The 121896-nt window shown below is 40.4% G+C and overlaps 2 protein-coding genes and 1 long non-coding RNA gene across 7 annotated transcripts; 1 reads left to right on the plus strand and 2 right to left on the minus strand.

Moving 5' to 3' along the window:
- The first annotated feature begins 21814 nt into the window (after nucleotides 1–21814).
- kptn (kaptin (actin binding protein)) lies at nucleotides 21815–63298 on the plus strand. The gene is made up of 12 exons (XM_035433093.1): nucleotides 21815–22234; nucleotides 25536–25618; nucleotides 28691–28775; nucleotides 29118–29172; nucleotides 29266–29344; nucleotides 29467–29540; nucleotides 29666–29772; nucleotides 35299–35412; nucleotides 49180–49237; nucleotides 53049–53184; nucleotides 53921–54106; nucleotides 62549–63298. Exons 1-12 carry the CDS (start codon nucleotides 22024–22026, stop codon nucleotides 62723–62725), a joined length of 1365 nt encoding a protein of 454 aa, XP_035288984.1. The 5' UTR covers nucleotides 21815–22023; the 3' UTR covers nucleotides 62726–63298.
- Nucleotides 63299–81095: 17797 nt separating this feature from the next.
- On the minus strand, nucleotides 81096–106547 carry hnrnpl (heterogeneous nuclear ribonucleoprotein L). Of its 5 annotated transcripts, none has more exons than XM_035433089.1 (14): nucleotides 106364–106543; nucleotides 105091–105209; nucleotides 100157–100394; nucleotides 98059–98144; nucleotides 97144–97240; nucleotides 96953–97025; nucleotides 93004–93039; nucleotides 92442–92510; nucleotides 91888–92174; nucleotides 87531–87652; nucleotides 87173–87374; nucleotides 86907–86964; nucleotides 84818–84913; nucleotides 81096–81486 (listed from the first exon to the last, which is right to left on the minus strand). In XM_035433089.1, exons 1-14 carry the CDS (start codon nucleotides 106451–106453, stop codon nucleotides 81428–81430), a joined length of 1632 nt encoding a protein of 543 aa, XP_035288980.1. In that variant the 5' UTR covers nucleotides 106454–106543; the 3' UTR covers nucleotides 81096–81427. The 5 variants fall into 5 exon arrangements, with proteins under 5 accessions (XP_035288980.1, XP_035288978.1, XP_035288979.1 ...); XM_035433087.1 differs by having other exon boundaries at nucleotides 84818–84928; XM_035433088.1 differs by having other exon boundaries at nucleotides 84818–84925; nucleotides 106364–106542.
- A 6057-nt stretch (nucleotides 106548–112604) lies between these two features.
- On the minus strand, nucleotides 112605–118396 carry LOC118235612. The gene is made up of 3 exons (XR_004766885.1): nucleotides 118270–118396; nucleotides 113262–113394; nucleotides 112605–113162 (listed from the first exon to the last, which is right to left on the minus strand). It is a non-coding gene; the product is annotated as an uncharacterized LOC118235612 (long non-coding RNA).
- Between the last annotated feature and the right edge of the window lie 3500 nt (nucleotides 118397–121896).

Raw genomic sequence — 121896 nt, forward strand, 5'->3', positions numbered from 1 at the left:
AGATTCCTATATACGTGTCATGGTTTTGGCTGATACCACCATTTCTTTTCCTTCCTGCGCCTTTTCTTCAGTTATTACGGCCATTGGTTTTTTCATGCGCCTTTTCTTCAGTTATTATGGCCATTGAGTTCTCCATTTTGTTGATTGAATTATACACATGCAAATTTCTTTTTACAATTTGCACCTGTTGGCGTTCTATTTAAACCTCGAGCAAGCCGATAAGCTTTGCTTCAGTGTCACTTACGTTGCACGAGAGCTGGTAATCTATCAAGCGAGGTAAAGGTAAAGGTAAAGGTAAAGGTAAAGGATTGAGAGTTGCGATATTGGATTGTTGTGGCTATAAAATTAGCACAACAGTCTTTAGCTAATAGGTTGTTGGTAACAAGTTAGTGCCACAACCTAAACTCTGAATTCTTTCTTTAAGGTGTTACTTTTCAGCCTCGGTTCGAGGTCTGTTTTCTTTGAGTTGCTCCGTTTTCTGCTCAGGCAGTTTTGTTTTATTTTCAGAAAGTTCATACTCCTTAAGCTTTAGTTTTTTACCCAGTACGTGGGTTGTTTTAAGCTTTTCTTTGGGATACTCTCCCTTAGGAGTATTGTTTTCCTTTCCGTTATTTTTCCGCTGTCCTTTTGTCTCTTGAGACTTTGTGGTTATTCTACCTTTGGTGAATAGCTTAAAGAACCCCCCCGTTCAGTCGCGGTTGGTCTCCCAAAACCCCTACTCCCTCAAAATACGTGTCACTACCACTTTTTTAAACATGCAATTTTGGCAATATCACTTTACCAGCAAAACAACTAAACCTACATCAATACGAGCCAATGAGACTCGTAAAAATGTCCTCTAGGACCATGCGGATTATGTGGCTGCCTGTCGAGTCTGTAGGCATGGTAACAACTCGCACAGCAAAAGCGATATTTCCAAAACACCGTGAGTGATGGAACAGTATGATCATTTTCTTGTGATTGTTTTGTGATCTGTCCAACTAATGTTAGCTAGGTACCCTGCTTGTCACCATTAGTTTACTGAGAGATGTCTTCTTAAAGTGTAGCTAGCTAACATTAACATTATCCAAATTAGCTAACGTTAGCTAGCATCATCATATTGAGAATAATAAATTCCCTGTATGCTGTAACGTTAACGTTATCGGATATGCTCTGTTCAAATAGTTTATCGTTGTTTGATAGTGTTTCTGTATGTCGCAGTAACGTTAGTGATCAACAAAGTTAGCTACATTTGTATCACGATCTTGGACTAATTTCTAACGTTAGCTTATAAATGCACACACACTGCTATTTTTTGACAGACCCAAACCAATGCAGTCGCTGGTTCAAGGCACAGGGAATAGGCCAGCTTAATTGAGGTGAATAGTTGGACAATAAAATAAGAGAAATGTCTTTCAAGATATTGCATAGAATATATCCTAATCCAGTGATTCAAAGTGAATATTGATTAGGCCTATTCTTGTGATTTCTGTGGACTGGGAAAAATAAACAACTGGGGAAAAAAAGTAATTCATTTTATCATTGTAGGCCTACAGTAGAATATTTGTGCTGATATGTATATTAATCCAAATATTATAAGGAGAATGACTGGGCGTGTAGAACTCCATGACTAGGCTAATTGGAGAAAGCCAAGCTACTATGTTATTAATAACAATTGAAACCTAAACAGGGTATGTTACAAGTTGTCATTTTTAGGATAGGCCTATATATGTAAGCTATGTAAGATCTCCTTTAATGTGTATCAACTTAAGTATCAAGTTAGTAAGAGTGTAATACAGTGTTTGTATATTTATGTGCAAAATGCTAAATTTGGTGGCCATAAAGTCAAAGGCCAAGTTATCACTATACCTACAGTCTACACCATGTTATTTATACCTGCCAAGCGTTTTTACAAATACAGCCCAAATAATGATAATAATACCATCAAAAATGTGGTTCTAGTAGTAAAACTACTCATATTAGAGGTGCCAGATGTTAAGCCAAATATTGTAAAAATGCAGGAAATTGCATGTAGTAGCCAATTTTTGGGTGAGGAGGACCTCCACACCTCCCGCCTTGAATGTCAATATCACTTCTGAAATTTTATCTATGCCCTTGTGTGATATACATTGGCGTATGCAGCTAGTTGGCGGTGGGGATGTCTAACAAGTGAGTAAAGTTAGCAAGCGCTTATTTTTCCCACTCTTGTTATGTTTTTTATATGTTTTTCCCTCATGTTTCACAGTATCCTCTTATTGAAATTAACTTTTAGATAGGCAAACCAACAAAAAAAAAAAACAGTCATTTAAAACTTCTATGCATCATTACTTTTAAACTGATAAATGCGACAAATGCTGACATTCACTTAGCCAATGCAAGATTAGTGAAAATAAAAGAATATGGGTGCCATAATGAGGCGCTATGCCCTAGGATAGATGGTGTAGCAAAAATGTGGCACGGAATATGGAATGGAATTCTCTGAGTCTACTGTAAGTGTAGACCCTTGGAAAAGACATTGGCCCTCATTTATCAATCTAACGTAGAAACCAGCGCAGATCCGAGCGCAGAAATCATCTTACGTCAGGGTTCACATGTGATTCATGAAACGATCGTATCTCGCCAATCACAGCATAAGAATGATCGGTGGCGGCTTAAAACAATCGTCATTTAAATATCACGCCCCTATATATTCTCGGTTTAGAGGCCTTGCCCCTAGAGTTTACGACATGGAGAAGCGTAATACGGCCAAGAAGAGAAATTTCTCTGACCTAGAAATAGAATCTGAACCAATTAGTTCTATTTGGCAGCCTGAAAAGTAGCATAGAAGGAAGTCATAAAAATGCAGTGTGGAAGGAAATCACTGCTGCGGCAACAGCGTTGCCGTGGACAATCAAACTCCAGCTGAGGTTAGAATATTTAATTTATACATCCGTGATATATATATATAATAGTAATTAGCTTATATCGTAATACTTTACATTTAGGTGAAGAAAAAATGGCCAGTCCTCAAACTCGCCACCAAAAAGTGTGTTGTAGCCCGTAGGCGCAGCACCCAGCTGACTGGAGGAGCCCAGCTGGATTCCAGGCTTGCATTGACGCAGACTGAGGAGCGAGTGTCCGTGCTTATCGGGTCTGCTTTATCGGGCATAACCGGTGGCGGAGGAGACACAGACGCACCACCTGTGTCCAAGCCGGATAATGGTAAAAATTTAATAGCCTAGGCTACTAGTATTTAAATAATTACACGGTTGCAGGGTTAATTTATTTCTTCATTTTAATGATGTTATAAACATGCTTTTGTTTCGTTTTTGTCTTACGGACGCGTAGAGGTCTTCTAACAGAGCCAGATCTGCCATTGCCTATATTTGATGACTGTCAAAGCTCTTGTTTAAATAGGTGACTGAATAAGCATCTAATCTAATTCCTTGTAATTATGTCACCAGTAGCGTAGCCTAACAAGTAGGCTATCTCAAAATGAAAGAGAAATTGATCTCAGCCTACACCAAAAAACTGTTAACCCCGTTAATTGCAAACAATTTGAAAATAACTATTTATGTTAGGGATATGACACAGTCGATGTAGGCCTTTACAAAATAGAATATTTTGCCATAGGCTACATATTTTTAAGTGAATGTGTGGCTGCATATGCTTAGATGCCAGTCAGACTATGGTCTAATAACAATTCTCTGACTCAGCCAAATTTACTATGCTGCTTCGCAAGTCCACGCTGATATGAAAACTTGCATACACGAGTTGAGAATTGACGTGAGATTTGATCGTAGCCTCCGCTCACGTCCAAATTGATAAATGCCAAGCTTTGCGTAGAAATGACCGTACGCCCAGTTTTGTGTCGTGCGTTCGTTTTGTAAATGAGGGCCATTGTAACTCTAGCAAATATCTATGACCCCAATGCAGACTCTTCTTTTTTCCACTCGTTATTCTTTTTTCCACTCGTTATTCTCAGTACTATCTAATTTTCCTGATTCACATATCATCCTAGGCAGCGATTTTTAACATAGTATTGGATCCACACACAGATCGCTCATCAACCTCCACCAATAAACCCAATCACTCCTCGTCCTTACTTAAACAGTGCATGTCAGATTATGGACTGATGGATATCTGGCGACTGAATAACCCCAGTAATAATGAATACTCATATTATTCACCTTACCAATCATACTCCCGTATAGACTATTTTTTGGTTAACAACTCTATTACACACAAAATAACTGACCCAGCCATCCATAGCATTATCATCTCTGATCATGCCCCCATTAGTATTATTTTCCTATCAGAACACCAACCCCATCCCCCTCCCAGATGGCGCTTCAATAACTCATTACTTAAAGACACAGAATTTCACAATTACTTCAAACATGAATGGGCATCCTTTATCGAAACCAATAACACTCCTGGAATAACAGCATGTATATTATGGGAAACTGCAAAGACTCATGAGAGGAAAAATAATATCATACTGCACATACAAAAAGAAAGTAGAAATTGTAAAAGAACATAACCTACAAAAAGAGGTGAAGAGATTGGACCTTCTGGCCTTTCATGCGCCTACCAATTCAGTAATGAAGGACCTTGTGAAAACCAAACATGAACTAAACAACATACTGAACAAGAAAAACGAAAGTATTCTCCTCAAACTCCGACAGCAACATTTTGAATTTGGAAATAAAACAGGTAAACTTATCAAATCAGCTAAAGCAACAAACAGAGAAATCTATCATTACCTCAATCATAGACTCATCTGGAAATATAACTCAAAACCCCTCAAAATCTTTACACTCCAGGCCAGTACACCTCTCCTAAAGAAGCTGAAATATTTCTGAGGAATGTCTCCCTAACTAAACTAACTCAAACCCAATCAGAAAATCTAGAGGTACCCTCTCACCCTAGAAGAAATCACCAGAGCACTCCATCTCATACCCAACAATAAATCACCTGGACCAGATGGTTACCCAGCAAAATTTTATAAACAATTTTGGCCTCTATTTTCACCTCTGTTTTTTTAAAGTGATGTCTGAAATTCACCTAAATACCACTATACCCCATCATATGAACACTGCCTATATTACACTCATCCCAAAACCAAATAAGGACCCCACTCAATGCTCAAACTATCACCCCATATCATTAATTAACACAGACACAAAAATTAGTCAGACTGGAATCTGTAATTTCGTCATTAATACACATAGATCAACCCGGCTTCATTAAGGGGAAGCGTTCCTCAGAAAACACACAAAGATAATTTATCCTGATCAATTTCTATAAAAATAGCACCTCCCCAAACAATCCTCCATTCATCATAGCAACCCTTGATGCCGAAAAGGCGTTTGACAGGGTAGATTGGTCCTTTCTCTTCACCTCCCTTAATCGCTTTCGATTCCGGCCATATTTCACCAATTGGATTAAAACACTATACAATTCACCCACTGCACGTTATAACCAATGGACTTATATCAAAATCATTTCAATTATAAAGAGCTACCCGACAAGGATGCCCATTATCCCCACTACTGTTTGCACTTTTCATTGACCCCCCTGGCTGCTTCCATTAGGCAATGTGACCATATCTCAGGCATTCAAAGTCACACCACCATAAAATCAGTCTGTATGCCGATGACTTCCTGTTATACATTACAAACCCCTCATCTTCACTTCCATCAGTCCATAATTTGATCAGTAATTATAGTAGGGTGTCTGGCTACTCCATCAACTGGACAAAATCTGAGATTCTGCCTAAGTAAACTCAACTGGGATCCTGAGGCTAGGGACCCCCTCCTCAAACGAACAGCAAAATCTATTACATATCTTGGAATCCACATCTCTCCAAATTTAAATGAATTATTCAAACTCAACTCTACCCCCCTACTACAAGAAATAAAAGACAATCTGGAAAGATGGAATAAATTACCTCCTTGCAATGACCCCTGTCACCCCACCCTCAGGCTGGTTCTCCTCTCTTAATAGTGCAGTCACTGGATTCTACTGGAAAAACCAAAAACCACAAATTAAACTCTCGACCCCCCAAAAGCTTAAACAAAATGGAGGACTCGGGGCCCCAAATTTCTTCCACTATTTCCCCTCGCACCAATTACTGTACATCTGCTACTGGACAAATAGCACCAATCCACCTTGGCTAGAAATCGAAAATAGTTTAGTTCAAGAATTGGGCATCAAAAATCTCCCATTTCTAGATAAATCCATAAAAACTCATACCTATTACAAAAACAACAACGCTATCAACACCAGTCTAACCGCTTGGTGGAAGTCAAATGAAATTCTCCATCACAGCCTCACACCATCTATCCATACTCCATTATGGCATAACCCCAGGTTTTTAATCAATAACAAACCCTTTCTTTTCCCAACCTGGATTGGGAGAGGAGTAACCAGCCTGGGACAGTTACTTAATGGTGGCTTGCTCATGACCTTCGACCACATCCAAAAAAAATATAACATACTGTTTATTTATTTTTTCTTTTTTTCTTTTTACTCTAACAAACCTACAAGAGAACACAATGTGTCGTTTGCCCCATCAGCCTGGTTTGTCTGGCCTTGTCTGTCTGTCTGTCCCATCACGTCTTGTCTGTCTTATGTCTTGTTCCTCATCCTTTATATGTAAATATGTATATATAAAGAATGATGTATTTTATTTTTTGTTACTGTGATGCATTGTTGTACTGTACTTCTTATTGTGTAATTCTGTATTCATACAAAAATTTTCAAAAAATTAAAAATACTGTATGTGTAGACACAAAGGCATTCCATTCCATATTCCATGCTCCATTTTTGCTACACTGCCTGTCTTAAGGCATACCACACTGGAGTAAGAGCCTCATTATTGCACCCTATTGATCGCTATATAGGCCTTACCTATCTTAAACTACTCAAGTAAAGTCATGGAAATGGGGTAAAACATTATGGAAAAGTTTTGAAAATTCATTGGTAAAAATGTGTGGGAAGCCTGGAAAATAAAGTAGATATCCTAATTGACTTAACATAGGAAATGTATCGTAATATGAAATTTGTGGAGTGAAAATGTGTGAAAAATTGAGTTTGGATGTCTGACCAATTTGGTGCCCTAGGCAAGATTTCAGCTGGTGCCCCTTGCATCGCAGCCAATTCACATATACATATAAGACTAATCAATAATGAAAATGCAAAGGCTTACAACTATTAATTACAAAAGGGTATGGAAAAGGAAAAGCATTTTAATTGACTATTACAAGCAGGGCTAACGTTGGCTAACTAGACTTATGCAATGGCTTGGCTGAATACTCGATTCTGATTGGTCCAATGGTGGGCATTATTTCTCAGTAAATTTCGCAATAGATGGCAACGTTGAATCACGGTTCTAGTTACTGGCTTCATTTAGGAATGCCAACCATACTAAAAAATACGGAATCGTCCCTTATTTGGACAGTAGAATAGGCGTTCCGTATTTAACTCATGGCTACGGGACGCATTTTCATCCATATCTTTGAACGATTCCGTTTGTAGTAACCGCTGTTTGAATACAATTCAGTAGTTAGCTAGCTAGCTAGCCAGGATAACAAGCATGCTGTGAGACCATTCTGACCTAAAACCCAGAATTTTAATATTGGCTAGGTGACAAGTGATGGCGAACTGGCATTCAAACCTGGTTTGAGTGTCTTGGAAAAACGCAATGTCTACACTGGGAGATCGCAACATTTTAAAAAGCAAGACAGAGCTCGGGAGATTAATTTGAGTTAGTTTCATGTAGTTTTCTTAAATTATGTAATGACAAAAATGACCAAAATTGGTGCTAATTGTATGGTATAAAACAAGAAGGAACTATTTTTTCTTGATAGAATCGTTGGTTTCATAGAATTGACAACCAGAGGTTTTTGCTTAACAATGATGCAAATAGAACTACCAACCACAGTTTTGGTTTGTGCAGCACACTTACACTTTTTCTTTTATTTCTCAAAATTATGTTGTAGGTTATTCCCCAAACACCTGAATAGTCTTTCCAACTTTCCCTAATGCATTTAAGGTGGGAGTAACCAGAGGTGGGTAGTAACGCGTTACATTTACTTAAGTAACTTTTTGAATAAATTGTACTTATAAGAGTAGTTTTAATGCAACATACTTTTCACTTTTACTCGAGTATATTTGTGAAGAAAAAATGTTACTTTTACTCCGTTATATTCGGCTACATTCCGCTCGTTACTTTTATTTTTTACCCATTTTTTATTCAATGCACGTTCTGTTCGTTTCATTCTCTCAGAGAGATTTCAGCCAAAGAGGCTGACTGGTATTTGCTTTGGCTCTGTCATAGCCCCACATGACTCCGTTTCACCAATCAAACGTAGCCAGTCACAGCACACAGAAGGATGAGTGGGCGACAACAATAGCTGAAACAACGGCGGGTGATTCGTAGGAGGCAGAACACCCCTGGCCTCACGTTCAAACTACGTTTTACTTACAGACTACCAAAAACAGTAGTTACATTATGCGCTGCCTTCTTTGTCTGCCTAGAAATGTGGACATTTCAGCCTACAAGAACTCAACTTCGAACTTGAGAAAATATGTGGTGGTGTGAAACCTGGTGTGAAAAATGCACTGCCTGTATTTAAGATGCGTCTTAAGTTAAAAAAATAAATAAATAAATAAAATAAAATGGTGTCAGGTGTGAGACTTTTATTTGCAATGAATAAAATCACATTCATAAAGGTTACCTGTCTTTTAAAAGGTAGTATGGTTTTCATAGTATTTTCTACTGGGAATTGGATGCTACCTTAAATACCTGCCCAGCAGAAATACTGCAATCTCAGCATCACTTTTGAAGCCCTACAAGTCACTTAGCTGTCACTTAGCTTTTTTTATCAGTATATCACAGAAGACTGTGGAAAAAAAAAAAAAAAAGTCCGCTTCACATACTTTGTATTGTTTCCAGATGGCTGACATTTTGGGAAATACATAGCAGCAGTATTCCAATGCAGCTTGTGCATGGACTCTGCTCACATTTCTTACATCATAAAACCAGGATACAGATCAGCCAAAATAAAAATAAACCTGCTGGTCACTGATAGCATGTTGTGGAGCGAAAACCTGCCGGTTCCGATCCACAGCCAATTGATCGGTGCACCTCTATTTCGCACCATTGGTGGTTGGCCCCTAAATATAGCTGCAAGCAGCTATGAAGGTGGCAAGTACTACAGCGCCTCATACGACTAATTCTATTGATTGTTCAGTTTGGGTCCATTACTTGGGTCCAGTACTTTTCCAAAGTCCCCGAATTTGTGGCTAGTTTCTGGAATTCCCCGAATTCCCCAGCTGGTCGTTAATCCTACTATTAGTTTATCTTCGAAACTATTTAGCAAAACTCGTCAGTTACCTAAACCTTATCGCTTAGGGGACTCAAACTCTAAGGTTCGCACCCTAAACTTAGGGGACTCCAACCCTCTAAGGTCCATAACCTAAGTTTAGGGGACTCCAACCCCAAGGTCCGCAACCTACGTTTAGGGGACTCCAACCCCAAGGTCCGCAACCTAAGTCTAGGGGACTCCAACCCCAAGGTCCGCAACCTAAGAACGAATATTATGTTCTCACCCTTTTCTTTTGTTCAGATCGCGTATTGATCACCTCCACCAGACAGCCCTTGGTCTTGGGTGTTCGTTTCTGTTCCAGTCCTTTTACTTACAGGTCGCAGAGAGTCGAACTTCCAAGATTTCCAAAATCCCGGCTGTGCACAGTTTCCCTGTTCCAAGCATCTGAAAAAGGAAATAGAGTTAGCGATCCTGCCGACTACGCAAAATAACTGTGGTGGAAATACTCTAGATCTCCAAGTTCGGTGAGAAGAGTCAAATAAACGTTTGAACTGAATATTGTGTGAAAGTCTATTTGCCCAAATAGGAGAGTTCACACAGAGAAAAAAAAAGTTTCTGCATGAAGGCTCTCTGAACACTAGAGAGCCTTCTCATTTATAAGCTTTTAACACTTCATAGGCGTGTTTTGCATAAAGTGTAATCTTCTCCCCCTCCCTTACATCCTTCGGTTCAGCACAACACATCTTTTAAGGGAGGGGTGAGAGGTACATTTGTAATTTTCCATTTACTGTTTCTTATTGCTGAGGCTAAGCATAATTTTTCTATCACACTGTCTGTTTGCCGAATCCGGTGTCAAACTGATGCTGTAGCTGACAGCAGGCTGAGAGTCTAATCCCTCCACAAATGACCGATTGTCCAATCCTAGTTTAGCTGAACTCAGTTGGGCTTAGAGACCCAACTGAGGCCCACATTTTGACAGGACAAACGGGACAGTTTCAAACGATTTTTTACGAACACTAAATGAAAACTCCAGTGAAAACGAAACGTGTATCAGTTTAATGTTATGGGCATTTCTCAAAGGTACAACACTACTTCTCACGAAACTGCCCAATTCTGTTTGGATTTTTAACGTTCGAAAGCCGACTTGACTTTGCAACTGTAAATCAATGCGGGCGGGGCATCCTCTGATAGGATAGCTACTGTTCTGTCATGCTACACAGTGCACGCGGGCATTGGAAACGTGTTTGATGGATGCAAACAAAAGTGTGACCATGCTTTGACCCATCTCATTAAAAAAAAAATTCTTTAACCGCGGTTCAACAAAAACCGCGATCACATCAAAAAAATGCGGTTAGACAATTATGAAAATAGGCCTAGGCCCACCTTTGTGAAAACGTGTCAAATTTCACTGCTTTGTCCCACTACAAACATTTATCTTGGTTTTGTATATATCCTGTGTTATGATGGGGAAAAATAAATTTGGTTTTTTCCAGTATCAGAAGTGCATGTTATCACTACATAATAAAGAACATACAAAACTATTTTTGGATTTCTTTGTTGTTTTTCAGAATATGCCCTGTATGCTTACTGTTGAGACTCCTGTATGATCAGGATATTTGGTCATTTTGGTAAAAATGTGCTCTTTATTTCAAGCTTTGAACCATGTCTGTACTGTATATAGTTTTGGAGATAATGGCTGTTTATTTAAGCCCTGGGTTTTAACTGGGTTTCAAGGGGTTAACCATTTAATTTTGGTCTTCCTAGAGATGTAAGTCCAGGGATCAGAAATTAAAAGTCTTGCCACGTGCTTCGTCCACCCATGAACTCAACCAGCTGATGTAACTATAGGCTACCTCCTGGGTAATGTCGGAATCAGCATACTTGCCTTTTATTGATTATACAGGCCGTATACAACTGATATTCACTCAGTCATTGCCCATCTTCTGCCCTGGTGATAAGACTAATCTCTTCAGACTATACTTGGACTAATTAACTATCATCCCTCTGAGGGGCACTCCCAATCTGGGATCATTTTTATGACTTCAATCCCTCTACTTTGTTCCTATAGCACGTTTAATGTTACACATGTACCTCCAAACTCCCTTTTTCATTTCATAATGACACTTTTCAATCAACATGAGCAGGGCGTGATCACTCACGGCCATTGGTTGCTCACGCATTCAGGCAAAAGCAGCAGCACTGCAAATATCGGTCTGCATGTTAAAATTATGCACAGTAAGCCCTAGTGCTACAGCTATTGTAATGTACTAGTTGTTTCACGAACATCCATTCCCAACATAGGGTGCAAATCAATAAACAATGCATCCACACATTTATTGAATGAGTGCAAATCCTTTATTGGAATGAAAGCAAGTCGCAAAAACACAAAACTAAAATTATGAAATTGTGTGAAACAACTATTTTCTTTATATGCATCATTCAAATTATATTAGACTTCTAAAATATATAATTTATTTTAAAAATACATTTGTCCCAAAGATTTTGGTCACCGGTGTTTTCGGGACTCTTATATTACATTTTAACACATTAGTTCCTGCACAATTAAACTGCTTCCTGTGTGAAAGGTCATTGGAGGAGGACCATCTCAGGGTCTGACAAGGTGAGTCTACACATGCTCTCTGTATTTCATAAATGCATTGATGATTTTGTATATCAGGCTGCACATAACTTCTCTACGTCAATGGTGTTGTGTGCTTTAAAGGCTGAATTGATATTTTGTTAAACAAATGCCATAGAGTTCTAGTATCATTTAAATATTTGAACAAGGTCATCTTTCCCCGCAAGTGTCAGCAATTTTAGAAAAAAAACCTCTAGGCTTCTCATACAGACGATGGAAGTGTGGAGATGTGGAAAGTGAAGAATTATCCAGGGCAAGAAATGAAGCTTCTCAGATGAAGAAGAAAGCTGTGAAGATGTTTTTTCTACATGATGATGTCAGCAGGATCACCACTGTCAGAACACAATTACCCTAAGGAAGACACCCTTCTAAATCTGCACAAGAGGTTTTTGGCAGAAAACCATGAAGCAGTGTGCTATCCCTTCTTTTGCAGACAAAGACCCTTTTGGGTCATAGCTCCAACCGAAGCTGACAGGGACACGTGTCAGTGCAAAACCCATGAAAACCTACAGTACTTGGTGAAAAGTCTTCACAATCGAGGCCTGCTACAATAAACACGTCTGGACAAGATGGCAGATGCTAAAGTTTGTGACACAAAGAGTATAATGTGTGCATATTGTAAGGCCCACGGGAACAGGCATAGAGTGGAATTTCCTCTCTGACTGTCATAAAGCAATTCGCCAGGTGCAGAGTCTGATGCTGTCGGGACAGAGTGGCCCGTAAAACCTTGGCATCTGGTTTTGCGACAGTTAACAGTTGACACCTCTTTTCTATGGGAAAGCAATTCTGAAATTACTCCAACGTCCTGGAGGTTTCAGATTGCGGGTAGTAGAATAATATGACAGAAATGGGGCAAATTGCTCAGGACAGTTTAGGGACAGCCACAGTGCCCTCACCTGGTGTCACTGGGTAACTTGTCTCTCTACCTTCAAAAGGAGAGAAATTTACTCAAGCAAACTTTTTGCTAGGAAATAATTACAGATTTGGGTTGAACACATTGCTACACTACACTATGCAATCTTGATACACTGTGGAAAGACATTGAGCTTTGGCAGTTGGTTCATGTAAGAGATTGTGCAGTTATTTCATGTTTTTCAGAGTTTTCATGACAAACACAAAAACAGATATTCATATTTGGTATGGTTTTTATGGTCTCTGTGCGAGTGATGCTCTGGTTTAGGTTTGAAAACCAGCAAACCTATAGAAAATCTATTTTTAATAACTTTGGAGTAAACTGTATTTTTGTGACACTCCTCCTAGTAAATCCATCTGTCTGACCCTCAGGAAGGAACCAAATTCCAATCTTCCCCCTCCAAGTAAATTTATGATTTTATGAGCCTTTTGTGGCGACATCACTGCCTGCGCTGGGTTCTTATAGGAGAGGAACAGGGCCCTCTGGGAAGCTGCAATCAGACTTCCCACACAAGACTCTTTCTGTGTGTAGACTGCTGTCAGGTATGCTCATCTTTATCTTTGATACTTTGTACTTTTATTGTTTAAGTACTTTCTAAATTCTGTAACTATAATTGACTATTTTAAGTGTATAACCTACCTGACATTAAATTGTTAATGACTTGATTTGTGTGGTCTTGGTCAATGTTTCGTTCTTGTAACAGCCCTCTAAGTCGGTTTCCCCCAATTATGACTAGGGAACTGCCCGTTGGACTTGTTTGATCACCAAGTTTTCAGTTAAGGCGGGACCGTCAGCAGAACCAAGTTGATCCTGGGATGACCAATATTGGCCCTTTCAGAGTCCCTGAACCCTAATTAGGTTATACTCCCCATGAGGGAAATCTCACAACCGCTGCGTCGTCTGCAAACAGCTAGTTAAATTGTCGTTACGGGCGCATCCGCGGTGCGTACCGGGTGAAACTGCGTTGACCCTCAGTGTAGAACTTCAGATGAACTGAGTTACATTCTAAATCAAGCCTAAATTCTAATTTGGAACTTTTAATTTGGAGTCAGATAAAACGTGTAAGATCAGCGGGGATAGTAGAACATAGATACAGTATTCACAGGCTGCTTAAAAAATAACCTTTTTCCAACAGCAACAGAGGAAGACATTCCGCATAAACCTTCGCTCCGAACTATTTCCCTCCTTGGTGTAGTTCCGAGAGCCTACAATATTCTGAGTGTCCAGAATGCCGTGTGACCACTTACCAGATGATGAAGCCTCCATCAAATGGCAATATCTCTTTATCACAGTGGATACTGGAAAAAAGTGAGGATGCTGGCCATGAGGACCAAGAAAAGAGGAGACCCACAATTACAGTAAAAAGGGGGGTGGTCACAACAGAGGAGGCATGTTAACTAGACAATGCTAGCTAGGAACATCGCTGATTAAGATCCAAGATGTTTGGTAGCTAGCCACCCCAATCACAGTTCCTGGCCAGAAGGGCTTTCTCCTTTATTACTGTCTCTTCAAATGCTAACAGAAGCAAGAAAGCTAGTTTTAACTAGCTACTTAGCACATGTCAGTGCAGTTATTTTGATCCAGTGTTTACTTAACTACTCTTTATTTATTATTCAGCTGGCATTAGCCAGTTAAGAACAACTCCGATGATGAACTAATTGCTTACTACCTAACTAGCAAGCCAGCAGAGCAAATGCCACTGTAGCCACCCCACTCGCAGGTCCTGCCAGCAGGACTATCTCAGCACTAACTGAAGCTAGAAAGCTAGTTTTGTGTCATGTACAGAAAAAAGTCTGCATCATACAGTTAGTAGATGCATTACCTTGCTTCTCCTGTCCAAACATAGCGTTACAGCATTGAAACTAGCATAGTCAGCAAACTAACTACCAGCCCATAGATTTCACCATAGAGCCAACATAGGAACCTGCGCTACTCAGAACAAGACGTGGGCTGCGTCCGAATAGTCAAAAGAATTACGTCCTATGTCTTTTCCTAACCACTCTTCCTTGACCTCGATGGAAAATGTCATGAGGTTAAGGAAAGATGTGAAGGAGAATTCATAAGGACTTAGGAAAAGACAACCACTGTGCTAAGAGAATCCGACTGCACTTACACTAGGCTACGTAATTATGCGATGGCGGATGTTATTCACGTGGGTCTGCCGTGGTGAAACTACAATGTTCCGAAGGTGGACTACTAAAAGCGCATCTAAGATACTTCGCCCTGTGCGTTCTTACCGTGTTGTTTCATGCAGGCTATATAAATGTGGACAACCTGGTGAAAAATATATACATTACCAAGGTTGGACTTGAAATAAAAAAAGGAATATAGGCTACCAGTCACAAAAGTGAAAAGAAATAGTTATCACATTGAGAATGGTTGCTTGCGCTCACCCTCCTGTCCACTTGTATGTATCGACATGAATCCCAATTAGTATGATTGTATGAAAATAATTGTAAAATTTATGCAAGATAGGAATAACACGTTAGGCCTACAAACTACTACTGTACGTATCATTGAATTAAAAACATCTGGCTAAAAACATCTCATATCCCTTTTTCTTGAAAGACAGACTTCTGTGTTATGGTTAATATGCTGATTTTGATCTGATTATAAGCCTATGCATATAATAGATTAAGAACCCCCACACAACTCAGTAAACACCTTGAAATCTTGACTTGATTGTGCTTTGAAGTTGTTACGGCTGATACAGGCTATGGATGTGTAATGTGACAAAATAGTTGATTCCCCAAAGATATTACTATCAGATAATCAAGGGCCCAACACTACTGCACTCAATGAATGGCTAATAACCCATCTACCCAGCTGAGTAGTATATATCCTGATGAGCCTATATCTTCATTAGTGGCCTATAAAAGGGCAGCTGGGGAGTATCACAGTTATAGAGCAAAATGGGAGATATGGAGCTTGCTGCTGCTGTGTGGCTCACCTTACAGCGAAACCAAAGAGACATTCATAGGAGGAGGGTACGACTGCAGAGGCTCATGGCATTGTGTACACAAATGGTAAGAGGATGCTGATATGGGTTTTGAACACAGATCACAGAGCATGCTTAAATTGAACATACCATCAAAGCATAACTGAAATTGTTCCTGCATATCTAATGTGTTCCTATGTAGAATATAGCTGTTATGTTTTGCCTTACACAAGGATAATGCATGGCTGGGTGCAATAAATGGAGGTCCTCTTGGTGGTCTACTGGCCGGCACATGGGTTGTCTTACACCGTTGTCTTCCGGGTCTTCGATGTGCCAAAGTCGACAGTGTTTGACATTGTACATCGGATGTGTTGTACATCCTGTCTCTCCTGGACAAAGTGGTCCACTTCCCCACACTGGCGCAGTGTGCTGAAGTTGCCCATGGCTTCCAACACCTTGCCAACAGCCCAGCCTTCAGCCACTGTGTGGGAGCCATTGATGGATGCCACATCCGCATCAAGGCTCCCCATGGTCCACATGTACAAGATTACCTGAACAGGAAACTCTTCCACTCTGTCCAGCTTCAGGCAATCTGTGACAGCACTGGTAAATTTGTGTACATATTTTTTGGTTACCCTGGTTCAGTCCACGACACCAGGGTGCTCAGAAATAGTCCAGTGTTTGTCAGGGGCCGTTACCCACCAGCTGGTTACTTCATCGTGGGGGATGGGGGATACCATGTCTGACTGCATCTCATTATCCCATATCGGGAACCAGTGAGGGGAAGAGTGGAGGCGCGCTTCAACGCTCACCATGCCAGAGCCCGATCCATTATAGAGAGGGCCTTTGGCATGATGAAGGCACGGTGGCGAGGGATCTTCTTCAAAGCCCTGGAAGTGGATCACACCTTTGCTCCTAATGTCATCGCAGTGTGTGCAGTGCTCCATAACATCTGCATCACTGCTGGGGACATCCTGGAGGCGGCTGAGGAAGAGGATCCAGTGCCACCACCACCACCTGTGCAAGCGGATGAACATGGAGGTCGGCATTACAAGGACACACTGGCAGCACAAGTGTCAGCCCCAAACCAGTGTCCCTCACCTCTGCAAGATGATGACTATTTCATTTTGTAAAGTGAATAAATGGCTTTTCTGTTACATTTTGGTTTCAGTCAATAATTCAACTTTTCTTCTACATTTTTGTTTGCACCTTAATAAATCAAGAACTTGCCTTTTCTTTCACACAGTGTGTGTCATATTTATTACAGTGGATCATTCTGTGAGAGATGCAAAGACCATAGGCTGCCTAAAAACAGTAAAATCATTAACTCTCTGTAAAACCAGTGGAAAGGGGCTTCCAACTAGTCAAACTATTCTAAATAATAAATGTAGAGTGTCTGAATGTAAATGGAAGTATTTAGTAAATAGGACAAATAGGACAGAATTAGTGGCGTCACTAGGGTTACTGTCGGTCGACGGGGGGGGGGGAGGAGTGCTGTTGGGTCTTGTTGGGGGGGGGGGGGGGTGCTGTTGGATGTTGTCGATCGGGGGGGGAAGCATTTATACACAGAGCATTTTCCTACAGAATATTTAATAGCCAAAGAACCAAACACTTTCTTTCCCTATTTTTCATAAAATGTTTTAGTTTAGATTTTATTCCACACAATTTAGTTTGAAAGAATGTGTTTCATGTGGGCATTTCATTTCACTACATTTCCCTAAAACAATTGGGTTGTTTTAGCCCTAGATGCGGATTTCTTTACCGTGACTTCTTCTAATGGCTGCTTGAAATAGAAAGTGCTGATATACGTTGGCTAAGTAGATCATGTTTTCTCATAAAATGTAGTCGATAAAAAAGTAGCCTTGGCTAGCCTACTTTGAAACATGTTAAAAAAAGTCTTGTTAGTTCATTGAAAATAAACAGCACACTTGACAGTGATGTTCGATTATTATCCATTTATTATCCATTATTCCATACCGTTCCCACTCCTCTCCAGAGACTCCTCACTCCTTTCATTCGCTACAGCAAGAGGAACGAACGAACTAGTGTAGTTTGCGACCGATTCGGGCAAGTGTACTGTTGTGTCGTTCGCGAACGATTCGGGCAAGTGTACTGTTGTGTAGTTCGCGAACGATTCGGGCAAGTGTACTGTTGTGTCGTTCGCGAACGATTCGGGAAAGTGTACTGTTGTGTAGTTCGCGAACGATTCGGGCAAGTGTACTGTTGTGTTGTTTGCGAACGATTCGGGTGTAGTATGTTCAGTGAGTCTGCGTTCGTTCATCCAAAAGATTTGTTCTTTTGAACGAATCCGTCTCAAAAGATAACACTATTAGGCAGTGGTGAGAGCAGTGGTCGGGGACAGCTCTGACAGGTGGGCTAGGTTTTTGTTTGTGGCTTGAAGCAATGTGTTGCTCAATACTATTCCATTCATTCAGCAAATGAAGAGCTTTGTATTTGACTTCTTTCAATTAACACAACAGGACTCCATATAAGTTTCTTATTTATTTTTTAACTAGTTCAGCAAAAAGAGCAAGGAATCGCTCATTTTGGTTGTATAGAGCAGCATTCCTTGCTTCCTCCTTTTCGGCCTGATTTTTGAGGAAGGCCAACATGCCCCCACCCCTCTTTGGCCTTTTAGTGGGTGGCTCGGAGCAGGTGGAAGGCATGGACTCCTCCTCACTGTCTGTGCCAGGCAGGAGGGACATTTGTGAAGACTCTTCACATCCAGAGGATGAGGCTTCAGCAGCAGTCTGGCCATGGTTTGGCACCGAGCATGAGCCAATGAGTAGGAGGCCGACGGACGGCCTTTCCCCAAGTGCTTCATGCATGGCATCAAACCACGGCCAAGTAGCTGCTGTTGCCTCACCACTGTCCATGCCTGTGCTGGTCGGGGGGTTCTTCAACTCCAATTGGTAAATGGTAAATGGACTGCATTTATATAGCGCTTTTATCCAAAGCGCTTTACAATTGATGCCTCTCATTCGCCAGAGCAGTTAGGGGTTAGGTGTCTTTCTCAAGGACACTTCGACATGCCCAGGGCGGGGTTTGAACCGGCAACCCTCCGACTGCCAGACAATCGGTCTTACCTCCTGAGCTATGTCACCCCGTTTAAACACCGTGGATAACAGAATGTTACTGAAAGGGCAGTTGGGGCAGAATGCACAGTGACCAATAATGTAGTAGTCTAACTGTTACAAGCCATTCAACTTTGTAGCTACTCATAATTTCTTTTGCCTCAAATGTTGAAAAATGTGTAGATAACTAATTAATAGGCACATTACATTTCCATATAGAAGGTTGGGGTAGCTAATGTAAGCCTGTTTTAATTGTACAACATAATATCCACAAACACTAGCCCACCACAGTGCCCAGCCATATGATTTGCTTTACCTTGTATTTGTATTTTTTTTAAGTTGTCCCTCTTTTTGGAGGCCTGTGTGGCAGTCACCTGCCCCTCTAGCCCCATTTCCTTCACCACCTGCCTGTAGGTCCGAATTAGCTTAATTCGCCATACCCATTTATAATAACAACTTTTAAATCCACAAATATACTTACTCCCAGCCGGATTTGGCTGCATTTCTCTTCCCGCTGAAGAGATGATCCAGTTTTGGCAAGGGTTTCAGCATCTGTGACCGAAGTAAAATTACTTAATGATCTTCCTAAAGGCTGGCAATACAACAACGCTCAAAATGAAGAAATAACTGAGCATGCAAACTGAGCATGGTTACGCTACAACGTTAACTTCACTTTGATCATTTTACAACAGTAGCGTAACGTTTATAGTTCGCCTAAGGGTTTAACATATTGTTGAAAGTTCAAAACATATAGGGAGCATATTAGGAAGTTATGGCATAAGATGGAAAATGCTTAATAAGCAACGGTAACTTACATGATGATATACGTCCCTTGTCGGTCATGTTGATCGTTTCTTTTCATGAACGGCCGAATGGTGCGTCGCTTTAAATGTTGCTGACGCAAGGAATTGTGGGACGCCATTATCTCCTTTCTTTTCGTAAAGGATGGTCCAGTGTCGCCTATGCTAAAGGAGATAAGAAAGGAAGCATTGAAGCACCTTTCCTTAGCATTTAGAGAATTCAAACAGCTCTCACCATGGCTGCCACTTAGATACTTTCGGGTCATTTCACTCAGTTAGGAATCTTCCTTAGCAAAAAAGACTATTCGGACACAGCCCTGGGCCCTTCACTGGGTTGTCCACATTTATATAGCCTGCATGAAATAACACGGTAAGAATTCACGGGGCGAAGTATCTAAGATGTGCTTTTAGTAGTCCATCTTCGGAACATTGTAGTTTCACCACGGCAGACCCACGTCAATAACATCCGCCGTCGCATAATTACGTAGCCTAGTGTAAGTGCAGTCGGATTCACATCGGGAACTGGGAATTTCCCAGCTCCAACTAGGAAGAATGCACTGGAACGCCCTTCCAACTCGGAAATTCCAAGTCGGGAACTAAGCCCCGAGATTCTGATATACCATCATTTGATGTCACATCCAACATGGCTGCCTACACAGTAAATGTAAATAAAATAACTGTAACATGTTTTGAAGCTTTTGAGAACTGTTTTAAGTTGCTTTTCTGCAGGGAATGTATTTAGAATAATTAGGCATCTGGTGTTGGGTTAAACTCATAAAATTACTAGTTAGCAACTTGCTTTTTTAAAGCACATAACAGCTTCAAAATTCACCCATGGCGGAAGAAACTGTCGGGTTGGCTTACAAAAATACGTCATCTACGAAGTAACCACTGGAACGCTCCGAGCTCGTAAATCCGACCTCCCAAGTCGGAGCTACGAGTTTCCGAGTTCGTCTGGAACGCAGCATAAGTCCTTATGAATTCTCCTTCACATCTTTCCTTGACCTCATGACGTTTTCCACTGAGGTCAAGGAAAAGTGGTTAGGAAAAGACATAGGATGTAATTCTTTTGACTATTCGGACGCAGCCCAAGTAATCAATTACAAAAGATTACATTACATTACATTACAGGCATTTAGCAGACGCTCTTATCCAGAGCGACGTACAACAAGTGCAACAGTTCAAGGTGCAGAGGTGCAAAAGAAACACACTAGAGTGAAGTAAAGATCGTAGTGCCAGAAGTGACCACACAGATCAGGACTCCAACCCTGTAGGGTAACCTGTTCAGCAAACAAACAAACAATCCTGCCAAGTACAAACTAGCACTGAAATCACATTTGCCTAATCAGTGGGTAGGTCCAGCCCCGCTCGTGTTGAGAGGGCTCACCATTTTGAAAAGTGTCATTATAAAATGAAAAAAGCCATTCGGAAATACAACATGAAATAATGAAATAGCCATGAGGTGGGAATTATTTAATTATACTGACATAAATGAATCATTAAATAAATAAATACTTAATTTTATTTCCACATTTATTTATTTCATTATTTATTTAATTTTGGCACATTTAGTCCTCCATATCCTCCTGTGCCACTTGCATGTCATGCGTGCCTACATCCATCACTTATATTGTACTTTGTATCATTATCTTGATGTTGTAGCTTGTCATGCCTCTAGTTTCACTTAGCATAGGTTAGGTCAGAGAGTATTGTTCGTTGTGTGAACTGGACTTAATGTTTTCATGGGTAGGGTATGAATAACTGTTACAAAATTAGTATTGTACCTTATCGGACCTGTTTTGTAGTTGTTCCAATGACCTTCGGTATGCACTTATTGTACGTCACATTGGATAAAAGTGTCTGACTAATAAATATAAGGTAATGTTGTATACTAAATGATAGGCAAGTGCAGTGATTTCAGACACATCCCTGGCTGGAGAATTGTGTTCATTAGAAAATAGGATTGGAAAAAATTCCTGCGGATGACTTTTGCTTTCTGATCTTTATTTTTCAATCTCTGAGTCTTGCCCTGTTAAATAATGAAAACATGTTATATTTAAAATTCGTGTGCTTTTATTTTGAAATTACATCTCGTGGGTTACACAGGAAGTTAAATTCATTGATTAGCCACCGATTGACCTTCTTGCTTCAGGTAGCCGCAAAGAATGTCCGCCCTATGTTCCATTTTTTCTCGCATTCGTACAGTCTGATTGGATAAAAACCGTGAAGGACAAGTTAATTCGTTCATCACTCTCATCTCCCGGAAAAAATCCACCTTTCACGAAAAATTTGGAACAGGCGCGGCCCGAAGTAGACCGGTGATTGTGGAGGGCTTTCATTGCTCTTTTCCCTCTGTGTGTTTTGAACATGGAACGAGACGCTAAGGGGATGTGTCCCTTTGTGGAAGATAGTTTCAGCCGCTTCTCGTCACAGAGTAACATATACGGGTTGTGCCAGGCCGATGACCAGGACCTGCTTGCGGCAACACTTAAAGGCAAAGTTGTATGTTTCAAGTATCAAGATTTCCGACAAAAAATACGTCCAGTTGCCAAAGAAGTACAGTTCACCTATATCCCAGGTTTGATCAAACAACTTTTAAACTTAACAAAAAAACCCTAAACGTAATCCTAGTAAGAATTCTGCGTGGCCACTAACGTTGTGTGAATGTGATGTCCAGTTTGCCGCAATACAGTTGTAGGCATTAATAAAAATAAACTAAATTGACCACTGATTTTATTAACTTAGCATGTCGTTTGATTCTCAACTAAAACGGTAGATAGGCTACGCCGACGGGTTTGATTGCTGTGGCAAAAATACATTCAGGTCCAAGGTATGTGGTTCTGTGGTTCATTTGCGTTCGCGTTACGTAGTCATAAAATTTTTCCCGACAGTGAAAACTGCCTGACTTGTTTACGTTTTTGGACAGATGTGCCTCCTGAGTAAATATATCGTTGTCTCCGTCGCAGCACTTTCGACACAAGCAATATCGGAAAAATCCTGAAATTTCTTCTTAGCGTGAAGAGTGCCTGCCCCGCAACCGCAGAAATATGTTAACACGGCGGAACAGTTATATCGAGAAATGCCACCGAAGAAATAGCAAAGCGAAGTTTGCAAAGACACAGATGTTGTAACTTTACATTTTATTCATATTCATGATGGTATAGTTTATGTGAATATAATGTTAGTAAACTTGGTTCGTGTGTGTGTAGTTGGCAAGCCCACAGCCAGCTTTGAACTAGTAATAGTGGTGTGAGTACAATACAACAGAACAAAAAGTGTCCCAATTGTTTTAAAAATCCCTGTGCACTTGGGTGCTGGCACATGATATTGAAAATTCATGTTGTAATATGTCTGGGAAGTGTTTAAAGGCTTCAATATCTCATGCCCTTTTAACATTTAATGACCGGCCCGGATTCACCGTACAGATATCTGTAATTCATTTATGACTAATCAAAACGCTAATTTAAGATATCTTCAAAATGCATTTTGACTGGTCAAAACGTAAATTTAAGATATCTCTAATTCCATTTGCATTAGTAAGACTGAAGTCACTTTCACCATTCTCAGTTGTATGGAACCTCCAATTAAAGTTATCTATAATTCAGTTTTGATTATCTAAAACATGGTTTTAGTACGCTACTAAAATTCTTTGTGAAATAGCCTACTTTTAGACCAAATACTACAGCATCTGAGTCCCTAAAGGACTGACACGCACAATATTTTTAAGAGTTTCTCCTAAATTGGCAGGTTAGTAGCCACTTTTAGCCTTAAGATATTTCATGGCCCCAGGACCTTTGCCACTAGGCTATTTCTATATATTTGTGATATTATATACGTATGGTATATTTCTTTTGTGTTGTGGCGAAAAGATAATTACTGATGGAGCGATAACCATGGACCAAATGTACACAGCTCATTTACTGCATAGTTTAAAACTATATTGTGCAGTTTTAGAATAGAGTACAGACATTCTACTAGCCTAAATAATTACAAATGCCGAAGTAACCTCTGTCAAATTATCAATATGGAACAACAGGGGTATACCAAAACAATTGTATTGATAATAACTACCAAAGGTTTTAGGCAATTTTTCCCCAATTCTTACAGAAATGTTCTCTCATGAAATAACATGAGAAATGTATACAATATGTAGTCTTAATTCATTTAGCAAGTGTCACACTATTAACCTCTTAAACCAATGCTTTCAGCAGCTGTCACATACTTTTGTGTGTATGTGTTAGAGGCATTATTCTGATGACATGATCACCATTGCATTGCCATTATGTGCATTAAGTTGCTGGACCTAGTTTTAGTTACACAAATTTGGTAGCCTACACATTTAGCAGTTTTTTATCACTCCAGAATTGGCGTGCATCGCCAATGTGAAGTCATTAATGCCATCTTTGTAGTCAGCCCAGTTGGCAGCATACAGGCATAGAAACATTGTAATTGTGTTTATCAAACTCTGAACAAATGTGTGGTCTTCCATGTAATTTATTGTAAGGTTAGATTGATTTGTTGATGATTTTACACTTTGCCAAAAGTAATTACAGGTTATGAGTATGTAATAGACATAATATTGTTATGACCACTGAGCCAGCACTGGAGTCAAAGTTAACTACAATTTAAGTCTCAGTGATGTGCAGAACAATGGTAGCGACAAACAACTAGCGCGTAACCGTCCAGACCCACGGCGCAACTCACTTCCGCAGACACATTCTAGCTGGCACCATCTGCACATACGTCCCACAAAACGTCCCTCAAAGGTCGTGAGTGAGTGAGTGAATGAGTGACCACAATTTGCCATGCATAGCCCACGGCGGTAGTACCTGCGCGCTGTGGGAAAAATCATCCGTCACTCAGTATTAACTTTAAGTCGTAGGGGCCAACCATTAGCCTAAATGTGATAATCGCTGGTGGCAACCAGAGGCTGTAAAAAATATGGACAAAGCTACTGTGACGTCACCCATTGACTCTCTGTGGGTCTCTAAAACACGTTTTGAAGCTCAATGGCGGGCGTGGCCATGTTGTCGATTTGGAGCCAAAACCATAGAGTTAAGTGGTTCTGTGATTTTTACAATGTGATTGACAGTCCGGTGCGGAAAAGCCAAGCGGCCAAAACCAGACTTCATTTTGAAGCTCATTTCCTGGTCTTTTTGTTCCTGGTTGCTCACTAGCGCCACTACGGTTGGCTCCAGTATAGGTGTTTTCATATCCAGTTTCCATGTCTACGGTACAAATGCGGTCAAAATACAAAGTCAATAATTTTTTCTCATGAGAACAAATAGTCACAATATGTGTATTTTATTCGTCTTATGACTGTCCATGGGTCGATTTCATGATTTGTGTCATTTGGGCACTGTTATAATATTTGTTGTGGACCAATGAGGTACAGTTTGCGTCACTTCCTGATTACTGCGGAGGACTAAGCTACAGTAAGGGCTACAGTCTATGGTCACTGGGGTGGGAGGTGGCGCCTCTTGGCCTTGACATTGCGGCTCCGACCACGGTCCACCTGTGCGAAGTCAGAAAATGCAGGCATCCCATGTAAGGTGCACCAGTTACAAGGTCATTAGTAGCTATTGTGAGCTTTGGTAATGTTAGGGCTTTATTATTATAAAATGTTAGCATGTACTCAGTCCAGACAAGTAGCATCTTAGTTACAACATTTTCATTAATTATATTTCATTATTGGTGCTTGTCTTATTGAAAATACTAATTTCACATCAGATATAGTACTACTCTGCATGAAATGGGAGCCAATATGAAAAAAAAAAAGATTGAAAAGGATTTTGTCTGCAGTATTGTTTACTCTGTATGTGTCTACAGCTGCATAGCAGCATTTATAATGGCTGTATTTCTCCCACTGCATTGCACAGTTGATGCAGAGATCGTGTCTATTGACTCATTCAACAAGTCCCCGCCCAACAGAGGCCTGGTTGTTGGGATCACATTTATCAAGGTTTGCCTCTTGCTCCTCCTATTTCTGCTGTTTTGTCATATCTGCCACTTACTGCTCCTTTTGTTTTGTAAGTCCGTTTCAGTCACCTTCAGAGCTCTATTTTTGTCCCTTTATGGTTGTCATTTTTGATGCTCCCATTTGGTGTTATTAACATTAATATTGTGTCTTTGCATGGCTATGCTAATATTACATAGCATTATGCCAGAGTTAATCCTGGGGAAAGCTTTTCAGCTGGTGTTCTTACCAAACACTTGTCTGATTAAAAAAGGACAAAATGTTCTTCAGCTGATCAAAAACAAAATGTGTATTTCTAAATATTCAGTTGGGTTTTAGATAAAAATGGTCTCACAGTATTTTGCTTATCACGGATGGCTAGCTAACTATTTAATTATATTCAAAACATTTTATTTATATTCAACTGTAATTGGGTGGGGAGAACTACGCATCGGCCTCCATCGTTGTAGTATTATGTCCACCACAAGGTGTAGACAAATCCATTATAGCCTAGAACTGTCCATCACACAAGTTAACTCAGTCTCGGTTAGACACACATCTAATAGGTGCTGTTTTCAGTTCCAGTGGTAGGTTAGACGTAGCAGGTACTGTAAGTCATTTAAAAAAAAAAAAAAAACAATCGTACTTATAGACGCTTTCAACGGTAACAACATAAACAGACGTTACTGCGCATGTGCATTGTTCTGGCCCTAACTTAACTTCCGGCAGACGTCCGCAAACAATCAATAACAACAAGTCCCTCTAGACTATTTCTGATAACAAGCAAAATAAATAACAAGTAAATTACATTAGCTAGCTAGTTAAAACCATGTCTAGCCAGTATTATTTGGGTTTACATTCCTGTGTAAAAAGTGCACTATTTCTATGACATTGCTTAAAAATGATAGCTAACGTTAGCTAGCTAGGTAGTTTGCTTTCATAAGGCAATGTTATCGATAACGTTAGCTAGCTAGTCTGCTTTTATGAGGACGTTATAGTTGTGCTTTTATCTTAACTTGGCTAGCTAGAGTTTATATTATAATTGGATACAAGTCAACGTCCTTACCTTAGCTATCTGTCGATACTTGATATACTACTAAGCTAGCTAGCTTAAAATTCAGTCTCCCAAAAAGAGCGCGTATCATGGGGGTAGCTATGGTAACGGGGCACGGTCTGTCAATCATAACTAACTGACAGTTCTCATTACCACGCCCAGACGGTTCGGGTGAACTTTTATAGTGGGAAATTTAGGCTTAGAAAAATACGTTTTAAAGTACATTGAAATTACTGAATAATAAAAAAAAATTATGCACATTTGTTTTGTTGTTGCCTAAAGACAACTGGGAAGTGTCACGTTCAACCACCATTTTACTCCTTTAACAGTAATATCCCTGGCTTTTTGGAATATTCAGCTGTCTTTTTGTTTTTTCATACTTTGATCTTAGTTTTGTATGGGACTATTTTAGGAGAAAGCTGTGGTTTGGTATTTTCTTTCATTCATTTCTTGTGTGACTGACTGTCCATGTCAGTAGCATTTGTTTTTTTTTTTTGTTTTTTTTAAGGTAGTTGAACCTTGTTTTTAGATTAGACGTGAATATTTGTTGTGACTTAATACATTTCTTAATTTTAATCTGTTAGTAAATTGTACATTTGATAAAAGTTGATCCAATATGTTGCTCTGCATTTGGTGATTGAATTAATTAGTATCAAAGATATAGATTATTAACAAATTAAATGGACTAAATGTATTTTACATGTTGGATAAGTAAGGGGTTTTAACTGTTGATGTACTTGTGTTCCGTATTCAGAGTGCTGGACATCAAAAAAGGATGTTAACCAGTTAAAACTGCTGGATTCAGAAATTAAGCATATTTCACATAATCCTCACTTCCCCAACAAAGCACACTCCAAGGTGAAGGGAGGGAGAAATATGCTGAACTTGAGAATTTAAGAAATTACTCTTAAAAAATATTCTGATATGTCTTTTACTAGTTTCTCCATTTTGTGTTTTGTCATGCACAGCTTATCAGTGTTTCTGTAATATTCCTCAATACATTTTCTCTTAGCCTATATTTAGACAGTAATTTATAAATTCAGACACTGAAATTGATTCAGTTGTGCCCTTCATTTCAAGAAAATAGTTTTGAATATATGGTTTTGTAATTTTTATGAAATTCAGTCGTTGCTGGTGCAGAAATCAGTGCTTTTGCCTACTGCTGGATATGTCTGATGGTTGTCAGCATGGTGGTAGTAGGTAGTAAAAAGTGCTGCCTTAAAACATCACAGACACAGGCTGTTGGCTAATGACACACCCAGCACTGGCTCATGTGGCTTTAAAATATCTGACCTGCTCCCCAATGAGAGTTTCCTCCAAGCCACTTTTCACTATAGCAGGGGATGTTGTGTCTCCCCATCGCTCTAGACTGCTCCCAGCTCATGTGCATATTGTCTTCACAAAATACAACTTGGGAAGTTTGAGTAAAAGCATAATAGCCGAAGATGTATTCCTTGATGAAGTTGAAATTATGAAAAATTATAATCATGTTATGCAGTTACACAGCATGTTATACAGCTTCCAGGTTAAACTCCACTCACTTCCGAGTTACGCCACACCCACTTTCGGTTTTTATTCAAATACAAATACAGATAATTTTGTTGAACAAATATATAGTGGCATCTCCCTCTGTCCCTAGTTACTTCGCCACTCAGATTCTTCCACTGTTTGGTGTTTTGGAAGGGTTTTTTTTACAGTTCGTGACTTTGACACTGTTTGGTGTATCTGAGGGCTTTCTTACACTTTCCAGCTGTGTTTACACCCTTCTGATCTTTACGAATCCACTGGTGTGCAAGCATTAAAATAAGTCTATAGACTGTTAAAATTGCACCACACACTGAATAAAACTAAAGTACAATATAATCAGAAGGCTATGACCAAAACTAAATCAAAATCTGTTGTCAAAATGAACACTATCACAGTCCATCTTAGTTTGTATTTTTACCAGTTCTTGCCTGATTGGACATTGATATTAAAGATCAGTGCAATGGAAGTGAACCCACACTGTCTTTTGTCATTTTCAGGACTCTGGTGATAAGGCTAGCCCATTCCTCAACATCTACTGTGACTATGAACCGGGGTCAGAATTCAACCTGGAGTCCATTGCACGTGAGCTAGGAGCCACACACACACACAAAAATGGACATTACATTCATTTATAAGACACATTATCTAGAATTCTCCTGCTTAATTTGAGAAATAGTGACAGACCTGGCCAACAGTGTTACCAGACCAGCAAGTTACACCTGTAACACAGAAAGATCTAGCAAGGTGTATGGCTTGTTCGGTTATGCCAATGGCACGACCACCCTGCAGACAGTTTTGGTGAAATGGGGCTCCTTGAAAACTCTGATTGTTCCTCCCTCACAAAGACTGCGCCTGCATTGTACAGTAAACTTTAAAATAAGTCATTCTTTCTCCCTCCTGAAAGCTTTTTTTTGTTTCCTGCAGAAAGCTGTTTGAACCTGGAGCTACAGTTTACCCCCTTCCAACTCTATCACACTGAGTGAGTGCATGTAGAGGCCTGTTCTTGAGTAGGAGAAGGTGGTAAATACACCGGGTACCCTGAAATGTGAGTGTGTTTGTTTTCTCTGCACAGGATACAGTGTGCTGATGGCTGCTTTGAAACTGTATTTCTGCTGAGTGGGCATGACCAGCGCATACACCTATACAAAGAGGTGAGATCAGTTTCACAGAACCCCACGAAGTGGTGAGTGTGTTTATTGTGCATTTTTAATGGGTGTCTCTCTCACTCTCTGGCTCGCTCTCTCTCTCTGTCACTCTTACTCTTTTTCTGTAGAATGCCTCACTGCACCAATTTGAGGAACACCCAGTGGAGAGACTCTTCCCAGAGCTGCAGGAACTGCCCAGCAAGTCAGTGCATGTATGCATGTCTGTGTGCTAGTGTAAGCATGTGTGTGATTTGTATAATTTTGCATGTACGTCTGTGTATGTGTATGTGTGAAGGAATGTGTTTATCAGCCCCTGTCTCTCTACAGTGTGCTGTGGCTGGATGTGTTGGGTATACCTGGTGGTCGGCGGCTCTCTGCATTTGGCTGTCAGAACGGCTGTGTGGGGCTTGCCCTGGTGGAGCAGACTGGACTTGGTGAGACACATGTACACACACGGCTGGCTTACAGTTACTGCACATTTTACAAATGTGTCCTTATTACGGTTTTTTATAAATATTAGCACCCAAAGTGGGGTGTCACCTGGCATGCAAGGCTAAAGAGGGAGCCCACACACAGAGATTATGGGGAAAATATCAAATTTTTAAAAGTGTACAAAAATAATAAAAACAATGTCTGTATGTGCAGGGATGAGTGACCATTATCATGGGATATGTACTAAAATGTGACTGCTCAAATAAACCAATATACCAGGAGAAATCGCAAGCAAAAAAAAAACAAGCCACCTTTGAACAGGAGAAAAAATTAATCAGGGACATCACACAATTAAAGACGTCTCGTCCCAGCTCCACCCACCATCCTTCAGGAACCCAAGAGCATCTTACAAAACCAGGCAAGCAGAGCATGAAAGCTGTCATCGGGGTTGAACATGCCTAATTCCCACTCTAATTTGGAATGTTGAATTAGCTATTTGCAACGGCAGCCATATCCATGCACGATACCCACTGCCAGGTTTGGGGAGTCCACAATATTCCTCCAAAACACTTGGTGTCGTTGTAGCCCACAGCCAAGCTCATATAGCTTCATATGCGGCTGATCAACCAGCGGGGGTTGCTAGAGGGCAATGAAACACTGACCCCTAACCGACTGAATGCTCCAATGCCCTGGGAAACGGGATCTCCAATTGCGTGCCACCCTATGGAGCTACCGGCCACAGTTGGGCCATGGTGGGTTATCCGTGACTCACAGCGTACTGTCTGGACCAAATTAACTATCAAAAGTTAAAAAATACAAAACACTTCACAAATTTGCATGTTTCCAATAGGGATGTTACATTACTGCCAAGTTAATTCCGAATTGCTGAAAATGTAACATACTAGTTTTTCTACAGTATCAGTGGTACAGAGTCCAAATTGGTACCACAGTCCTGTGTGACTGACAACTAACAGAGAAAGACGTCTAGAAATCTTTAGGACGCCTACCAACACAAGAATAGTGAAAATGGCCAACAACAGTATGCCTGCAGCAATAGCTCTTCCAAACATTTTCTTATTGGCTAAAAAATGTTCTCTTCCTCTCCACCTTAGCTACTGTGTGGTGCTACACATTGGTGGTGGGTGAGGTGAGTTCCCACTCATCACTGTAAAAGCAGTAAGCCTTTTGGAAAGTACTATATATATATATGCAATGATTCATTAATTCATTCAAACATAACACAAGACAACCAAAAAATAAAATTCTGGAAATCAACATAAATATTGTGATTAAATAAACCATAAGTAAATGTATTATGGACCAAAATTGTCCTTACATGGAATTTTTGTGTAATCATATTTTCCCAAACATTCCTTCAATAATAAGAGTAGGACCCCAACGACAGTAAAAACCAACAGATTTCACTGAGCATTCCATTGTTCACATTTATCGGGTTCCGGAATACTGGTCCGAATACTTCTGACTTAATTTACAAAGCAATTGTATGCTCTGATTGCTTGGCCTCATTGACAGCAGCCAAGCCAATTCCTAAAATATATAGCAGGCCTATTCAACTAGCGGCCCGCGGGCCAGATACGGCCCTTTTGAATTTTTCTATGGCTCGCAAGAGGCTGCCTGCAAATCAGGCAGGCATGTGTGTGATATGATAAATAAAACTAAGGTACATATCTCTGAGCTACTTTGAGACATCTGAACCATAGACTGTATGATCTGAACCAATATGGTATTGGTTACATCTTTTTAAAGCACCTATGTGCTGTGATTGGCTGCAACAGGATTACACCCACTGCGCACCTGTCATTCGCTCAGTCAAGCCTCACGTTGCATTCTGGGCTGGCGGGCTACAGAGAAACTCACGTTAGCTAAGCTATAGGGCTGTCAAAAAATATTCGAAGTTCGAAAACTATTAGAAAATCTTTTTTTTATTATTTTTTAAGTTCGAACCTAAATATGAGCATTCGAATATTAGTTTGGATCCCGCGTTTTGTAATTAACATAAATATACAGGCTTTAATTTCATGCGGCGAATCATGTTCATGCACGCAAAGTTAATTTCCTGTGCTAACGTTACTGGTCAGCTAACAATTTAGGCTAAATAATGTTCCCATGGCAGGCTATGTTTCCTTTCTGTTCTGAAGATTTTGATAAAATTGGATGATGAAAAAAGTTAAACAAACTAAACAGAGTAAGTAATTTATGTTGTTTTAGGCTACAGGTATTAGCCGTTTGAATAGTTTTTGTGTTAAGAAATAAACAGGATTTCCTATAAACAATCATTTCCCTATTATTGTGATTAATAAATGCTGAGTTGTGGCAAATTACATCCACGAGAAAGTGCTTTATTCATTTGCGCATTAGGCTATAGAAACTGCAGGGGGATTATTTATAAAATGTAATTTACGTAAAGTGAAGACCTGACGTAGAGCCACAACCGTTTCCACGGTCAAATCGATTCATGTTGAAATTTTATAAATCACTACTTTGACGTGATTTTCTACGTACACGCCACACAGTTGATCTAAAATACGTTTTATAAATGAGGCCCCAGATGTAGTAACCTCGTATGAAAGTTCACTGATGTCCTCTATTCTACTGCCCGCTTGTGGAAAATAACGCGCAGGCCAGTTTAGATGGAGCGTCAGGTGCATATTGCGCCCGACAATAAACAGCTTATTTTTTGTGAATTATAGGCAAATGATATTCGAATATATTTGAACGCTAACTAATTACAAAAGCTAATATTCAAACTCAATTTCATGGCACTTTTGACAGCCTTATTAAGCTAACAACAAGCTTCAAAATGTCTCTCTCGAAGCCAAAGAGACCAGAGCAAATGGACTGACAAGTATTTATTTACTTTGCCAGCCGTAACCATAGCTTTGCTACTTTTTTATATGGCCTGGCGGCTGTCTGGAATTGATTATAATGATATCATTAAAGTGAAAGAAAAGGGATGCAAGTGACTAGTTTATTCCATGTAGTAATATATCTATTAACATTATACTGTTAGAGTTATTTGTAGCCATTAATTGACAAAGTATTCTGTGTGGCCCACGAACCCCCAGTGATTTTCCTATTTGGCCCACTTGCTGTTGAAGTTGAATAGCCCTGATATATAGCTTTAAAGATTTAATTCCTTCTTCTTTTAGGACTTTATTGATAAAATGATAGATATTTTAAGGTTCGCTTGAACAAGTAACGTTAAAAATCAATTTTTATGGTTAAGTGCCGTTGGCTTGTGCTAGCTACATCATGCTAGCCTTATAAGATGATTAACAAAGGCTAACTACTAGTTAGGCTAAACACATTAGTACTTATTGTACGTTTTATCACCACTGCAGTGAAGTAAAAAAGTAAACAAACTATGTTTTCTGCTCACGTGCACGCACTACCATTAATATCGTGAATGCAAGCACAATATTGTTTACATGAAGAATGGTTAACCCCTTTGCAGAGTCACATTTGGCCAGTCCTTGCCCAGTTAGGTGGTGTTTTGTTTAAGGTTTTATAACTCCATATGTAAGCATCACAGAGAGTTGGAAAAGGGCTTACATGAAGCAAGACACTTGTACCATTTACAATACTAACTTAGAGTAGTTTATATTTATAATTTAGAAATAAATTGCCATAAATGCAATTATCTAGGCAAAAATGCAAAGATGAAATTGTTCTCCTTCAGTTTGAAATGATATGCTAAGAGATTGCATATGTGCTTTTTGTTCATTATAAAGCATATAGATTAGGCGGCATGGTGGTGCAGTGAGTAGCACTGTCACCTCACAGTAAGAAGGCTGTGGGTTCGAATCTCGGCTTGGCGCCTTTCTGTATGGAGTTTGCATGTTCTCCCTGTGTCCATGTGGGTTTCCTCTGGGTACTTTGGTTTCCTCCCACACTCCAAAGACATGCAGGTAGGCTAATTGGAGACTCTAAATTGCCCATAGGTATGAGTGTGTGAGTGAATGGTGTGTAGATTGGTCGTCTGTCCAGGGTGTATTCCTGCCTCTCGCCCAATGCACTCTGGGATAGGCACCCTCCGCGACCCTGCTCAGGATAAAAGGGGGTATAGATAATGGATGGATGGACCTTGAAAAATAATGCAAAAACATTAACACACTGTGGTACATATCTAAATATGTACTGTAATCATTCACTCTTCTGTTTTTTATTGGCAAAGGCTAACAGTTGTCTCTTACAACCAATGCAAATGTAACTATAAAAAATGTGACTGAGTGATGAAGTTACACCATTGGTCGGCCGAGTTATGAAGTTACATCATTGGTCGCCGGATCATGTGTGTTAGGTCCAGCGATATACTAGGTTTTAACCTGGTCTTGTTCCTGTAAAATCAGTTGTAAGATTGTATATTTATTCTATTTCAGTCACTGATATTTATAGTAGAATGACATGGTATAATTACACAAGAATTCCTCTCCTTTATTTTCTTATTCAGTGAGCAGCATTTTCCACCACTGTATTGGCATACTAGCAGGCAATTGTTGGCTTTATTTTGTTGCTATGATGGAATACATTTGGAATTTTTTGTTGTAAATGAGTATTTTCACAAACTCCCAAATAGATACTGTTGTCCAGTGTGTCATACTTGGGGGGGTACATTTGTGGATGAGACTAAGGGGAATACTGTCCACTAGGGGGCTTATGCGAAGGTATTAAGTACTTTGAAGGAGATACTCTAAGGCCTCATACACACTAGTGGTTTTAATTTAGAAACATTTCGTAAATGTTTTAGACCTTGAATATACTAGTATTAAAACTCATTTCAAAAACCACTTCAGCTCTTTAAAACTGTTAAATGGAAAATGATTCTACTGGTAGGTTTCGGCAACTGATCTTATAGGTTGCCGAAAGCTACCTGTACAATCATTTTTATTGCATCATAAATAAATTGTGGTGTTTCATTGGTGGTACTTGCAAATTCCACAATTTAAACATCTTCACAGTATTTTTATTTTATTATGGCTGTCAATCGCAGTTCAAGTTAAACGGAGGAAAATCATTGCGAACACTTCAAATCGATCCAGGTTCGTTGTTTTTTCAACTTAATTTTGCTATCGTTACCAGGAAACGCAAAAGTTACTCAAATGTCTAGGAAATGTACTGTGTGGAGGGCATTCTAGGTTTTGATAATCACCAAATGCATTTGAGTCATAATGAACTTCAATGAAACACACAGGCAAAAAGTGGGGACAAAATCAGGCAAAAAGTCACATAAAAACCACCACACAAAAACCACCACAGTCCTTTAAACCTGCTAACACCCAAAACCATCCTTTCTCCCTGGTGGACAGCACTACAATTTTCCTAAAAATCTCTAGTCTCTGTTACTGTGTTTGTGGTCCAGGAAAAAAAAATTTTTCTGTGAAAACAATTGTACTGTGTTCCGGGTTTGATTTGCATTGAGAATGACCTTGGTTGGTTTGTGTCTTTCTGTCTGTTTATGTGTGTGGTTTGCGTGCACATGTATGTATGTGTGTGACTGGGTGGATCAGAGGTTCTGCAGAGCTGGCGACTGCAGCAGGATAGTCCAATCTCCACTGTGCTGCTCTTTCCACTCCGCTCTCGACCGGAACCAGAACCAAACCCCGACACGGATAGAAAAAGCAGTGAGTCTGACCCTGCACCCCCATATGCCTTTACCTTATCTCCATGTACTCCTATTCCTCTGTCCCCAATATCCCCATGCCCCAATTATAAAATCTTCCAATACCCCTATACCCTCGCACTCCTACACACCCATACCCCTGTTCCAGGACAAAGCAGTGTTTAACACTGGGATCCGCAGAATGAGCTAGCAGCATGTTGAAATGAGTCAGTCAGAATCATGACTGTGGAACCGGCTGTATAAACAGCCGCAGCTGTTCTCTGAGTATAGTGCATGTATATTAATTATTTGGCCACCTAATCATGGGTTTTAGTTGTAACTATTCGGGAGCTTTAAACATTCACACATGGAACCCTAAAATGTTTTTGTGTAACATAATAGGTCATATTATTAGTTGATGTAGATTTCGTATTACATTTGATGACAATGTAACGTTATTAAATTACATAGCGTAGCTATTTGCACAGCTAACGCTAGCTACCGGACCATGTCAAGAAAGGCAACATTAGTTTAGACAACGTTGCGCACAGTAGCCATCTCTCATGTCAGGTAAAGTTGCGTTAGCTGGCTAGCTAATGTAAGTAACACAATCTAATGTCAGTTAACAATTTAAAAAAACGCTCGCAAACCGACCTTGCAAAACGTCTCTCGAATGCAATGCTACCTTGTTGCAACGTTGCAATGGAGCTAACTAAAGGTCAGTTCAGATCAATGATTCGCAACGAGACTGGATGCAACTTGCAAAATTCCAAGATGTCTGATTGTAAATGTTCTAAAACTGCACTTGGCGATTTGACAAGGTGGGTCTTTTGAGACCCCAGGCAACGGCTTCAGACGCTGTGCAACTACCAGTTCACACCGCTGCAATTTTCTCTGCAACATTCTAAAACTGTTTCGTCTCGTTGCGAATCATTGATCTGAACTGGCTTTAACGTTACCGTTATTTACATTGCCATCAAGTTCATCAATATATTCTAATGATCAGAATAAAGCCGTCTTTACACAGAGCATTAACCCGGGGTATAGGTGGAGCAGAGCTGGTTCTGATTTCTGTGTAAAAATATCAAGCCGGAGAAAACTAAATAAAAGAATAGGGCAGTATGAATTAGCATTGTTATTATTTTATTACACTTCCTCATGTTCCTTCAGCCTTGATGCCCTTTTTTGATGAAATCTTCTTTTTTTTTTTGTTTTATTATTCTTGTTCTGATTGCTAATTTAACACCCAGGTCAGCTTTATTCTCGAACAGTTTAGCTAGCAGAACCAGAAACACCAGGGGTAACATTTTGCAAGGCAGTTGTTTCAGAAATATCATACAACAATCATTCACGAGAAAGACTGTTTATTGTGCACAAGATACATAATTGCACGAGCCACAGTGAATCCCACGGATTCTTCTCTGCAGAGTAAAGATGTTCATACTGGGCAAAAGGTGGATAAAGAACGTCTGTGGAAATTGATCATCACTAATTCTACCCCAGGTCTGCTACAGCATTTTAACCCAGCTCGGCCAGGGTTTCCGCCAGTGTATTGCAAGCCTGGCGGCCCGCCGGGCCTACATTGACCCCCCGCTGGGCCTAAGGATTGGGGATTTTTAAAAAAATGTAAAATTAAAATGTATTTTTAAGATGTTTTTTAAACTACAGTTACAGTTGGAAAGCTCATCAGCGACATCTGCTGGTTAAAACGTGAACGCACTATAGGAAAACAGCAGGTCTGTTCTTTACCCTCATTGTGCATAGAGTGACGTTCAACACTTGATGCTTCCAACTATCACAAGCTAACAGTACCTAGCAAGGCACAATTTCTTTAGTAGGCTAACTAACCTTGTTACAAACTATGTTATCACTTCATCTTGTCGGTAAGTACATTCTTTTTATATTATTATAACTTAAGCAGTGTGGAGGTAACGTTAAACTAGTAGCATGGATGTAATATTCGATACATTGTAACATTACATGACTTATTAATCGCCATCGAAATAACAACTTCACTTGTTCATTAATAACGTTAGCTTGATGACATTGATGTGCACGACAACGTGGTCATTTAGCTAACTTAGCTAGCTAGCCAAACAGTCAGTAACACAGATACATAGATATTTTGTTGTTGTTGAAATGTGCCCAGCAAAGAGAGCAAACTTTTTTTTTGTCAGTGACATTCTGACATCTACGACGGCAATCGCAAACACGACATTTATTTTGCCTTTTTGTAGGCTATAGCTATTTCCATGGATAAAATCGCATATTATTATTATTATTATTATTATTATTTATTGGTAAAAACATTTACTTCATATCCAGGGAGATAGCCAACTACTTGCACGTTACATGACGTGTAGCCATTTAGTAATACGATCGAATTACAGGCTAAAAAATAACCCGTTAATCCAGAGAAATTGTCTTGAGTTTGTCTTAGAATCTTTATCGCAACAGAATGTATCAAGGCTGGCAGCCTGGATCAAATTTGTTTTGCAATGCGCAGCTGTCCTAAAAACATGCTGGCTTCGATAAGTGGAATCGATAAGCTTGGAGCCATACGATTCCAATGAATAGGACAACTTGGAACCGGTTCGCGATTCCGATCCCTATTTAAATGCGCCCAGCATTCCAAGGCTTGTTGTAAGATTCAGTAGCCAATCAGAACTTTTTTCAAGTTTCATGTAGAGTGCAAAAACTTTGATATTATTTATTTTAATTTAATTTAATTTCTTTTGTTGTTATTGAAAACACAGCATTCCCGGTCTGTACATTGTTGTCATATTCTTTGTAAGACTCTGCTATGCTGTAAATAGTTGTTGATTTTTTAAAATGTGTGTTGAATAAATGACATAACATTCACATTACGTAGTGATATTTTCAAATCTCCGGTCAGCTTTTAGCACTGACTTAATGTAGGGCCCTATGGAATCTGTGTTATGGCTTTTTTAAATTCTCAATTCCGCGATTCCGTCCATGATTCTGTTATCACAGAAACTATAGGGCCCTACCTTAATGCTGCCATCAGTCTGTCGCTGGCCTGTGCCGGGCCCCCATCAAAAAAGACACTTGGCCACCAGGCCTAACAACTGTTCTGGGGGAAACCCTGTCGGCAGTGTAAAGACAGCTTAAGTCAGCCTAATGTTAGACAATGAATGAGTATGTACATAACGTTACTTTTATAACAACCATTTTTTATTCAGTAAATAGTAAGTGTTATAGTTAGCGTGGCCCAGGTGCCAACGAAACGGAAATCTTCGAGATTGTAACTTTAAGCTTTTATGTACTATATCAGATTTTCAGTTGGTCAAAACTTTACATAGACTTTGTTAGTATTTGGTGGCATTGCCTTTTAATTGCTTAACTTGAATCAAACGCTTGGGGTAGCCTTCCACAAGCTTTTCACAATACTTTGCTGGAATTTTTGCCCATTCTTCCTGACAGAACTGGTGTAACTCAGTCAGGTTTGTGGGCCTCCTTGCTTGGACACGCTTTTACAGTTCAGTCCACAAATTTTCTATGGGATTTGAGTCAGGGCTTTGTGATGGTCACTCAAATACTTTCACTTTGTTGTCTTTAAGCTATTTTATTACAACTTTGGAAGTATGTTTAGGATCATTGTCTTGCTGGAAGACCCAGTTGTGACCAAGTTTTAACATTCTAGCTGATGTCTTGAGGTGTTGCTTCAGTATTTCTAGATAATCCTCCTTCCTCATGATGCCATCCATTTTCTGGAGTGTACCAGTCCATTTTCCAGCAAAACACCCCCACAACATGATGCTGCTTCACAGTTGGAATTGTGTTCTTTGTATTAAAAGCCTTACCCTTTTTCCTCCATACGTAGCGCTGATTATTTTCTCCAAACAGTTAAATTTTTGTTTCATCTGACCAGAGAACACTCCTCCAAAAGGCTAGGTCTTCATCCTGGTGATCACCTGCAAACTTCACTCTGGCTTTTTTATGCCAGTCTTGGAGTAGGAACTTCTTCCTTGTGTGACAGCCTTTCAGATCATGGCGATGTAGGACTATCTTAATGGTGGGTGTAGATACTTTGGTACCTGATGCCTCCAACTCCTTCACCAGTTCCTTTGTTGTTGTCTTGGGGTTCAGTTGAACTTTTCGGACCAAAGTTTGTTCAGCCCTGGGAGTTAATTTGTGCCTCCTTCCTGAACGATGCAGTGTCTGTGAGCTCCCAAGATTTTTATATTTACATACAATGGTTTGTACAGATGCTGATGGCGCCTTCAGTTGTTTGGAAATTGCTCCTAAAAAGGAACCAGACATCAATTTGTAGGTCCACAATGTGTAGGTCCACAACTTTTTTCTTCGATTTTCCCATGGTATGAAGGGCAAAAAGGCAGTGACTCTAAAGGTAGGCCCTTAAATACAGCCACAGGTGGCAATTCATTCCCAGTTAACTCCTAATTGTGACAATTGGCCAATCAGAAGCCTCTAAAAAGTCATTACATCAATTTCTGGAATCTTCCAGACTGTTTAACCTCTTAGCGCAAAGCCCCTAGTGGTTGACACGCCAGTGTGCCGAGATTACTGAACTCAGACATTCAGTGCTACTGCAACCAAAGTATGAGTTAAAAACAGAAATGCTTTGTTTTAATTTCATTAGTAGACTATACGCGACAACTATGCCAAATAGGGAGTTTCACAGTGCTACTATTGTCGCTCTGGTCGTTCATTTAACAAGCATCCCCTCCCTGCAGTCTCAGCTGCAATTACACCCCCCACCCTTGACATAATGGACAATATCGTCTATCTGGGCATTCATAAAAATATTCTTTCACCACTCAAAAATCGTATTTCATCATAGCAACAAGGTAAACCCAACAATAGCCCTACGATATGCCAATACAGCAGTGAAAACGCTGCTCACTGAATAACAAAATAAACGAGACAAGGTTTTAAAAAATGATTACATGTCATTCTACAGTCCAGTCAATATCTGGGACTAAATATTGAACAAATATACAACCTTACCATTGATTTTATGCGTAGAGATGTTGCTTTTGAGGCTGAGTGGTCATATATTGTCTTGGACATTCCGTTTGTGAAATATACATGCATTTGTGACCATTATCTTCCAAAATAGCTGTGCATAATACCACACGTGTTGTTTATGGCGTTGTCGCCCTTTTTAGTACAGTCTGGCTTGATTGACAATTCATTTATTCAGTAGGTGAGAGTATAAGCTTTTTATCGTTGTATAACATGTCTAATTTTGCTTTTGGAATAGCGTTTTATAGGTCAGTGTAACCGGAAGTTTTCTTAGACGCTGCACTTAACGAAACGTTGTCAACGATTTTTCGTAATTTCTTGGAAAATACTATTATTATTTTGGACTTCTGGGCTTAGCTAAGCCATATGTTTGCTGATGGACCTAACTGACTTTGTTTTCTGGAGGAAGACAGAAGCGGATAGAACTGTATCATTGATTTTACTGTCTCTGTCTATATATTCGAAATATTCTCAAAATATTTTGTTATTAAATATAAGTTATTTTTGAAATTGAGTGTCTTTAAATAGGTTAGTGGTATTTTATTATGAGGATATTTCACACTGTAATGTAGGCGTTTGTTGTTGTATAGTAGTTTTTGTGATTCATGCAACAGTGATGAGGTGAGAGTTGGAGCATTGCCAAAATGTGGTTGACGGTTGAAAATTGTTTTCATGTCATCCCATCCCAATACAAGAAAACATACGAGAGAACAGAGTATAGAAATACATACAAGAGTTAATTATTATACATTTAGGTACTGTACAGCATTGTGTGACAATATTTTGCATTATTTTAAAATCTGATATCAATGTTTCATCTTAAACCTTCATAAGGGGCTAATTTATATGCTTTACAATGGACAAAAAGCATTATATTCCTTTTTGGAGAGATTGTGGATATGTTTCTGGACCCCTAGCTATTTTAGACCACTGTACTGACAGAAAGCTTGTAATTCCCACTTAAAAATGATGCAACAGTGAGTTGATTTGTAGTGAAATACATAAAAATGTTGTGATTTACAGCCATGCATAATTTAGACATTTTGGGTACATTTGGAGATGCTGGGTACACTGCTTATTTTTTGCTTCATAAATCTTTAGTAGTTGTACATATCCACCCTTAGATTTTATGAACTTGTGGTAAAGAAGTTTTTGATTCAGGACATGTATACTTTAACCTGCTGTATATATGCATTTTAGATTTGTGCATAGACAATTGCATTTGTGGCACTTATTTCTTCAAAATGTATGAAAATAAACTAATCTAAGTTAGTATTGTAAATGGTACAAATATATTGCTTCATTAAATCCATTTTTCAAGTCTCTGTGGTGTTCACATCTGGAGTTATAAAGCTTTAAATAGGGTACCCCCTAAATGGGCAAGGATCGGCCAGTTTTGGCATGTGCACTAAGGGGTTAAAGAGACTCAACTTGCTGTATGTAAACTTTTGACCCACTGGAATTCTAATATAGTGAATTAAAGCTAAATCTGTCTCTATTGAATTGTTTTAAAATGACCTCTAATGTGAACAAAGTAGATGCCCTGATTGACTTGCCAAAATAAATGTATGTTAACATGAAATGTGCGGAGTTGTGAAAAACTCTTTAGCCAAGGTGTATGTAAACTTTTGGCCTCAACTGTAAATAGGGCTACAAAATACACTACTTCAACCACACCCATTGCTAACAGGTGCATAATATCAAGCATACAGCCATGCAATCTCCATAGGTAAACATTGGTAGTAGAGTGAGGTGTGCTGAAGAGCTCAACGTGGCAGTGTTATAGGATGCCACCTTTCCGATAAGTCAGTTCATCAAATGTTTGCCCTGCTAGAGCTGCCTTGGTCACCTGCAAGTGCTGTTATTATGAAGTGGAAACGTCTAGGAGCAACAGCAGTTCAGCTGCAAAACAGGAGACCACACAAGCTCACAGAATGGGACTGCTGTGTGATGAAGCTTGTAGCATGTAAAAATCATCCGTCCTCAGTTGCAACACCCACTACAGAGTTCCAGACTGCCTCTGGCAGCAAGGTCAGCACAATGAAAGGTCAATTTGTCAAGAGCTTCATGATATCGATTTCCATGGCCAAGCAGCCGCATACAAGCCTCAGATCACCATGTGCAATGCCAGGCATTGGCTGGAATAGTGTAAAGCACACCATCTTTGTTACTACCCCAGTCGTAAGTTTGTTTTTACATTTGTTACCTGTGCATGTATTTCTTTGTTGCGGTTGTCATTGGTTCTAATTGGTCATTTCCGTATCCAGTTACTTGGCTTGAAAAAGCAGTCGTTTTCCGCCTATCAGCTAACTGTCCAAAGTTCAGCGTTCAAAGCCTGCCCCATGCCAACAACCACTTAGATTTAAACAGGCAGATAGGGACCGGAGTTACTGATTAGTTGGCAGTACCTTTCCCTACCCGTTTCCCTTATCATTTACCCTGTTACGGTCTGACCCTAGACCAGGTCGTAACACATCCTCTGGAATGATGAATCACGGTCCACTATCTGACGAACGAATCTGGTTTGGAAAATGCGTGGAGAACACTACCTGCCTGAATGCCAACTGTAACTTTTGGTGGAGGAGGAATAATATCCCGGGGCTGTTTTTCATGGTGTGGGCTGTTGGTGTGGAAGACTGGTCTGCACATAGCTCTGACCTCAACCCCATCGAACCTTTGGGATGAATTGGAATGCTGACTGCGAGACAGGCCTTATCACCCAACATCAGTGCCAGACCTCACTAATGCTCTTGGGGCTGAAAGGAAGCTAATCCCCACAGCCATGTTACAAAATCTAGTGGAAAGCCTTCCCAGAAGAGTGGAGGCTGCTGTAACAGCAAAGGCAGCTTCATATAAATATCTATGGTTTTAGAATGTGATGTTCAACAAGCACATATGGGTGTGCTGTTTGGGTGTCCGCATACTTTTGGTCATGTAGTGTAAGACAACAATTACCTTGTGTATTTGAAAAAAGAAAACAAAGTAAAGCAAATAGACAGTGCGATGTATTACCCAGGGTTTCCCCCAGAAAAGTTGTTAGGCCCGGTGGCAAGTATCTTTTGACAGGGCCCAGCGGCCCGGCGGCCAAGTGTCTTTTTTGATGGGGACCCGGCGCGGGCCAGCGACAGACTGATGGCAGCATTAAGGTAGGGCCCTATAGTTTCTGTGATAACAGAATCACGGACGGAATCGCGGAATTGAGAATTTACAAAAGCTATAACACAGATTCCATAGGGCCCTACATTAAGTCAGTGCTAAAAGCTGACTGGACATTTGAAAATATGACTACGTAATGTGAATGTTGTTATAAATAAGTCATTTATTCAACACACATTTAAAAAAATCAACAACTACAGCAGAGTCTTACAAAGAATCTGACAACAATGTACAGTCTTGGAATGCTGTGGTTTCAGCAACAACAAAATAAATTAAATTAAATTAAATTTAAATAAATAATATCAAAGTTTTTGCACTCTACAAAAAACTGTATTCAAGTCCTGATTGGCTGCTGAATCTTACAACAAGCCTTGGAATGCTGGGCACATTTAAACATTTAAAAAAACTGTCTAAGGTTTTTTGGCTTTCACAGTAAGCTACCTTTCCTCCTTGACATTATCCCTAAATGGCACAAAGTAAGTATCTGTCTTACTGACTGTTTGGCTAGCTTGCTAAGTTAGCTACATGACCACGTTGTCATAAATTTTTTCCCAATCGTGAAAACTGCCTGACTTCTTTACATTTTGGACAGATGTGGCTCCTGAGTAAATATTTTGTTGTTTCCATCACAGCACTTTAGACACAAGCAATATAGAAAAAATCCTGAAATTACGGTTGGGTATAAAGACATTTATACGCAACCGTATAAATGTGTTAACACAGTGGCAAAATTAGGCTATATCTAGAAATACCATCTTTGGGGAAAAACGCTACGGTTAAGGGTCAGGCACTCTTCACCATAAGAAGAAATTTAAAGATTTTTCCGATATTACTTGTGTCGAAAGTGCTGCGATGGAAACAATGGATTTTCTCTTTAGCCACATCTGTCCAAAATGTAAACAAGTCAGGCAGTTTTCACGGTCATCAATGTCATCAAGCTAACGTTATTAATAAACAAGTGAAGTTGTTATTTCGATGGCGATTAATAAGTCATGTAATGTTACAATATATCGAACTTTACATTTATGCTACTATTTTAATGTTACCTACACACTGCTTAAGTTAATATAAAAAGAATGTACTTACCGATGAGGTGAAGTGATAACGCAGTTTGTATCACTTCACCTCATTTTTTCAAATCACAGTTTGAGGTTAGTTAGCCTACTAAATAAGAAATGGTGGCTTGCTATGTAACGTTAGCTTGTGATAGTTGGAAGCTTCTGATGTTTAATGTCACTCTACTCACAATGAGGGTGAAGAACACTGATTTCAGACCTGCTTTTCTACAGTGCGTTCACGTTTTAACCAACAGATGTCGCTGGTGAGCTTTTCAACCGAGCCGCCCCACTGTAACTGTAGTTTAAAAAACATCTTAAAAATACATGAATTCTTTAAAAAAAAATTTTTGTTTAATTATCCGATGCTTAGGCCCGGCGGGGGGTCAACTTAGGCCCGGCGGCCCGCCGGGCTTGCAATACACTGGTGGAAACCCTGATTACCTTCATCAGTAATCAATGGCAGCTGGCGAGCTGAATTTAGACGGTGCGATGATTACTATCTATATCGTCAATGATTACTACGCAATATGCTTGCAGTCTAATTTGCAGTTTTGCTATGCAACTGTTAGCGTGACCTGAAATGAAGGCCTGCCCGCAACATTAATGCTCTGTACAAGTTTTTTTTTGTGTGTTTGTGTGTGTGTTCCCAGCACCAACTTTTTAAATGCTGTAATTAATCAGTGATACGGATACATACATTGCTGTGCAAAAGCATTTCCTGATTTTCTCTATTATTGCATATTTATCACACTGAATGGTTTCAGATCTTTAGACAAGATGTAATATTAGTCAAAGGAAAACTGAACAAACACAAAACGTTTTTTAAATAACCTTTTTAAATAAATGAAATAATTATCAAACACCCATATTACCCATGTGAAAAAGGAATTGCCCCCTTAGTTACTCAGTCAACCAGTTAACCTAATTTAATTGATAATTAGATTCAGCAGATTGAATACACCTGTTGAATCTAATCCTCACTCATATTGAACCTTACCATCAGACTGAATTAGTGACTACAGAGTTTCTACAAGCGCACAATGCCAAATTCAAAGGAAATTCCAGAAGAGTGAGAGTTGTTGAAATATATCTGTAAGGGGTTACAAAGTAATTTCTAAGGCCCTGGGACACTGTACCACAGTGAGAGCCATTATTTACAAATGGAGAACACTTGGAACAGTGGTGAATCTTCCCAGGAGTGGCCAGCCTGCCAGAATTTCTCTATGAGTGCAGTGAAAACTCATTCAGAAGTCACAAAAGATTCCAGAAGAACATCCAATGAAATGCAGACCTCTCTAGCCTTGGCTAACATCACTTTTCATGATTCCACAAGAAGAATGAGACTGGACAAAAATGGTATTCATGAGAGAGTAGCAAGGTGGAACCACTGCTGCTCACATTTGCAAAAAAAAGCACCTGGATGATCCTCAAGCCTTTTGGGATAGTTTTCTATAGACAGATGACACGAGTCCCATTATTAAAGCAACCATGAATCCTGCTCTCTATCTGGAAATTCTTAAGGCGAGTGTCCGGCCATCTGTCCATGAGATAAAGCTGAAGAATAATTTGGTTATGCAGCAAGATGATGATCCCAAATGCAAAAGAAAGTCTACATATGAACGGCTGAAAAGAAACAAAATTAAAATTTTGGAGTTTCCAAGTCAAAGTCCTGACTTGAACCCAATAGAGATTCTGTTGAAGGACCTGAAGCAAACAGTTCATGCTCAAAAACCAAACAATTTGTCTGAATTAAAGCAGTTGATATATTAATATCAAAATTACCCCAAGTTACAAGAAATCTGGTGCATAAGGATGACATGAAGTATAATATGTAATAAGGGTGATATGAGTAGGGTCGCAAAACCCACTGGGAATTAAACTTGCTTTACAATCAATATTCTTGTGGGATCTGCAAAGGCACTGGATTAGCAGAATCGCCCGACTAATCATTCCATTAATGGTTAATAAATGCAATTTGTTTCCCAAACACATCAAGAGGAGGGGAAGTAAACATGGACGGAATGTAAAACAGTGCACCAGTGTCCACCTGGTATATTCTACAGTTTGAAATGTTTCCATACATGCACACAATAGATAAATTAAAAGAAAAAAAACTGATCTTGTTTGGAGACTAACAATCTGACAGCAGAGCTCAAGAGATCTTTGACTGGAGGATATCTAATTTGACTGATGAATTTTTGAGTGTAAAATTTCCTCTAGAAAAACTGGGTAATCTCTGAGTACCTGCATTTCTCAATAAGCATGTAATCAATGGCGGGGCCATCCTCTCTGAAAAATAGCTTAGAAGTCTGGCTGCCGATGCATATGAAGAAAATATAAAGGAGCTAGTCAAGTCCGCTAACTGCATGTCTGGTCACAGATGAGCCAACAGACTGTTTTTTTTCTTCACATTTTATTATAATAGTAGTAGTAGTAGTAATAATATTTTTATAATTATAATACCAATAATATTTCTGTCCAACTCTCAATGTATATCCTATGAACAATTATTGTCCATCTTGCGAACACAGATATACTGGAAATCATAGAAGTCCATTGTTGTCCAAGACAGTATTAAAACTGTCAAAGAAACATAGCCCACTATTTGGTCAGCACGATTCACCCATTACAAAGAACCTGACCTCTGTACTTTTTTCTGAAACAACCTTATAAAGTGACAACAATAGCTTTTTTGGCACCAAAATACCTAAAATAGTCCTCATCAAAATGAACAGTTTGATAATAGGTTGCATTTTCTGAAAATGAAAATGTCTTTCTGCGTTGTAGGAATGACTTCAATGTACAACTGAATATGAATGACTTGCCTGGTTGAAGTGGGGTCAGAAAATGTCAAAAAGTACTGACAGTTGGACAAGAAAAATTTTCAGTTTTGATATTGATACTGAAAAAATGAAAATTACCGGCGTTATAATTTAACCAACATTTAGAATGGTATCACTTTGAAGTTGAGACACTCAACAAAAGACACCATCCTTAAGGAAAGTGAAGAAAGCACATTTAGAATTACCTCTGAACATAACTCCCACTTCAGATAATTTTCGCCCCATCTTGAATGAACAAACAAGTGAATAAATCAGCTAGCTGCATGCAGCTCGGCTAGTTGTGTGAAATGTTGCCAGGTGTCTGGATGATTTCCCCCATACAAAATGTATCACAATTTGTGCCCCATGCCTGCTTTTAAAATCTAAAACCAGTCATGGACTCCCATTAATTCTTTTGGTAATTTTTTTTGGTAAAACCCCTATTAAGAAATAATAATAATAATGCCTTTACTATTTAGGTAAAATCCGCTAGTCTGGCAACATGGCTGTGTGCTATCTGAAGCAAACAATATTTTTGGGAAATCTTATGAGAAAAGGCTGATTAACCATAGTTTCCCTGTGGGTCGTACCAAGTACATAATAATAATTATGATAATAATAATAATAATATAATAATAATAATGATAACCAATTTTCATAATGTGTGGGATAGGCTAATAAGTGGACGTTAGATGACGTAGGTTACTGTAACCACAGGATGGAATCTTTGCTCATATAATAGAATTTTTTAGATCTCATCACACAATGTGACAGCAATGAAAGACATGATATTATCGGGGCTACATCTAATGTAACAAATGCAAAAGACAGCTGGTGTCGCACAGTGTATACCCAGCCTTAGCCATGTGATGTGAGGGAAATAAATTTTCCAGCCAAAGCTTCCAGCCACACTTTCTCCAAAGCTGAGGTATTTACAGAATGCATCTTATGTCTGTATGGCGAGTAAAAACGAAAAACAATGATATTGTCATTGTTTTAGACATTGTTTCTTAAAAAGAACTTGTCCTCTGCCCTAACCAAGACTGCAAAGTTATCAACCTTATTTGGATGAATGTTAGCACTATGACGAGTAAAAATAAAAAATTAGATCTTGTTTTAGAGGCTTCTATATTCAGAACCTTAACTTAATTGACAATCAGCTACCTGGGCACAAAACGGATGGATAAATGGTTATTTGATAGTTACGAATGTCTCACACTGACGGATGAATTACCAGAGAGAAAGGTGCTTTGGAAGAAATTGTGACCCTACATGTGGAGCATAAGGGCAATATGAAGGTTATGAAGTCTCGGATTGAATCCAGAGTGTGTTAGTGCTGACTATGGCTAGTAGCTTTGAAGTGCAATGTGATATTAGCGATTTTGTTGCCCAGGGAACGGTAGAGCTCAGTCGGTTAGGGGTCCAGGTTTCTGTGCTGTCAAACAACCCCCACTGGTCGATCAGGCGCCGTGGACTGCATTCCAAAGCCACATATGGTAGGACTTCCAACTCCATTTTATGCAAACGTCAGTGGTCTGTGGTGTGAAAACAAGCAGGCTGATGACACCATGCATCTCGATTGGGCAGTAGAGACCACTGAACGCGCCTGCTGTTGCTGCAAGTTGGACATTCCAAATTCAGGTGGAATTGGGCATGTATGGCCCCATGAGTGCCAATATTTAAAATGAATACATTTGTGCACAAGTTATATCTCTCATATTATCTTCTCTGACTCATTTACAGACAGTGAGAGCTACAATCTGCTGGTGACCAGCACTCTGGAGGTAGCTGTGGTATACAGGTGAGTAGTGTGGAGGCGGTTGTGTGTGTTTAATTCTGATAGAGTGCATGCATACAGTGCCTTCGGAAAGTATTCAGACCCCTTCACTTTTTCCACATTTTGTGACATTACAGCCTTATTATAAAATTTATTAAATTCAATTCAAAATGTGAAATGTCACATTTACATAAGTATTCAGACCCTATACTCAGTACTTTGTTGCGGCACCTTTGGCAGCGATTACAGCTTGAGTCTTCTTGGGTATGACGCTACAAGCTTGACACATCTGTATTTGAGGTGTTTCTCCCATTCTCTGCAGATCCTCTCAAGCTCTGTCAGGTTGGATGGGGAGCATTGCTGCACAGCGATTTTCAGGTCTCTCCAGAGATGTTCGATCAAGTTCAAGTCCGGGCTCAGGCTGGGCCACTCTCAGACTTGTCCCGATGCCACTCCTGCGTTGTCTTGGCTGTGTGCTTAGGGTCGTTGTCCTGAAAAACATCTCCACAGCATGATGCTTCCACCACCATGCTTCACTGTAGGGATGGTATTGTCCAGGTGATGAGCGGTGCCTGGTTACCTCCAGACACAACGGTTGGGATTGTGGTCAAAGAAGTTTAATCTTGGTTTCATCAGACCAGAGAATCTTGTTTCTCAAGGTCTGAGAGTCCTTTTGGCGCCTTTTGGAAAACTCCAAGTGGGCTGTCATGTGCCTTCTACTGAGGAGTGGCTTCCGTCTGGCCACTCTACCATAATGGCCTGATTGGTGGAGTGCTGCAGAGATGGTTGTCCTTCTCCTATCTTTACAGAGGAACTCTGGAGCTCTGTCAGAGTGGCCATCAGGTTCTTAGTTACCTCCCTGACCAAGGCCCTTCTCCCCCGATTGCTCAGTTTGGCTGGGCGGCCAGCTCTAGGAAGAGTCCTGGTGGTTCGAATCTTATTCCATTTTAGAATGATGGAGGCCATATGTGATATTTCAGTTTTTTATTTTTAATAAATTTGTAAAAATTTCTAAAAACCTGTTTTAACTTTGTCATTATGGGTTATAATGTTTCGATTGATGAGAATAAAAATGAATTTTAGAATCAATTTTAGAATAAGGCTGTAATGTAACAAAATAGAAAAAGTGAAGGGGTCTGAATACATTCTGAGGCACTGTATATAAGGATTGCGTGTGTTTTATATGACTGGGTTATAGCTAACATTAGCTACTGAACATAACATTAGCTGAATTTATTACACACCTGTGTTGAATGCTCAATTCTGACTGGTCACTTCAGGCATTCTGCAGTCAAATATTTCTGTATAATGGCCGCTGCTATGGGTAATGGACCTGTGAAAGAGTGGCCCTTCACAAGCTTGTTAATTGTTTAACTGATTGCATTTATTGTTTAATTATTTAATTGTTTAATTGATTTGATTTGTTAATTGGAGGCAATTGAAACCCAGCTGCAACTGATTGGCTCAACCTATTTAAATGGCTGTCAGTAGGGACAGAGGGAGAGAAGGTGAGCCATGACATTTGTACTGCTGGTGTTTTTAAAATGAATAATTTGTCTTTTTAAGTCTTGTTTTACTTATTATAATTACTAATTATGTGCTAAAACGTTTTGGCTATGGGCTTAAAATTGCATTATTACATATTTATTAATTATAATAAGCATCAAAGACTATATGGAATCTGGATCGGTGACGTCAGGCTGATATCCGATAGGTGAATTACGTCAGTATCGGAACCGTTACTGATATTGGATCGGATCGGTCCCAACCCTAGTTGTAATACTGTTTAGCCAAAAATTGTGATTTGATGGTTCAGTTTTACACTCTTTATCTTCATAGTCAGTACCTGTCATACTTTTATGACTAGTAATTCCATGCAGAATCTACTGAATGCCGTGCCATGCATAATTGCAGTGGGACTATCGGATATGATTTTACATTCCATCTAGGCTATATTTGTATTTACGCTGACTAACAGCGTTGTGTCGGTTTCCTGCATCATGCATTGCTTATCAAGCTAGCTGCAACAATGTTAAAACAATGCTGATTTCTAAAATTATCAACAAAGTGGCAATAAGTTCATATAGCCTAGCTGGCAATATTATGTTTGAATAAAGGAATATAATGACTGTGGTTTCATTGCTCGAATTGAGACTACACCTACTTCACAACTCTCCCTGAATTTTGAATTTGATTTTGAATTCATTAGAGAGCTGCAGCAACTACAAGTCTTAAACTTGCTCCGGATCCGGAACCAGACCCAGGGAATGAGAATGTCCAGTTCATTCATGGATTCGGTCCCCACTACTTTCAGTTGCGGAACTGGACTGTTGTTGCTCCAGTCACACTAATGGGAGAAGCTCAGAGAGCAGAGTGTGTCCTGCTTAAGTGGATCAATGCTGTTGTTGGCTAATGGTTACTACAGACAACAGTCCAATAGTGAAAATAGTTAAATAGGAGGAGTATCTTCAGCTTCAGTGTAGTCCCCAGTTTAACTGGGCTGAATGAAAAGAACAAATTCTTACTTGGAGGTGAGTCGGTTCCTTTTGTTTACCAAAAATATTTGTTCAAAAGGAACAAATTGTTCACAAATGACACACTACTAGTAACGTTACTTCCAAGACAGCTAGATAGTGCTAAAGAAAGCTAGACCTCCAAATGATGCATACCAACACGGACAAAATATGAAGTTAATCATTTTTTCCCACAAGACAATGTACTCACAATATGTATTTTTTTCATTATTGTGTTATTTGGACAAGACTGTAATATTTTGTGGACGAATCAGGGACAGTTTGCGTCACTACCGAGTCACTATAACCCATGCTTAGTTGAAGACCGGACTGTGTCCCTACTGCACAATCTCTGGCTCTGATTTGTACAACATAGTGGCGCCCACAAACTGCACTTCCCAGGCTTCAAAATGCTTTTCACCAAGCCCATGGAGAGTGTATATCCCCTGGCAAAGAAGAAGGAGTTAAGCTTCGATGTGTGGGCCCAAGTAAACATCGTAGCAAGGTTATTTCCTGTGAGAAATTGCAGAGAAGCTTAAGATTTCCTGGTGCTGTGTGTGCACACTCAGAAGGTTCCAGCTGATGGGCAGTAATGTTAACAGAAGAGGCAGAGGACAATTATCTTGTGTAGTCTACCAAAAGAAGCCATCATAAAACTTCACCAGAACTACAGGAAGAACTCAATGCAACTAGAGAAAAACCAGTTCCCTTGACCACAGTGAAACGGCATCTATGAGCTGCTGGTCAAAAGGATGTATATCTGCAAAAAAGCCCTTGCTATGTGATGTTAATGAGGAAAGACTCCAGCAGACTAAGCGCCATCAACACTGAACTAAAAAGATTTGGAAAAGGCAGATGAACATCATTTTATACCAGCAGATCATAGTTGCCATTTCACTGTTGTCAGGGGAACTGGTTTCTCTCTAGCTGCATTGAGTCTTCTGTTGTTGTAGTGCAATTTTTCAATGGTTTCCTTTGCTGGACACTGTAAGATATTTTTCACTGCCACCTCATCTTCCTTGTCTTCTCCTGTTAACATTTCTTCTCCTGTTAATGGCTGGACCCTTCTAAGTGTGTACTGAGCAGTGCGCTTGGAAATCTTAAGCATCTTTGCAAATGTGTTTACTTGGCCCTACACATCTAAGCCTAACACCTGCTTTTTTGCCATATTTCTTGCAGCTTTGGTTGTGGCTGTGGCTTTAAAAAAACTTAAAGCAGGTCAGATTTCATTCAATTTAATAACCCCTCCACCTCCCACCCACTCCCATTAGCAAAATGATTGGATAGACTTCCAAAAATTTGTTTAATTGTAATTGTCACAGGGATGTACAAGTGTGTGGGATGAGCCAGCCAGTCTGCCTCCAGGAAAGTGATCAGTATGACTCTGTACTCTGTTCACTTGTCACTGACCTGAACTTCGACGGACACAGAGAGATTCTACTGGGCACCTATGGACAGGTAAGCAGGAGAGAGCATGGCAGACTGTACTCAGTGCTATATTAATACCTTTTGTTAGCACTAGTTTGTTGTAGTTATTTAGTAAAAGAAAGCAAAACATGTACCGAAATGAGTAAATGTCTAAATGGATCATTTTCATCTGTTTTGCAAGGAAGTTGCAAGTAAAATTCCCTGTTAAATGCACTGGCCGCTTGGCTAATACCACTCAGAAAGTGTGACTATTTTGCTACTTTTGGAATTTTGAAATTTGTTGTTCACTGACACCAATTCATACCACAGTCCAACACCTCTCTCGGGTAGGAAGCTGGAGTGGATAGCTAAACAAACATGAACATGCAAAATTGCATGCAAAACAACACAGCACTTCACCAACATACTTGCATGAGCAATAGTGAATAGTTAATGTGTGCCATTCACATGCAGGTATGCATATGCATACCATGCAGTGCTTAATACAAACACCTATGAGTGTCGTAGATAGAAAACACGATAAGTTTACAATGGAAACAATTTGACATTTCAGTCATAGGGAAAATAACAGTATGAATTAGTTTAATGGGTATGAAGTTCCATGTTGTAATGACCATTAAGCACGGTATTATGTTGTAATAAGTAATAAAACTTTGTATTACAACGTTATAATGAGTATGAAGCCTGGTTTTGTATTGTAGTGATTATGACGCTCTGTGTTGTAATGACTATGAAGCTCTCAATTATGTTGTATTGTGCTTTTTAGGAGCTGCTGTGCTATAAATTCAACCATTCAGACAGGCGGCAGGGCTTAGGGGCAAAGGAACACTTTGAGCTTCTGTGGAGGCGGAGCTTCAAGAGTCCTCTGCTGTCAGTCACCTACCTGGACCTCACTGGAGATGGGCTTAGGGAGCTGGCCATTCTCACTCTCAAGGGGCTGCATATACTGCAGGTACAGCATGCTCTGTAACTACAGACAGATCACTGATTTGTTGTGAGCCAATGTAGGTTGTCGTGTGTGGTTGTAGATCAGACCAGCATCCTAAGTGGTGGCAGAGGGACCAGCAAGGAGGGAGTTGGAGTAGTCCAGGCAGGAGATGATCAGTGCCTCGACTAAGATCTGGGTTGAATAGGTGGTGATGAAAGGGCGGATTCTCTAGTTGCACCGGAAGAATCTGCACATCTGACTAACTGCCATGATATTCTCTGAGATGGACAGTTTGTTGTCCAGTATCACTCCCAAGATTCTTGGCAGATGAAGAGGATGACACTTTAGTACCATCCAGGAGGAAATACTTAGCTGGGAAGTTAAGTTACTTGAATTTTAGCCAAATCGAAGCTACACATTACTGACCATTTTCACTATTGATACATTACTGACAATTCCTACTTTGATTACCAGTCACATTACCATTCTCTCTGTGATTGGCGCTGATACATTACTGACCATTCTTACCAGCATACAACTCATTGGCCAACAACATTGGTCTCAATTCAATGCATCCAAATAACATGCACATTGCACAGAAAAAATATGACCATATGTAAGGGGCACTGTGTGATTGAGTGTGCATGGTCTTGTATGTGGGGTACAAGTTTATCTGGGGTATGTGACCCCAAATGATTTTAATTTGCATAACCATCTAAATCCATGTGGGATTACTGTGAGCATTGGATTGTGCCAGTAACCTCACAATTTTACAGTTAGTAATCAGTTAGCGACCTCATAAACCCAATTAATTAGATGACATAATGCACTGGGTAAGAGGAAAGAATATGATGGATGGAATATCACCCACAAAAACGTCTTGGCTCAATTTTCCGGCGGGCGCATTGGAATGTTGACGAAATGGTATATTTGCCATATATTTTCATGTGCTTGAGCGGTTTAGTAATATTGTGACTTGCTGTGCGCTGAAGTGGGAGGAGAGATGCTTCTGGGGGTGTGTCGTTCGATATCACATGGTGCAGTGCAGTTTTGGTGGCGCAGTGTAATTTTGGCAGGTCATTGGAATTTTCAGTCCTGTCAGTCCAGTCTGTCAATTGCGCCATTCGCCACCCGCCTACTCAGACCACGTCTAAGGCATTTGAGGCAGGCTACTGTCCAGCGGATTGCTCAATTTACATGCAATGTGCGCATGTTTCACAGTCTATTCAAAAGGCAGTCAACAGTTTTTGTGGATCATATGCTGTCCAATTTGATATAAATCCCAGAAGCAGGAAAGATGCAGCTTTGCATTAATTGTTCATTGTATTTTTCCTTTTTTTAAATCATTTTTTATAATTCCTGAATTTATTTTTATTTGTTTATGCCTGTTCTTATACTGCATCGTGGTCCTGTATTTCGTTATTTTTCTCACACAGAAGAACGACAAACACAACTTTAAAGGAGTAACATGGTGGTTGAACGTGAAACTTCCCAGTTGTCTTTAGGCAACAACAAAACAAATGTGCATAATTTTTTTATTATTCAGTCATTTCAATGTACTTTAAAACGTATTTTTCTAAGTCTAAATTTCCCACTATAAAAGTTCACCCGAACCGTCTGGGCGTGGTAATGAGAACTGTCAGTTAGCTATGATTGACAGACCGTGCCCCGTTACCATAGCTACCCCCATGATACGCGCTTTCTTTGGGAGACTTTTCACAAGCTAGCTACTTAGTAGTATATCAAGTATCGATAGATAGCTAAGGCAAGGACGTTGACTTATATCCAATTATAATTTTTGCTATCTAGCTAGCCAAGTTAAGATAAAAGCACAACTATAACGTCCTCATTAAAGCAAACTAGCTAGCTAGCTAACGTTAGCTAGCTAGCTAAATGAATATAACCAGAAATAATCTAATAGTCCTTAAAAGGCACTCTAATTTAAGTGAACCTAACGTTAGTCAAATATTTGCATTGTCTTGCCTGTAAACCAGCGGCGCAAACTATGGATCTCGAGTTAACCATGGGTTTACGGGGCGTGGAAAGGAGAGTGGTTACTGTGTTCGTGATGCACCAAGTTGACAGCTTTCTCAACCGGTTGAAAATGGGACGATAAATTAAAAATGCATATTTCTCCAAAAATACAGAACGGACATATTTAATACTTTACTCATTGTGTTTCTTCAATGTCTCTTGTGCAAATAGCACATAAAACCGAGAAAGTGTGAAAATCACCATGGTACTCCTTTAACAATCTTTTTTTTTTTTTTAATTGACTGTAGTTAAAATGATAGCAACAGTAATGGCACAAATTATGAATAGACTGCTTATATAAACAGAGTTTGATGATTAATGCAATATTTTGCAAAAGTCTCTTTTGGAATCTGAATTTTTGAAAAAAAAGTGACAGCCCAAATCTGCACTTTCCACAAAAGATTGTCTTGTGAGAAACATCTGATTTGCATATCATTATCCTCATTCTCCATTGCAGCAGTAGACTATGGAAATTGCAGCATGGCCTGTGCAATGCCACAGCGTTTAAAAGGGAATGAAAAGAGGTTATTTGATTGCCTATTAATCTCATTAAAAAAAACAATGTTTTCAATGTACAAAAATGGCAAGATACTCAAAGATACAAAGCACTGTCTACAACTCATTCATTCAAACTGGCTAAATCTAGGCCGGCCATTAAAAGTATTGAGGTGAAAATGTTACTGTACTACAAACTATGTAGGCTATCTTGCCTCACCGAAATTAAAGAAGCTGTAATTAAAGAAGCTTGCCTCACCAAAATTAAAGAAGCATTCTGTAGGTATTCACCAGCAGTTTTGTACATTCATTTAACATTCAGTTGCATGAGGCAATTTGAGGTATTTGACACTTTGATGTGACAATAATTTTTAATTACATGGTAAGATTAAAAATCACAGGGCCAAGTGATTTGAAACAATTTAGAAAACATTGGGTAGCATTGCTTTGGAATACAGCGTCTTCTGGATGAGGCAAGTTAGCCTATATAGTTTGTAGTACAGTAACTTGGCGTCATTTTGATATCAATACTTTTAATGGCAGGCCTAGAGTTAGCCAGTTTGAATGAATGAGTTATAGACAGTGCTTTGTATGTGTGAGTAACTTGGCATTTTTCTATGTTGAAAACTTGTTTTTTATGAGATATCATTTCTCAAGTGTTAGTTATAAGAAAGTGAGAACATTAATGCATATAAATGTAGACTATGAGAAGTATGGGTATACATAGATACATGAAAACACGCATACAGTGTAGGCAGTGCCGGATGTACACTGGTGTGATCGGGAGGCAGAGCGAGATTTTGGGGGGCCAAGTTGAGGACATGATTCGTGATGAACAGCGGAGTGGAGCTGGGTGCAAAAATGCGAAGTAACCCTTTAAGAAATGGTTGTGGATTATGGCTGTCCTATGGCTGTGTGAATTTGTACAGTCTGATGAACGTGTACCGTTTAGCACTTTCGCTTTGCTATGTATGTAAAACAATGGCTGTGGCAAATGGTGCGGTGGTGTCAGTATAAAAAGAAGCTAGCACCATTGAACCAGAAAATGAACAGAAATATCCCCAGTGTATGTACTCACTCATCTGACGGCCATGCAATGAGCCTTCATTGACAAAATTGTGAGCAAGCTCGTAGAATTTGAGCTCTGTAGGTTGCCGCTTGTGTACCCTTCTGTCCTGCTCCGTTTTCTGTTATTTCATCGAGATGCACTTTCAGTGTTTCTGTGGTTTATACGGAATTTTGATGGGCTTAGCTGTTCGCTGTTTTGCTTAGCTAGACGGAAGAATAGCAGCACACGCATATGTCCCAGCAGTCTTTGCATATTAGAAAATAGCAGTAGTACGAGAGAAGTGATGAAATTGAGTAGTTGAAACAGTATGTTGTTAGCAAAATGGGCATGTAGGTGAAGTCTGACATGATCACAGACTATAGTGCAAAGAAAATAAAGTGACCATTAGTGAGATGGGTTTCCTTATTGAATGGTATATAAAATACAGAATTACTAGTTACACGTTGATTTAGTTGTTGAAGCAATGCGTGAAATTGCACTGCGAAACTGTAGTATAAATGTACTTTTCTGATGTTCAGCACTAGTAGTTATAATTATGAATGAGTCTTGTTTGAAAATGTAATGTTTTAATGGGGTGTTGCAGACAGTTCATATGTAGTAACTGTGTGTACGTGGGTACATAGAGAACAGAAACGTGGCATTTGCTGATAACGTTTTCTACAGTAGCCAAGTGAAGAAATGTAGTTAGTAGAAACGCCACAGTGGTCAGCACATGTAACTTTTTAAGAAAAGCAATACATTTATTGTTATGAAATGCATATGGCTGGCCGTGAGTGACTTGATCTGCATTGAAGATTATGAAATTTTTATAAGTGCAAAAGCAATTGAAAATTATTAATTAGCAATGTAAGTATAAGAAAATGCTAGTTTAAGATAGGAAATGATCTTTTTGTGAGGGCGAGGCGGGATTCGATCGTCCGACCTTGCGTTTCACAGTCATTTACTTTGGCAGTGCAACACTGTTAAGTTGCAGTCAAAAAGAGTGAATTGTTTTGGTCAAATATGTCCATGGTTTTAAAGAAGAAGACAGGTCAGTAAGTACAGATGAGCTTCGGTTGTGTCCATATGGCCTGGCGATATTGTAAGAGGTTCACTGAACGTGTAGAACGGCGGGTAGATGTGGTGAAAAAGCAAGAGTTAAGAAATAAAAGACAATTATTAGTGAGCAAATAAGCACGTATAAGAAATTCGGTTCAGATGGGGCTTCAACCTGTGACTGAATGATCCGTAGACCCTGAGTAGCTGTAGTAACTTGCAATTTTCTAGGGTAAAAAGCTATGTCCATTTAGCGTGTGTATGCGACCTTTTGATTGGCTGGTGTTGGTGAAGGATTGGCTGGTGTACGTAAAATGACCGGGGAGGGGACATATTGTTTGTGGGCTAGGAGGCAGAAAAAAGAAGGAGAAAATGCAAAATCTCCTTAGTTTGGGTCTTTATTGTGTGGACGTGTGAAGTTGTTAATGAATTCTTTCTTTTGAAATGGGGTCAGAATGAACCAAAATGAATCCTTTTTAAGAGCTGAGAATCTGTGGCTGTTGCGGTTATTTCTGTGGGAAACCCTGAAAATCCCAAACTCTCGGTGTGTATAGGTATGAGGTAGGGATGGGCATGAGTATTCGAGTACTCGATTTGGACGTCAGTATTCGTTCAACGTCTAGAGTACTCACATTTTTTTTTTTTTTGCTTTGTAAAAAAATAAATAAACATATATATTTGTAATAAATATAAACCTAAATTTAACCTGTTCTATATTGAAAGTTTACATTTTTTGGACGGAACGCAGTGATGTAATTAATATTGTTTTAACTTGATCGTTCCTGATAGCCGTGTCTAGAGTTTATTGCGCTGTTGTGCAAAATTCCGTCATTTAAATTTTGTTAACTTTTGTGATATATTCAGGTTATCCACTGGGTGGAGCTTTAGGCTGCATCTACCGTATTGCACTAGCAGTGTAGAGCAGGCAGAGAAGAAAAATCGATAAAGTGTAGTCACCTGGGGCACGTTCAATCTGAAAACGGTGTGCACCATTTTGCTACGGTTACCGGTTTGTACGACATGTTTCCTCGAAACGGTGTGAAACGGTGTGCAACGGGCTTTGAGGTACGTTTTCTCTTGTTTGGTGGGTGTGTCAGAGGTGTTACCCAATCAGCAGCGACGTGTACATAAACCCGCCGTATTAAAAAGGCAGTGCGTACAATGGATCCAACTGAAGTCCTTTACAAATGCGTCCACTGCAGCTTGGTGTATGCAACAATTGAAGACATTAGAAGACACGTATTTGAAACGATTTCATCAGGCTCCGAAAATTCTTCGAAAAGAACGCAGAATTGTCTTCTCAGCTGCCAGTTGCAACACTTGCGTAACAGAACAAGGTGTTCAACGCACCACCGTTTCCGTTTAAATAAACGTTTTGCTATGTTTCGTCGGGGCTGAACGCGCCCGTGGACTCTATGTTCGTTCTTTTTGGGGTTACTACAACTTTTTAATAGATTTTTCTTATTTATGTTAACTTTGAATTTATGGTTTAATAGGCTAATTGAAGCCTGGTTGTTCAATAAATTAATTTCAAATTGCACTTGTTTTCCGTTGTTGGCCAGTTTACATAATTGTGAAAGCATTAGATAGTAATAGATATTCTTACAGCCTACGAACTTAACTGTTTAGCTATACGGGCCAAGGTGGCTGCAGATGAAAAAGTAAACCAGCCACTACTTTTTTACCAGCCAAATTGTTGAAATTATTGCAACATCTTAATGTTTGTGGATATGGTTTTTCGTTATGTAGGCTAATCTCTACAGTCTGTGCAGTGCAGAAAGGTAGGCTTATTGGGATTTTTGGAGACTAGCTCTTCGAACTCATGCTTTTTCTGTTGCATATAGTGCTTGCTTCGTTTGACTTTGTTATTCAACCCTATTTTTTTTCATTCTGATTCTCGTCTAGGCCTTCAGGGTTGTTTTCTGATCAGATTTTGTGTATGACCACTGACTCGTTCTCTTTAACTCCAATTCTTGCCTTAACCCTTATAAACTCCTCAAAAAAAGTTTGGAAATTTGTGTTTGGCCGATCATATCTCTGTTGTCACTGTATTATTAGCATTGTATCTTATATCATTGGAAAACCTGTTCATTTCCCTTTACAATGATGTCCCATTTGTAAGGATCATGCATTTGTGGGATGAGCAGCACAGCTGATTATGTGGGTGGGGTCCCAAGTGAAATGTGGCAAATTTCCCTGCCAATGTCAAACAGTGTATTCTCCTGTTGGTATTGACTCTATTGTTTTGTGTTGTTTGGGGGGATTGGATGACTGAACTCTCTATCAGTAACAAGGAACACACAAGACATATTGGTAATTTTATGCTTTATTCATTGAACAAACAGTCAGGAGCCTCAGTAGTGGGTGGAAGAACCATACGCAGCCACCATACGCAGCCACAACACTAACCCCATCCTCCAAGATCACAATGCTCGCCCCCACAGAGCCAGGGTGATCACAGACTACCTTCAGAATGTGGGAGTAGAGAGAATGGAATGGCCTGCCAACAGCCCAGACCTCAACCCAATTGAACACTTGTGAGATCAACTCGGGTGTGCAGGTACGTGCTAGAGTGACCGACGCAACCACATTGGCTGACCTGCAGCGAATCCTGGTTGAGGAATGGAATGCCATCCCACAGCAACGTGTGACCAGGCTGGTGATCAGCATGAGGAGGAGGTGCGTATGGTTCTTCCACCCGCTACTGAGGCTCCTGACTGTTTGTTCAGTGAATAAAGCGTAAAATTACCAATATGTCTTGTTTGTTCCTTGTTACTGATAGAGAGTTCAATCATCCAGTCCCCCAAACAACTCAAACAACTCATACCGACTAATTGTCCGAAGCTCAGTGCTCGCCTCTGGTCCCAAAAATACGAACTATCACAAGTTATTCGTGCTAACACTGCGTACCATGATGCTGTAAATTTCAGCTCAGTCACAAATAGCCCAATAAAGCAAGATTCCAACTTGACCATAAAACTCATGCAAGTCATGCAACATGAGATGGGGAAATTGGTATTCTGATGTACTGTACCATTCATAGTACTTCAATTTCTCCTCCAAATTTGTGGACTTGGAAATGAACAGCAGACTGTTGATGGTAGGGATAGTGTTACCTGGGTGATGGGTTGTGTTTTTTTGTGGCAAACATTTTACTTTACTCACACTTTCCTTTTTGGCCAAAGTGCTCAGCTCTGTCAGGGTCTGTCGCATTGATTCTGGAAAACTCCAGGCATGACTTATTTTTTGCCTGTCTCAGATGTGGCTTCCATCTAGCCACTCTCCCAGTGAGGCAAAATCTGTGAAGTGCAGAGGAGATTTTTTATCTCTGGACAGTTTCTCCCGTTTTCACCCAGTGGGTCCTTCTTTTTCTTTCTTTTTTTTTTTGATACAGTGCTCTTTTTAACAGTGTTCTTTGGAAGGTAAAAAATAATACATTTTATAACCTTCTCCAGCTTTTTGCCTCCTAACAACTTCATCTTGAAGCTCCACAGGCAGTTCCTTGGTCTTCATGCCAGGGTGATGGATCTGATCTGTGGTTTCGTTCATGATTAAGTCATTAAAAAAAAAAAAAAACAGTATGAAAAATCCCATTTAAGTATATTTAAATTGAATCACAGCAAAAAAAAAGATGATCAATGGGTGTGAACTTTCTGAGGGCTCTGCATCTGTCTCATGGCCCGACATTTCAAGGTTAGCTTAGCTTAGGATCAGACACAACTATGTTCTAACATGGTAATGCATTTAATTAGCATGAGCTTATCTTAAAGTCAGACATATCTGTGGTGTTGTTAGATTCAGACAGTATAATGTGGCCTTCCTCCTCTCCACAGCACAGTCTGAGTTGGACTGCTGATCTGGTCCTTGAGTGTCTGACCAAGAGGCTGACACTGTTGCACAATGAGCCAGAGACCCAGGCTGCCACTTCTCAGAACAGTGAAGAGTGCACAGATAAAGCCAGAGACTGCTGGGATCCAGAGACGAAGGAACAGGACATCACTGGACTTTAATTTGTGCCACTCATTTATCAGTTTTCTCTTAATTTCATTGTTCGCTGTCTGTAGTGTTTCAAGGCAATCCCCATGCCATTTACAACTATATTGAAGGATTTCTTAGTTTTGCTAATAATGTGTAACTTAGACTTGTGTTTAAACAAAACAAAATATTATCTGTACAATTGTGCAAAGTTAAATGTTAAACTATTTTTGTTCTCCTGCTGCAGTTCCTTGGCTGACCACAGGGAAGCAATGTTGGATCTGTTTTGTTAAAGCCACTGGCTAAGTAATGGTGAAGTCTTTTTTCTGAACCTACAGATTCTGTACAAGTGATATGAAACAGGATAGGAACCGTTTTAATGAGAACAATGTGTGAAATCTGGGAGAGCATAAATAAGAAGCCCATGTAACAAAATGAGAATAAAAACCACAATTTTAACCAGCACATTTGATGATAGTTTTCCATACAAGATATAACCACTTTTAAGAAGTATAATGAAATATGGTATAATGATGTATTTATTTTCATGAATAATGTCATAAATGCTGCAGTGTAATCAGATAACATATAAATCCATAACCAGAAAATAATGGTCGTTTACTGTCATTTACTCATATAGTTAAAAGCACGCAGTTGAACATCACATCAGTTATTACCTAACTTGCCCTAGTCTGATTGCTGTTTAGGAAGTATATGCGAATCGTGATACAATTCCCAATTACATGATTGTTAATAAAGACTTACATTAAGCATATTAAATAGATCTGTTAAGATTAAATTAGAAATTTTTAGGCTGGTACTCCCCTTAGACATATACAATCAGCACCATAATTCATTGGACAGTGACACATTTTTTGTTATTTTGGTTCTGTACTCTAGCACTTTGAGTTTGAAAGGATACAATGAGGACAATGAGGTTGAAGTGCAGACTGCCAGCTTTAATTTGAGGGTATTTTCATACATATTGGATGAACCGTTTAGAAATTATAGAACCTTTTGTACATAGTCCCCCCCATTTTCGGGCATCGAAAAATATTAGACAGTTTAACAATGTAGAATAAAGTAATCATTTTAGCTGTGTTCCTGATTGATTGATTTTCATTTCTGAGCCTTATGACGGCCAGCTTAATTCTGAGAGAAGAAAGCAGAGAGTTGGTTAGATGCAGCTCGTTCAAGAGTTTTGGATAGAAAAGGAAGGAGAGATACCGGGTGGTAGTTCTGGATGACTGAGGGATCTAGTGTGGGCTTCTTCAGCAGCGGGGTGATGTGGGCCCTCTTGAAGGATGAGGGGAAACATCCAGATGCCAGGGAGGAGTTCACGAGAGAGGTGACAAATGGGAGGATGTCTGGTGTGATTGCCTGGAGGAGAGATGAGGGGATAGGGTCGAGGGCACAGGTGGTATGGCGGTGGGAGAGCAGGAGCTGGGAAACTTCAGAGTCTGTGAGGAGAGAAAATGTGGAGAAACACGGGGCAGAGGGGGTGGTGGGCGCAGAGGGGGCAAAGGAGCTGCGGATGTCTGCGATCTTCTCGTCAAAGAATGCTGCAAAGTCATCTGCAGTGAAGGAAGACTGGGGTGGGGGAGGTGGCACGCTGAGGAGAGAGGAGAAAATAGAGAACAGTTGATGAGGGTTAGAAATGGAGTTATGAATTTTAGTTTGATAGAAATTTTCCTTAGCGGCAGTGACAGCAGAAGAAAACTCTGTCAGGAGAGACTGATAGGCTGAAAGGTCAGATGGGTCCCTGGATTTTCCCCACTTCCCCTCTTCCTTGTCCCTGTGCTGGCCTAGGGACAAGAGGACAGAGGGAGTTAAGTGCTGAGGAGACAGATGAAGTTAGGGTGGAGGATTCAGAGTTAGTGGGGAGCTTGGAGAATGATTGAAGGGAGGGAGGGAAGCAGTAACTCTGGGAGCGAGAGAAGAGGGTGAGAGGGAACGGAGGTTACGGCGGACAGTGACAGTGGGGGTGAGAGGAAGAGAGGGAGGATGGGGAGCGAGAGGGAGGGAGAAGGAGATGAAGTGATGGTCAGATGTATGCAGGGGGGTAACCGTGAGATTGGAGCTGGAGCAGTTCTTCAGGAAGATCTGTTCTAGGAGGTTGCCTGCCTTGTGGGTTGGGGGAGAGTGTTGTAGGGAGAGGTCGAAGGAGTGGAATAGTGCTAGGAAGGCAGCAGACTGGGAGGCCTCTAGGTGGATGTTAAAATCTCCCAGGAGGATCAGGGAAGGAGCTCAGCAGGGTGTCTAGCTCATCCAGGAAACTTCCCAGGGGCCCCGAGGGACGATAAGCAACAACAATATAGAGGTTAGTAGGGTAGGTGATAGAGACAGGATGGAATTCAAAAGTGGATATAGACAGGTCAGGGAGGGGGAGAACCAGAGAAGTTCCAAGTGGGGGAGATCAGTAAACCAGTGCCGCCACCACGGCCAGATCGCCGGGAGTTGTGGGAGAAGGAGTAGGAGGACGAGAGGGCAGCAGGAGTGGCAGAGTTGTCTGGTGTGATCCAGGTCTCTGTGAGGGCAAGGAACTGCAGGGATAGGAGGGAGGCATAGGCGGAAATGAAGTCTGCCTTGCGCGTAGCAGACTGGCAGTTCGATAGCCCCCCTGTGACCGTGAAGTTCTCACAGGGGGTCAGCGGGGGTAGCAGTGGTTGGAGAGGTTCCGTTGTCGAGGGGGGCCACATCTCTGGAAGTGCCTTCTGAGGGGGAGAGAGCAGACTAGGATAGGGAGCTGACACATGAACTAGGAGGGAGCGTCGCTCCGAGTGTACCTCATTAGCAATTGAAAATCTGAACCGAATAATGCCCTGATTACACAGGTTCACAGTCAGTAATAATAGCTACAATAATCGCAATCACTAAGCCCAAGTAGCCAATCTATCAATTCTAATAATCAAAAAGCGGCAGATAGAAACCTAATACAACCTAACACAAAGAACAGTTTAAAAAAGTTTAAATCTAACGCGGTATGTAATTAGCAAATGAAAGCAGATACTTAGCTAACTCTAGCGGGACGGATTTCGGCAGTTCTACGCACCTGGACGAATTATACACTTACACTTTAAAAAGCAAGACAGTGCTAGGGAGATGAATTTGATTGTGGTTTCATGCAGTTTCATTAAATAATGTAATGACAAAAATGACCAAAATTGGTGCTAATTGTATGGTATAAAACGAGAAGGAACTATTTTTTCTTGATAGAATCATTGTTTTCATAGAATTAACAACCAGAGGTTTTTGCTTAACAATGGTGCAAATAGAACTACCAACCAGAGTTTTTGCATAACAACGGTCCAAATAGAACTACCAACCAGAGTTTTGCTTGACAACCGTAAAATAATATGCCCAAACACCCACGGAAGAATATTTCACTTTCAGCTGACTAAATCGATAAAAATCAATAAATATAACAGTAACCATATACTGTATAGTCATTGTTGGTAACCCGTTGTATAAGTGGGATAAACCCCTCCGGGCTGTCCCGTTATTGGAAAATAATGTACTTCGGGGCTGGTTAAGCGACCCTCGGCTTCGCCTCGGCCGCATCACCACCCCCGTCATACATTATTTTCCAATAATGGGACAGCCCGTCTTGGTTTATTCCGTACGTATCTAACAGTAATGTTAGCGAATATAGCCCCAATCTGTAGCTAACGTCAACTAACATAACGTTAACGTTACGGAACTTGGCTAACATTAGCTAGCTATGAGAGAACAGATTGTCATATCAGGCTAACGTTAGCAAGCTACGGAGTTGTGAGAGAACAGATTCAATCTGGCTAACGTTAGGTAACATCAGCCCTCACAGACACTTACCGATCCGAATGAGTCTTCAAATGACAAACAAAGTTTGATGTTGTAGTCTGGCTGTCAGAAATTTTTGATGATCAAGTCTTGCATTTAGCAGTTCGCCTTTTTCCTTCACGTGAAATTTTTGAATCCAAAAGTTATTGCTTTTGGCACAGTCGCGGCCGCCATGATGATCATACTGTCTGTAATCAGAAATAGTCTTGAGCGGGAGGGTGTAACAAGTGCTTCTCATTAAAAAAAAAAATGTCAGGTAGCGAGAAGCTAGCCCCACCAAACTTCTCTTCAATGCATTACCATTCATCATGTATAAGTTTACATTAATAAAGATAAAATATTCATTTTAATACATTGATTCTGCATCCTACTTGTATGTAGGTAGGCTATGTAAGCTCAATACGATGTTATAGAAATGTGACAGACCAACGATTTGTCGTTCTTTTTGAAGGGCAAGTAGCAGACGTCCTAGTTCAAGAGAATGGTTCATTCAATCTCGTTCAGTATAACCCCAGGCTGTCTCGATTCAAGTAGTCCGATTCAGTCGGTCCTCACTCATTCAGTGCACTCCCCACCAACACACAAAGCTGGCAACCTCCTAGACCTGGTCATCCTGAGGAATTGCTCCTCCTCCGATCCCACAGTGACCCCTCTGCACCAGTCCAACCACCACTTCATTTCCTTCTCCCTCCCTCTTGCTCCCCTCTCTCCCTCCCCTCCATCCACTCCTACTGTCATGGTCCGCCATAACCTCCGCTCCCTCTCTCCCTCCTCTCTCGCTTCCAGTGTCACTGCTTCACTCCCCACTCTTGAATCCTTCTCCAACCTTCCCACTGACTCTGCATCCTCCGCTCTGTCTTCCTCGCTCTCCTCAGCACTTGACTCTCTCTGTCCTCTAGTCTCCAGGCCGGCACGCTTGTCCCCTCCCAGTCCGTGGATGTCTGACCCCCTCCGAACCAACCGGGCCAGCCTACGTGCAGCGGAGAGGAAGTGGAGGAAATCCATGGCTCAATCCGACCTGTCTGCCTACCAGTCTATACTAGCCACATTTTCTACTGCTGTAACCTCTGCCAAAATTAATTATTATCAAACAAAAATTCATAAATCTGCCTCTAACCCTCATCAACTGTTCTCCATTTTCTCCTCTCTCCTCAGCACTCCTTCCCCACCTCAGTCCTCCCTCGCTGCAGATGACTTTGCAGTTTTCTTCGATGAGAAAATTGCAGACATCCGCAGCTCCTTCACGTCCACCACCACCCTTCCCCACTCCCCCATCTCTGTTCCCTCCCCTTGTTTCTCCACTTTCTCTCCCCTCACTGACTCTGATGTTTCCCAGCTCCTACTCTCCCACCGCCCTACCACCTGTACTCTTGACCCCATCCCTTCCTCTCTCCTCCAGACTATCACACCTGACATCCTCCCGTTTGTCACCTCCCTTGTGAACTCCTCCTTGTCTTCTGGATGTTTCCCCTCTTCTTTCAAGCTGGCCCACATCACCCCACTGCTGAAAAAGCCCACTCTGGATCCCTCTGTCATCCAGAACTACCGTCCTGTCTCCCTTCTCCCTTTCCTATCCAAAACAATTGAACGAGCTGCTTCTAACCAACTCTCCTCTTTTCTCTTACTAAACAACCTCCTGGACCCCCACCAGTCCGGCTTCAGACCTGGCCACTCGACAGAGACCGCACTCCTCTCGGTCAGTGAGTCGCTTCACACCGCACAAGTAGCCTCCCATTCATCTGTCCTGATCCTCCTAGACCTTTCTGCTGCCTTTGACACAGTCAACCACCCCATCCTCCTGTCCTCCCTGGCAGCTATGGGGATCTGTGGCACAGCACTAGACTGGATTGAGTCCTACCTCTCCGGTCGCTCCTTCCAAGTCGCCTGGGCTGGTGCAGTATCGGCACCTCGCCCCCTTGCCACAGGAGTTCCCCAGGGCTCAGTCCTTGGTCCCCTCCTATTCTCCCTGTACACCCAATCTCTTGGTCCTGTAATCTCTGCCCATGGGTTGTCCTATCATTGTTATGCCGATGACACCCAACTCTTTCTCTCCTTCCCCCCCCTCTGACACTCAGGTCTCTGCTCGCATCTCTGCTTGCCTGAGGGACATCCAGAGCTGGATGGATAACCACCATCTTAAGCTGAACCCAGGTAAGACAGAGATGATCTTCATCCCTGCTCCATCCTCTAACCTTCTTGACTTTTCTATTTCCCTTGGGGACACTGTGGTGTCATCATCACCCACCGCAAAAAACCTTGGAGTGGTGATGGACAACAGACTGTCCCTCTCCCAGAACATCACGGCGGTGAGTCGAACGTGCAAGGTTCTTCCTGTACAACATCCGGAGAATCCGCCCCTTCCTCACCACCTACGCAACCCAGCTCCTGGTTCAAGCGATGGTCCTGTCCCGCCTGGACTACTGCAACTCGCTGCTGGCTGGTCTGCCAGCATCCGCCATCAGACCCCTGCAGCTCATCCAGAATGCTGCAGCGTGTCTGGTCTACAACCTCCCCAGACATTCCCATGTCACCCCCCTGCTCACTGACCTCCACTGGCTGCCTGTTATGGCTCGCATCAAATTTAAGACCTTGGTGCTTGCATACCAGGCAGCTAAGGGGTCAGCACCAGGGTACATCCAGAGGATCATCCGACCCTACACACCAGCCAGACCTCTCCGTTCTGCCACCTCTGGACGCTTGGCACCTCCCCCTCTTCGCGTCTGTACTTCCCGCTCCCGTCTGCTGTCTGTCCTGGCCCCTCGCTGGTGGAATGACCTCCCCGTGGCGGTCAGAACAGCAGAGAATCTTACCACCTTCAAACGCAGACTAAAGACTCATCTCTTCAGGCTGCACCTCTCCCCACCCCTCCCTAGCCTTTAGTTTAGCTCAATGTACCTAGTTAGGATAATACGATTATGTTAGTTTATTTGGCAGGATTGTTGTTGTTGTTGTTTTTGTCTGATTAGGCAAATGTAATTCCAGTACTAGTTTGTACTTGGTAGGATTGTTGTTTGCTGAACAGGTTACTCTACAGGGTTGGAGTCCTGATCGATGTGGTCACTTCTGGCACTACGATCCTTACTTCACTAGTGTGTTTCTTTTGCACCTCTACACCGTGAACCAATGCACTTGTTGTACGTCGCTCTGGATAAGAGTGTCTGCTAAATGCCTGTAATGTAATGTAATGTAATGTTTACTGCATTACGTAACATTAGTGCATACAAGAGTGAGTCCACTAGATGCCATGCTATTTCTACTGGTGCTGCCCCAAAATATCTCAATGCATTGCATGTACCAGTTTTTGTTGCATTGGTGTTTCAGTGATAGAGCTCTCGCCTGCCACGCCGGCGGCGGTTCGTATCCCAGCCAATGCCCGAAAACCCAGTCACTGCGGACGCGCAAGCCAGTGCATTCCTAGTGCCGGTCCCAAGCCCGGATAAATGGGAGGGTTGTGTCAGGAAGGGCATCCGGCGTAAAAACATATGCCAAATCAAATATGCTGATCTGATCCGATGTGGCGACCCCTAACGGGAACAGCCGAAAGAAGAAGAAGATTCTGTATCCTTCTTTTATGTATGCATGTCTGTGTCTAGGCTAAAGCTCAATGCAAGACTATTGTGTCACAGAGTGACTGACTACAGTAAGGGAAACCACAGGATCAAAGGGGAATAGAATCAGCAATTCAATGGGGCTGCAGGTCCTAGACTTGATAGGTAGTGGGGGTTGGGGGGAGAGGAGCATCTAAAAAAGAAAACTAGACTACTTAAATTTACATAATCATATTTAGGAATGACATAGTTTACTTTTAGCTTTTTGTTGTATGAGACCAAGATTAAAACATCAGGCATCTCTCATTGTGAGTGCATGATCATAATAAAGTATGTTTTTTTTTTACAAGAAGAATACCTAGATTAATATGGTGCAGTATAGTGACAGTAGATACCTATATTGTTAAACCCCAATCCCTCCTCCCTCTCTGCCCTTCAGTCACCCCTACTCCTCGGTCACATAGAACAAACAGATGAAGACAGACAAACACAGGAGCAGTTCACAGGAGATTAACTACAAGATTATTCAACAAAAATAACAACACAAGATGAGCAGCAGGAAGAGGAGTGCGATTTGGAACCATTTTGAGTCTATTTCATCCTCAAAAGCAAAATGCAAAATTTGCAAGAACAAATTTTTTGTTGCAGGCGGATCTACCTCAAACATGAGAAGGCACCTCACAAACAAACATCCTACTGTGCAGTTGTCAGAGGAAAGAGAAGACGACACTCCTGTCACGTCACAAACCAGTACAACAACCAGTACAACTCCATCAACTATTGTTGTAGCTGGCTCCTCAGGAACACAACCATCAATCTCTACATCTGTGCCTTCTAGCACCACTACCTCTACAACAGACCCAGTAGTGAGACCAAAAAGACCACAACAAACCACTCTGTGAGGAGACCTATGGGCCCAACAAGGCAACGACAGCTGGATGAGGAGTGAAAATGATGGCTCAGGATTTCCAGCCATTTTCAATTGTAGAGGACAAGGGCATTAGAAGCTACACAAAAGCACTGGACCCATCATATGTCCTTCCCACCAGGAAGACTATAACAAGAAACCATCTACCTGATATTTATGGCAAACTGCGGGATGAAGTGCTCCAGAAAGTGAAGAAGGCGACAGCAGTTTGTCTCACCACTGACTGTTGGACGTCACAGTGAACTTCATGTCAGTAACATGCCATTATGTGGATGGGTTTCAACTAACCTCACATCTACTAGACTGAGATGAACATTCACAGAGAGGCATACAGCACCAAACCTTGTTGAGGAGCTCCTCAGAATTGCCACTGAGTGGGGCATTTCAAACAAAGTGGTGGCTTGTGTGAGTGACAATGCCAGTAACATGAAGGCTGCCATTAGATACACTGGGTGGGCACACTTGCCATGCTTTGCCCACACACTGAACCCTGTAGTAGCAGAGAGTCTCAAGGCAATTAATGCAACTGTGACCAAAGTGAAGGTTGTGGTGGAGTATTACAGGAGCATTACAGCCTCTAAGAAACTAAAAGCCACTCAGAGGAAAATGGGCCTGCAGGAGCTCCGGCTTAAACAAGATGTGGTAACAAGGTGGAACTCCACATATCACATGCTTGAAAGGTTTGTGGAGATGAAAGACGCCATAATCACCACACTAGCACTTGTCAACCCCACGCTCAACACCTTTTCTGCCGAAGAGTGGATAATGCAGCAGGCTTGTGAAGCACTGACACCTTCAGTCCTAAAGGTAAAGGCAGTACCGTCTAAGCCTGTCTGTTCTAAAGGTAAAGGCAGTACCCTCTAAGCTACAATGGAAGCAGACAGCAGATGTGCAAAGTTGATATTTTTATTGGTTGATGTACGTAAAAAAGACCAATGGGGAGACATATTCTTTGTGGGCTAGGAGTATTTCAGGCAGGAAGTAGAAGAAGGAAGAAAAGCAAATTTTGGGGCTTTATTGTGGGGACAAGTGAAGTTATTTGTGAATTCTGTCTGCTGAAATGGGGTCAGAAGGAACAGAAATGAATGTTTTTAAGGGCTGAGAGTCTGTGGTCATTGTGGTTATTTCTGTAGGGAACCCTGAAAAATGCCAAGTTGATGTTTTTATTGGTTAATGTACGTAAAGCCGTAACTTGGTGGACGGCATACTTGCTTTTTTTTAAGGTAGTTCAACTTGGTCTTTAGATCAGACATGATCGTAACTATACATTTCTTAATTATAATCTGGTTGTGAATTGTACATTTGATAAAGGTTTGATCAAACAGATTGCTCTGTCTGTCAACAAATTTTGCAATTTAATAAATTATTGATATCTTTGATAACAATTAACAAATTAATTGACTAAATTTATTTTACATGTTGGTGAAATGGGGGGGTTTAGTACTGTACTTCATCGCATTGGGATGGCAGGAATGTTAAGCCTTGGTAAGCTATGCCTCGGCAGGGCGGCATGCCTCGTACCTATACAGCATCGAGAGTTTGGCACTTTTTATGGTTCCCGACAGAAATAAGCACGATGACAGGATAACTTTAATTTCTGTACCTTCTGACCCCATTTCAACAGACAGAATTCACTAACAACTTTACACATCCTCACAATAAAGCCCCAAACATGGGGGGTTTTGTGTTTCTACTTCTTCCTGCTGATTACATCATCACAAATGCTCCAGGGCCACAAAGAATATATCTCTCCATTGGACATTTAGGTACATCAGCAAATAAAAACATTGGATACACACACAAAATGGACATGTATAGAAGTGCATGGGTTACTTGAAACAATTCAGAAACCATTAGGTAACATTGCTTTGAAATATAGCTTGTTTAATTTAACACAACATAACTTACCATAATGACGAGAACCGGCCATTCAGCCCGACAATGTTCGCCATTTTCCTGCCTAAATTAATGCTCTGATTACCTACGGACTAGAGAGTATCAAGCCTTGTTTTGAAAATCCCCAGAGTTTCTGCCTCTTCTATGTGAACTGGCAGACTGTTCCACACACTAATTTACATTTATGTCCCCTCGTTCTGCTAACAGAACTCAACCCGAAGAATCTCTTGTAGTTCACTTTGTTGATCCCCTTTATGAATTTAAAAGCCTCAATCAAATCACCCCTGAGTCTCCTTTTACCAAGCTTGAAGAGGTTAAGCATCTTAAGTCTTTCTTCATAGCTTTTATCTTTCATACCAGAAATCAATTTGGTTGCTCTTCTTTGAACTTTTTCCCCAGCCTGTATATTTTTCTTGTAGTACAGTCCCTGGAACTGCACACAATACTCTAAGTGTGGTCTAACAAATGTTTTGTGTAAGATAATTGTAACTTCCTTGGATTTATACTCAATACTTTTGGCTATATATCCCAGCATCCTGTTGGCCTTTTTTCACTGCTATAGCACAGTGCCTAGAACCTGAAAGGCTTTGATCAACCATTACTCCCAAGTCTGTCGCAAACTGAGCACATTCCAATTTTGTTCCTACCATAAAGTAATCATGCCTAATGTTTTTATTTCCCACGTGCAGAACTTTGCATTTGGCTATATTAAATTTCATTTGCCAGGTTTCCACCCACTTCTGGATTTTATTTAAATCTTATTGGATTACTTTAGGAGCTTCCAAACTATTAGCTGGGCCTCCCAGTTTTGTATCATCTGCAAATTTAACTAATGTACTTTCTATGTCCCTGTCAAGGTCATTGATATAAATGAGGAAGAGCAGTGGTCCCAGCACCGATCTTTGTGGGACTCCACTTCCAACAGTTCCCTGCTCGAGTATCCCTCCTACTACTACTCGTCGTGTTCTACCCTGTAGCCAGTTTTGAAACCACTCTGAAATACGTCCTCTAATTCCTATTGCCTTTATTTGAATAACAAGTCTCTCATGTTGTGCCTTGTCTAAGTATATAATATCATAAGCCTTATTATAATCAAAACACTTGGTAGCTTCTTCAAAGAATACCATAAGGTTTGTCAGACATGACCTTCCCTTACAAAAACCATGCTGGCTACCCCTTAGGATGTTGCTATTTTCAAGAAATCCAATCCAATCCAACTTCCAACCTGTCTCTAATGATAGATTCCAGTATTTTACATTTTGCAAGTTTAACTGACAGGCCTGTAGTTTCCTAGGTCAGTATGATCCCATTTCTTATATATTGGTATCATTATACCTCACTTCCAGTCCTCAGGTATTTCTCCAGTTTCTAATTATTTAGTTTAAGTAATTCATCCGGTACTTCTTTGTCTATTTCAATATCTGATAATACATTCTGAGTACTGAATATGCCTTCCAGTCGAATAATAACCTCTTCTCTAGTAAAACTCTCAACAAAACTATTTAAAACATCAACAATATCTTCATTCTTTGAAAGCAATTTGTGTGAGGTAAGATAGCCAGTATCGTTTCTTGTAACTTTGTGTAATTTTGATATCAGTACTTCTAGTGGCAGGCCTAGATTTGAATGAATGACTTTTAGACAGTGCTTTTGCATGTGTGAGTAACTTTTTTTAAATTTAGTTTTATGTGTGAGCCATTTTTATACATTGAAAACATGTTTTACATCAGATATCCTTTGCATGCAATGACTGCTTGAAGGCATACGCATCACCAGGTGCTGTGTATCTTCTGTTGTGTTGCTCTGCCAGACCTGTACTGTAGCCATCTTTAGCTCCTGTTTATGTTGGGGGCTAGTTGCTAAGTTTTCTCTTCAGCATATGAACTGTATGTTCAGTTGGATTCAGATCGAGTGAATGACATAGCCAGGCAAGAATGTTCTTGTTTTTGGCTTTGAAAACTCCTTTGTTTCTTTTGCAGTATATGTGGGATTTTTTTTAATGCTTTCGAATGAACTGCTGCCCAGTAAGTTTGTCAAACTTGAGCAGATAAGCTGCTTCAGTACACTTAAGAATTCATTCTGCTGCTGCTCTCCTCAGTAAAATCATCGATGAAGACTAGACAAACCATAACACCCCCCCCCCCCCCCCCCCAGCACCATGTTTTATGGCCATCCCTCTGATACAAGTGAATTTTGGTCTCATCTGCACACAGCACCGTTCTCCTGAACTCAGCAGGCTGTATTAGGTACTTCTCAGCTACTTTTAGCTAACTGTAACTTGACCATCCAGACTTGTGAAGTCATCTGTGGACTGTAGTCATTGATACATCCACATCTGCTTCCTGAGGAGTGTTTTGAAAATGTCAGATAGGTGTTTGTGGTTTTTCTTCATTATGGTGAGAATTCTTTGGGCACCAGCTGTAGAGGTCTCTTTGATCTACCAGGCGCTTCATGATTTTTGAGCTCATCTGTGCTCTCTTTCTTAATGAAGTCCCAAACAATTTTTTTTGGGGAGCCTAAGGTTTCTTACAGTTTTTTAATTATTTCTCAGCCTCATAATGGCTTACTTGACTTCCATTGGCACAACTCTGGTCCAATGTCTGGCAAACACCAATAACAGATTGCAATGGCAATCAAAAGCCTACAATAGCTGCACCAAGGAAGCAGTTGAACACATCAGACTAATCAGAAACACCTGTGAAGCCATTTGTCCCAAACATTATTATGCCCTGAAATGGCGGGACTCTGTATAAAAAGTGCTGTAATTACAATACGGTGAACATGGTGAAACTAAAATATAAAATTTAAATAAAAGATTAGAATTTGCAGTTATCATGTGAATTGTTTGACTAAAATTTAAAATTGTGGGTTACAGAGACAAATCATGAGAAAAAATATGTACATTACATTTACATTTATTTGGCAGACGCTTTTATCCAAAGCGACGTAAAAAAGTGCATTTCCTGGACATGGAGAACTACAAATTAGTCCCAAGGCTTCTAAAGCTCACTGCTCCTCTTAATGCAGAACCCCTCACCCACATCTTTAATTTGTCTCTTTTAACGCACAATCTTCCCAATGATTGGAAAGCAGCCTATGTGCTCCCCGTGTTTAAAAGTGGTGATCCCTCTGACCTCAACAGTTATTGTCCCATTTCAAAACTCTCTATGCTGGCAAAAATATTTGAATCCCTGGTAAATTCTCAGATCAAGCAGTTCTTACATGATAACAAATATACTTAGTAATATGCAATCTGGTTTCAGGTCTGGTCATAGTACAATCACTGCAGCCTCCGTAGTAATCAATGACATAGTCCAATCCCTTGACAATAAACAATACCGTGCTTCCCTTTTTCTTGACCTTTCTAAGGCTTCTGATACAGTTGACCACTCCTTAATTGGTAGATTAAATGACATTGGTTTTGGGTCTAAAGCAGTTAATTGGTTTTCAAATTATCTTTCCAATAGAACTCAATGTGTATTTGTGGATGGCCATAAGTCCTCCATTTTGGAAGTGACTAAAGGAGTCCCTCAAAACTCCATCCTGGGTCCTGTATTATTTAGTATCTATATTAATAACCGTTCACGTTTTAACCAACTCTGATTGTAATATCCATTTATATGCTGATGATACGATTCTTTATTGCTGTGCCCCCACCCTTGCTCAAGCTTTTCAAATACTTCAGAATGCTTTTAATTATATTCAGTCTGCACTTTTGGATCTGCAGCTGGTCCTTAATGCAGACAAAACTAAATATCTAGTGATTTCAATTCCCAATCCTTGGATGAATTGAAAATCATCACTGTTGATGGCAAGTGTATTGAAAGAGTTTCTTGCTATAAATACCTTGGAATCTGGCTTGATGATTAGCTTAGTTTTAAATTTCATATTGATAAATTAATTTAAAAAACTGCACACACAGTAAACCATAACTATGCAGTAAAATACAAGCACTTGTTATGAGGTAATAGTTTTTTTCCAGTTTTAGGAAGATTTTACTCATTTTGCCAACTCATTAGCATGGCTAAAGAAAATTCTATAGGGAGTGCTCAGAAGAGGAGGAAGCATAAAGTCTAGCCAGGATACATAGTAAGTACGTATTTTTGTACCGTTTACATTGTCATATTTTTGATATTGTTTTTCCGCATTGGTTGTAAGAGACAACTATTAGCCTTTGCTAATAATGCTCAGAACATTTGGGGGCTATCTAACAGGCCTAGGTGTTTGTATAGTGCCATTGTCAGTGTACATTGGTAGTGTTAGCGGCTCGTAGTGACCTGCCTTGTTAGAATTCATATCACTTACAATGAAATTGGATGTTTTTCAAGATGTTTGTGCTTTTATCTGATATGGGGACTTCACATGCTGTAGTTTTAGTGTTTATAGGTGGCTCAGTCATGTCTTATGTTTGATGCACGGATTTACCATGAAGCCCAAACATGGCCAAAATTAATAATTCCTTTTAACATTTCGTAAGGGACACATTTATATTCTTTATAATGGGAAAAAAGCATTTTATTGTACAGTATTGTAAATGGTCTGGCTTATTTAAGCCATTTTTCAAGTCTCTGTGATGCTTACATCTGGAGTTATAAAGCTTTAAGTAGGGCACCCCCTAAATGGGCAAGGATTGCCCAGATTTGGCATCTGATGTTATATACATCTAAGGGCGGCACAGTGCCTTGGGAGGCCTTTCTGTTTGCATGTTCTCCCTGTGTCCGCGTGGGTTTCCTCCCACAGTCCAAAGACATGCAGTAGGCTAAGTGGAGGCTAATTGCTCATAGGTATGAGTGTGTGAGTGAATTGTGTGTGAGCCTTGTGATAGATTGGCGGCCTGTCCAAGGTGTCCTGCCTCCCCACCAAATGCACGCTGGGATAGGCTCCAGCGCCCCCCGTGACCCTGCTCAGGATAAGCAAGTATAGATGATGGATGGATGGATAATTACATCTACTCCATCTATATTAAGGGGCCCACTATGGGGGGAGGGGTATCCCGTCACATTATTTTGTACATTTTATGAAATAAGATTACTAATTGAAGCAAAATATCATTTTAATTCTTACTGCACTCTGCCAAACTGCTTGCAATAATTGTTCCTGATATTCTTGCTTGGTTAGGAAGTTTTTGTTTAGGCCAGTGGTTCACAAACTGTGGGTCAATCAGCCAAACTTAGGTCACGGGTGATATCTATTTGGTTGTGGCATTGTGTAGCTTAAAGCAACATTCCAGGGCCTGTATGAAATAGGCCTCTATGAAAATGTTAGTATTCATTAATGTTACTGTTTGTACAAACATGCTAAATATAAAAAAATAAAACTACAACCCCAATTCCAAAAAAGTTGGGACAGTATGGAAAATGCTAACAACACAAAAATTATATTCACCCAGTACTATATTGAAAACACTACAACAGAACATTATTTGATGTTTTACCTTGTGAATTTAATTGTTTTTTGAAAATATACACTCATTTCAATTTTGATGACTGCAACACGCTGCAAAAAAGTTGGGACAGTCGAGTGTTTACCTCTGTGTAACATCACCATTTCTTTTAACAACACTTAATAAGAGTTTGGGCACTGAAGACACCAACTGGTTAAGATTAGCAAGCTGAATTTTCCCCCATTCTTCCATTATGCAGGTCTTCAGCTGCACAATTGTATGGGGCCTTTGTTGCCGTATTTTGCGCTTTATAATGCGCCACACATTCTCAATCGGAGACAGGTCAGGACTGTAGGCAGGCCAATCTAGCGCCCGCACTCTCTGCTTACACAGCCATGCACTTCTAATCTGGGCACAATGTGGTTTGGCGTTGTCCTGCTGGAAAATGCAGGGACGTCCCGGGAGAAGATGGCGTCTGGATGGCAGCATATGTTGCTCCAAAATTTGTACATATCTTTCTGCATTAATGGTGCCCTCACAGATGTGCAAGTTACACATGCCATGGGCACTGACACGCCCCCATACCATGACAGACGCTGGCTTTTGGACCTGACGCTGATAACAGCTTGGATGGTCCTTTTCCTCTTTGGCCCAGAGGACACGACAGCTGTTTTGTCAAAAAACCATTTGAAATGTTGACTCGTAGGACCAGAAAACACGCTTCCATTGTGCATCCATCTCAGATGAGACCGAGCCAAGAGAAGGCGGCGGCACTTCTGGACAGTGTTGATGTAAAGCTTCTGCTTTGCATAGTAGAGCCTTAACTTGCATCTGTAGATGTAGCGGCGAATGGTGTTGACTGACAAAGGTTTACCAAAGTATTCCCGAGCCCATGTCATGATATCCATTTCAGACGCATGACGACTTTCGAGACAGTGACGTCTGAGGGATCAGAGATCACGCATATTCAGAAGTGGTTTTTGGCCTTGCCCTTTACGCACTGAGATTTGACCGGATTCCTTGAATCTTTTAATTATATTGTGCACTGCAGAGTGTGAAAAGCCCAAAATCCTACCAATTTGTCTTTGGGGAACGTTGCTCTCTAAGTGCTAGATTATTCGCTGACGCATCTGTTGGCAAATTAGCGAGCCTCGACACATTCTTGCTCATGAAGTACCAGGTCTTTCTTGGAGGCTCCTTATATACTTCAACACGATTGCCACACCTGCTTAACATCACCTGTATCTCATCACCGTGATATTTCAACTTGTCATAACATTATTAGTCCTAAATTGCCCCTGTCCAAACTTTTCTGGAACGTGTTGCAGGCATAAATTTTATAATAAACGTATATCTTCAAAAAATAATGAAGTTGATTAGGTAAAATATGAAATACCTTGTCTTTATACTGTTTTTGTTTGAATACAAGTCAACGTAAATTTACAAATTACTGCTTTCTGTTTTTATTTGCATTTAATTTACCGTCCCAAGTCAACGTAAATTTACAAATTACTGCTTTGTTTTTATTTGCATTTAATTTACCGTCCCAACATTTTTGTTATTGGGGATGTAGTTAAAATGTATTTTTATTGTTTTCATTCGAGTGTAATTCATAAGGTTACATAAATCCTTTAATGTTAAGTCATTCCTACTGCACTCCACAAACCAGCACATATTCTACCTAAATAGCTTATTCATTGCTCATACAACGCAAGCTTGTTAACTGCTTTGGCTAATGATTCTTGCTTCCTAACAATGCAAACAATTGAGTTTGGCACCCAGTGTTCCGACTGTATACAATTCAGATTTTTCAGCCTCATGATGACCTGCTTTACTGGCATTCACTTCGTGGTCCTTGTGTTGAGACAACAGGCACCAAATGAATCGGTTAGCTTTCTTGTGCATTAACTAATGATGCAAGACACACAGCTAGACAGACCATTTTCCAATTAAATTTTCACTCCTGACATGTGGAACTACGTAATTCCTGCAAAGATCACCCCATATGGATGTAAATACCCTCAAATTAAAGCTGACGGTCTGCACTTTATCATCGTACTAGTTTTATTTCAAATCCAGTATTATGGAGTACAGAGGCAAAACAAAGTGTCACAGTTCCATGGTTTGCATTTAAGTATACATTACCAGGGTTCTTGTGAAACAGGAAACGAACAAAAAAATAAAATGGCATTGCCCTGTGGGGGGGGGGGGGGGGGGGGGGGGGGGGGGTACTTTGTTGCTTGTTTCTTTGTGCACAAGTGCTAATCCATAACAAAAACACAGATATACTCCTGTATCTATTGACTTCATGAAAAGTCTGCTGTGTGATGTGGACATCTCCAAGCTATACTACCAAACGAGTGTGGTTGTAGGTCAACAAGTCACACTTTAATGATCTTTAGGTTTGCAAGTGTGCACACACACATTTGCCAATATGGACAAATACATACACGTGCATAAACTTGTGCTTTAGAGTGTGGGTCAGTAAGGGATGTCATGACCATGGTGACCCTGGAAGAAAGTGGAGGACAGTGAGCACTATGGGTGAGCCACTCCTAATAATCCCCTTCTGTTCTTTTGGGTCCCTCGGGGAAACTGAGGGAATTCAGCAAGTAATCATACAAGTTCTCCACCATTGTCATGCTAGTTTAAAAACAGAGTGAATGGGAAAATTAAGACCAAAAAAAATAATCGCATTGCACAATTAGGATATCTCACAGAGAAAAAAAAGTTTGTCCCATTAATGAAGATCATTAAGGTTGAAATATTTTTAAATATGAACTTGTCCAAAAAAAGGAGCTACATCTGTATGCAGGTACTGAACAACAACCTCCAGTCATCAAATTATTATTTTTTATTTCAGAACATAAAGACAAACTACACTTCCTACTAAAGCTGATGTAGTCCTAATGCTGATTAGGCAGCTGAACACAATCTTTAATTGAAAACAATTTTTTTTTCAAAAAAATACTGGTACAAAACACTTCCTCTTCTCTCTTCAATAAAACGCATCACTTCTGTGTCAGTGTGTCTTACACCCTCCCATCCTGCCACAGTTACATACTAAAGAATAAAGACAACTCAAGACTGCACGGAAACAGGGGGTGGGAGTGGGAGGGACGTGGAGGGGTGTTGGGAGTTGGGTGATATCCAGGGATCAGTTTCAATTGGCATGCTGGGCAGTGGAAAAGCACAGCTTCAGGGTGTACGGGTATGGACCATCTGAAACAAAACAAAGTGCATGAATATCTTCAGTACAGTCATACATCGAACAAAAACCACTACCTACAGGACGAATTTAATTTGACAATTCTAGGGAGTGCATGTCAGTATAAAATCTGAATTGAATAGTTTGTGCCTGCAAATAACAAATATCTAACACACCACACCCCTAGTAAAACAATTTTACTTTTATTCTAAATATAGAATGTGTACTCCTTACATTTGGTTTTTAATTCTAACTAATGCACCCTTTATATTAGCACTACGGTTAATAAACACCATTACTCAGTAAAACCCAAAGTACATGACACATCTAAGGTTAGTTTAAATAGGGTCATTTTAATGCAGAGTAGGCAGTGTTACTAAAGTCCACACTGTTAAAATGAGGCTCTTGAAATGGCTGTGCATGCAGGGTGTTAATGCAATGGGATAATTTAAATGGCTGTGCATGCAGGGTGTTAATGCAATGGGATAATTTAAATGGCTGTGCATGCAGGGTGGTAATGCAATGGGATAATTTAAATTGCTGTGCATGCAGGGTGTTAATGCAATGGGATAATTTAAATGGCTGTGCGTGCAGGGTGGTAATGCAATGGGATAATTTAAATGGCTGTGTATGCAGGGTGGTAATGCAATGGGATAATTTAAATGGCTGTGCATGCAGGGTGTTAATGCAATGGGATAATTTAAATGGCTGTGCATGCAGGGTGGTAATGCAATGGGATAATTTAAATTGCTGTGCATGCAGGGTGTTAATGCAATGGGATAATTTAAATGGCTGTGCATGCAGGGTGGTAATGCAATGGGATAATTTAAATTGCTGTGCATGCAGGGTGTTAATGCAATGGGATAATTTAAATGGCTGTGCATGCAGGGTGGTAATGCAATGGGATCATTTAAATGGCTGTGTATGCAGGGTGGTAATGCAATGGGATCATTTAAATGGCTGTGCATGCAGGGTGTTAATGCAATGGGATAATTTAAATGGCTGTGCGTGCAGGGTGGTAATGCAATGGGATAATTTAAATGGCTGTGTATGCAGGGTGGTAATGCAATGGGATAATTTAAATTGCTGTGCATGCAGGGTGTTAATGCAATGGGATAATTTAAATGGCTGTGCATGCAGGGTGGTAATGCAATGGGATCATTTAAATGGCTGTGTATGCAGGGTGGTAATGCAATGGGATCATTTAAATGGCTGTGTATGCAGGGTGGTAATGCAATGGGATCATTTAACCTCTTAGCGCATTGCCCCTAGTGGTGGGCACGCCCGCGTGCCTAGATTACTAAAGTCAAACATTCGGTGCTACTGCAACCAACGTGTGAGATGAAAACAGAAACGCGTTGTTTCAGTTTCATTAGTAGACGATACATGACAACTATGCCGAAAACGGAGTTTCGCAGCCCCACCATTGTCGCTCCGGTCGTTCATTTAACACGCACCCCCTCCCTGCAGTCTCATCTAAAAAACACCCCCCACCCTTGACATAATGGACAATATTGTCTATCCTGGCATTAATAAAAATATTCTTTCACCACTAAAAAATCGTATTCCGTCATAGCAGCAAGATAAACCCGACAATAGCACTAAGATATGCCTATACAGCAGTGAAAACGCTGCTCACTGAATAACGAAATAAACGAGAAAAAGTTTTTAAAAATGATACCATGTCATTCTACAGTCAATATCTGGGACTAAATATTGCATAAATATAAAACCTTACTGTTGGTTTTACGTGTAGAGATGTCCCTTTTGAGACTGCGTGGTCATATATTGTCTTGGACAATCCGTTTGGGAAATATAGGCGCATCTGTGACGCCTGGGTATCTTCCAAAATAGCTGTGCGTAACACCACACCTGTTGTTTACGGCGTCGTCGTCCTTTTTAGTGCAGTCTGACTTGATTTACAATTCATTTATTCGGTAGGCGAGAGTATAAGCTTTCTAACGATGTATAACATGTCTAATTCTGCTTTTGGAATAGCGTTTTATAGGTCAGCGTAACAGAAAATATTCTTAGCATAGCATTCACTTACGCAATCACTCTGTTAGCAGACAAATACGATGCACCTAACGAAACGTGTTCAAGGATATTTCGTAATTTCTTGGAAAATACTATTATTATTGAGGACTTCTGAACATAGCTAAACCATATGTTTGCTGATAGACCTAGCTGACATCGTTTTCTGGAGCAAAACAGAAGCGAATAGAACAATATCATTGATACCGTCTCTGTCTCTATCTACTGAACATAGAGGAGATTTCATCATTGCTATGTAAGTATTACCGTTCAAAATATTTCGGTTATATACGTTATTTTTGAAATTGAGTATCTTTAAATAGGTTAGTGGTGTTATATAATGTAAATATTTTACACTGTAATGTAAGCGTTAGACGGAAGTGTAATAGTTTTTGTGAAGCATGCAACAGTGATGACGTCATAGCTGGAACATTGCCAAAACGTGGTGGACGGGTGAAAATTGTTTTCATGTTGTCTCATCCCCATACAAGAAAACATACGAGAGTACAGAGTATAGAAATACACACGAGTTAATTATTACACATTTAGGTACTGTACCGCATTGTGTGACAATGTTTTTGCATTATTTTTTTAATCTGATAGCAATGTTTCATCTTAAACCCTCATAAGGGGCTCGTTTATATGCTTTATAATGGACAAAAAGCATTTTATTCAATTTTGGAGAGATTTTGGATATGTTTCTGGACACCTAGCTATTTTAGACCACTGTACTGACTGAAAGCTTGTAATTCCCATTTGAAAATTATGCAACAGTGATTTTCTTGAGTCAAAACAGTTGATTTGTAGTGAAATACATGGATATGTTATGATTTACAGCAATGCATAATTTAGACATTTTGGATAGATTTGGAGATGCTGGGTACACTGCTTAGTTTTAGCTTCATACATCTATAGTAGTTCTACATATCCACCCTTAGATTTTATGAACTTGTGGTCAAGACGTTTTTGACCTAGCACATGTATAGTTTAACCTCCTGCATATATTCAATCTCGCAGTATTTCATTGCAAACTTAAAAAGTGCAAATTTATTTTGGATTTTTTGTCAAAACAATTGCATTTGTGGCACTTTATTTCTTCCAAAATTATGAATATAAACTAATCTGTGTTAGTATTGTAAATTGTACAAATGTCTTGCTTCATTTAAGCCATTTTTCAAGTCTCTGTGGTGTTCACGTCTGGAGTTATAAAGCTTTAAATAGGGTACCCCCTAAATGGGCAAGGATTGGCAAAATTTGGCTTGTGCCTTAAGAGGTTAAATGGCTGTGTATGCAGGGTGTTGGCACACTCACTGGGGTTCTTCATCTGGTAGTGGTTCATCATGGCCAGCGCCTCCATAGCATCGTTAATGGACTCCCACTCCAACAGTCCGGATGAACTGCGCTCACCTGGACCCCCACCCACAGAGACAGAGACATTCCAATTTATCTACACTGCATCAGCCAAACACTACACCATGTACATATCAGGAAAACACCCGGCTAAGTATAATCAAACTGAAGTCTTGACTGTTAACACAATCAAAAAATTATTTTGGAAATCATCTTACAACATGGGACATCACAGAATATGGATCATTTTGATCCAAAAAAAGTTCTGAAGAACTGGACTCTGAAGCCAGTGCAGTGACAGAGCCAGGGCAAACATTGCAGTTATAAACAGACAGGAAGGAGACAGTAAAGTATCTTTTACCATTTTATTTTCCTTTAAATGTCTGTCTTTTTTATATATTAAATTGTCTTTATCTCTGTAAAGCAATTTATGCTGTATATGGCTGATAAGTGCTATACAAATGAAGATACTTATTTTAAAGCAGTACATATACATTTATAAGCCCCCAGGATCAGAGCTTCAGAGCTGCAACAAATTATTCAGAATATAAATAATTCTGAAGTAGAGCTGGGTGATATGGCCAAACCATCACTTATTTTTCATAGTACGGTTGACGGCATAACGGGATTTGATTTTCCAATACAAATTAGGGCTGTCAAACAATGGTTAGATATTCAAATACTATTCAAATTGTAAAATTAAATTTAAAAAAGAGGAAGACCAAAGCAAGGTTTAAAAAAGAAATGGTGTTTTAATGTTTAAGTGGAAGCTTGATAAGTGATAAATGGCTGGTAGCCAACCTTCGTTAAAGAAAATATTGTAATTACTACGGTTTATTTAATCGCATTTTAGAATATACTTTGTCTTAGAGAATTTTATTTTTAATCAGGAATAAAGGTGCAGATATATGTTTTACTTTATTTAAATCACAGCACAAACAAGAAATCACAATAACCTCGATTGTTCAAAAAATAAACTTAAGAAGTGCTGATGTTTAAAGTGCTTGACAAACTCTAATAAATAAATCAAACTCAAATAACTCAAACAAAAGTGTGCGCTGCTCCCGGAGGAGTACAGGGCGTGGTTTCACACATACATGCCTTATTTTTTTCCCCCACCAAAATTCAGCGAAGAAGAATATCAGGGTCAGAGACAATCAGAGGCAGAGTAGGGGCAGGTCTTCGCAGAATGCAGGTGAAAAAAATAAATAACGCTACACATATACACACACTGTACTACGACGGAGTATTAGGGCCACATTAAGGGGGAAAAAAATTCTGAGATTTTGAGGATAAAATCGTAATATTACGAGAATAAAGTCGTAATTGAGAAAAAAGTCATAATATTACGAGAATGAAGTCGCAATTTAATGAGAATAAAGTCATAATATTACGAGAATAAAATTGTAAACTTTCGAGAAAAAAAAACAAATTTTTAGGAAAATATACTGCCAGCAACCAACAAAACGGGCGAGAGGACAGTCTAATGGCAGCCTGAGCCTGCAATTTCCTCCAAGCCCGTGTGCTTCTTTCTTCAGAGTAGACAGTTTCGTGCACAATCTTTTCAATGTCCTGATACTTATGATAATGTGGTGCTGATGTGCCAAAAGATTAAGTATTTTGTTATTTGTGAAACCTATACTAAAGTATAACTTCACAAGATGCTCCACCTTCCTCATTTTAACGCAGGCAGTAGGCTGCTCTTCTGATTTCCCGTCTAAAATAACATGTATCCGAAAATTACGACTTTATTCTCGTAATATTACGACCTTATTCTCGAAATCTCAGAATTTTTTCCCCTCAATGTGGCCCTAATACTCCGTCGTAACACAGAGACAGACCTGCTAAATGTCAGGCGCACTGGTGCGACCAATGAAAATGTTTAGTCGCACTTGACAGATTTTTGGTTGCACTCTGGAGCCTTGCAAATCTAAAACTGTGGCGCACAGAGCCAATTCAAGAAGCATATGCCTATGTCTCCAACATATGGAGCTCACTGTACACACACACACACACACAGACACAGTGTGTGCTGTGAGAGCAAACTTACTCTTTCCAGTGAAGAGCTTAATGTTAGAGGGACTCTTCACTCCCAGCTCCTCGCAGATCTGAAATAAATCAAAACAAACAATCTCATAAAGGACCTTCAGATGAACATGACTGTTATCTACAGGTATATCTTGATCTTGTATGCTGAAACAAGCCCCTCCACAGCCTGCATTTCAATATACCTCCTGTGTGAATATCTCTATGGAAATTCTGGGCAGGGCCCTACCTTTGTGAATATTGTTATGAACAGACATGGCAAGGCTCTACCTGTGTGAATATCTCCACAGAAACATCAGGCTGGCCATTGAAGAAGTGCAGCACATTGCTGGGGTGTTGGATGCGATTCTTGGCTGCCTGCTCTGGAGAAGTGAATCGGTTGTTTCGGGTCCCATGGAAGTCCTTAAAACTGCTACTGCCATCCTCCAGCTCATATGACTGACCTGGCATGATGGCCTGCTGCTTTGACACACTGCAGACACAAGGCACTCAAGCTTAATTGCACACACACAATACCATCAGCTTTATCCCTCTAAAACACACACAGCAATTGCAACTTTTTTATGTAGCTACAGGGGAAGTACAACTCACACATGGCTGTCCCAAATAAATAGGAATGGACTCTCACCAAACGTTGAGTTTTTGTCCAAACAGGAAGTTGTTGTTGAGGTGAGTGATGGCACGGTCCACGGCGTAGCAGTCACCCATTTCCACCATGGCTGCACCTGGCTTGCTCTTCATGAACTTCACCTACAAACAGCACAGATACTCAACCATACATAAATACAGTACATAAACACTAGTTCTAGCATTAGCCACACTGAAATTTACAAACACAGGATTCTGAATTTTACCACACGGAAAAAAAGGCAAGGAAAAAGAAAGTGCTGGATTCTGAAAATACATGTTTACATACATGTTTCTTGTGAAATTCAACTCAGTTTTCAGTTGAGAAATGGCTGTACTGATATTCAAAACATGTACAAATTTTGAGCCTACAAACTTCTGGAAAACATACCTACTGAAACAGCTCACAGTAAACTTGCTAACAGCTCACTGCAAAGGCAATTCTGCTTTTAAATCAGTTTTGCACGTCTGTTATTGGTCAGCAATAATTTATTGGCCATCTGGCTTTGATGCCAAGCACAAAACACAAGTTCACGGGCCCGTACCCTTGCCCATTTAGGGGGTACCTTATTTAAAGTCGTAATGCTGCAGATGTGAGCATCACAGAGACTTGTAAAATGGCTTAAATGAAGCAAGACATTTGTACCATTTACAATACTAACTTAGATTAGTTTATATTAAAGTAGAAATAAATTAGAAACTTAGGAAGAAATAAAGTGCCACAAATGCAATTGTCTAGGCAAAAAAAAATTAATTAATTTGCTCTTTTTTTTTTTTTTTTTTTTTAAGTTTGCAATTAAATACTGAGAGATTGCATATATACAGCAGGTTAAACTATACATGTCCAGAATCAAAGATTTCTTGACCACAAGTGCGTAAAATCTAAGGGTGGGTATGCAGAACAACTACAGATCTATAAAGCAAGTAGTAAGCAGTGTACCCAGTGTCTCCAAATCTATCCAAAATGTCTAAATTATGCGTTGCTGTAAATAACAACATAATCACCAATTCCACTACAAATCAACTGTTTTGACTCAAGAAACACACTTCCTTTGCATCATTTTAAAGTGAGAATTACAAGCTTTCCATCAGTACAGTGGCCTAAAATATCTAGCGGTCCTGAAACATATTCAAAATCTCTCCAAAAATGAATAAAATGCTTTTTGTCCATTATAAAGCATATACATGTTCCCCTTATGAAGGTTTAAGATGAAACATTGATATCAGACTAAAAAAATAATGCAAAACCATTATCACACAATGTGGTACAGTACCTAAACATGTAATCATTAACTCATATGTTTTTCTGTACTTTACAGTATGTGATGTTTTCTTGTATGGGGATGGGACGATATTAAAACAATATTCAACCGTCCACCGCATTTTGGCAATATTCCATTTCAGTTCACATCCGGTGCATTAAACACAAACACTACTTGGCAAACCAATGCTTACGTTACAGCGTGAAATATCCTCATTATAAAATACCACTAACCTTTTTATAAACACTCAATTTCAAAAATAACGTAGATAACCTAAATATTTTCAAAAGGAACACTTACATTTGGACAATGAAATCTTATCTGTGTTCAGTAGATAAAGACAAAGAAAGTAAATCAATGCTGTCATTCCCCAGTTCTTAGTTGAGAAAACAGTATATCAGCTAGGTCTATCAGCAAACATATGCCTTAGCCATGCTCAGAATTTCTCAAGAATAATATTATTTTCCAAGAAATGACAAAAGTCATTGATAAAATTTTGCCTGGTGCAGTGTCTTTTATTGCCACCACAGACGCAGCTATGAGACAAAACTTTGTTACGCTGAGCTATAAAACGCTATTCCAAAAGTAAAATTAGACACATTATACATTGTTAGGAAGCTTATTCTGTCACCAATTGAATCGATTAATTGTCAAGCCAGATTGTACTACAAAGGGCGACAACACCGTCAACAACATGCGTGGTATCACACACAGCTCATTCGGAAGGTACCCAAGTGTCACAAATGCGCGTATATTTCAAAAACGGATTGTCCAAGGCAATATGACCACTCCGTCTCAGGAAGGGACATCTCTACACGTAAAACCAATGGTAAGGTTGTATATTTAGTCCATATTTAGTCGCAGATATTGACAGTAAAATGTCATGGTATAATTTTTGAAAAATTCCTCTTCCGTATCTCAGTGTTCAGTGAGCAGCCTTTTTCACAGCTGTACTGGCATAACTTCGGTTATTGTTGGCTGCATCTTGTTGCTATGACAGAATACAATTTAGTGGTAAAAGAATGCTTCAGTGTATGCCCAGATGGACACTATTGTCCAGTGTGTCATGCATGGGGGGTGTAGTTACAGATCAGACTGCAGGGAGGGGGTGCTTAGAAACTCCGTCTTCAGCATAGTTGTCCTAAATCGTCCACTAATAAAGCTAGAACACAGAGTTTGTGTTTTCAACTCAATTTGGTTGCAGGAGCACAGAATGTCTGAATTGAGCAATCTAGGCATGCCGGCATGCCGACCACTAGGGGCATTGTGCGAAGTGGTTAATAAAAAAGCTAGCTAGTTACCTGGCTGGCTAGTTAGCAACTCTATATGGTTTAATTCAATTCAGTAACAGATTATCAAATAATGCACAGACTACAAAGACAGAGAACATATTGTGTCAGCATTATCTTGGAAGCTAAAGCTCAACATCTCAAATTTAATAAAGGGATATGTAGGGTGTTGAAAGCTGGTCTGGCTCAGTTTATTGATGTAATACTGGCCTTGGAGGCTGACTACTAAGGTTAAAGGGATAGCCATACCTGCATCACTTAGCAGAACTAACATTGCTTCTGTCAGCAGCCATTCCTACAGCTAGCACAGTTAGCAGACAGTAGATTGTTATTGATCATCTAACTATGGGTAAGATAACCAAAAAGCAGATTTTTCAGAAAGTTGGGCTATCCCTTCAAAACTTTCATGCCTTTAGCTACAACCTCCTTACAGACTGACTAGCAGCCTAAAGTGATCAACTACTTCTGTAATCTACTCCCAGGCTGGTTATAGTAGCATACATGTCCTAAATCTGAAAAGCATTAGCCTGCACTAAACTTTCAAATAATGTGCAAGTCTTATTTCCAGCCTCAAAGAGTGGAACTGTACCTACCCTTCCAACACTGATCGAAATGGGAGAAATCAGCCTTGAAGGAGGATGCACGATGAACCATTTCCATCGACGATGGAAGGTTCAGTTCCAGCCACTGTGGCTGGTTATAGAACATACACCTTTAATACTATTTGAAAGTTTAGTGCAGCCTCACAGTCAGGTAACTGGGTAAATCCTTGCAGGCTGATGCTCATTTATCAGATCATGGAGGTAAGTGCGGTTGTCAGGCAGTCGGAGGGTTGCCGGTTCGATACCCTGCCCTGGGTGTGTCGACGTGTCCCTGAGCAAGACACCTAACCCCTAATTGCTCCCAATGAGCTGATTGGTACCTTGCATGGCAGCCTTTCACCGTTGGTGTGTGTGTGTGTGTGTGTGTGAATGGGTAAATGAGGCATCAATTGTAAAGCGCTTTGGATAAAAGCGCTATATAAAATACAGTCCATTTACCATTTACCAGATCATCTCTGCATGCACACAAAGCATGGAAGCCACCCACAGCAACAACAGTGATTGACAAGCCAATTTCAAGTTGTATACTTCTTCGTTTCAACTGAATATGTAAGCAAAACAAACTCAAACAAAAGCTGAACATTTGGGCAGGGCCAGTTGGAACTTGATTTTGTGATCTGATGCGGGCAATACCTGTACAGTTAGCTGTACAGTAACGCATTCTAAAATACCAAAAACCAACTACTACCCAAAACATAGGCTCCCACGCGGGCCACAATCATGTTTATTTTGCACCTTTACTTCATATTACCAACACACAAACAAGATGGGTGCCTCTTTTACCCATTACATAAACTGTCTAGCTAACATCTGCAAGGAATGACAGCTAGTTAATGCTGAAAACAAGAAATATATGCAAATATGTTGCAGTCATTGACCAAATAGCCACCCATATGTGGTTTCCATTGTATACCTACTTCTACTGGTTACGGAATAATGGCGTGAAATCCAAATGCATACATTTTCACGGTCCATGGGTGGGTGGATGATGTTACAATATTACGTCACTGGTTTAAAATGAGTCACGATTCAGTTTGATTTGCAATATGCACCGTATCTGGTAAATGGCTGAAAATATTGTTTAAAAAAAAAAAAAAAAAAAAGATATTTTATTTGTATCGCCCACCGTTACATCTACATTTTCAAAATTTAAACTAGCAGGACTTCCGTTACCCTATGAAAGGAGGACAGATAGAGGTACTGACCCTCTCCACATTGCCATAAAGGCAGAAGATGTTGAAGACACGGTCAGCGTTGATCTTGGAGGGATCCAGGCCATACACCATAACCACAGGGGAGTCAGCATGGGGGCTGTAGTCTGGGGGGGGTGGGGCATGGCCATACTGAGGGCCCCCGTAACGCTGGTTAGGACCCCCACGGCGGGGCCCTCCCATTGGGGGGCCCATACGACGCCCCTCATAGTGGGGTGGGGGGGGGGGTGGCCCATAGCTCTCATCATGGTAGTGTCCATGGTAACCACCTTGTGGGCCACCTGAAGTAGAGGGGCCAAATGTGATCCAGTTACACACAATACCATAGAGCAGCCCTCCAGTCACATGTAATACAAACATAAGTCCTACAGTTACACACAATACTACAGGAGTCTTATCCTAGAGCAATTCTCCAGTCAAAACACTACCACAGAAGTCGTCCAGTTAAGTTATGGATAAGTAAACAGGATGCACTGAATAGTTTATTATGACGATTATTCATGAAAGATGAATAAGATTGTACTGAGCTGCAGCACATTTGGTCTTACCATACTCTGGAGGGTGGTCTCCCAATAGCGCTGGCTGTCTCTGCCGCTTGTTTGGGTTGGCATTCAGGTCTGAGAGAGATGAAAGGGAGGGAGCAAGAGGAGAGGCAGAACATGAAAACCGGAAACAAAATGCTGCAGATCCAGAGCAGCACTCAAGGCTTTGACAACGGCTTGGAATGGCAGAGAAAAGAAAGCAGCACACTGTGCACGGTGCGCTGACATGCATGTGGGATCCACAACTGATTCAGGGCATTAGAGCCAACACAAGGCTTATATTACATGAGACTCAATCAGACTACAATGCAGGGAGCTACTCATCCACATCAAATACCTCTTTACTGGGACACTGGTCCTTACCACCACAAATGAACACATGAGACAGTTAGGAAGGAGGCTCCCAGGCAGTTATAACTTAGACTGGAGAATGAGGAGACTTAGACTGGCTCAAATAACCACTGGACAAGCCTGACACTCCAACAGCATTTAACTTTGCTGAAATGTGTTTAGTCACATGGGGATGGAGGGATGGGGTGGAGTACCTGTAACATACACATACACACACCTTGTGCATTGCTCCAACTGCCATCTCCTTCTGCATCTGTACAGGTACATATATACACGTCAAACCAGAAGACAAAACCGTCTCAGTCCAGTTCTACAACATTCCTTTTGCCGACTGCAGTTACGATTGTCGCACTATCCTCAGATCTACCTGGTAGTTTAATATGCTGCCAGTATAAGGTCTTGGCCATGGCTATTCTACTCTGAAGCTGGATTAGGGCCCACATGAAGCCTGTCGGCCATATTTACCAACCACACACCCCAAAAACAAGCTGTACCGCATCATGAAGAAACCAAAACATTCCAGCCCATTACTAAAAGGGGCAAAACAGGAAATATTAATATTCGAAAACAGAAAAGTATACAGCACCTTCCCCAAATCAACACACGCCTATCAACTTCAGAGACTAAGCACACAAAAATGGTAGAACCTTTAAGAAGGCCAATTTCTCTTTTAAACAATGACTGAGTGTTAATAGCAGCGCCTGGGTAGTGTTGTGTGATGTAAGGCGATGTGACCCATGCCACTCCGTAATACTGCTATCGAGAGTTGGAGCGAAAACCACTACGCCCCCTGCACAAACACACCCAACTCAAATTTCACAAGCCATTTTAAAATGCAACAAATGCACCATTGTCTTTTCATCCCAGAACTAACAGAAATACTAAAATGCAATGAAATCCCTGAACTGTGTGGTGACAGGACAACGGTCATTTTGCACCTTCTGGGTAAAGTAAAATGAACAGCACTTAAGTTGCTTTTGTCACAGTGCAGAAATACACATGGAATGACATTTGGGAGGTTGACAAGTATATTTCTAATTGGTCATAGCAACAAAGTGTCTTATTTAAAACCATAAACAAAACCCATATCATGAGACAGAGGTAAAAACATGAGTGCTGTCTACACCATTCCATACAGACATGACAAAGCAACCAACACCGGCACTGCATACTACTGGTTCTGCATCCAATTTTGATTACCTCACACAACTAAAAAACACACAACCATTAACATAATGCAATGAAGGGACAATTGCCCAGTATTCAACTAAAAAAAACAGTTTGCGAAGCCAGGAGTACAAACAAAAGAAAAATTAGGCAGCTAGTGTTTGGGAGGAAGTGTTTATTGCTTTAGTCCCTACAGAGTGGACAGTGTCCCAATGGAAGCCTTTCAGCCTAGTGTCTGGCACTTAGCAACACTCAAAACATCCAAGACAGACAACTGTATAAATGCTGCCCTTATACAGAACCTTCAAACTTGAGTGTTTAAATATTGCCAATATACCCAATACAAATTACAAATCCAGCATGCCAATATGGCTGTAGTCATACGGTGGAAAATACATACAGCACGACAGTTGGCCTCTGAAGGATGTCAATAGCAGAAGCCAAAGCTGAAAGTCTCCCATAACCCCCAACAGTGTGTCCATTACCAAAAACAGTCACCTACAGAGGAATGAATCACGTCAAGAAAAGAGGCGGAGTGTACTTACAGCGCCCAATCAGGGGAGGGGATGAGGGCGCTGTGGATAATTCTGCACCCTCCATTTTCATTTCATTCCTTCACTCCCATCCTCCACTCCACACATCAGAAAAAACCACATTTATGTTCTTCTGCTCTTGTTTGTACTTGCTGGTGTTGTTCTTGGTGGTTTTTTTGGAGGTGGTTTTTAAAATAAATTTCTGCTTACCGTGCTTTGACCGCAAAGCAGACAGTTTGCACCATTTCAGAAAGACGGATGTCCTCAGACACACAATTCCAAACCTGCATCACATGGAAGGTGTTACACAGGCGTCAAGATTCTTCAAACCGCACACTGAGGTGTATTCAGAAAAAATGTAAATGCTGAATCAACACAACAGAAGGGGGAAAGGGGGGGAGGGGAGAGGAGAGAAAACAGAACACCCGATTCCATGAACGCACGGAGGTTTGGAAAAAGCACATAGTCTGTTTGTCTGCCTTTGTCAGGTGTCTGCAGCTTGTGTCTTCGTGGTCTCTGCAGCTCCTTGTCTGTCTGTATGAGTCTCTGTCCCCCCAGTGGCTTGTGCAGGGACTGCAGCAGCTCCTGTGGTGTGGTGTGTGTGTTCAGCACGGCGGACAGTGCCAGCAGTGGAACCCGAGACACCCAAAGGAAGGGGCAGAACCGAGAGGACTCTGGAGCATCTCTGGTGTGAGCTGTGATCTGGTCTCTCTCCCTTTGTCTCTGTATGTTGTGTCATTTGTTCCTTTCTCAGAATGTGTGTACAGACATCCTCTGAGCTCAGGTGAAATGGCGTGTGTATCAGTCAAATCCTGCTTCAGTCACACAAGAGGGCGGCTGGGAAAGGCATAGCTTAGCACCGACTCCAAACCCTGCCCCGAAAAATGTGTTATGCAGAAGGAAACGGGTAGAATCTTCACAGCTCTGTTGTTCTGTAGTAGCAGTAGGAGCAGGAGGAGGAATGTCAGTGTAGTAATATTGCATGTGTTTGTTCTTGTGGTCCATCTGTGGGTTGGTGAGTGTTGTCCTTGGAGACTTGGTGTTGAGTGGTGTTGATAGCAGGATGTCTGTTCCCCATAGTTCCGATGTCGCTGGCAGTAGTTGGTGTTCTGTTGCAGGTTCGGTACTTTGAGTCGCCTGTATGTGTGTCATGGCTAGGCTGTGAGGAGCAACTGGACTTTCACAGGAGTTGGTCGCAGAAACAATTATCGATGGTGGACAGCAACAAATTAAACACACGCCACAGCACTGCGGTTCCTAATAAAGCCAATCCAAGGCCATCGCAACAAACTACTGGTCAAAATAAACAACTGAAATGATAAGTTCCTACTGCGCAGAAATGTAATCAGTTTGCGGCTCTATATAGCAAGCATAACGCATTGGAAATAAATAGCACCATGCCTATATAGGGTTATATGGATATGGGTTATGGCAAATCAGCCAGGCTGCTACACTGACAGAGAAAGGTCACTATGCCAGTTGGTCTCAAATATACAAATTAAAACTATAATACCAATGACAACTGCTGCACTTTAAACCAGCTTTTCCAACCATGAACTGAAGACCGAAGGTTTCACAATCTAAATCAAAATTCCAGGAATATCCATCTATAAATAGTAAGCATCCTAGGGTGTACATGAAGTATATGTGTGTGTGCTGTCACATGCAGAGCCCAGAGTACCAAACCTAGATCGAACTCCCACTGTGACCCACCTACTCTGCCAAGGCACCTACTACCCAGTCACTGCACGCAGGTGAGGAAATAATACAGCATTGTATAAGCCATACCTGCCCCAAGGAGAAACATTCCAGACCGCTCTGATAACCCAACTAGATAAGGACCGTGCCCCAAAGAGGTGAGTAAGTGACACATGCAGTCCTGGGTGAGCACCAGCTGTATGCCTGAAAGCATACAGAGGGCGGGGCCTATCAGTAATAGATTGCTGCCCTGAATCAAAGAGCACATGGGAGGTGGGGCCTGCATGTGACAGACTGCTGCCCTGCGGTTGCTCCTCACACCCTTGCCGTGTGTCAGTGCAGCACTGTGGTGTGCCATTAGAGAGGACAGGAACCAGCACCCTGTGACCAGCGCAGACGTAATGCCTGTGAGACAGCACTATGATACGTGATTCCCAAAGCAGGGTTAGTCTGGACCTGCTCACTTTAATTTTGGCAGGCTGGTGGTGGACTGGATCAATCCAGTTTAACCCCCTTACTGCAGGGCAGGGCACAACTGTACTGCCCACCTTCAAACCTTCAGAGTGGAGCAGGGACTACCTCTGCCTGGCCAAATTAATCCCCACCTTAATCCACTCTCAAAGCACGGCTGGGTGCAACTAAACCAGAAACCCTTGCTGTGGTCAAAGGCATTACCCCCGGAGGTCTGCCCCCCCTCCCACCCCTCACAGTGCCAGTAAGGGTGCGGAAGAATGGGGAAAGAGCTGGCAGCCAGGCTACTTCTGTTACCTTGGTTACTCAGGTTAGGATTGGTGTAGTCCCAGGTGTCCTGGTCATTCTTGAAGACATTTAGACGCGTCGGCTGAGTGAATAAAATGGAACCCATTAGCCCCTTTCGCCCCACAAAAACCCATTAGCCACTTAATCTCAGTCACCCCAACAGTATTCTCATACAGACAAAGTTGCTCTGCAAGACTCACCTTGGCATACTCGATCTTCAAAGTGCAGCAGCCAGAGTAGATATCAGCCCCATTGAGAGAGGCTTTGGCTCTCTGCGCACTCTGCACAGAGTCGAATGTTTGTGAAGTCAAGGACAAAACTGCCATAATCCATATCACTGCAAAAGATCTATGGGACTTAATCGGTTACAAACCTCCAAAACGATCACAGAACTGCATCTATGGACAAACACTATACAGCATTCTAATACAGTTGTGTAATCTGTGCAAATAGGGATAGGAAAAATGCTGTGGTTGAAAATTACAGTAACCTATTAAACAGTAAGCACCAAAAAAAAGAGGTATTAAATTACATCAGTTTAAAAAAATGTATTTAAAAAACAGGCAGCTGACCTGAAAATGCAAGAAACGAATCACCAAAATTGCAAAAATCACCACCCTCAAATCCAGCTTGGTGCAACAAAATAAAAACACTCAAAAAAGAAAAAACAAATACATATCACCCAATTTCTTAACTTCTTTATTATCAGCATGAAACCAAAAGTACTGACTAACTGGATCATCGATTTGGTTTGAACCACAATCAATAATATGCAGTCACCCACTTCATTCTCCAATTAGAAACTGGCTCCTCTGTAGGCACTTTGGTTTCTAAAGTTTCCAATAGATCCATACCAAAATTACAAAATTGTAACTGTAAAATTGTGTATGTGCACATAAAATATAGCAGGACATTCATTGTTATGATTCATTGTTTTTAAATTGGAAAGCAACTGGCTAGCAAGTCAGTAACTAAAATCATACCTTGCTGGGATCGTAGGCTTCCGTCTTTGTTATGCCCTCAACTTACTTCAACTATCAGCCGAATATTTGACAGCGGCTTCTTCATATGAATGAATGAATTGTGAATAAAATGACTTCAAAATGAAAGGATATTCAACCATGGCCTGCACGCCATTCTTCCTGAAGATGACGATCCTTTGGACAGGGCCACAGTTGTTACAGATGGTGTACAGCACATCCTGCAGGTAGAAAAGTACAATTATCAAACCAAAAGACCTCAATTTGATTTTCTACTTACAGAGCGCTCTCAATCCATCCAGATTGTTTTTTGTAGAAATACTAAGAGATCTCTTGCCCAAATGTCTAAACATGCTCAAACTACATCATTCCATTCACCATATTTTTGCTTTTTGCCCAATAAGGCAATAGAACAATGACTCGGTAGGTATACAATTCATTTAAAAAATATTTTTCAAATACAATTTATTTATTTATTTTGCATAGTTGCAATGTAGGCCTAGAGCATTGCAGCAATTCACACAACTTCCCAGAGCAACTTGAGTTCCACCATCCTCATGCACCTTCTGAAATTAAATTGAGTGAAATGGTAACTTTTCTGCAGTGAGATTGAAAGTCATCGGGGTAGATAAACATTATTCAAGAACTACTGGATTATCAGCTTCAAAATAAGCTAAAATGGCCAGTTGATTCAACTTCAAGTCATGTGTTTGAACTTGATAAACTTAAGTTTGTGCAAGGTCATTTAAACATATGATCCATTGCATTTTCCTGGTCTGTTCAGGGTCAAAAAAAGAATAATAATCCGTATAGACGGATAACAACACCAGTACAGAATACCCAGATTATTATTTTTGGGTGGAATAGCCCTTTAACCACTTAGTGCAAACCCCCTAGTGGTCGGCACGATGGCGGGCCTAGATTGTTCAACTCAGACATTCATTGCTCCTGCAACCAAAGTATGAGTTAAAAACAGAAACACTTTCTTTTAGTTTTATTAGTAGACTATACATGACAACTATGCCGAATACGAAGTTTCGCAGCGCCACCACTGTCGCTCCACATTACATACTGTAGAGTACAGAAATATACACAAGAGTGAATTATTACACATCTAGGTACTGTACCGCATTGTGTGAAAATGTTTTTGCATTATTTTTTAATCTGCTATCAATATTTCATCTTAAACCTTCATAAGGCACTCATTTATATGCTTTATAATGGACAAAAAGCATTTTATTCATTTTTGGAGATTTTGTATACGTTTCTGGACCCATAGATATTTTAGACCACTGTACTGATGGAAAGCTTGTAATTCCCACTTGAAAATGTTGCAACGGTGAGTTTCTTGAGTTAAAACAGTTGATTTGTAGTGAAATTGGTGATTATGTGATTTACAGCAATGCATAATTTTTAGATTTCTAAAAGATTTAGAGATGCTGGGTACACTGCTTAATTTTTGCTTCATAGATCTTCAGTAGTTCTACATATCCACCCTTAGATTTTATGAACTTGTGGTCAAGGAGCTTTTGATGCAGGACATATATAGTTTAACCTGCTGTATAAATGGGATCTCTCTCAGTATTTCATTGTAAACTAAAAAAGAGCAAATTAATTTTTGCTTTTTTGGCTGAACAATTGCCTTTGTGGCACTTAATTTCTTCCTAAATTATGAATATAAACCTAATCTAAGTTAGTAGTACAAATGTCTTGCTTCATTTAAGCCATTTTTGAAGTCTCTGTGGTGCTCACATCTGGAGTTATAAAGATTTTAGTCTCGCATAGCCAGACCTATCTCCACACTTGGTTTCAGTGCTGTGCCAGCGCTGGAGAAAGGTCTGGCTCAACCCATTATCATTCCAGTATAGGGGGGAAAAAACACTCTGGCTTGTTTGTATTTCTTTAAACCAATCACAATTGGCTTGGGCGGCGCTAAGCCCAGGATGCAGCGACGGTGCCCTTGCAAAAACAGTACTACGCAGATAGCGGAACGGGAGGAGAATTCCGACTGAAGCAGTCGGCCAATGGCAGGCTTATACCCACAGTCTATATCCTGTGAGTCAGACTATAAAGCTTTAAATAGGGTACCCCCTAAATGGGTAAGGACTGGCCAGATTTGGCATATGCGCAAAGGGGTTAAGTACACATTATTCTCTACATGGCTAGGATCCACTTGCAGTTTCTCAATGGGGTGCACAGTAGCATGTCATTACTGTGGTAATGGGGTAGTTACCGTAGTGATGGGGTAGATAGGATTCATGATGGTGAGTAGCAGCACATTGTTGACACTCCGGGAGTCATCAGGGTCCCCAGGCCGAGATATTTTCTGGCTAGTGGAGTAGTTGACGAAAGCAGGGTGTCCAGCAATGTAGATCTGATTGTCTGAGGCGTAGTTCACCGCATTGCAGGAACCATTCATGTCTTCATACTCCACCAGAGCCTGCCGCTTTTTTGGCATCACAACCACATAGCTGCAGAGAGATTAAGTAATACTAAATTATGACCAGAGATCCATGAGAGGCTCAGCCACAATCCCCAGAGCTGAAGTACAGTTACTTCATCAGGACTCGGCACACTGGATTACACTTTCTTTCCATCTAAAGGGATATTTATTTCTACTATAACTTATGTAGTACAAAGTGGCCAAGTAGAAATTAAAACTCCAGTTAGAGTCCAGTTCAAATCATAAATTAAGTACTTCCAGAATATCAAAAAGACCATATGCTTCCACAGTACTTACATTCATAACAGGTAGGAAACACTGACCAATAACTGCACTCCCTGACACTACGTGCATTGTTACCCTACCCTGTTTATGCCATGTTAAGTTGGCAGCAAAATATCCATACTGGGGAGAAGGCAACAAAATTGGGCCCCAGAGTTGGCTTCAGCAGTTCCCTGGTAAATGTCACTCTGGCACACCGTACATTTCATTCCGCTCCTCTCCCCCAAATCCCAACACAGCACTTTGGTTCAGGGTGGCTACCCAGCTCATCGGGAGACAACCATTTTCATCATAACTTTGAACATGCGTTTTTCTGAGTGACCAAAAAAAAAATACAATAAATGGCTTCAGACCAGTCCTTCACTGGTCCTCCCCCATTTAACTTGGGAGTAATGGTTAATAAAAGCCTTTCAGGTTCTAGGAACTGTGCTGTAGCAGTAAAAAAAAAAAAGGCCAACAGGATGCTGGGATTATATAGCCGAAAGTATTGAGTATAAATCCAAGGATGTTATACTTATCTTATACAATACATTAGTTAGACCACACTTATAGTATTATGTGCAGTTCTGGGGACCGTACTGCAAGAAAGATATAGGCTAGAGGTTCTTGAAGAAGTTCTAAGAAAAACAACCAAACTGATTCCTGGTATGAAACATAAAAGCTATGACGAAAGACTTAAAATGCTTAACCTCATCAAGCTTAGTAAAAGGAGACTCAGGGGTGATTTGATTGAGACTTTTAAATTCATAAAGGAGCTCTAAAGCCGCTTTCCCACCCAAAGTACCCGGAACTTTTAGTCCCTTTAACTACTTTTCAAGGAACTAAAAGGTTCCTTCAGCCCATTGTTGTCTGCGTTTCCACCACGGTCTAAAGACGCAAGATTAGGGAAATTAGTCTGCTGACGTATGAAAAAGTGACGTCGTCGTCGGTCCATCTGTCGTATGATTTCTTCTGTAACTCCATACTACCACCGAAGTACATTATTTTCCAATAACGGGACAGCCCGGAGGGGTTTATTTCACTTATACAACGGGTTACCAACAATAGCCGCGTTTCCACCAAAATTACCCGGAACTTTTAGTCCCAGGAACTACTTTTCAAGGAACTAAAAGGTTCCTTCAGCCCATGGTTGTCTGCGTTTCCACCGCGGTCTAAAGTCCCGCGAAGATTAGGCAAATTAGCCCACTGACGTATGAAAAAGCAACGTTGTCGTCGGTCCATCTGTCCTATGATTTCTTCTGTAACCCCATACTACCACCGAAGTAGCCTACATTCTTTTCTAATAACCGGGACAGCCCGGAGGGGTTTATTCCACTTACAACGGGCTACCAACAATGACTGTATATGGTTACTTTTGTATTTATTGATTTTTATCGATTTAATCACCTGGAATTGAAATATTCTTCTGCAGCCGTTTGGGCATATTTTACCGTTGTCAAGCAAAAATGTCGTTGGTAGTTGAACTTGGACCGTTGTTATGCAACAAATAGTAGCCTATATAACAGGCCAATAGTCAGATTGTAACTGTTTTATATATCCTCTCAAACACATTCATTATGTTTTTATGCGAACATTCGCTTTCATGTCTTGACATCCGAAGCGACAGAATGCATTTACATTTCCAATATAACTGGCAACAACAGCAGAAAACATGCACACGTTGTAAACAATTTGCTGTTGAATTGATTACTTTCTCATCGTCAATTCCATATAGGCTAATCGCAAAATGACAAGAATAGAACGAAAACTCGGACTTGCGTGAAAATTTAAATTACAGCCACCGTTTGCTTTCCTTCAAAGTTACTGCTAGCCGAGCAGCGAAGTGTGCCCTCCAGATGCGAACCATGCACCATAAAGTAGTCCATAGTCTTCCTGGTCTTTTCGTGGAATTGAAGAATGGCAGTAAAATGGAGTAAAATTACGGCAGTCTGAAAAAGCTAAAGGGACGATTACTAGAATTAACCTGTTATTTCACCCTGACAAAAACCAAAACTAGGCTACTGCGCCGCATAACATACAAGTTTGATTTGAAGTTATTATGAAAATTAATTGGTTTGTGGCAAAACTCTCGTTGGTAGTTGGACTTGGACTGTTGTTATGCAACAAACAGGATATAACAGGCCAATATACAGATTGTAACCTTTTATATATCCTCTCAAACACATTCATTATGTTTTTATGTGAACTTTCACTTTCATGTCTTGACATCCAAGGCGACAGAATGCATTCACATTCCACATTCACTGATAACAACATTTATAGCAGAAAACATGTACACGTCGTAAACAATTTGCTGTTGAATTGTTTAATTCGACTCATCATTTCCATATAATCACAAAATGACATGAATAAATAGAATGAAAACTCGGACTTGCGTGAAATTTTAAATCAATATTGCAGTGGTACAAGCCACCGTTTGCTTTGCCCTCCAGATGCGAACCATGCACCATAAGCCCATGTCTAGCCTTCCTGGTCTGTTTGCGGAATTGAAGAATCGCATAGTAAAATTATGGAATTCTGAAAAAGCGAAATGGACGATTACTAGAATTAACCTGTTATTTTACTCTGACAAAAAGTGCGGAAGGTGATTTTTTCCTGTTTGCTTTTACTGTATCCCCGATGTAAATTACGCAGGACTACCACATACTTCACATAACTGTATCAAGCGTTTTGAGTCAATTATAACGGGCTAAGAAAGAAAATTCGGATGAAAATATTCAGCAACCAAATTAAACCGTTTTAATGTTTTGGTCCGTAATATGCTGTCCCAGCACGAATGCTTAATATTTAATAAAACAGACTTAATGCTAAAGCAAGAAAAGAAGAGCACACGTTACAATCCTCAATCTTAATTTCTCATCTGTAGACGTTGGCAGGCTATAACCAAAAGTAGGCTACTGCGCCGCATAGAAGTTTGAATTCAAGTTATTATTTTGAAAATAATAAATCGGATTTGCAGCTGCAGATTTTTAAAAATGGCGGTTGAAATAAAATGCTGCGAGTACTTGGGGGTAAAATAAAGTCCCGGGAACTTAATTTAGACCCTGGAAACGAACTGAGTTCCTCAAAAGGTTCCTGGTTCCTGAGGAAAGTTCCTGCGGTCTTTTACTGCTACCACAGAGTGAATGCGTAACTGAATGCGATAACAAAACTTTTGATTATGCTGACCAATAAAACGCTATTCCAAAAGCAAAATTAGACATGTTATACATCGTTAGAAAGCTTATACTCTCACCTAATGAATAAATGGATTGTCAATCAAGCCAGACTGTACTAAAAAGGGCGACAATGCCGTAAACAACACGTGTGGTATTACGCACAGCTATTCTGGAAGCTACCCAGGCATCACAAATGCGTGTATATTTCACAAACAGATTGTCAAAGACAATATATGACCACCCAGTCTCTTCTTTCTTTGTCTTCCAACAAGTGCATTCGCGCCACACACCAAAATTAAAAACGCAAAAAAAAAAAAAAAAAAACCACGAAAGGCCCTCTCTAGAGCCGTTTGTCCATTCTCGGATACTGTAGAAACATGGCGGTGCAACATGGCGGCCTCCGTGGAAGAGGACCCGCTCCCTATGTAGATATAAAGGGCTCGTTGTACGGTAACGAAAACACAACGATTCTTATTTTCATGGGATTATACACTAATATTTTCTATATAATATATTATATTCCTTTTCTGCCAAGTCTGTTCCACTAGATGCCACTAAATTCTACACACTGCACCTTTAAGTAGATTCAAAAAAGAAAAGCTATGCTCATTTTGCTGTTTATCTATGACCATTTAGTTAGCAAGCTATGGGCTTGCAATGCCTAATCAGAGTAATTGATGGGAGAAATTTACCGGAGGTTTGTAATGAATTAATTCACGTGTCAATGACTCCTTGGTTCGACATCAGTTCCAACGGCCTCCCCACGGTCAACCCCATGTGAACCAATATCACCAATATACTAGTTGGTAATTCACATTGTACGGGCCATTGGGAAAAGTAGATTGTAAGCAAACAAAGTGTGGGTACCCGTTCTACAGAATGAAGACTCATTGTTATGACTGAGCTCATAACCACTAGGCATGCACAAACATAAAGATTTCATAGTACAATTATCTTAACCAACATTTCTCAAAATACAATAGTCTCTTGAAAATTTGCAAAATAAGTTGAATGTTTTAAAACAGTATTAAAACATACTTCAATGACTGAACATAAAAATTTATAATAAAATAAAATAATTTATATACATGTATTTATATATTTTTTTTTTTTTTTTTTTTTTAAACATGCGTTAAAAAAAATTACATTTTGGCCACGCCAATAACTAGTTTTAACAAAATAACAGAATTCAGTAAATAAGAAGTAAATAAACATTTTTTCAACAAAATAATGTGCAGCATATTGAATTAAATGTAGAAATCCCCCCCCCCCCCAAGGTGGTACCTGATCGTTCCAAATTCCTGTAGTGCCTCAACCAGGTCAGCCTCAGTAATACCATCCACAAGTCCCCTCACATGCACCACAGGGGAGGGCAGTGTCTTATGGGGATCCTCATAACCCTCCTGCAGAGACAGAAGGCAAGTTACATACCTACCCAATTCACTACTGCCACAACTGCTATCCATTAGTAAAACAGGTAGGCCTAAAACAACCACACATTCACCTCAGTCCAATTGTGGAATTGATGGAAACCTGAATGATGACTTATTTGAGGGGAGATGACATTGTCATTGAGTTATAATTATTGGAATCATAATTAAATTGTATATTGTATAAAGTTATAATTCTAATACAAATTTAAATATAACTAGAAATAAATCTTCACGGTTGAAAAAACCCCAGGTAAAAAGCACGTAGTTAAGAACGTCTGGCTTTTATTTTGACATCTCTCACCCTAGTGGTTACCGGAAGTCACTTGTGCTGGCTAGCTTCCATAGTCAATCGAAGCTAAAATACATTCCAAATCTACAACTTAAGATATTTACTTGCATCACTTAATTAGTGGCAAATGCAATACTGAGTAGCTTATTTTCTAGCTAGCTAGAGTTGCTGTAAACTATCCAGTTTGCTAGTTCAACTACGTGCTATGGCCTAGCTATTCAAGTTAGCCATCCAGCTTCTTAATCTTATTATCAAGATATCAATGTCGATCTTGATTTATGAATATTTAGCGAACCAAACTAGTTAAGGTTAGCAACCAATATCTTAACATAACGTGGCTTGTCATGTTGGCGGTGGGTGAACGTTAATTCTGCCGGAAAAAATCCACCAAGATCAGACAACGACCACGTAGTTAACTAGATTGGTAACCACCGGTAGCTAAAAATGCAACGAGGCTTAAGGCACAAGTTAAAACAGGGAAAGCCGCGCGAACTAGCTAGCAACCGACCGCTATAAGCTAGCTACATTTCTTATGGTTCATATTACTCGTTTGAATGTTCGGCGGCGATAACGTTAGTTTCCAACTACATCCTGAAGTAATGGAAATGAATGAATGAAATGCATGTACATTAGCTAACTCGACGGCCTCAATATGTGCTCCCTAGCTAACGATAGCGACATTGCCGAGATAGCTAGCTAGCTAATTAACAATAGATTGCGAAAGAAAGATTGCTCGCTAGCCAATTTGGTTTGGTCAATTAAGAGCGAATAATTGAGTATTTAATTTATAAGCAAACGTTTAAAAAACAATTACTTGTAACGTGCAATACTTTACCGTAGCCATTCCTCCGTCGTTATTTTCGGTTTTCTGTCTTTTCGTTGCCCTGCCTCCCTCGCCGTAGTAACGACCGGCCGGTGCAGCCATGTTGTCCCAGTTAAAAAGGCTTTAAAAGCGATGACGGCGAAATGAGGTCGATGGAAAACGAACGACGAAGGGAATAAAAGTTATTGTTCTCCAAAGACTGAGGGAGAATTGTAATTGGTCCGTGATACCTGTCAATCTAAATGAACGTTATAGGATTGGCCAGACTTGTGTGCCAATCAAAAAGTGTCACGTGAATGTTCAAAAAGATGGACAAAACCCTGCGACATCACCCAAAAAGCGTTTTGAAACCGGGGAAGTGCAGCTTTCGGGCGTCGCTATGTTGTACAAATTGGAGCCAGAGACTGCGCAGTAGGGAAAAGAAGGGCCCTTATGAATTCACAAGTATGTAAATTAACGTGAGAATACATCCAATAACAGTTTCAGACTTGTACAAAGACAACTTAGTAATTACAACTAGGACAGGGTACTCCTTAGCTTTGATTTAAGAATTCAGCTTGCTAACATTTATGACAGAATTAACAGGAAAATTTGACATTGGCTAGCTATAAGAATACCCTGTCTTAGATTCCAAATTATTGCTACAGCCATTGCTCCTAAGTCTTGGTAAACAATTTCAATGGTGCAAAATATGATGTCATATTTCTACAGGCAACAATATAATGGATAACTACATCAGAGTGTAATATAAAAACTACATTTGAGTGTACTGTAATATTGAACAACATAGAACAATGTTAATTCATGCTGCATTGAAATTTTTCTTGCTGTAATTGTGTTTATATGCCTACTTTATAATGAAACATTTTAATTCATACCGTTATTTCAACATTCTTCCACGGCCCATAGTTTTTTCTCTGATTGGCCAGTGTGACCTTTGAACAGTGTAATGGCTGTAACTTTTAGAAAAAGAAGCCTATTTTGCAGCCTTGGAATGTCACAGTTTGGCTACGCTGCCTGGCCAAAAAAAAAAAAAGTTGCAGTTTGGATTTTTTTGGACAGTGCCCACCGTACAAACCTCTGGAGGCAGTGTTATGATCTGGGGTTGCTTCAATTGGTCAGGTCTAGGCTCAGCAACATTATGCGGCAATAAAATGAAGTCAGTTGAGTACCTGGGGCGACATAGCTCAGGAGGTAAGGGCAGTTGTCTGGCAGTCGGAGGGTTGCCGGTTCGATCCCCGCACTGGGCGTGTCGAAGTGTCCCTGAGCAAGACACCTACCCCTAACTGCTCTGGTGGATGAGAGGCATCAATTGTAAAGCGCTTTGGATAAAAGCACTATATAAATGCAGTCCATTTACCTGAATGTACTGAATGACCAGGTTATCCCATCAATGGATTTTTTCTTCCCTGACGGCACGTGCATATTCCAGGACGACAATGCCAAGATTCATCAGGCTCAAATTGTGAAAGAGTGGTTCTGGGAGCATGAGGAATCATTTTCACACATGAATTGGCCACCAGAGTCCTGACCTTAACCCCATTGAAGGTCTTTGGGATGTGCTGGAGAACACTTTATGGAGTGGTTTGACTCTCCCTTCGTCAATACAAGATCTCAGCCAAAAATTAATGCAATTCTGGATGGAAATAAATGTTGTGACGTTGCATAAGGTTGTCGAAACAATGCCATGACGAACGCGTGCTGTACTCAAAGCTAAAGGCGGTACAACAAAATATTAGTGTGTGCAACTTTTTTTTTGGCCAGGCAGTGTATATTGACCGAATAAACAATGATCTTGTTGCGTATTGTAGGCGGATTGATATCCAAGGTTAGCCTATGTTGAAATCGCCTCAGTACTCAACCTTAAGGGGAGGGACCACCTGTGAAAAGTGTGATTTTGCCTGGATAGGTCAATTGTGAGATATTATATTTACCTTCCACAACTATGTTAGTTTCAGAAAATACAGAAAACAATGTTCTGAAACAATGTAAATAGTTAATTTAGATGTTTTTATACTAGCCGTATCAAGTATATCCATGCACAAAATTAGCTTTAAGGTCAGAGGTTACATTTCCAGGTAGGACCCTGCCATTGTATCCTTGAGCAAAGTACTTAACCTACATTGCTTCAGTATGTATCCAGCTGTATAAATGGATGCAATGCAATATACAAAATAATTAAAAGTTGTGTAAGTCATTCTAGATAAGAGCATCTGCTAAATGCCTGTAATGTAATGCATCTGTATAATTTTTGCAGGAAACTCGTGTATATTTCTGAAAAATTCAAATAAAATACACCCACTCTTTAGATAGTTCCGCTTTCGGCATTTTGACTGAGTTAAACATTAGCTACCTTGCTAATGAGACGACAGACCTACCAAATAATGTTAGTACAGACGGCTCCGAAATTAAGCACCAAACGCTGAATTGCGATTTGGTTTCGTAGGTAACGTTTCCAGTCATATAGAAACTTGATATACCTGTCATGAAGAAATCAAGGTAATGATTTCTTCATGACAGGTATATCAAAACCGTCACATTCACTGCTATGCCTGTATTGGTAACTACTTTATAACTAGGCAACTGTAGATACCCTGGAACACAACATTTATAAACTAGCCCTATAGACCCTCTACCAACAAACAAACAATTAGTGGAAGTGTTGTGTACAGTAGCCCATTAAAACACTTGCATTACATTTTAATTTATTTGTGATTCATGGTGTGTTGTATTTGTGTATGCCTGCCTCTCGCATAGCCTCCATTGACAAAACTCAGCTGTTTACATCCTGTGCTTACCTGTCCTTACCAGTTCTCATTATGCATATATATTGGTGCACAACCTGTCTACATTACAGTTTATCATTACTGTACACCAGCTACCATATATTCTTACCAGAGATTCTTATTTTTACTTTAACTTGCGTGGTTCTCTTTTCTATACATATCGTTTCAGCATTGTTGGAGGGAGCCTGAGATTCATTGCCAATGACTGCTTCACGGTAATTGTTGTGCACATGACTCATAAAGAACTTGTGACAATCTCGAAGATTTCAGTTTCGTTCTCTATGGCGGTGCCAATGGCGAGAAGCGGTAATTGCAGGTGTGTTTTTGGACCTCACTTCCCATAGATCCAACCGGATCCAACCAGTGTCGCCTGTGTGACGTCAGTCAGTTGGCACGCCAACTATAACACTTACTATTTACTGAATAAAAAACGGTTGTTATAAAAGTAATGTTATGTACATACTCATTCGTTGTGTAACATTAGGCTAACTCAAGATGTCTTTACACTGCCGAGCCGGGTTAAAATGCCGTAGCAAACCTGGGGTATAATTAGTGATGAACAATTTCTGCAAACGTTCTTTATCCACCTTTTGCCCGGTATGAACATCTTTCATGAAGAATTTGCGGGATTCGCTGTGGCTCGTGCAATTATGTATCTCGTGCACAATATAAGCAGTCTTTTTCGTGAATGATTGTTGTGTGGTATTTTTGAAACAGCTGCCTTGCTAAATGTTACCCCTGGTGTTTCTGGTTTTGCTAGCTAAACTGTTCGAGAATAAAGCTGAGCTGGGTGTTAAATTAGCAATCAGAACAAGAAGAATAAAACAAAAACAAAGGAGATTTCATCAAAAAGGGCATAAAGGCTGAAGGAACATATGAGGAAGCGTAATAAAATAATAACAATGCAAATCCATACTGCCGTGTTCTTTTATTTAGTTTTCTCCTGCATGACGTCTTCAGAAATCAGACCCGGCTCTGCTCCACATACCCCGGCTTTATTCCGATCATTATAATATATTGATGAACTGGATGGCAATGTAAATAACGGTAACGTTAAGGCCAGTTCAGATCAATGATTCGCAACGAGGCGAAACGGTTTTAGAATGTTGCAGAGAAAATTGCAGCGGTGTGAACTGGCTAGTAGCAGAGCCGTTGCCTGTCCTGAGGTTTTAAAAGACCGTCCTTGTCAAATCGCCAAGTGCAGTTTTAGAATGTTTACAATCAGACGTCTTGGAATTTTGCAAGTTGCACCCAGTCTCGTTGCGAATCATTGATCTGAACTGGCCTTAAGTTAGCTACACTGCAACGTTGCAACAAGGTAGCATTGCATTCGAGAGACGGTTTGCGAGGTCGGTACCGGTCGGTAGCGTTAGCTAGCATTTTTTTCTAATTGTTAGCCGACATTAGATTGTGTTAATTATATTAGCTAGCTAGCTAACGCAACGTTACCTGATATGAGAGATGGATACTGTGCGCAACATTGTCTAAACTAATGTTGTCTTTCTTGACATGGTCCGGTAGCTAGCGTTAGCTGTGCAAATAGCTATGCAATTTAGTAAAGTTACATTGTCATTAAATGTAATACGAAATCTACACCAACTAATAATATGGTCTCTCATGTTACACAAAAGCTTTTTAGGGTTCCATAACTCCCCCAACCCCCCCCCCCCCCCCCCCCTTCTCTGTTATTGTAACACATGCAGACACCGGAAAAAAACTGTACGCCGCTCACACACAAGTGAGTTGAAGAGCGAGCCTGTTGCGTTAGTTCCGCCTACCCTCTCTGGCGGACCAACCACTGATGGGTGATGAAAAACGCGTCACTAACTGTGCGCCGCTTGTGATTTTTTTCCCGGGAATGTCGCCACAGACACCAAGTTTTTTAATCATGAATTATGATAATAATAGTATAAATTAATATAAAAATAGGCTCAATCACCATTGTGTTACCCAATGCAGCAATAGATAGTGACTTAAAAGACGTTTATTTTAATGAAAATCTTCGAGATTATTACTTTAAGTAATGATGATCTATTTCTTTTTTTTTGCAGGGGTGAAAACTTCACCCCAAACTGCGACTCTAGGGTGTGCAGTTGGCATTGCCCCAATGGCAAAGCAGCTGGGCCATCACGATTCGCATGGAACGAGGGGAAGATTTTCCAATTCCCCGACCACCTCAGCCATACCCCTAAACGGAAGAAACAAATGGTCCCTACCAGCGGTGAGGATGAAAGAACAGTTGCTGACATTGCAACTGCACAGACCCCTAGTACTTCAAAAAGTCTTGTGGTGCTTGAGGTAGAGAATGACGTGCTGAGAGAAGAGGATGAGAAATTGAAAAAACAGTTGGAGAAACAGAAGCAAACTTTTTTCTTTGGACAGAGTCCAATATTTCACCGGTTTGCCCGATGCTGCCACCGTCCTGTTTTTGGAAGCGCTTCTTTCTAAATTCGAGCTACAATATCATTCTGATTTGACTCTCCAAATTATGCCCCTAGTCGATCAATTGCTCCTGAAATTTAATTGCAGCCACGTAGACCTTGCAACAAGGTTTAATTGTAGCACAGCCACAGTAACCAACATCTTTACCAATATCATTAGTGCGCTGTATGACATTTTGTATATCGGTCTGCTTGAGAACAACATCCCCTCCACAGCCAAGAATCAAACGTTGCTGCCAGACTGCTTCCAGCTCTTTCCTACTGTAACTGTAGGATAGTGCTTGACTGCACCAAGGTTGCTGTCTCTAACACAGAGAGGCTTGACACACAGAGTCATTTGTACAGCCAGTACAAAGGACTGACCACACTGAAGGCTCCAATTGGTGTGGCTCCCAATGGAGTAATTACCTTCGCCAGTGACCTGTATGGTGGGAGTGCCTCAGACAAGGCAATAACAGCTGGCTGTTTTTGTCTCCAACATCTACAACCAGGTGATATGGTTATGGCAGACAAGGGCTTCACAATTCGGGACATTTTGCCAGAAGGAGTTTTGCTGAACATCCCGTCTTTCCTTGTTAATGGAAAGTTCACACAGGAGGAAGTGAACAATAACAGACTAATCTCCAGCGTTAGGATACACATGGACCGTTCCATTCAGATGCTGAAATTGTTTTGCATTTTTGACCACATCCCATACAAGTTCAGAAACAACATCAGCAAGATACTGAAAGTGTGTGTGTCTTACAAATTTACAAACACCCATTCTCCACGAAATTGAAGGAATCAACTGATTGTCAATGTGTGTTGAACATTGTTGAATAACACTGATTCATGCCTGTTAAGGGAGAGACAGGTGTTCTTTGCCCCCTTGTGGATATCTTCCCATCTTCCTGTTCTTTTGACTGATTTATGCCTGTTTGTTTTGCAGAAAACCTTTATTAAAAAAGTAATACCAGATAAAAAATGTGTTACTCTTCTTTATATCCAGAAACATTTTTTGTTGTTGTCAAAAAACATGTTATTGTGTGAAGTGCCAAAACTTCATTTATTATAACTGTCACAATTAATTCAAAGGACATTAGTACAGATCATGAATTCGGGGTAAATACATGTGCAGGTATTAACTTACAACTGTGACAGAATGTTTGGTAGGAAACAATCTTTATAAAATATTTCCAGAGTGACAATGTTTAACAGCCCATGTTGGGTCTTTGAGCACTGGCAGGATGACAAGGTCAAGAGGAGTCCATACAAGTAGGTGACAACTGTTAGCTCTGGTCAGGTGTAGGTTGCCCTGGATCTGATGCCAGTGGTTATGAGTCTGTTTTAGTGTCAGGGAACCAGTCACTTCATCCAACTCCAGAAAAAGTCCCTACTGTCTGCTGCCTGCAGGATAGTCCTGGTTCTGGCTGACCACGGACACTTCACCTCAATAATGCAATCACCAGATACTGTCCCATCCGGAGATTCACCGAGCAAGCCGCTGTCAGACAGGAACAGTCCCCTCTCCTGGATAACGACACCAGTGTGCTCCGTGTATCGCTGCTTTGCCCTTGGCTCACGGAGGATTCCTCAATCACATGCCTTGAAAAAAAAAAAAACATACCACTTAGTCTTAATAAGCGTATTATTAGAAACACAGATGCCTTCAGTTTAGATAATCACTTATTACCCACAACTTACTTTAGATCCTTATTTGAGGTTGTACTGGCCAAGCAGGGTTTTGAACAAGGAAGGAGGGTAAGACTTCCGCTTGACTGCTGCCAAGACCAAACCAAAGTTGATTGCTGTGATCCGTTTCTTGCGATATGCCGAACTGTTATAAAGAAACCCAAAATAAGAGGCATTAACTGGCATTAGAGCTACATGTAAAAACAATCTGACCCTCTACAGCCAGCAGTTGCTACAATTTCTCAAAGTTTCTGTACAAAGTTTCTGAAAAGTCGAGCAGTTTCAATTACTAGTTTTGTATTGTTTCGGCTTGTATCTTGTATTGTTTCGGCTTGTATCTTGTTTTGTACGGTGGCCCTGAGAGCTCAACGCACTGCAACTTAAGAAAACATGCAAATAGACAAAACACAAGCAAATTAAGAAAACATCTTCATCAATTTGACAACACATGCACAGCATTTAGAGAACACGCTGCAAATTCAGACAACACAACACATTACAGACAACAAGGTCTGAATTTGCATATCATGACATTAAAATGTTCCGTGGAACCCTGAAAGCACGCTTGAAAGAATTAGGACTGAGGAGACGGGGCGGCTACTCTTCAACAAGTGACATCAGAAGGGCCATCTTATCAGAGCTGCCCGGACCTGGACAGATGTTTGGATACAGAACTATGTGGTTGACTTCAAAGCAGAAACATGGCCTCTGTGTTAAAAGGGAGACGGTAATGCGAATGCTTCGTGAACTGAACCCACGCGGAACCTTGTCGCGGACATGTCGTAGGTTTATTAGATGCATGTACTATTCTATGGGTCCAAATAACTTGTGGCATGTAGTACTTCATTAACTGTATTAGAAGTGTTGGCGTTGTTCCCATGAGACTGCGCACAGACTGTGGAACAGAGAATGGGACAATAGCGGCCATCCAGTGCACTCTTCGTCATCACCACAGAGATTACTATGCTGGTGCCAGAAGCCATATGTTTGGGTCTTCTATGACTAACCAGCGCATAAAGTCCTGCAGAAAACGAAAACGAAGGTATTTAACTAAACATGGTATATTTTGTCTTTTAACATTTTCTCTTAACGTACTTGCTTATAGCGGGGGTTTCATAAAAATCATTGAATGCCTATTACCCTCCCTGTTAGAATGGACATCAGTTGCTTTGTGCTAAACAATGCCAGTTAATTTGCATCTTTGTAGATATTGTAAACAAGTCACAGTGAAATATTAATGTTTTACCTACTTTACCACTGCACTAAAAGTACACATTTTCTTTTGAAAATGTTTGCCTTTACCTGTTGTGGAGGAAGTATTCAGATCCTTTACTCAAGTAAAAGTAACAATGCCAGACTGTAAAAATATGTTAAAGTCATGTTTTGAAAATGTTACAAAAGTAACATAAGTATTATGAGCAAAATATACGTATCAAAATGTTGTGGAGTGTAAGTATAAAGTGGCATTAAATGTGAATACTAAAGTAAAGTACAAGTAGCCTACAGCATATTTGTGTATAGGAAGTTTATTTAATTTTGTCCTAACAAAACATCCTGTTTATCCCAAGAGGTCAGTTCTGGATGGATCTATTTGCTGATCCAAGAGATCAGGGTCACTTCAATGGCACCCATGAGCACCAGTGCCTTCTACGGTTCTGTTTCATGAGAGTTCTTCAGGCAGACCTGGAAGAATGCGTTCACCTCTGGAACAGGCACAGAATCCGGCCCTCCAGACTTGCCTCTTGTCCTGGTTGAATTCCTGATGAGCTTTATTCACTACCTCAGAGGTATATTGTTTGCATTTTGTAGTTAATACAAACTTCAAAAAAACGGAAAACAAACCTCTCAATTACTGTATAGATATATTTCCATGGCTTCTCAATTAAGTTTTCATATCCCCATCCATCTATTTTTGTGTGAAATCAATGACCTGAAGGGCCAGTTAATTTATGACACAATAGTCCATAAACCAAATGTATTGACCTTTTAGGGCTATCCTCAAGTGTTTTCAAAGTTACTATGCTGCAATACTAACTAATGGTTTATAGGTTTGGATCACGAGACTGTGGCTTTGCCGTGGAAGAAGCATCACTTCACATTTTTCAAGAAGGGCATCAGACAGAAGATCCAGGTGGTGATCCAGACATCCATGATTATCTTCAGCAGGCAATGCAACAAGGACTTCAACAGCCAGACACCTGGCAGGCAGCATCACAGCTGTTCATTGCACTGAAGGGGCTGTAAATGGGACAGTACCTTAACAGTGTGGCAGCCCTGAGCCCTCACAGACTTGGCAGGAGCATGAACCAAAGTCTGTGAGTGCTTAAGAGAAGGACAGTGGAACTGAGCCAATAGTCTGCAAGATCATCAATACACCTGCAACTATTATTATTATCGCTTAATCAGTTGATGTTTTCGATTTTTTTAAAAAGAAGTGAAAAATGCACATCACAATTTTTTCAGAGTGATGTCTTCGATTTACTTGTTTTTAATCTGAGCAACATTCTAAAATCCAAAGCTATTTCATTAACTATCGCAGGGTCTCCGCCAGTGTATTGCAAGCCCGGCGGCCCGCCGGGCCTAAATTGACCCCCCGCCGCGGCTAAGGATCGGGGATTAAAAAAAAAAAATTAAAATGTATTTTTAAGATGTTTTTAAACTACAGTTACAGTGGGGCGGCTCGGTTGGAAAGCTCATCAGCGACATCTGTTGGTTAAAACGTGAACGCACTATAGGAAAACAGCAGGTCTGTTCTTTACCCTCACTGTGCATAGAGTGACGTTCAACACTTGATGCTTCCAACTATCACAAGCTAACAGTACCTAGCAAGGCACAATTTCTTTAGTAGGCTAACTAACCTCGTTACAAACTATGTTATCACTTCATCTCGTCGGTGAGTACATTCTTTTTATATTAACTTAAGCAGTGTGGAGGTAACGTTAAACTAGTAGCATACGATACATTGTAACATTACATGATTTATTAATCGCCATCGAAATAACGACTTCACTTGTTCATTAATAACGTTCGCTTGATGACACTGATGTGCACGACAACGTGGTCATTTAGCTAACTTAGCTAGCTAGCCAAACAGTCAGTAACACAGATACATAGATATTTTGTTGTTGTTGAAATGTGCCCAGCAAAGAGAGCAAACTTTTTTTTTTGTCAGTGACATTTCCTTCTGACATCTACGACGGCAATCGCAAACACGACATTTATTTTGCCTTTTTGTAGGCTATAGCTATTTCCATGGATAAAATCGCATTTATTATTATTATTATTATTATTATTATTATTATTATTAGGCTATTATTTATTGGTAAAAACATTTACTTCATATCCAGGGAGATAGCCAACTACTTGCACGTTACATGACATGTGTAGCCATTTAGTAATACGATCGAATTTCAGGCTAAAAAATAACCCGTTAATCCAGAGAAATTGTCTTGAGTTGTCTTAGAATCTTTATCGCAACAGAATGTATCAAGGCTGGCAGCCCGGATCAAATTTGTTTTGCAATGCGCAGCTGTCCTAAAAACATACTGGCTTCGATAAGCTCGGAGCCATACGATTCCAATGAATAGGACAACTTGGAACCGGTTCGCGATTGCGATCCCTATTTAAATGCGCCCAGCATTCCAAGGCTTGTTGTAAGATTCAGTAGCCAATCAGAACTTGAATACAAGTTTTTTGTAGAGTGCAAAAACTTTGATATTATTTATTTTAATTTCATTTCTTTTGTTGTTGTTGAAAACACAGCATTCCCAGTCTGTACATTGTTGTCAGATTATTTGTAAGACTCTGCTATGCTGTAAATAGTTGTTGATTTTTTAAAATGTGTGCTGAATAAATGACATAACATTAACATTACGTAGTGATATTTTCAAATCTCCGGTCAGCTTTTAGCACTGACTTAATGTAGGGCCCTATGGAATCTGTGTTATGGCTTTTTTAAATTCTCAATTCCGCGATTCCTCCGTGATTCTGTTATCACAGAAACTATAGGGCCCTACCTTAATACTGCCATCAGTCTGTCGCTGGCCCGCGCCGGGCCCCCATCAAAAAAGACACTTGGCCACTGGGCCTAACAACTTTTCTGGGGGAAACCCTGTATCGCATATGATAAAAGCAGCTAGTCATTTGAAAAGCTAGGACCAGCAAATGATTGGCATTTTACTTGAAAATAAAATTGCCCGATTGTTGAAAGAGTGACCAAGTAATTTTCTTTCAACCAACTTCATTGCAGCTCGAGTCATCAAGGACTAACTATGGGGCGACAGCTCAGGAGGTAAGACTGATTGTCTGGCAGTCGGAGGGTTGCCGGTTCAAACCCCGCCCTGGGCGTGTCGAAGTGTCCTTGAGCAAGACACCCCCTAACTGCTTTGGCGAATGAGAGGCATCAATTGTAAAGCGCTTTGGATAAAAGCGCTATATAAATGCAGTCCATTTACCATTCAATAGCAATGCTCGGAGATGGCAATTTCATCCGCAACTGTTAACTGGCTGATACCTGGACTACTGTTAATATTTCATATTCCACTTATATTTCAAATCAGAATTTTTTCCACCTTAAAGGGGAATTGCACTTTATAACACTTCTGCTTCTCATGTCCTTCTAATGAATGTGTCGCCCTTCATTTTTCGATTAGTTATTTCATTGTTAATATTTTACGCTGTTTTGTTGTTTTCCTTTACAAATGCAGGAAGTAGACCCAGGCAGTTTAGTGTCGAACTCGAGGATGCATATCATTGCGCGACTTCTGATGTGGGCGTACCTGCAGACTATAACATTAGGTTGTTCGTAGTAATAGTGTTGTATGACTACTAGCTAGCGAAACCGAAAATATCTCAGCACGAAGGAGATTTTGTTTTTGATCATGGGATTGTTGTGCCCTATCGATTCGAGTCGGAATACACAGGAGAAGAGCTGGCTACTTTTTAGGCTGATCGTGCAAGAGCGAGAGCCAGTCAGCAGCAGAGACTGTAAAAAGCGTTAGCCAGCCCGCATAGTACCTACCTTGAGCGGTTCGACCAATGATGGAAAAACGGTGGGTACAGCTCCAGGCTTGAGACGGTCACCTTGGTAGTCAGTGCCTTCAAAGTAGTCGCTGCATACCCTTAAGCCGGGCACCCACCGCACGCGTATCAACCGCGAGTGCACTACGCGCGTATTACGCGCGTAACTGAAGCGTAGTTGAAGTACTGTTATTACAATGGCAGCGGGCGACGTCGTCTCCACCAGAAGCGAACCGGCTGCGAAGCTCGCGCGACACAAGCGAACTGAAGCGTAGTTTTTCGCTTCTGTTCTATTTTTTCGGCTTGTCGCGCGTCACGATGGCCTGTTTATACACAGAAATATGCTCTAAAATGCTAGGTATACATGCTCTGATTTATATTTCATCCTTATATTACTGGGGGTGTGTCCCTAGTTCCCTCCCAGACATTTTATAAGCAGCTAAAAAAATACAAGCCTTTTCGTTTTTGTATTGTCCTTGCAGAAAAAAAAACAAAAAAAAAACTGGAACCTGGGGAAAAGGCAAACTTAGTTTCGCTATCTTATTTTGCGGAGGGGGCGGGGTAAATTTGAAAATACACCACAGAAAGACGTAGCCTATTGAATGATGTAGACGTGAATGCACCGAGCAGCGGTTTGTTAGCTCGAGTGTTGTAAGGTAGTTTTTAACCAACCATTGCTCAGCCTATTTGACTTTTCCGATGTCTTCGTTCGCCGTGCTTTTAAAAAGGGCTTGTTAATAAAATCAGATAATCCACAGTGCTTTAAAAAATCTGATTTAGTGGTCTTGCCGATTAAAATGCACCTATTTTATAAATTAAGTTGTAAGCAAGCCTTTATTGCACTTGTACTTCAAAGCTTCCGGTGTTCATGACGTTGTGGTGTTCATATCCCTTCAAGTTTAAACTGTTACGCTATCTTTTTGACGATTAACTGATTTTACTAAATATGATCATATAAATGTCTGGACGTGAATAACAAGACGACACGGGAATTCCCAATGGTTGATTATGGATTATTTATTATTATTATTATTATTATTATTATGATCATTACATATTCTTCATAAAGTTGGCACGCTTGTTAACCAAGCAAATGAATGAATGCAGTTTGAGATTGATTATTATGTAGGCTACGTTGCGATTTAAGCTTATGGTAATTCTTTAAAGCGTTTACTTTCTCACGTATTTACATGTGTTAAAAAATATTACCATATTAACAGACTGAAAAAGGTCTCTCACCAAGTATTCACTTACCCATAATCAAAAGTCCTGAACAAACGTGAAATACATGATGTAAGCCCACTGCAGACTGCGAGAGCTACTAGGAATATAGAGCTTTAAGCAAGCCTTTGCGCGACACAAACGGAACCAGTGGAGACACGCTACGCGTCGCGCCGTGCTGCTTTGCCGTGCTGCTTACGCGACGCGTGCGGTGGGTGCCCGGCGTTACGCCGGGCACCCACCGCACGCGTATCGGCCGCGAGCGCACTACGCGCGTATTACGCGCGTAACTGAAGCGTAGTTGAAGTACTGTTATTACAACGGCAGCGGGCGACGTCGTCTCCACCAGATGCGAACGCGTCGCGTACCGGCTGCGAAGCTCGCGCGACACAAGCGAACTGAAGCGTAGTTTTTCGCTTCAGTTCTATTTTTTCGGCTTGTCGCGCGTCACGATGGCCTGTTTATACACAGAAATATGCTCTAAAATGCTAGGTATACATGCTCTGATTTATATTTCATCCTTATATTACTGGGGGTGTGTCCCTAGTTACCTCCCAGATATTTTATAAGCACCAAAAAAAAAAAACAAGCCTTTTCGTTTTGTAAAAATAAATAAATAAATAACTGGAACCTGGGGAAAAGGCAAACTTAGTTTCGCTGTCTTATTTTGCGGAGGGGGTGGGGTAAATTTGAAAATACACCACAGAAAGACGTAGCCTATCGCACTTGTACTTCAAAGCTTCCGGTGTTCATGGCGTTGTGGTGTTCATATCCCTTCAAGATTAAACTGTTACTGTCTTTTTCATGATTAGCTGATTTTACTAAATATGATCCTATAAATGTTTTGACGTGAATGACAAGACAACACGGGAATTCCCAATGGTTGATTACGGATTATTTATTATTATTATGATCATTACATATTCTTCATGAAATTGGCACGCTTGTTAACCAAGCAAATAAATTAATACAGTTTGAGATTGATTGTTCTGCAGGCTACGTTGCGATTTGAGTTTATGGTAATTCTTGAAAGCGTTTACTTTCTCACGTATTTACGAGTTAACGAAATATTACCAAATTAACAAACTGAAAAAGGTCTCTCACCAAAGTATTCACTTAACCCATAATCAACAGTCCTGAACAACGTGAAATACACGATGTAATCCCACTGCAGACTGCGAGAGCTACTAGGAATATATAGCTTTTACGCAAGCCTTTGCGCGACACAAACGGAACCAGTGGAGACACGCTACGCGTCGCGCCGTGCTGCTTCGCCGTTACGCCGGGCACCCACCGCACGCGTCGCGTATGCGTCGCGTAAACAGCAGGGCGAAGCAGCACGGCGCGACGCGTAGGGTGTCTCCACTGGTTCCGTTTGTGTCGCGCAAAGGCTTGCGTAAAAGCTCTATATTCCTAGTAGCTCTCGCAGTCTGCAGTGGGATTACATCGTGTATTTCACGTTTGTTCACGACTGTTGATTATGGGTTAAGTGAATACTTTGGTGAGAGACCTTTTTCAGTTTGTTAATTTGGTAATATTTCGTTAACTCGTAAATAGCCTACGTGAGAAAGTAAACGCTTTCAAGAAGTACCATAAACTTAAATCGCAACGTAGCCTGCATAACAATCAATCTCAAACTGTATTAATTGATTTGCTTGGTTAACAAGCGTGCCAATTTCATGAAGAATATGTAATGATCATAATAATAATAAATAATCCGTAATCAACCATTGGGAATTCCCGTGTTGTCTTGCCATTCACGTCAAAACATTTATAGGATCAGATTTAGTAAAATCAGCTAATCATGAAAAAGTCAGTAACAGTTTTAATCTTGAAGGGATATGAACACCACAACGCCATGAACACCGGAAGCTTTGAAGTACAAGTGCAATAAAGGCTTGCTTACAACTTCATTTATAAAATAGGTGCATTTTCATCGGCAAGACCACTAAATAATCTGATTTTTTTAAAGATCTGTGGATTATCTGATTTTTATTAACAAGCCCTTTTTGAAAGCACGGCGAACGAAGACATCGGAGAAGTCAAATAGGCTGAGCAATGGTTGGTTAAAAACTACCTTCCAAAACTCGAGCTAACAAACGGCTGCTCGGTGCATTCACTTCTACGTCATTCAATAGGCTCCGTCTTTCTGTGGTGTATTTTCAAATTTACCCCACCCCCTCCGCAAAATAAGACAGCGAAACTAAGTTTGCCTTTTCCCCAGGTTCCAGTTATTTATTTATTTATTTATTTTTACAAAACGAAACGGCTTGTATTTTTTTTAGCTGCTTATAAAATATATGGGAGGTAACTAGGGACACACCCCAGGTAATATAAGGATGAAATATAAATCAGAGCATGTATACCTAGCATTTTAGAGCATATTTCTGTGTATAAACAGGCCATC

The sequence above is a fragment of the Anguilla anguilla genome, chromosome 9 (assembly GCF_013347855.1).
Source record: "Anguilla anguilla isolate fAngAng1 chromosome 9, fAngAng1.pri, whole genome shotgun sequence".
Classification (NCBI taxonomy): Eukaryota; Metazoa; Chordata; class Actinopteri; order Anguilliformes; family Anguillidae; genus Anguilla; species Anguilla anguilla.

Excerpts from the sequence above, each read along its gene's own strand:
- hnrnpl (XM_035433087.1), bottom strand. The coding sequence starts at position 106,453 with ATGGCTGCACCGGCCGGTCGTTACTACGGCGAGGGAGGCAGGGCAACG. Across the intron at positions 105,210-106,363 it reads ACGACGGAGGAATGGCTACG|GAGGGTTATGAGGATCCCCA; the intron begins GTAAAGTATTGC and ends CTGTCTCTGCAG. Across the intron at positions 86,965-87,172 it reads CTGTGGAGATATTCACACAG|ATCTGCGAGGAGCTGGGAGT; the intron begins GTAGAGCCTTGC and ends GATTTATTTCAG.
- kptn (XM_035433093.1), top strand. The coding sequence starts at position 22,024 with ATGGAACGAGACGCTAAGGGGATGTGTCCCTTTGTGGAAGATAGTTTC. Across the intron at positions 28,776-29,117 it reads CAACCTGGAGTCCATTGCAC|AAAGCTGTTTGAACCTGGAG; the intron begins GTGAGCTAGGAG and ends TGTTTCCTGCAG. Across the intron at positions 54,107-62,548 it reads AGGGGCTGCATATACTGCAG|CACAGTCTGAGTTGGACTGC; the intron begins GTACAGCATGCT and ends TCCTCTCCACAG.